The sequence below is a fragment of the Myotis daubentonii genome, chromosome 7, assembly GCF_963259705.1.
Source record: "Myotis daubentonii chromosome 7, mMyoDau2.1, whole genome shotgun sequence".
NCBI lineage: Eukaryota > Metazoa > Chordata > Mammalia > Chiroptera > Vespertilionidae > Myotis > Myotis daubentonii.
Genome location: NC_081846.1, coordinates 60,026,354 through 60,148,249, shown reverse-complemented (window position 1 = coordinate 60,148,249; position 121,896 = coordinate 60,026,354). Strand labels below are relative to the sequence as shown.

The window sequence follows — 121,896 nt, the reverse complement described above, 5'->3', positions numbered from 1 at the left end:
CCTTAGCATATCATTAGTATATTATGTTTTGATTAGTTGAACAGTTGACCAGTCGACTGGACACTTAACATATTAGGCTTTTATTATATAGGGTTTATATACATCCTATATAATCCTATATAATAAAAGGCCAGGGACCATAAGCATAATGACCGGAACGACTGCTTGACCAGTCACCATGAGGTGCATTGACCACCTCTCGGTCCCTCCCCTCCCCCACTGCACCCACTCCCTACTCCCGCCCTCAGGCGAATGCGGAACCATGGGAAAGCGGGTGGGTGGCAGCGGGGCAGGACTGGGGACTGGAGAGTCGGTGGAACGGCTGACCCGTTGGTACTTCCCCCCTGCCTGCAGGGTCCGATGGATCAGCGATGGTGAACAGGGCAACCAGGGTGGGTGGTGGGAGGACCAACTGGCTGTCAGGCTGTTGGGATCCCCAGCTCATCCCTGGATGCTCGGCGGCTCAGGGCGGCAGGAAAGCAGGCACCGGTGACTTCATCTCCATGTGCGTGTGCTGGCCGGTCACAGATGGAACACGCTGCCCACTCAGGGCCGCTCACTCAGGCGCCACTGCTGCCACTGCTGCTGCCACTGCTGCTGCCGCTGCTGCCACTGCTGCTGGGGCTTGTGGAGCTGACAGAAGCTGCAGGACGTGCCTGCGACCTACCCTCCCCGGTGGCAGAGGTGGAGTTCCGCCTGGGGACTGGCAAACGGGCAGAAGATGGCCCTGATCGCAGGCTAGGCCTAGGAATCCTACCCACACGATTCCGTGCACTGGGCCTCTAATATATGTGTGTGTGTGTGTATATATATATATATATATACATATACGTACATATATGTATATATATGTATATATGTATGTATATACATATATGTGCATATATACATATATGTATATACATATGTGTATATATGTATATATACATATGTGTATGTATATGTGTATATATACATATGTGTGTGTGTGTGTGTGTGTATATATATCTACACTAATAAAAGAGAAAAATGGTAATTGGCGTACGACGATACCCTTTTCATTGGCTAATCAGGCCTATATGCAAATTAACTGCCAACTATGATTGGCAGTTAACTGCCAACTAAGATTGACAGTTAACTGCCAACAAGATGGCGGCTAATTTGCATATGTAGGCACAATGCAGGGAGGCGAAAGGGAAAGCAGGAAGAAGCCCCCTGCCACTGACAGTGATCGGAAACCCAGGGGGGAATTAAGAGCTGGGGGGCAGGGCAAAGGCGGCCCTGGGGCCGCCTTTGCCCTGCCCCCCAGCCATGATCGGAGAATCAGATGCCTTTTCCGCCCTGGCCAGTGATAGCAGGAAGTAGGGGTGGAGCCAGCGATGGGAGCTGGGCACGGTTGAAGCTGGCAGTCCCGGGAGCTAGGGGTCCCTTGCCTGGGCCTAAAGCGGAGCCCACGATCGTGGGGCCGCTGCAGCTGCGGGTCCCCGCTGCCCGGGCCAGACGCCTAGGCCAGAGCCGTTAGGCCTGGGCAGGGGCGGAGCCTGCAACCGCGGGGAGCTGGGGGTCCCCGGCCCAGGCCTGACACCTCTGCCGGAGGCCTCAGGCCTGGTCAAGGGGCCGATCCGGTGATTGGTGATCGGAGGGTGATGAGGGTCAACTCCTCTGGCCGAGGCATCAGGCCTGGGCGGGGGGCTGAGCCGGGGATTGGGGGAATATGATGGTCCCCTTGCCCAGGCCTGAAGCCTGGGTCAGAGGCGTCAGGCTTGGGCGGGGGGTGGAGCAAGTGATCAGAGGGAGATGGGGGTCCCCTTCCCAGGCATGATTCCTGGGCCAGAGGCCTCAGGCCTGGGCGGGGGCCAGAGCCAGTGATCGGGGGGAGATGGGGGTCCCCTGTCCAAGCCTGACACCTCTGGCGGAGGCGTCAGGCCTGGGCAAGGGGCTGATCAGGTGATCAGAGGGTGATGGGGGTCTACGCCTCTGGCTGAGGCATCAGGCCTGGGCTGGGGGCAGAACCAGTGATGGGGGGAAATGAGGGTCCCCTGCCCAGGCCTGACACCTCTGTCAGAGGCGTCAGGCCTGGGCAAGGGGCCGATCCTGCGATTGGAGGGTGATGGGGGTCAACGCCTGAGGGCTCCCAGTATGTGAGAGGGGGCAGGCTGGGCTGAGGGACACTCCCCCCCCACACACACCCAGTGCACGAATTTCATGCACTGGGCCCCTAGTATATATATATAATTTATTTAAGAGAGATAGGGATAGGGAGAGAATCATTGATTGGCTGCCTCCTACTGGGGAGTCAAGCCCGAAACCTGGCCATGTGCCCTGACTGGTAATCAAATTGTGACTGACCTGATCCAATCAAACAAACTTGATCAGATTAAATTTAGTTGGCCAAGTTGATCAGATTAAATTTAGCTGATCCAGTTAAATCAATCAATTTTTTTAAATGAATAGTGTGATTTTATTTTAATAAATCCTATATGTACATAACAATATCTGAGCTGAGGTACATTTTAAGATGTAAAAACCTAGATGATGGATTTACTGCTGATTCTGTTATTCCCTTTTGACTAGAACAGTAGTACTTTGCTCCTATCTCTTACTTATTTAAATTCTCTGTGCTTCAATTTTCTCAATTATAAAATGTAGAGTTTAAATGTTTTAGTTGGTCTAAGCTATTTTAATTAATATTTTTATACACAGCAAGTATAAAACATTAGCATAAACATTTATTTATTTATTAATATTTTCTTTTTGCTCTTGATATTTCATTTTTCTTTTTTAGGCATCCTTCATTTTAAATATTTACTTAGCTAGCAATATTTTTAAATACCAATAATATGTCTGTTTATGTCTCATGGATATGTTTTAGAAGCAGCAGTTCCGCATGCAGGTAAGAGGTTCAGAAATGTCCCCACAGAGATTCAATACCCACTGCACAGTTAGTTCCAAAGTTCTCTTTCATTCCAATAAAGTAGATTCATTCGTTAAAGACCTACAGTGTAAGAATTTCTGTATTACATTTACTTTGGTAGTTGCTGGCTCCCCATGATATGATTTATAAAAATAGGGGAAAGAAGATGGTCAGTAAATTTTATTAATATAAATGCAATACTTTATTTTTCTATGTTATAGGTACTGTAACATAGACTGTAGGATCATTCAGTGGCACCTAAATGTTCATTTCAGTTCTGCGACTGTTTTCACAGTTTCAAACTTGCTGCGGAATAGAGTCATACATACAATTGGACTGGAAAACCTACTGGGACTGGCCAAAGTGCTAACTATTTATTCCCCTCTCGCCTTTCTAATTTGTTGTGGTGAAATGAATGGGATCTGTGTGGAGAGTCATAGCAGGTAGGTGGCCCTCGGATAGACTGTTGCAAACTCTGCTTGCACAAGTAAAAGTCTGCACTTATTTCATAGATTTGCTCTGCTTGTACTTTGACCTCTGACATTATTAAAGAATGCAGAGTTCATTTGAATTGAACGTTAGGACATTTTCCTAACCATAATTGTTTCTTCTTACTGTGTGGCATATCACACTAGAAGGCTCTCTGCGTAGACTGGAAGTTAAAACTAATACCAGTGACACCAGAAATAGCACTTATCTTCCTTGATGGGCACCAGAGTAAGAAAACAAACAAACAAACAAACAAAAAAACAGAACAGAAAATTGAAGAATTAAAATGGACATCTTGGATCTATCATTTACTTACCGTATGGCTTTGTTAGGTAGTTGAGGCTATAGGAGTTCAATTTCCATTGATGAAAAATTAGAGCAATACCTACCTCTCCGTTTTGGGGTCAGGATTAATTTAGATAAGCAAATGTAAAGGGTCCAGTACACAGCAACCCCTCAACAAATGCTGGCCCCCCTTTCTTCAGTTCCCCTATTCGCTCTGCCTGTTGCTGTCAGTCTTAGTGCTTCACAGCACTGTGCTGGTTTGAGCATCATCTGTTCATTAATGTTACCTTGTGAATCTAAGCATTGAGTGCAATCACACCTTTGCACTAGTGAAAAACTACCCGCTGAAAGATTTGCATCTTGTCATTGTAACTTTTGTGTGGTCTGGTGGTCTTTGTGATTGTGGGCCTGACATACCCCTAATTTAATAAGTGCATTCTCCTAATTTCTCAGGCTCCACTCCCATAGCTGGCACTTGAGGTTTTGTTTGTTTGTGTAATTTATTTATTTTTTTTTAAATATATTTTATTGATTTTTTACAGAGAGGAAGGGAGAGAGATAGAGAGCTAGAAACATTGACGAGAGAGAAACATCGATCAGCTGCCTCCTGCACATCTCCTACTGGGGATGTGCCCGCAACCCAGGTACATGCCCTTGACCGGAATCGAACCTGGGACCTTTCAGTCCGCAGGCCGACACTCTATCCACTGAGCCAAACCGGTTTCGGCTGTTTGTGTAATTTATAGGAACCTTAAGCCTGTGCCATACAAGTCAGTGTAAAACAATTAAGCTTAACAGTTAAAATTTTTCCTCCTGCAACATTGTGAGAAGCTGTTGGAACCTAAGAAGAAATGTTTCATATTCACTGATAATAGAGCATCCATTGTTAGGAATGTGTTGTTTCCTGAATTTTCACAGAGCTGCTTAGCTCCACTCATATTTGTTCATTTGTTTATTCATTAACTCATTTATTACTTATGATCAATTTTTAATGAATGCTGATTCTATTCCAAATGGGATCTATCATATTTGCCAGCCTTTACGTAGCAAGGCCTAGACCATGGCTTTTGCTTTCCCATTATAATGTGCTTGGTAAGATGCTTTACATCATGATTACTCAATTCTATTCAAATGATTCTTGGAAAAGAATTGCTGTATTACATTTACTTCAGCATTCGCTGGCTCCCAATGATATGATTGATAAAAATAGGGGAAAGAAGATGGTCAGTGAATTTTATTAATATAAAGGCAATACTTTATTTTTCTATGTTATAGGTACTGAACTTTTATTATTAGAAATCAATCACATGCATTGCATCATACTCATGCCACATCTTTGACAATTTCATATTCCATTGACATTCTTTAAAAAATAGCAGCTCTGGCCAGTGTTCTCAGTGGTTAGAGCTTCAACCTGCGCACCATATGTGATTCCTGGTCAAGGGCACAGACCTGGGTTGTGAGTTCAAGTCTCATATTGATGCCTCTCTCTCTCTCTCTCTCTCTCTCTCTCTCTCTCTCTCTCTCTCTCATTCTCCTTTCCTCCCTCCCTCCCTTCCTTCCACTCTATCTAAAAAATTAAAATAAATAAATAAACAGCAAAGTTCAGTAATTGACTTTAGAATGCAAGGCCAGAAGGCTTTAGATTTTAGAAATTTGGAACTAATATCAGTAAAAACCAAAGTAAAAGAGGATCAATATTTGACCATTATAAAATATAAAATAAAATCTAATCTAATAAAAGGGTAATATGCAAATTAACTGTCACTCTGAAACAAAGATGATGGTGCCCATAGCGTCCCACGCCCCGGCCGTGGAGGGGGGGAGGGCTGCGTACACAAAGCAGTGCTGCTGGGCTGGGGGCATGCTCTTAGCCACCACCGCATGGCTCAGGGCACACCCCCAGCCCAGCGGACAGAAGCCCAGTGGACAGAATGTGGCTGGAGTTCCCAGTCCTTTCGGTTTCTGCAGCCCCTGCACTGGAAGCGGAAACCAAGAACATGGGAGCACCAGGAATGCTGGGAATTGTAGTTCTGGTGGAAGACGCATTGCATGATCTCCTAGAGACACTTGAGCAAAGTGAGCCTGGAGCAGGTTACTGTTGCGGGTAGGGGATGGAGGGAAAGCAAAGGTGAGAGACATAAGTAAAGTCAGAATGTCAAAGAAAAATTAAATGGAAGATATCCTGCAACTTCTAGGAAATGGAGCAGAGAAAAAAAAAAGACCTCTATTATTCTGTGAGCACCAAACCAGACTTGACTGGGGTCTCAGACAATTTGCTCATATGATTGCAAAGACAGACAGGAACTTCACTCTTTTATGTAGCCAGGCAGATACAATGCACAACATGCAAGTTTTCATAGAAGAGGACTTAACAGCACCATTTGCAATATACCTTTTGGTAAGTCACCTTTTTAGTGGCCATTTGTGTTAGTTAATTGCAAGCAGGTCCTGACAGCTTGGAGCAAGGCAACTATCTACACTAATAAAAGAGAAAGATGCAAATTGACCATACCATCGTGACATCCACCAGCCAATCAGGAGTGAATATGCAAATTAACCCAACAAAGGTGGTGGGTTAATTTACATACACAGAGGGCAGGGCGGCAGAGGGCAGGGCAGGACACTTGTGTTGTCGCCATGGCGACGATGCAGGCATTCCACACCACCCCAGCTGCTCTGGACCTCTGGACAGCATGGGAAGGCAGAAAGGCAGCTCAGGATGGAGCGAAGGCGATGCCAGCAGCCAGGGGAAGGAAAGCCCATTCTTGCATGAATCTTTGTGCATCGGGCCTCTAGTCTATATTAAAAAGTGTCATATGCTTATTAGACCAGATAGCCAAACGACCTTCCAGACATCATTCCAGACATCCTTCCGGATGAAGCTGTGGTGGCGCAGCCGAGGCAGAGGTGGTTAGGGGTGATCAGGCAGGTAGGCGAGCAGTTAGGGGCAATCAGGCAAGCAGGCAGAGGCAGTTAGGGGTGATCAGGCAGGCAGGCAGGTGAACAGTTGGGGCAATCAGGCAGGCAGAGTGGTTAGGGGCAATCAGGAAAGCTGGCAGGCAAGCATCCCAGATTGTGAAAGGGTGCAAGCAGGGCTGAAGGACCGCCTTCCCTCCCCCGTGCACGAATTTCGTGCATCGGGCCTCTAGTATAATATAATAGACATAATCTCTCTCTCTCTCTCTCCCTCTCTCTCTCCCTCCTCTCTCTCTCTCTCTCTCTCTCTCTCTCTCTCTCTCTCTCTCTCTCTCTCTCTCTGTCTCTCTCTCTGATCTATCTATTGAGAGAGAGGAATCATGTCACTGTAAAGTCATATGTTTTAAAAATATCAAATTCTTTTCCATTTTTTGAAAGGTGTCCTATGCATGGTTTGAATCAGAGAAAAAAGTCAGAATGCTGATTAATTTCTAACTTAGGTAGTATACTTCATATATTTTTCCAAGCTATAGTGAAGGTTACAGATTGGATCATACCAGATATTCATTAATTAAATTATTGTATACAAAGTTTAAAGAATTAAAAACAATATTTTACAGCATTTTCTAGTGATTTAAGTAATTCTGCTTCATTTTACAGGTAATAAAATTTAATTTTAAATAATTAAAAACATTTTTCTTTAAAATTCCAGGGATCAGAAATTCATTAATCTATCCCCAAACTTTCCATTTGTGATTAGTTTATATTTCCTAACATGATGGATTCATGGTGGGGCTAAATAAAAATCTATATAGTTTTGCAAACAATACATAGATTCTGATCATGGACACCTTTACCATTTGTTGGGACATTTATGTCCTCTGTCAACAAATGCATACACAGCCCTTTCTCTACAGAAATGCTTCCCAGAGGGTGGTCTACAGGCTACATACATTAGAATCACCTGGGAAGTCTGACAAAATGAAAATTTGCCTACCACTCAAATTGCCTGAATAAAGCTCAACAGAAATGGAAACCTTGGGCCCTAACCAGTTTGGCTCAGTGGATAGAACATTAGCCTGCGAACTCAAGGGTCCCAGGTTCGATTCTGGTCAAGGGCATGTACCTTGGTTGCGGGCACATTCCCAGTAGGAGGTGTGCAGGAGGCAGCTGATCGATTTTTCTCTCTCATCGATGTTTCTAACTCTCTATCCCTTTCTCTCTGTAAAAAATTAATAAAATATATTTAAAATAAATAGAAACCTGGGGATTCATAATTTTAACAAGTGTCCTTCAACATTGTTCTGTACACAAAACTGTGAGAAGAGCTGCTAAACTTTCAATATAAAGCCCCTCCTTCAATATGAAAATGCGATTCCAGACACTTTGATTAACTATAGAAACTATCCAGTCATTCAGAGATCCAGGTGTTGAGAATTTTTAAGTACAAATAATATTCACAAGAAGAGATGATACTTGATAGTATAGCACAGAGAGAAAAAAGAAATCTACACAGAGCATACAACATGATGTTTCTCCAGGTTGAATTTGGGGAGCACAATCTTGGTAAAAATGAATTTTCTTCAACTGTGATCAGCCTTACTGGGACATGTAAAAACAACCATACATTTAGTGCGAGTCTGAAATCCCAATCCACTTTTGAGAAAAGTGTTTTACTTCTCTTACAAAGACAGTAGGTAATCTACTGACAATTTTCCTGTACAGATGTAGACAGTATAATCTAAGATAATGTTGTCTGATACAAATATAACATGAGCCAAAATGTAAGCGCATATAAAATTTCAAATTATCCAGTAGCCACACTATTTAAAATAATAAACAGGTGATATAAATTTTAGTAATATATTTATTTAGCCTAATGTAAAAATATTAACATTTCAAAATGCAAGCAATATATGCTATCAATAAGATAGTTTGCATCTTTCATTTCATCTCAAGTTTTCAAAATACGATATATGTTTCATATATACCAGTTGGAACTAGCCATCTATCAAATGTTCCTTAGTTACATGTGGCTCATGGCTATCGTATTGGACTGTACGGATCTAGTAGAAACACAAAAGTTTTGTTGAAATATTGTGCTTACCACTGCTATGCTTGGTGACATCCACCAAGTCACATAAGTTTTATCTATTGTTGCTTCTCATCTGACCAAATGAAAATCAGCAATAATATACCCTTGTGGTATGCTCAGTGGATAGAGCATCAGCCTGTGGACCAAAGGGTTGTAGGTTGGATTCTGGTCAAGGGCATGTACCTTGGTTGAAGGCTTCTCCTTGGCCTGAGCCCTAGTTGGGGCCTGTGCAGGAGCCAACCAATTGGTGTGTTTCTCTCACATTGATGTTTTTCTCTGTCTTTCCCTCTCTTTTCTACTCTCCCAAAAATCCATGGAAAAATATCCTCGGTGAGGATTAACAACAACAAACAACAACAACAACATAATAATATATTCCTTACAAGTCTGTTGTATCAGTTATCCTGTAATCTGCAAGGTACCAGTTACATGTATTCATATACAGGGTGGGGGAAAAGTAGGTTTGCAGTGTGAGTACGCAAAACACAGAATTTATTCTTGCATTATTATTTATTAACTCCTGTGTTATTTTCCATAGGAACAACTGTGAAGCTACTTTTGCCGCACCCTGTATATGTTAGTATGCTGGCTATTAAGACTAGAAAAGGAAATTTTCATCACCGCAAGTTTAATAAAAAGGTGACTTATGTTAAGGTTGTCTAAGAGTTAATGCGACAGCAATGTTCTTGGCTAGGTACAGGTTATAAACTAATACCAGGATCAGGATTTCAATTGTGGTTTATAGTTCATGGAGACCCCTTGTTCCCACAGAGCATGGGATGTAAAGACAGGACAGCAGTATCTGTTGCACACCAACACACCATCTACCTGTGCTTTTCTTCTTGAGGGAAGATAAAAATAGACCAGAATAACCTGTTATTTAGTGACTTTGGGGACAAATTAGTTATTGATCAACATCCCAGATCTGTAAGTAGTAATACTTATATCTTAAATGATCACCTCACCTGAAAAAAGTGTTACCTAAAATGTCTTATGTTTGCCTACAGAACACTGAAGAAGTTCGCTAAATTACTTTAGAGTTCTGTAACTAGCATGGAATGAGTTGGCAGTCTTGAAGACATATCTGAGAAAATTCCATTTCTTTGCTTTAAAAGATGAGGCTTTTTCTAAATACAAAGCCATGCTTCAATGTGTTCTGGCGTTGTATTCAATTATAGCGAAGTTTGTCACAAAATGAAATAGCAAAGGATTAAAGGGATACTTATCTTTTATTTAGTTTTTCGTGTAAGGACAACAGGGATTCTCATGTGTTTTATTTATTTGTAGGGAATACGTGCATTGAAGCACCATTGCACAATATAAAATATTAAAGCAGGCTTAGTAACTACTTATTTATTTATTTGTGAGCTGTAAAGGGTCAGGTGAATAGGAAGAGTCCCCAGTGGCTTGGGTTTTCTTACTTTGATCAGGGAAAAATGTTTGCGCTAAAGCTATAAATGACATTATTTTATACTCAGCCTACTAAAATTAATGGCATTTTTTGGGCTGAGAAAACATTCCCTATTATTTTATGAATCAAGGCAGGCTGCAAGGTTTTATTTTTTTTTAAGAGACAGTAAAGAAGTTTGAGTTCTCCAACCCTGTCTTCCTAGGATTTGAACATTCAGAACAGCTAGTAAAACTAGTAGGTGTGCGTGGCTGGCCTCATTTTGCTTGTGCAGTCAGCAGTGTTCTTTTCAGCTTTGTGTGTCTAAAAGAGTAAAACAAACTGTGTCCTTTGTTTTCAGCAGAGCTATCTCCAGAGGCAATTATCTTTAAGTTAATGATTCAGGTTATTCTTCTCACACATGGCGTGTGCCATGGCTCGGCATGATTTCATTTGCACTTCTCGGAACATGAGACCCAGACAGCATGTACAATATCTACAGCAAGGATTAGAGACAGGTTGTTGAAAGCAACATGGAAAGCTGAATATAGCAAAGAACACATCCCACTTTTCCTTCACCTCTTTTTCTCATTAACACAGATTATTTTCCAGAAATGACTTTTCATGAGATGATTCTCTGGCACACATCCTTTTAAAGTTCACTTCTCTCTTGGGAGCCAGTTGTAATTTAAGAGATTGGAAGTGTTAACTCTTAACACTGCCTCCTCCAGACACTTCAGCAAGCATCTTCTGAGAGTTAACAGCAGTTTGGTGCTACGATGGGATTTATGTAAAGAAAACATTTCACCTTAAAGAATCACCATCCCTATGACATTTATAACAATAAGAAATTAAAATGTAGACACTTATAAGGGATATCCCCCCAAATTGAAACAATGTACATGATTAAGAGAACCAAGCTTAAAAAGCCAAAGTACCTGCAAAAATGCATTACATTTGTATAAAGTTCAGATAACACTCTCACCAATTTGTATGGCATCCTTACTATCCATGAAGCAGTGTCGACACCCAAGAAGGGTAAGATGTGATCCCTAAATTCCATATAGCTCAGGCTGATTCAGAGAAATTTATATGTGGAAAATTTAATTGAATTGGGATCATGATTCTTGGGAAGCTAAGAGGTGGGGACATTTTTCTGACTGGGGAGGGAGTTTTCAGGAGGTTTGACTGAAGAAATGATACCTGAGATGAGGAATGAGTGGATGTTTGCTAAATGGATAGGAGGAAGAAAAGTGTCCTAGGCAGAAGAACCAGAAAAGAAAACATGACTCATTTAGTAAAACCAGGGATGTTAAGGTATATATGGAAGTATAGGAGGATGCTTATAAGAAATGGGTGCTGGCTAGATTCTGAAAGGACCTAGATTTCATTCCTATATTTTAGAATTTAACTTTGGAGCTCATATATTATTATAATTAACTAGAGGCCCAATGCACGAAATTCATGTAAAAATATGCCTTCCTTCCCTTGGCTGTTGGCACCGGCTTCCCTCTGGCACCTGGGACCCAGGCTTCCCTCTGGCAGCCAGAAGGCACTCGGGACCTAGGCTTCCCTTGAAGCCACGCCTTCACCCAGAAGGACATCAGGTCTAATTAGCATATTACATTTTTATTATTATAGATTTCTTTCTTTGAAAAAAAACACCACTCTAGTAAGTTCTTGAACATTTATAGACCTAGATTTGTAGGGATTCAGTTAGTAATTATTATCCTATATAATAAAAGAGATATGCAAATTGACCACCCCTCCGCTATGCTCACCAGCCAATCAAAAGTGAGTATGCAAATTAACCCGACAAAGATGGTGGGTTAATTTGCATGCACAGGTGCTGGGCAGAGAGCAGAGTGGGAGAGCCAGCAGCATGGGGGGGGGGGTGGCTCCCTCAGTCATTCCCCACAAGCTGCCAGGTGGAGAGCAGAGTGGGAGAGCTGGCAGAGAGTGGAGTGGCTTAGGGAACTTGGCTCCCCAAGCCACTGGACAGAGAGCAGAGGGGGAGAGCTGGCAGTTTGGAGGACTTGGCAGAGTGGGAGGCCATGGAATGGAGACAGAGACAGAAGGGAAAACCAAGAGCGCGGGGTGAACCAGGAATTCTGGGAATAGAAGTTCTGGTGGCAGCCCCAGGACCGGAAGCGGAAGCCCAGAGCATGGGGAGCACCAGGAATGCTGGGAATCATAGTTCTGGTGGCAGACGGATCTCCTAGACACTAGAGCAAAGTGAGCCTAGAGCAAGTTACTGTTGTGGTGGGGGATGGAGGGAAAGCAAAGGTGAGAGACATAAGTAAAATCAGAGTGTCTAGAAAAAATTAAAGGGAAGATATCCTAAAACTTCCAGGAAATCTCCACCAATGAAGCAAAAAAAAAAATGCCTCTGTTATTCTGTGAGCAACAAACCAAACTGGGTTGGGGGTCTCAGACCATTCACTCATGTGATTGCAAAGATAGACAGAAACTCCCAGATTGAAGAGGGCTCCCAGATTGGAGAGGGTGCAGGTCGGGCTGAGGGACCCCCATATCCCCCACTGCACGAATGTCGTGCACCGGGCCTCTAGTAATATTATAATAGGAAGAGATGAGGTGTGTACAAGCTAAAGAAATAGGAATGAAAATAGGAAAGGGGATGGATTCTAGAGATATGTAAGAATTGGTGAAACTCAGTTGAAATGGAAATGGAAATTAAAACAAGGAATTAAAGATAATTACTGTATTTGATGATGGGTAACTGAATGGATATTTGTGTTCCAAATCAAAAACAGTGTATAGGAATAGCAGCAAGTTTAGGATGTGGGGTGGTTGCCATAGTTTAAATTCCACTTTATATATAAGTTCTTATTTCAGGAAGTAACTGAATCCTGCACTCTTAAGAATTCATAAGGAATTCTAGGACTAAAGGCATGGTTTATGTTCCAATCTGTCCCTTTTATAGTAGGTTCTCTTGCATTGTTTTTTTGTTTTTTGTTTTTTACAAAATAACATTTGTTGTTTTATTTTTTTATTTTTTCTATTTTTTTTTATTGCTTAAAGTATTACAAAGGGTATTACATATGTGTCCATTTTTCCCCCCGGCCCTAGACAGTCCCCTAGCTTCCCCTATCCCCCAGTGTCTTATGTCCATTGGTTATGCTTATATGCATGCATACAAGTCCTTTGGTTGATCTCTTACCCCCCTACCTCCTGCACCCCAACCCTCCCCGGCCTTCCCGCTGCAGTTTGACAATCTGTTTGAGGCAGCTCTGCCTCTGTATCTATTATTGTTCAAAAGTTTATAATGGTCTCTATTATCCATGAATGAGTGAGATCATGTGGTATTTTTCCTTCATTGACTGGCTTATTTCACTTAGCATAATGCTCTCCAGTTCCATCCATGCCATTGCAAATGGTAAGAGTTCCTTCCTTTTTAGAGCAGCATAGTATTCCATCATGTAGATGTACCACAGTTTTCTAATCCATTCATCTACTGATGGGCACTTAGGCTGTTTCCAGATCTTAGCTATGGTGAATTGTGCTGCTATGAACATAGGGGTGCATATATCCTTTCTGATTGGTGTTTCCGGTTTCTTGGGATATATTCCTAGAAGTGGGATCACAGGGTCAAATGGGAGTTCCATTTTCAGTTTTTTGAGGAAACTCCATACTGTCTTCCATAGTGGCTGCACCAGTCTCCATTCCCACCAGCAGTGCACAAGTGTTCCTTTTTCTCCACATCCTCGCCAGCACTTGTCATTTGTTGATTTGTTCATGATAGCCAGTCTGACAGGTGTGAGATGGTACCTCATTGTTTTGATTTGCATCTCTCGGATGATTAGTGACTTTGAGCATGTTTTCATATGTCTCTTGGCTTTCTGAATGTCCTCTTTTGAAAGGTATCTATTTATATCCTTTGCCCATTTTTTGATTGGATTTTTTATCTTCCTTTTGTTAAGTTGTATGAGTTCCCTATAAATTTTGGAGATTAGGCCCTTATCAGATATGACATTGACAAATATGTTTTCCCACACAGTGGGTTTTCTCATAGTTTTGTTGATGGTTTCTTTTGCTGTGCAGAAGCTTTTTATTTTGATGTAGTCCCATTTGTTCATTTTCTCTTTAATTTCAAGTGCCCTAGGAGCTGTATCAGTGAAGAAATTGCTTCGGCATATGTCTGAGATTTTGTTGCCTTTGGATTCTTCTAGAATTTTTATGGTTTCCTGTCGTGCATTTAAGCCCTTTATCCATTTTGAGTTTATTTTTGTGTATGGTGTAAGTTGGTGGTCTAGTTTCATTTTCTTGCATATATCTGTCCAATTTTCCCAACACCATTTATTGAAGAGACTATCTTGGCTCCATTGTATGATCTTGCCCCCTTTGTCAAATATTAAATGAGCATATTGGTTCGGGCCAATTTCTGGGCTCTCTATTTTATTCCATTGATCTGTATGCCTATTCTTGTGCCAGTACCAGGCAGTTTTGAGAACAGTGGCTTTGTAATACATCTTGATATCTGGTATTGAGATCCCACCTACTTTGTTCTTTTTCAGGATTGCTGCAGCTATTCGGGGTCTTTTTTTATTCCAGATGAATTTTTGGAGAGTTCGTTCTAGATCTCTGAAGTATGCTGTTGGTATTTTAATGGGAAGTGCGTTGAATTTATAGATTGCTTTGGGTAGTATGGACATTTTAATGATGTTGATTCTACCAATCCACGAACACGGTATGTTCTTCCATCTGTTTATGTCTTCCTCTATATCTTTTTTCAACGTCCTGTAGTTTTCTGAGTAGAGGTCTTTTACCTCTTTAGTTAAGTTTATTCCTAGGTAGCTTAGTTTTTTTGGTGCGATGGTAAACGGGATTGTTTTTATAATCTCTCTTTCTGAAAGTTCACTATTGGTGTATAGAAATGCCTCAGATTTCTTGGGGTTAATTTTGTATCCTGCTACATTGCCAAATTCATGTATTAAGTCTAGTAGCTTTTTGATGGAGTCTCTAGGGTTTTGTATGTATAATATCATGTCGTCTGCAAATAAGGACAGTTTTACTTCCTCTTTTCCAATTTGGATGCCTTTTATTTCTTCTTCTTGCCGAATTGCAATGGCTAACACTTCCAGTACTATGTTGAACAGGAGTGGTGAGAGGGGGGATCCCTGTCTTGTTCCTGTTCTTAGGGAAAATGGTGTTAGTTTTTGTCCATTGAGTATGATGCTGGCTGTGGGCCTGTCATATATGGCTTTTATTATGTTGAGGTATGATCCTTCTACTCCCACCTTACTGAGAGTTTTTATCAAAAATGGGTGTTGAATTTTGTCAAATGCTTTCTCTGCATCAATTGATATGACCATGTGGTTTTTTTCTTTCAATTTGTTTATGTGATGTATCACGTTTATTGATTTGCGGATATTGTACCATCCTTGCATCCCTGGGATAAATCCTACTTGGTCATGGTGTATGATCTTTCTGATATACTGCTGGATCCGATTTGCTAAGATTTTGTTGAGGATTTTGGCATCTATGTTCATGAGGGATATTGGCCTGTAATTCTCTTTCATTGTGTTGTCTTTACCTGGTTTTGGTATTAGGGTGATGCTGGCTTCATAGAATGAGCTTGGAAGTGTTCCTTCCTCTTGAATTTTTTGTAGTAGTCTGAGGAGGATAGGTTTTAGTTCTTCCTTGAATGTTTGGTAAAACTCCCCTGTGAAGCCGTCTGGTCCGGGGCTTTTGTTTGATGGAAGCTTTTTGATGACTGCTTCAATTTCTTCCATAGTTATTGGCCTGTTGAGATTTTTAGATTCTTCCTGATTGAGTTTTGGAATGTTGTATTTTTCTAGGAATTTGTCCATTTCCTCCAGGTTGTCTAGTTTGTTGGAGTAGAGCTGTCCATAGTATTTTTTAAAAATCATTTGTATTTCTGTGGGGTCTGTTGTTATTTCGCCTCTATCGTTTCTGATTTTGTTTATTTGGGTCCTCTCTCTTTGCTTCTTGGTGAGTCTGGCTAGAGGTTTGTCAATCTTGTTTATCCTTTCAAAGAACCAGCTCTTGGTTTCATTGATTTTCTGTATTGTTTTTTTGGTCTCTATGTCATTTATTTCTGCTCTAATCTTTATTATCTCCTTCCTTCTGCTCACTCTGGGGTTTTCTTGTTGCTCTCTTTCTAAATATTTGAGTTGTAGAGTTAGGTGATTTACTACCATTTTTTCTTGTTTTTTTGAGATAGGCCTGTAGCGCTATAAACTTCCCTCTCAGGACTGGTTTCATTGTGTCCCATAGGTTTTGGATTGTTGTGTTTTCATTGTCATTAGTTTCCAGGATGTTTTTAATTTCTTCTTTGATCTCATTGGTAACCCAATCAATATTTAATAGCATGCTATTCAGCTTCCAGGTGTTTGAGTATTTTGGGTTGTTTTTATTGTAGTTTATTTCTAGTATTATGCCATCATGGTCTGCAAAGATGCTTTTTATGATTTCAATCTTCCTGAATTTGGGGATACTTTGCTTGTGACCCAATATGTGGTCTATTTTTGAAGATGTCCCATGAGCACCTGAGAAGAACGTATATTCCCTGGCTTTGGGGTGAAGTGTTCTGAAGATGTCTATTAAGTCCATCTGATCTAGTGAGTCATTGAGGATTGCTGTATCTTTGCTGATTGTTTGTCTATAGGACTTATCCAGTGCTGTCAGTGGTGTATTAAAGTCCCCTACTATGATTGTATTGTTGTCGATCTCTCCTTTGATATCTTCCAGGAGTTTTTTTTATGAATTTGGGTGCTCCTACATTGGGTGCATATATGTTTACCAGGGTTATATCTTCTTGTTGTATTGATCCCTTTTGTATTATGAAGTGGCCTTCCTTATCTCTTGTTAAGGCCTTCACTTTGAGGTCTATTTTGTCCGATATAAGTATTGCTACCCCAGCTTTCTTTTCCTTTCCATTTGCCTGAAAGATATTTTTCCATCCTTTCACTTTCAGTCTGTGTGAGTCCCTTCTAATTAGGTGGGTTTCTAGTAGACAGCAGATGTATGGGTCATTTTTTTTTATCCATTCAGCCACTCGATGTCTTTTGGTTGGAGCATTTAGTCCATTTACGTTTAAAGTTAGTATTGAAAGGTACTTGTTTGTAGCCATTTCTTTTTTTTGTGTGTGTGTGGCTGTTTTCTTTCTGAGGTTTTTATTTCTTCTTTTTATACCAGTCCCTTTATCATTCCTTGCATTGCTGGCTTGGTGGTGATAAACTCCCTTAGCCTTTCTTTGTCTGTGAAGCTTCTTATTTCCCCTTCAAGTTTGAATGATAGCCTTGCTGGATAGAGTATTCTTGGATTCAGTCCTTTGCTTTGCATCACTTTGTAAATTTCTGTCCATTCTTTTCTGGCCTGATGTGTTTCTGTTGAGAAATCATTTGATAATCTAATGGGAGATCCCTTGTATGTGACTTTCCGTCTCTCTCTTGCGGCCTGTAAGATTTTCTCTTTGTCCTGAACATTTGCCATGGTAATTATGATGTGTCTTGGTGTGGGTCTTTTTGGGTTCACCTTGTATGGGACTCTCTGGGCTTGTGTGACTTTTTTCTTCCCCACCTCAGGGAAGTTTTCTGATATTATTTCTTCGAATAGGTTTTCTAATCCTTGTTCATCTTTCTGTTGCTCTGGTACCCCTATTATTCGTATGTTGTTTCGTTTTATGTTGTCCCAAAGCTCCCTTAGGCTCTCCTCCTGTCTTTTAATTTTTTTCTCCAATTGCAGTACATTTTGGGTGTGTTTTGCTTCCTTGTCTTCTAATTCACTAATTCGGTCCTCCGCTTCTCCTAGCCTACTGTTGATACTTTCAATGGTGTTTTTTTATTGCAGCTATATCACTCTTCATTTCTTCTTGGGTCTTACTTAAGTTGTTGATTTTTTCATCTGTTTCTTCTTGCTTCTTGCAGAGGTTGTCGATTTTTCCCTCCATCCGGTTTATGCACTCTAGGACCCTTATTCTGAATTCTTTATCTGTCATGTTGCATGCCTCTGTATTACTTAGCTGCTTTTCTGGAGAGTCCTCCTTCTCTTTCCTTTGGGGGTTTCTTTGTCTACCCATGTTTGATCTCACTGACATATCTAGATGTTGAGTCATTCAGTGGCTGCTCCCTGGGTGGCAGTGACTCCTTGGTCTGTGGTTGCTCTTCGGGTGGTTGCGGTAGCAGCTGCTCTTCAGTTGGCAGCAGCTCCTCTGGTGGGTGCTGTTCACAGCTGTGGTGGCTCTTCTGGCTGGTGGGGGGCGGTTTCACGTACAGCTGCTGTTCCTTAGCCGAGGGTGTGGTGCTCAGTAGGCTGCTATTGCTCGGATCTGCTGTGTTGATTTAAGGGCACAAAATACAACACAACAAGGCACCACGTACCAGGCACTAAACACAAATATATTCACAATATTAATAACCCCAAATAAAGGTGACCACCCGAATAAAGAGAATTATGGGATAAGGAAGAAGGAAGAGATAAAGATAAAAGAGAAAAAAGAAAAGAAAAGTAAGGATCAAAAAAGGGAGTGCAAAAATGAAATTGGGAAAAAGAAGGGGGAAAAATAAAAGCGAGAAAAGAAAAGAAAAAAAAAGAGCGAAAAAAGAGAATGAAGTGGAAGAGGGGAAGAGACTTTTTATATGAGGAGAATACTCCTATAGAACCGCCACGAATCCCAGCAAATTCCAGCAACAGCTCCCTGTAGATGGATGGAAACTAGAAAAAACCAATAATATAACGATGAAAATAGAATGGAGAACACTAATCCCAAAATAGAATAAAGAGAAAATAAAATGGCACTTTAAAAGATGGTAAAATGGTAGCAGTAATAATGGTGGTTAAAAATAAGAAGGTAGTAATTAAAAGGGTAAAGTCAGGAAAAAGAAGAAAAAAAAAGGAGAAGAAAAAAAAGAAAAAAAAATTGGTTTCTTAGTTAAAAGGTGAAAAAAGAAAAAAAAAATTGCAGTAGTGAAGGTCCTTCGGTTCTTCTATTCTTCAGTCTGGCTCGCCTTTAGTCCTGCCAGGTATTCAGGAGAGTGTTGAGTTTCCCTGTGATACACTGTTCCTCTGTGTTGTAAACCACAGTCCTTCTTTCAAAGCAGGCCTTATTTGTTTCTCAGACTGCCTTATTTTGTGTTTAGCAAAGAGTCAGTTTGTGGCTCAGCCTCTGGGTGGCAGTGTTCTGGGGTTGGCCTCTGAGGCTATATGGCATTGAAAATCCTTCTATAGGCCAGACCCTGTTAACTCCCAGGGACTGATCAGATTATTTTAATCCTTGATCTTGTTCAGGGTGGAATCTGGGTGTGGTTGTGCTCCTTGCCTGGGGGCTGGGGGGAGGAGTCTCACTCTCTGGAGAGAATGGCTGCCCCAGTCCTGGGCTAAGGGGTGTCTCAGCACTCAACACTCAATTCGCTGCCACCTCTCCCGGCCCCCCTTCTCTCCTCAGTCTCTCCCCAGATTCCACTCCTCTGCACCCTCTCCCTCTCTTCAGCACAGGTGAGTGTCTGTATCCGAAATGTCCCATGAACAGGATTTGGTGAGAACAAACAAACAAACGCTGGCCGCGGAAACGGGGAAGGCTTAGGTTCTGTAAGCTCCTCTCTTACTGGCACTGTATGGTCAGGTCAGCTCCTCAGGCTGCCCCCTTTAGGCTCAGTCCTCCATGATCACAGAACCCAGCTCTCAAATCCCCCAGCTGTGCCAGGAATCCCGCGGATCTCCTTTCCTCAGTCAGGGGCTGTGCCTGTCCCAAGGGACGTGGCCATCTGCCACGCAGTCTCCCTCCAACCCTCTGGGCTCAGAGGTCTGGCAAACTTTCCTGCCCAAATCCCTGTTTTTTTTTTTTGTTTTTTTTTTTTACCTTTCCAGGGGAGTTCTGTCCTTCCCGGCTGCAAACCGTCTCACCAGCTGAGCAATTTCGCCTATTCGGGGTAGGTGTTATTAGTTTCAGCTGCTCACTCCATTTGCTCCGGGACATGACCTGGGACGCATCTGCCTATATCGCCGCCATCTTCTGCTTGGTTCCCTCCTGCATTGTTATATGGCCTTGCTGAGCATATAACTAAGAGTCTTGGTTCAAGGCTACAGGATTTTTCTTCTGTTGCTAACCGCCCATAATTTATTGATGGTTCAAGTTGTTTTGGTTGGAACTTCAAAACATCAAAAGAGTTGGATTGAAGACAGCTATCTTAATGGAGAAATAGAAAACTGGAATCCAGCAGGTGATTTGACAGAATTGTCAAAAGGTTGATGGAACAATGAATGTGCTAGCAATTCATCCGGGAGACCTTCTATAGACTGCCAAATCTATTACAAAGACCAACTAGATTTTAAACTGCAGACTCAAAAACTCAATCAGGAATCGATTAAACGATTGAAAGAGTAGACAGCATAGTCATCAAGTCCAGTTGATTTTGAAAAATGTTTTATCGCTCTTCCTTCTTTCAAGAATGGAGAATGAATTAATGCCATTGTCTTATGACCTTCTAAGTTGGTGGGTAAATTTTATTCATTTAAATTAGTATGGTAATCTCCAAATCTCTACAGACAGGGTCAGAGAACTTTTATGATGCAGATTTTATCTTGCAAGCATACCATGTAATATGTATTTTTTATGAGGGCCTGGAGGCAGTTGAATTAAGAATCCCACGGTTCCCTAGAATAAAGAGACTGAACAATTGTAGAATAATAATGGTATTCTAACACAGTTTAGTGCGTAAATCCATCTGTCTTTTTCAGGCAATTTCTCCTCCCAAGGTGGTCAGATGTTGCATGTGCTGGGGGACAAAGTTTTTATCATTTCACTTTAAGCAAAATTCAAAATAAGCCAAGTTTATCTTTGGCATCCAAATTCATACTTTTCTCTGCCTTCTTCCCCAGCCACACTGACTGCCTTCCCATGCTAACCCCTCCACACACTCAAAACTCTATTCCTTTCTTATTTTCTTCATGCTCACTCTGTCAAAAACTTCTTTTAAGAAGACACTGGATAAACTTCACAGTAGAGTTTATATGTTTGATGTAGCTTAAATTGGTATACTATAATTATTTTCATCTGCTTTTTTTTTTTTTCAGCTGTAGAAATGAAATGTTCACCAGAGTGGAACTTTAAGAGCTGGAAAACATGTGGGTGCTGAGGAGACCACTCTAATCATCTCTCCGGGGTCTGCTCCCACCTCCATGTCCTGTTCACTGGCAACATTGCAAGGCAATGTTCTTTTCCCCTTTCCACTTTTGCACCTAGGAAAACAGAATGTATGTTTAACGTGATTCTGATGTCCTAGCTGGCTCCCTCACTCCCTGCTCCTTACCAGTGACCTAAAATAAATTTCAGAAAATTTTCTACTGTTACATCAGTTCTCTTCCCTGTTTTTGTTTGTTTTTCTTTTTTTTTTTTTTTTTTTTTTTTTGTAGCAGGTCTGACAACTGAACATGTTATTCTTTCTTCTTTATATATCCTACCACATCCTATATTTGGGATTCCTTTTCCTTCTAATTCTGTTCTCCTTCCCCCATGTACTCCAGGCTCCTTTCATTAAAAAAGAAAAATGTTTTTAATGTACTTTAATGTGGGTCATCATGGAACTGATAACAGTAACCACCGAGGGCCAGTTCCAAAGAGTAACCCCTTTGAAGCCTCATTAAAGGGCTTCCCCCAATGTTCCATACACCCAGGTACAAAACCATAGAATTGTCCTTTTCCCTGATTCAGTAATAAAGACCTCAAATGTACTGAAAGTTGTGCAGTATGTGGCAAAAGTAAAATTATTATTTTTTAAAACAAAATTAGAGAACTGGAAAAGGTAAAATAGAAATGTTCTAAATGCTACATTTTTAAAAGAGGGAAATAAACTCTGCAAATAAACAAAATTAATACACATATTTTCTTTTATACCTTTATTTAAGAAATATCAGTCTAGTTATACTAATTGATTAAATTAAGTTTCTCCACTCAGTGGAGTCTATTTTACAAAGACACCACCCGAAGAAACATGAATATGGATAAAAAAATAATGCCAATCCAAAATAATATAAGCAATCACTAAATCTATAAATAATTTTATTCACCTTTTAGTTCCTAAATCAAAGATTTTTCACTATAAAGTCAATTCGCATGGACATCTTAAAAATACAGAAATAGGTATATGCTTAGAGTACATTAACTATCAGTGACAAGGGATTTATTCTTCTCTAGTTATTTCTCCCTAGAGCCATTTTATTCCCCCTCAAAAAAAAAAAAAAATCAGATATGCAGGGAAGGCAGGCACATGGTGAATAGGAGGAGCAGTACCAGTTCAAGACAAACACAAAGTGTCCCCATTTGGCCTCATTGAAGCTGAAGTTAGAATAGTTTGAATAGTTATTTTCATCCTCAACCTGCATGCCCAGGAGACCTAGTTTAATTTATCTAGATAAAGGAATTTTTACACATTTCTATGCCGAATTATTTTCCCCCTATGATTGTCAATACTAAATCATCATCCAAAATTCCAAAGAAATGACTCCTGAGAATTTAGCAAAACCTAATTTCTTTCCAGAGATCATTAGCAGAACATTCTGGGGACTGAATCAAGGAAAGACCTAATTTGTAAAATGGCTCAGTGGGAAAGGCCCTCTTTCATGCACCCTCACTCCCCTTATAATAACCGATTATGAGAAGCCTCCAGAAATGGAAGAGAGAGCAAGCCCAGACAAAGATGGCTGTAGACACAGCAGAAGCTGAATGAATATATATATATATATATATATATATATATATATATATATATATGGATATATATATATATATATATGGATATATATATATATATATATATATATATCCTATCTAATAATAGACAAACATGGTAATTGACTGTGCCTTCGCTATGCCTCCCATTGGCTAATCAGCACAATATGCAAATTAATCACCAACAAAGATGGTGGCTAATTTGCATACTGCAGGGGGGGCTGGCAGCACGTGACGCTGCCCACGGGACCCGGGCCCCGGATCCCTGACCCGGCGGGGTGGGGCGGGTAGCGCCTGACGCTGTCCTGGGGATCCGGGCCTTGGATCTGTGACCTGGCGAGGGAGCAAAGCAGCGGAGAAGAAAGAGAGCCCAGGTGGCAGAGAAGGGAGGGAGCTGAGGGCTAAGCAGCGAAGGGAGGGAGCGAGGCAGCATAGAAGGGAGTGAAGGCCGCCTCAGTGGGCTTCGCTCTCTTCTCTGCTTCACTGCAGTCTCAGGAAGCCCTATTCTTGCAGGAATCTTCCTGCAACGGGCCTCTAGTATATATATTTTATTGATGTCAGAGAGGAAGGGAGATGGAGAAAGAGATAGAAACATCAATGATGAGAGAGAATCATTGATTGGCTGCCTCCTGCCTGCCCCCTACTGGGGATTGAGCCTGAACCCAGGCATGTGCCCTTGGTTGGAATTGAACCTGGGACCCTTCAGTCCACAGGCTGACGCTCTATCCACTGAGCCAAACGAGCTAGGGCTGAAAGGCTTTCTTTACTGTAGGGTCACAATATTTGTGTTGTGAGGGCTGATGGTGGACACAGAATAACTTTCAGATTTGTCACAACATTCCAAACATAATTTTCTGACTATTGAACAAGAAATATATGGTGTGTTTAAAGACTTTTTATTTATCTGCAACCTTTGGTAACTCAACTCTCTAAAACATTGGGCATTTTCTATTTTGTCCCTCATCAAGTAAATATTTAAACTTTTAAAAAACTAGTTTCAAAATACACAAATAATCTTTTTTTTTATAGTATAACAATTTGAATAGAAATTACTTTTCAAAACAGCAACAAAAAACATGGATAAGAACAATTTTCTCTAAAAAGCATAGAGGCAGATCCCCCAAGCAAAACAATCTAGACTGTTATTGTTGCACTGTTATTATAAGCACAGTAGAGAGTTCTGAGTGGTACAAAGAGAACTTCTGAACACTTATCGTCTTTGAAGCCTCATTAGAACCCATTAACATCTCTAAATACAAGGACAATCTGGCACCGTGAAAAGACTCTGTGGAATGCAGATGTATGCAACCCCAATAAGACAATTATGGAGTTTCTTAATGTTGTAGAATCAAATACAGAGAAGCATGAATGTGCTTTACAAATTATAACACTGCACTAAAATGTGATAATAATATTTGTTATCCAAATTCAATGTTCTCTTTACCATGCACATCCTAAGTGCAAAGACTCAAACTAGAATGTTTGAGATTCCTTAAAAAGGCCTGTGAAACATTTATAAATGTGCTGAAGAAGTCAATTTTGTCGCTGGAATGTAATATTATTTCAAAGCCCACAGTAGATGCAATGATCTTCATCTTAAAAAAAGCAAATTCCTTTCAGAATCTAATATAGAGAGAAGTGGTTTTTAAATCACATCATGTTTAAGATACAGTGGAAGGTTTAACCACTCAAGGCAGCTTTTGTATCTATCTTTATAAACTCAAATTTATTTTCTACACTGAATCTATTTAGAAATATGTTCTTCACAGTGAACATTACTATGGAAAATGCATTTTCATTTAACTGACTTTGTGATATTCTACACATAAATTTTTAGTCACTAGGCATGCTGAGTTTTCATATTGCTTTCTCATAGAAAGAGAAAAAATACATCAGAAAAAAAATGTCTGTTTGGTCTCTATAACAATGTTATTACTCATTGTAAATTTATAAATGGGCATTTTGTTTTTACATGTCAGTTTCAATGTCTAAAATAGTGTCTGGCACATAGTAGGTGTTCAATATATATCTGTTTATTTTATTTGCTTTCTTTTTGTTTTATTTATTTCTTTTTGTGAAGAATGTTGTGATTCTTTTGGAATCTCAAGTACTCTGTGTCCAAGCATATTGACACAACTCCTTTTCTTTGTTGCCAAAGTAAAGGGACCGGCCTCAGTCAGTGCTAAGTTCAAGTTAAATGCCATTTCACAGAGATTATCTCCTGGTTGTCAGTGATTTTTCTCCCCAGATGATACCATCTATTTTTTATTTTCATGGTGACAAGAACACCCTGACACAGTAAGCAGAGTATAGTTGAAAAGTTTCTATGAATATTCTTCCACAAGTAGTTTGCAACTCTTGGGAAAATGGAAGGTTCATATCAATGTTTAATTACACAGGCAAGAGAGTTTTAAAAAGTAGAATACTCTTGCAACTTATTAAAAATCTTGCAATATTGAGACTCTTAAACTAAAAAAGTGAATGGAGCCTTTGGCCAACATGGGATAAAACATGGACATAATTTACCCTCACTCCCCCCATTCTGAAAAACAAAAAACACAAACACAAAACACAAAAAATGCACAAACTTGGGATACAGAGGCTTCCAGAGACTACATATCAGACAATGAAGGATCTCTAAGTGTTGTAAACAAATGAATGAACCCCAATGATTGTGTCAGCTTATTCCCATGAGTTACCAGGCTGCAGCACGGGGAAGGTAGACTCCGACAAAACCCAGGAAACTCGTTACGTTGAGCAGGTGAAGAACAGAGTTCACAAGAGAAAGTACAGAAGGGTAGAGAGCTTCCCTTACAAAGAATTCCAGAGGCCTACAGAAAGCCCCATCACATGTATACTGAAAGCATAGGAATACTTGTGAAAAAAGTACATACGTTTGAGGACTTTTCCAAAAGGATGAGAGAACAATGACAGGAATTCACGCAGTGCTTAGTCAGTCAGAAGATTGTCTGGTCCAAGCAGCCAAGTTGGAAAACCTCCTGATTCATATTGCAGAGGAAAAAGTGTTGTGCCCAGATTTCAAAGTTCCCAAGACACCCAGGGAGCCAGTCAGTCCGATGCAAAAGCAAAGAGTCCTTTATTATGCAAGCCGGCCTGCGCTCCCCGTTCACCAGACCCACCGACACAGCGGAAAGTCCAGTGGCCGAGAGAGAGAGGCCTGATGGGACAGGGGGTTTTAAAGGGGGGTGGAGTGGGGGCAGGAGAGGGCACTGTGGGCCCTGCCGATTGGCCAGGCATGAGTCGGTACAGGATGTGGTCATAGTGATGGCGTGCACTTCCCTTGATCATCATTGGTCAATCCAGAGAAATCCTGGGTGTGGCTAGCAGCGGCTTCTTCCCGTGAGGAAGCACATGGTTCTGTCCCAAGATGGAGGACCCAAGACAAGATGGAGGGCGCACATGGCTCTGTCCCAAGATGGAGGACCCAAGGCAAGATGGAGGGCGTAGTCCTTGTCCGGCTCCTGCTGCTGCCGCTTGAACTCGCCACAAGGCAGGATGGCCCCCCCGCACAGCACCCGCAGCTGGCCTGCAGGCAGACCGGGACTCCAGCACGTCTGGGCGGCACAGGCCCAGCAAACGGGGTGCAGCCGGTGGAGCAGCCCAGCTCTGGAGGAGCGGCATCCGCTAGGAGCAGGCCCGGCCCATGGGGCCGGCACACTGCAGCATGGCGGCCTCCCTGAGCCAGGGCACGCGCCCCACTCCGCTGCCGCCGCTGCTGCACCGGGCCTGGTCCGGAGGGCAGCGGGCGGGTGGCAGCCCGCGCCGGGCTCCCTCCGTGGGCCGGGGAGCCAATGCACCCCCCCATGGGGCCCGGCGGCCGGCCCACGCAGGCCCCGGCCCCCCCGACCGGGCCCCGAGGGCCGCATGGACCCCCGGCCCCAGCGTGGGCAAGCGGCAGCTGACCACGGGGGAAGGGAGGAAAGAGCCAGGCGGTGAGGCCTTCCGCTCCTATGACCTCCCCCGTGGTCGGTTGCCGCCCGGCCCCACCCCTCGGCCCGCCGCCGGCCACCACGCAGCCGGTCCGGACACTCGGACCCGCTCCGGGGAGGCCAGGCCCTATGGCGGGCGCGGAGGGATCTCAGAGCCGGGCGGTCAGACTCCTCCCCCCCGCACCGCCCGGAGAGGCGGGCGGTGCGCCTTTCAAAAGTACCCAGAGAGGTAGCACTGGATAATTACCTTTAGATAATACTACTCTGATTCTGACTAATGAACCTTGAAAGCAAAACAACAACAACAAAAAATGTTTAAATTCTTTTCAACAAACTTAATTTGGCCCAGAAAAAAAAATCAAGACTGTTTACCAACAAGGCAAAAATTAACGATTCTGACATCAACTAAAAAATTTCCAAAAATGAAAAGAAACAGGAAATACAAAAAAGACTGACCCATAGCTAATTCCAAAATAAAATGCTTGACAGGAAAGATTTAAAAAATGAAAGAAAAAAATACTACAGTGTGAAGTGGGAAATATAGCCTGTTAATAGTAGATCGCATATTGTAGAAGAAAAGGTTAGTAGAATTTATGATATATTAGTAGAAATTATGCAAACTAGAAAAGAAAACAATATACAAACATAATGAATGCAGTGCCAATGAGCTGTAGGACAAGTTTAAGTGGCCTAACATATGTGTATGTGGAGACCGTGGAGAAATAGAAAGGACTACATAACACAACAAAGCTGTTAAAGAGAGGGTGATTGAACTTGAAAGAAAAAATATCACCTTAAAATATTTTCACAATATGTGTATACCACCAATGAAATGTACATGAAAGATAATCCAATTATTGCTCAATGTAATCGTGGTTAAGAAAACTGGAGAGTTTTACAATTTCAGAATGTATAAAAAATATAGATTTATAGAATAATATAATTTTATAGCTAGTAACAATCTTAAAGGGTACCTAGTTTAATACCCCCAATTGTTCAGTCACAGACTATAGAATTTAAGAAAGCTAGTAGGGGGCATGTAGGACAACATATCCATAGTTATTAATTATGATATAAATAAGGAGCTGAAATCTATGAAAGCTTATTGATTTTTTGAGGAAATATCTGCTAAGTTTCAGTCTAGCGTTGTTTCCAGTTTTATAATGTTTTCTCAATTAACTTGTGTATCATTCTCTTGTGAATTTTCAGTTATGTTTTTCTCTGAACCAAATAGCATTATTAACATTGACTTTGTGTCAGTTAATAAAAATTGTTGATTTGCTATCATTTGTCAGCAGGCAAAAAATTTAAATGCTTCATTTGGGGGTAACATCAAAATTTCAACAAATTAATACTTAATTGTTCAAAAATCTGTTATTGGTTTCTGATTGCTTCTCACTTTAATTCATGGGTATAAGAGGGCTTTTTCCAAAACTTTAATTGTTCCAGTTTATTGCTCAAAACCTTTCAGGGCTCCATTGTTTCTTATTTTAAACTAGGTGCCCAGTGCACTAATTTGTCCACCTTAAAAAGAACTGTGGGCTGTGAGGCTGCAGTGGGCACAGGGGCAGGTCTCGGCCCCTCCTCCACACCCCTGCCTGGCTCCTCCTGCCACAGCCCCCAGTCCCGTCTGCCAGCAGCCCTGCTCCTGCCACCGCCACTCCCACATGCTGACGGTACCAGCCCCGCTTGCACCCACTGATGGTGCAGAGTGATTGGGGCCAGCACCAGCAGCAGGTGTGAGTGGGGCCAGTGCAGTCAGTGGGTGTGAGTGGTGGTTGCTGCCCCAACACCCCTCAGGAGCAGGGAGAGGTGGAGAAGCCCTGAGGGGTGATTGGGCCAGCAGCCACTGCTTGTACTTGCTGATAGGGCTGAGTGATCGGGGCTGGCACCAGTTGCCGGCAGTGGGTGCAAGCGGTGGCTCTGGTGCTGGTAGCAGGTGCAAGTGCCAGGCAGAAGTGTGGAGTGGGAGCAAAAAATTTTCAGTAACCACCAGAGGCTCACACCGATGACAGCCCCTGCTCACCTGCTCCACCATCCCACTGTGGCCGACACCCGCCATGTTCCACACACACCCCCTGGTGGTCAGCACACGTCATAGCAACCAGTTGTTTGGCTATTCAGTTGTTCTGCCGTTCAGTCTATTTGCATATTAGCCTTTTATATATAGTATGTCAAATTTTCACTTGATATTAAAGGGCTTTCATGTTAGAACTCAAATTACCTTTCTTTCTATTGTTTTTCATGTATTTAACACATTGTTTGAGGGTAGTTTTTATTGCGTGCTAACAGGTGGCACGGGCCATTTTTGCTAATTTTTTGCGCAAATGGCAACGTTCAGTAAAATTATGATAACTTTAGTTTACGTATTTATACGTTACCTGCATTCTACTGCTAGTCTATAAAAATGTATTAATATGTGTCCCGCGCTCTACTACACTGGTAGAACGAATAAATACGTAAAACGTATAAATACGTTTCCTGCATACAATGTGTTAATTGGATGCTTGTTTTTCTCTAAAGGAGAGCACCAGACTTTTATTTTATATAGAATACTTTTTATTTTAATGTATATTTCTCGAGGTCTCAGAAGTCTTGAAATTCTAGCTTGATTATCACTATCCACCACCTCTAAGAAGCATCATGTCTTTATACAAACCACAAGTGATATTCCTTTTCTTGGATATAATTATGTTTCCTTGCCTTAGATTATGCATTTGGTTTTGACTAAAATTTCTACATCTGCTAACATATAAATAGGAATAAAAATTCAAACACAACTTCCTGTATGTTCAGCTAGAGATAGTGAATGGTGCATGTGATTGTAACAGAAAAAGTTACCCTAAAATGATACAGCTTTCATTAATGTAATCTTTATCCCATGAATTGCTCCCTGGACTCCCCAAAACAAGCATAGTTTATGTAACTCCCTCATTTTCAAAATGTAAATTACTGAAAATCCGTGTCAGGAGTTGCGATTCCTGAACTTCCAACATTGGCATAAAACTCTATGATAATTAAGAGGAAAAACAGCACTAGGTGTATACATCCTTGAGAGAGACTCAGTAGTAAAATAAAAGACTTGAGAAATATTAGACAGGTCTTGAAATGTTTCAATTTTTATATCTTTGCACAAGTATAAAACACACACAGCTTTTAGAAGCAGTCCACCAAAGATGATCCAGACAGGATCAGGATGGAGACATGTTTGTTATTCACACCTGACTAAGAGTATAATGAGCCATGGGATTATAGGGAACCAGAATGTGTTTCATTTGCACATGAAATAGCTCCAATTAAAAAGCTTTGAGCTCTGGGAATTTTTTTTCTTCCCTGAGTCATGAGTCATGAGAGCTCAAAGGGGGAGCAGTGGTGGCCACTGGTCTCACTTTGATTCCAGATCTCATCTCTCTTTTGTCTACCTACCTCTCATCTTTGCAAAGGTATTCTGTAAATAACCCTGGTATGCTCTCTGATTGAACACTGGAGTTATAAGCCAAAAACCAGAATGATAAAATATATTAATTTATTGTTCTGTGTCCTATATATACTTCACATTGAGGGGTTGGTGGAGTGAGGGAGGAGGGAACTAATGTCTTAAACTTTAATTCCTCAAAATAATTATAGCACCTTTAATTTGTTTATTTCTTTGAGTGTGTGAATTACATTAATGAAAATATTCTTATTTTTTATCATTGAAATTTTTAATGTAAATAAGTGGATTATCTGTGTTTGGCAAATTTCTGACCCAGACCTGGTGATTGTGTTGGGTGGTGAACAAGTGACATGATTTTCAGCTTTAGGGACATTCTAGTCCCACTAGAGGCCCAGTGCATGAGATTCGTGCATTTGGGGGGTGGGGGAAGGGTCTCTCAGTCCAGCCTGCACCCTTTCACAGTCCGGGAGCCCTCGGGGGGAGAGAACATAAGCCATCAGTTGGACATCCTTACCGCAGCTGCAGAGGTGGGAGAGGCTCCCGCCACTGTCACTGCCTTCGCCAGCCCTGAGCCTGGCTTCTGAGCTTCTGGCTGAGTGGCGCTCCCCCTGTGGGAGCACACTGACAACTAGGGGGCAGCTCCTGCGATGAGCATCTTCCCTCTAGTGGTCAGTACATCTCATAGCAACTGGTCGTTCTGTCATTGGGTCGATTTGCATTACATTTTCATTATATGGGATAAGAAAACTAAGAAATTATATACCTATAAACCATGGAAAGTCGTTTGAAGAAAGAAATCGGGTTCCAGGAGAGAAAATAGTATGAGGGGATTTATTTACTGGGAGATTCATGGATGTCCTCCCTGAGGAGGTGATAAGAAAATGAAACATGAAGGACAAAAAGAACCCAAGCATATGAAAAATTTGGAAGACATTTTCCAGATGTAGGTAATCACTTTAGGGATGTTTCAAAGTCATGCATCTAATTAGGTAGCAGAGCTGAAATTTAGCAGAAATTTCTGAAAATGATAATTAACATTTGTGTAGTTCTTTTAAAAGTGCTTTCCATGTGTATAATCTAATTTAATAATAATGCTCTGAGGTGGAAAACTTGAGAAATGATTGATATGTAGAAAATCTACTATCTTTTTTTTAACTTAGATTCTGTTATTAATTGTGAAAGAAAAATCTGAGATTCAGTTAAAAACATTCTGAGTGGCATATGAATCATTTGTAGGTAAAATATTCAATAAAATGTTTCCTATTTGAACAATGTTGAGAAGGAAATATCATCCATGTATTCAGAAGCATGTGATTAGATGCTAATCATTCACCTTCATTGAGCCTACACCATGTTTAGAGCTGTGTGTGAGGGTTTTTCAGGGGAAAAAATGACTTTATAGAGAAATAAGTTTTAAAATAGTCTAAAATTCTTTCAATGGAGACTTAGTATACACACGAACATATTTAAATATTTCTAAGTGATGTACGTGTGTATGTATGTATGTGTATATATATATATAATGTATCATCAACTGGTCATAAATATAGTTTAGTTCATATAATCCATATCAAGTTACTCTCCATCTAGTAAAAATTACAACTCATATTAGCATACTTAAAATGTTGCTAAATTAACAGATCTTAGTAGAAACTATGACTAAACAAAACAACTGGACATACTCAAGCAAAATAAAATAAATCTACATGCAGACTTTACATCCTTCATCAAAAGTAACTCAAAATGGATCATAAACCAAAATCTAAAATGCAAAACTATAAAAGTCTTAAAAGATGACATAAAAGAAAATCTGGAGGACCTTGGGCATGGAAATGCCTTTTTAGATACAATAGTCAAAGATACTAGTCATGAAAGGAAAAGTTGATAGGATGGACTTCATTAAAATGGAAAGTTTCTGCTCTGCACAAGACAATGCCAAGAAAATGAGAAGAAAAGTCAGAGATTAAAAGGCAATATTTACAAAAGATGCATCTGAAAAAGGACTGACCCAAAATATAGAAAAATCTCTTAAAACTTGCCCTGACTGGTTTGGCTCAGTGGATAGAGCGTCGGCCTGTAGACTCAAGGGTCCCGGGTTTGATTCCGGTCAAGGGCATGTACCTTGGTTGCGGGCGCATCCCCAGTAGCGGGTGTGCAGGAAGCAGCTGATCGATGTTTCCCTCTCATCGATGTTTCTAACTCTCTATCCCTCTTCCTTCCTCTCTGTAAAAAATCAATAAAATATATTTAAAAAAAATTTCTTAAAACTCAACAACAACAACAAAAAACCCCAGAAAATTGAAAAGCAGGCCAAAAACCTTAAGGGATATCTCACCACATATATATGAACTAGGGGCCCAGTGCACGAATTTGTGCACCTTGAAAGGAACTATGGGCTGTGACACTGTGGTAGGCATAGGGGCGGATCTCGGCCCATCATCCTCTCCCCTGACCAGCCCCTCCCACCATGGCCCCTGATCCTCTGTCTGCTGGAAGCCCTGCTCCTGCTGCCGTGGCTCCCATGTGCTGATGGTGCTGGCCCCGCTTGCACCCGCTGAAGGCACGGTATGGTTGGGGCCAGCTACAGTAGCAGGTGCAAGCCAGGCCAGCACCGTCAGCGGGTGCGAGCGGTGCTAGTGGCAGTTGCTGCCCCAATCGCCCCTCAGGATCAGGAGGAGGTCGAGAAGTTCTCAGGGGCAATCAGGGCTGGCAGCTGCCGCTTGCACCTGCTGATGGCGCCAAGTGATCAGGACCGGCGCCAGGCACCAGCAGCAGGTGCGAGCAGTGGCTCCCGTGCCAGCTGTGGGTGTGAGCAGGGCTGGTGCTGGCAGTGGGTGCGAGCAGGGCCGTCACCAGAAGTGGATGTGAGAGGCGGCTACCAGCTCCGATCTCCCCTCAGGAGCAGGGGGAGGTGGAGAAGCCATGAGGGACAATCAGAGCCAGCAGCTGCCACTTGCACCCGCTGACAGCATTGAGCAATTGGGGCCAGCGCCAGGCTCTGGCAATGGGTGTGAGCAGCAGCTCTGGCGCCAGCAGCGGGTGTGAGTGGGGCCGGCGCCAGCAGCAGTTGTGCGCTCTGGGTTGGCCACGGCACATGGGAGCAAAGAATTTTCAATAACCACCAGAGTCTTGCCCTGATGACAGCAACCAGTGCCCACCTTCATCTGGCACCCCTGCTCACCTGCTCCACCATCCCACATGGCCAACCCCTGCCATATTCTGCACATGCCCCCTGGTGGTCAGAGCACGTCATAGGGACTGGTTGTTTAGTTATTTGGTTGTCCTGGTTGTTCCGCCATTTGGTCTATTTGCATATTAGCCTTTTATTATATAGGATATCAAATAAGCATAGGAAAAGATACTTCACATCATACGTCCTCAGGGACTTGCAAATTAAAACAACAAAGAGATGCCACTACATATTTATCAGAATGGTCAAAATAAAAAATTCTGACAACCACAAATTCTGGCTAGGATGTGAAGCAACAAGAACTCTCATTCATTTTTTTTTAAATATATTTTTATTGATTTCAGAGAAAAAGGGAGAGGAAGGGAGAGGTAGAAACATCAATGATGAGAGAGAATCATTGATTTCTGCCTCCTGCAAACCCAACACTAGTAATTGAGCCCACAATCCAGCATGTGCTCTGACCTTCTGGTTCATAGGTTGGTGCCCAACCACTGAGCAACGTCACCGGTGAGTTCATTCATTGTTAATGGAAATGCAAAATGGTATAACCACTTTGAAAGACATTTTGTCAGTTTCTTACAAAAGTAAACGTACTTGCCCTAGGCAGTGGTTCTCAGTGGTTAGGGTGTCACTGGCACACTGAAGGGTCTGGGGTTTGATTCCAGGTCAAGGGCAAGGACATGTTCCTGGGTTACAGCTTCAGTTCCTGGCCCTGGTTGGAGCACTTAGGGGAGACAATCAATGTGTCTTATTGATGTGTCTTATTGTTTCTCTCTCTCTCTCTCTCTCTCTCTCTCTCCCCCTCTCCCTGCTTTTTTTCTGATAACTGATAGGATAACCCAGGTGGGTTCCTAAGTGACCAAGGGTGGATAACTTATGCAGTGTGGATAAGCTGGACAAAGGGATGATTGAATCCCAGGGGGGCAGAGAGGGACAGTGGGAGATTTTATCATGTTATTCAGACTGGTGTGCAATTTAAAATTTATGAATTGTTTGAAAGTGGGGTCTTCCTCTATTTTGTTTTGTGCTATAAACCTAGTTTAGGAGAAAGTGAGTGATCAATAAATATATATTGAATGGTAAAATGAATAAAAGTAGTACAACAATATGTTTGTTGTAAAGAGAAATACTGATGAGTTTTACTATCACAATTGATAGATACCTCTCTATGTAAACAGATTTTCTATATAAAGGTAACACTATGCTAGCAGTTACTCCAATCCTTTTGCCTTGGGAACAGTGATGTAATCAGCATTGATAGTGCAAAAGCAAACAGTGAAATAAAGAGCATTTTACCTAAAGTTTTAGTTTTGGGTAATGTAATCTAATGAGGTCAAGTAGAAAATTTACTCGATGTTTTCCAGAGAAATTTTCATATTCTGCCTCTCTACATATAAAAGTAAAATATTAACTTATTCAAGTTAAAAAAACATGAACATGATTGATAATATTTTAAGTAATATAGAATAAACATAGAATAACCAGCCTTGAGCAAAAATGGACCACTCATTGGGCCAAGATGGATACCCTGATTTAAATACCATTCATCTCTTGTGACAAGAAGAAGCAAACACTAATGAATACAATAGGAAGGGCAGCGTATTCTCAGTGAAGTACACACTCTTATTTGCTTGTTAAATCCCCAATAGGATATTAGACCAGAAAATAACCTGGGATGTCATCTACAACTCCTTCATTAGCAGAAATGAAAATTGACATCTAGATGAGAAAGGCACAGGGCTGGGTCATGAGGGAGCCTGGGCTAGCTTACTGCCTGTGCCCAGTTAATCCCAGCTATAACACTGTGCCTCATCCTCATCATAACAAAGAGTAACATTTAACATCCACCAGAATACCTTTTACAAGGAACAGGTAAGTAAGGACAATGGCAAAGCAGTTTGCATCTAGCAATACACCGATAAACACAATAAATCACAGTAAACAGAATAATAAGAGCTGCTGGAAGGAGTGGTAATAAATTCATTTAGTGAGAAGTGCCAACATGTTCAATGGTCTTGTTAGGGAAAGAATTTGTTGATTCTAATCATTCGACATCAAGAGATACCAATATGTATAATTTCAGATGGTTCCAAACTTTTCTTAATATTTAGATAGGATGATTTTGAAAAAGCTGATTAGCAAGCTTCATGTTTTTTGTTGTTTCAGAGAGGAAGGAAGAATGAGAGAGAGAGACAGAAACATCAATGATGAGAGAGAATCATTGATCGGCTGCTTCCTGCATGCCCCGCACTGGGGATCGAAGCCGCAACCCAGGCACGTGCCCCCGACCAGAATCGAACAAAACAGGAAACCAAGCACTTTATTTGTAAGCATGTTGATTCATGCAGATGAACTACTGAAAATGATTACATAGAAATTTAGAAAAAAAACAGGCATTATCAGAGATAGACGTACATTTTTAAAGACTGACATCTATCGCAAATTAGAGGCATAAACGGATGAGTTAAATTTCATTTCAACAGAATTTTGAAGGCAAATATGCTGAAGACTAAGGAAACAAAATACCATGTTAAATTAAGAACACTTTAAAAAAAATCTCTTTTATTTTTATTTTATTTTACTTTTTTACAGCTGAGAGTAGGAAGCAAAATTGTAGTTCACTCTTAATTATAGAGTTGCAAAAGCAATGCTGTAATTAGAGCTGTGAAAAATGTCTGGCGACAGATTTTCTTTGTAGTTTGAAGGAGTGAAAAATCCTATTGATAGTATTTGGTATGAGTTTCATCAAAGTGAACTAAAGAGATACACTAACTTCTTCATGTTTCTCTGACACTGAATGTGACAACTGCTAATTGTTATCATTTTCGTATGTGGTAGCTGTTTTTAAATCCTTAGGCTTGCATTTATAAAAGGTTTGGTACTCTTCTTTCATATTGAGAATTTTACATATAGACGATTAGAGAAGTAGACAAGATATAAATACTAACTGAACACTAGAGTCACAGCTTTAACCCTTAAGTCTTATATGATACCAAACATATCCTCTGCTTATGGTGAACATTAAATGATTTGTAACTACTTATCATCTAATTGAATTCCCTGATTTCAACAATGACATGAACTCATGCTCTACTGCATACATACCTACAAATTTGTGTCTAAATGACCTAATCATCCTAGTCAAAGAAATAAATGTATTTTAAACAACATATAATTGTCTTTACATATAGAAAAAGGAAAACCAGAGAAAACTCCTAAAGTTTTCCTTTCAAAGCATGCATATCTATTAGAAAACCATTTTTAAAACATAGATATAAGTAATTATATCTATATTAAACTATTCCATTAAAAACATATCTCAAGGTATATTACATAATATTTATTTATTATATTTGTATAAATATGGGCACAAAGGCTACTGTGGGCAGTTAACATTATTTTCTGTACTCTCGGTGCTGGTTACACATTAAAAAAAAAACAAAAAACTTTGTGAAAATTCATCTAGCAGCTTGGCCAGTGTGGCTCAGTTGGTTGAACATTGCTCCATGCACCAAAAGCTCACCGGTTTGATTTCCAGTCAGGGCACATGCTTGGGTTTTGGGCTCAATCCCCAGTAGGAGGTGTTTAGGAGGCAGCTAATTGATGTTTCTCTCTCACTGATTTTTCTCTCTCTCCGTCTCCATTCCTCTCTCTCTAAAAATCAATAAAAACATATTTTAAAAAGTAAATAACTTCTATCTAGCTTACAATGACAATTTGTGAGTTTTTCAATGTGTACATACTTTAATAAATAGCTTATCCAAACATTTTTAAAATATTGTTCTACTTGTCTGCTTCCACACATTTCTGTATGATAGTAAATTTTATGGGCAGATAGATACTAGTAAACATGGGCAGAGCAAGGACGATGGGCCAGGTACAGATACTCACGGGGCAGAAAGCCCTGGATGCCTTATAGGGAGCAAAACTGGGAAGACAAGAACCTGGCCCCCGGGGTAACTTTCATATCGCTGGTCAGGCAGTTTGGCCCCCTGACCTTTTCCTCCCTAGAGATAATGTCTAGGCTCAGTGATATGTCAGCTCCAGGCCCAGAAAAGCAGCAAAACCAGACAAGGGACACCTCAGGACCAGCTACGCTGGCTAATGACCCCCTGCCCTGGCGGCGAGCAATCCTGGAGACCACGACCCAGAAAGAGCACACCTGGAAAGCTGATGAGTATTCTATTGAGCCCTCCCCTGAGACCTCCTCTAACCCCATGGGATTTGCAACTAGGGGAGCAATAGGCAGCAGCAGCTCATCCCAGGCCAACCCCCTGAACCTGTCTCCTGGGCACCCTTTTCTCTGATTCTCAGTGAGACAAAGCAGCCCAGACAAGATTTTCCTGTTGCTTCTTCTATGCCCTTCCTTGTTTCACTAGTTTTGCTGAAGCCAAAACATTCTTACTTACTTTGCTATACTTTGTCTCTTGATTGAAATCTTTTATTCAAGGAAACAAGAACCAAGGTCTAATTGTTTTCTCCCCAGTAACATAAATATACTTCAAGTTATTTTCTAGAGATAGTTCTCAAGCATGTTTTATGTTTATTTTGTACAACTCTCTCTCTCTCTCTCTCTCTCTCTCTCTCTCTCTCTCTCTCTCTCTCTCTCCCTCTCTCTCTCCTTCCTCCTTAACAGCAGTTTATTTGAAGAGATCTAAAATCATAAGATTGACTGGTAAGGCCATGCTTTTAATTTAATTTAATTTTTTTTTGCCACACCTCAGCACATCTGCCTTTGACTACTTCTTTATGTTTTTTGTTATTGTTGCTCAAAGCCCTTTTTTGGGAGAGCGTAGTAGGTATCATTTTACTGTCCCACAAGAACCTTTGTTTTTCAAAGTTTATTTTTCCAGTCTCATTTTCTGCTTTTTGAGCTTCAAGAACAATTGGCTTTTCCAACCTTGGCAAGAGCTTAAGCTCTGGATTCTCTATCTTGTCCTCAATGTGTGTGCAGACCCAGTAGTTGAATCCCTCACCTCAATGCTTTTGGAATACCTTCTAAAGACGCATGGAGAAGCCAACCATGTCTCCTAGAACTACAGACTCAGTAGGGACTTTGTAAGCTTCCAACTGATCTCAGATGCTATTTTTCCAAATATTTTGCAAAGGTGTAAAGAAGATATTTGGCTTTCCTGATGGCTAACTCTGTTTTCTCATTGCCCAGTAACTCAGCCACAGTCATGACCTTTGTTTACTCATTTTCAGCTCTATAACTTTAGCATGGTTTTCTCATTTAAACAAAAATTTTTTTTCTAGTACTTCCCAATAGAAGTTAAGTAGAGCAAATATTCTTATCATATTTTTACCAAGTTGTTTGAGGGATGAAATATAGTAGCTTTTCAGAATTTTTTTTTTGTCTCAAGTCTTAATGCTAAATATTTTACCAATTCAGCTTATGAATGTGCAAAATGTTTAGAGAACTTATTCTATTTTTACACAGTGGTGATTAAGAGCTTATTGACATTTGTTCTTAAAAACTTTTCTAATTGTAAAAATAGTCTTTATTTTTGTGTTTAAAAAATTAAATTAGTCACACATATTAGTTTATGTAAAACCAATATTAGGATTTTTTTTAAACATTTACGACTTAGGAGGCAAAACATATTTATTCTGTGTTTGGGAAAAAAATCTATGTAACATTTTAAGAGAAAATGGAATTAAGTCAATGAAGAAGATGATTTTGTAAAACTTATCCCACAGAGAAGCAGATCAAGCTTTTTAAAGTAAATGTCAGAGTCATTTGACAGAACAAAAGCTATCATAAATATGACTTATTTTTCTTCTTTCCTGTTATCACAAATAAACCATCTATAGTTATTGGGTGAATTAAGCAGGTAAGTAAATAAATTGTATAATTGAGAAACCAAGATGGTTACTCTGTAATACTACTTTATAAAAGTTTCAAAATCAATTTCAAATGCCCATTTTTCATGAAATTAAGAAGAGATTAAAACTTATAAGGCAGCTTCAGTAATGTGTTTAATGCAGTTACTGAAATTCAGTGACTGGGGGCTTCTTAATATTAGTGACCTGTTTAAAGCATAAATAAGAAAAAGAAATAATGCTAAGAAGAGGAAAACATAAGAGAAATAAAGCTACAAGTAGGAGGATAAAGAAGGAGAATCTTTTTTAAAGGAATGTAATGCTAGCTACCAAAAATGTCAAAACTTCCAGCAAAATTTCAGATTAAAGATAATTTTCCAAAATCTAGCTTCCCCTCTCTCGGTTTTGTTGGTTTCCAGGAAGATCTTATTCTTTAGTACCCAGAGCTTTACATTTACCTATGTGCTCATTTCCAAACCTCTGCTCTCAAGAAGTGTTTCGGGGTCAAGTATACCTTGGGTGAATAAGGGCAAATGTGAATGCTCCAGGAATACCTGCATTTTGTCTTTTGTGTCTAATCTATATCTATATCTATATCTATATATATATATATATATAAAAGCCTAAGTGACTGGTCAACCAGCCAACCGGCTGACCATCTGGCCGTCTGATAGCTGTGATGCACACTCAACACCAGGGGGCAGACACTCAACGCAGGAGTGGAAACCACAGGCATGGCAACATGGAAAAGTTTGATGAATCTCAGAGGGAAGGGGGAGGAGGGCAGGTGGGACGAGATTAACCAAAGATCTTATATGCATACTAGAAGCTCAGTGCATGGATTCATGCACAGGGTCCCTCAGCCTGACCTGTGGGGACCGGGCTGAAACTGGTTCTCTGACATCCCCTGAGGGATCCTGGATTACAAGAGGGCACAGGCCAGGCAGAGGGACCCACCAGTGCACGAATCTGTGCACCAGGCCTCTAGTCTATATATGTAAAAGGCTAAGCAATCTTCTGACCATTCGACTGGTAGCTATGACAGGCACTGACCACCAGGGGGGCAGATGCTCAACACAGAAGCTGCTGAGCTGCAGTGACTTGACAGCAGCAGTTCTCGGGTGACACACCCTGGTACCAGAGAGGAGAGAGCCTGATTCTGGGGTGTGTCACCCAAGAATCACCCTCTCAAAATCTGGGACCTCTCGGGGGATGTTGGAGAGCCAGTTTCGGCCCATTCCCCGCAGGCCAGGGTGAGGGACCCCACCTGCCGGAGGGATCCCGCTCACTCCGCAGATGCCCTTCCAGCCATGGTATTGCCCCAGGTGCGGCCGGTGGGGGAGGGACCAGCGGAGGTTGGCTCCAGGGCGTGTCCAGCCTATCTCACCCAGTCCCACTCCTCCAGTCACCTTCTAATTAATTTCCTTTCAATGTGCATGAATCTGTGCACCAGGGCACTAGTTTTTGAATAAAATTCTGTAACTAAAATAATGTTTCCAGTTTGGAAAGGAGATTTAAAAAGCTTAAGGCTTTGCTTGCTGATGAGAAATTGCACCATTAAAGCTACTCTGGCTACAAAGTATGTGAGGATTTTTTTAGACTAAATATCATATCAGAATCACATATCTCTTAGATATACATGATCTTCAATAAAATGTATGTCATGGCAAGTTATAAATTAGGAGAGGCCATTTTAAAATGTAAGGGTACTCTATATAATATATGCATAACCCATGGACACAGACAATAGGGTGGTGAAAACCTGGGGCAGGGATGGGTTAGAAGGGTCAATGGGGGGAAAAGGGGGAACATATGTAATACTTTCAACAATAAAGATTTAAAATTTTTTAAAAAGTTATATATATATATGTATATATATTAAACAAAAGGGAAAGATATTTCTAAAAATAAAATAAGTAAAGTTCATCAAAGGCAAGATTAATTAAATCTATATAGACAAGAAAAAAGTATATCTCCAAACTAATAGCTATGGTTAAGGAAAGAACTAAATAATTTTTAAATCACTTTTATTTTTTAGTTTGTTATTTAAAAAAATAATGACTAGATAGTTAAGAAAGCCATTATTCTTATAAATAAATGCAAGACTAAAAGAAAAGGATTTTCAAGTTGAGAGCAATAGTATTTTTTTTTTGCTAAGGCTCTTCAAAATAAGTAGACTTCATTTAAACAAGAGGCCTTTCTCACCAGCTCTCTCTCGCTCTGTAATGCTCAGGGTAGATGTGCCGGAAGCCACAGCTGAGGAGCAGTCCTACAATGTGACTCAGAAGCATGCTCTTGGACTCCTTATTGCTGTCCTTTTACTATTAAACTTTGGCCCATTAAGTTCCCCAATCATTAGCTTTCTCGTGAAGATTTTAATGACCACATTTTTGGGTACTTCTGAGAACCAAATAAACAACTTATCATTATCCCTACAACGCACTAGCTGTAATCACACTTGCAAACAATTTGACTAGTAAGAAGAAAACAGCTTTACTTTCTGTCCCTATCAACACAACCTGTTCTGACTCTTGGCTGAAATCCAGGAAAGGCCTGTATCTTTTCTGGTCATTCTCAGATAATGAAAAAGAAAATCCCCTTCAGAATTTCAGGAGGCAAAGCTACTCTTATTTCCATAATTAAAACATGTGTTTGACATTATACTCAAAGTTTATTTAAAGTTTAAATCATCGTCCTCTCCTTGTTCAGACTTGCTTATGGTAAGAAGTTGAAATGGAAAAATGGAAATTTTTCCTCCCTCACTTTCCATTAATAGTTATTAATCCTTTGTGGCCAGAGTGAAGAAAGAAGCAAAGATAAAGGATCAAAAAGTTCATCTTTGCTATGGTTAGCCGAGATACACTGTGGGCTTGGCAGGCATTTTATGGGACATGTTCTATGCTTTCAAAGTGTCTGTCTCTCTCCGTCTCTCCCTCCCCCCAGATATTCAGACACTTAGTCCACATGAAACACAAACCACTTCCTGTTGGTGGGAGAGCGGTTACTTCCCTTCCGCAGCCCTTCATTTCGCTGCTGTGAGCCACTTCATGCAGCTTCTAGCCTTTTAGAATGTATGCTCCGGATTGAGGTAGACCCATACCTCCTGTGACCCACTTCCCATCACCCCCCACAAACTCCTGAGGATACTCAACAAAAGCCCTGGACGTGGTCCCTTTATTAGGTCTGAGCTTAGGAGGAAGGTCATTTGACTGAAATTCCCTCATTTATATCCTGCCTCTCGATTTTTCCAGGTTCTTTCACAGGCTAGAACCTGGTACCTATTGTAGGTCACACCGTTTATTTGAATAGATAATCTGTGGGACTTTGGAGGAGGGGAGGATGTCCTAGTTTCCTATTACAGCCGAACAAAACTTAGTGACAACAACAATTTCTTATTATCTCTTAGGGTTCTATGGTTTATTTGGCTCAGCTGTAGGATTCTTGTTTGGGGTTTTTTTTCATGAGTTTTTGTCAAGTAGCAACTCAGGTTAGAGTTAACAGAAGGCTCCACAGGACAGGAAGCAGGAGCTGCCAGGGCTGTTAGGGACCATGTTTGGGGCGGCACAGAATCGCGGCTAATTACTCAATTGGTTACAGCAGTCACAGCACCTGTTCAGACTTGATAAGGGGGTGGAGAGATGGGTGTCATCTTGTGATGCAGGGTGGCAAGGTGACCTTGGTCAAGTGCAAATGACATGGAAGATAGTATAGCCATTTTTGGAAAATGCAACCTGCTATAAAGTACTTGCTGCCTATATTCTTAGAGTATTATTTAAAGTGGAGACACATTTTCATTTTAAGTTCCTGATAATGTAGGCATTCAGAAGATGTTAGCTACCTATTCTTCCCACCACCCACACTTCACTTTAGTCCTTTCACAGTGCTAGAGCAATTTGGTCATCCCCTTAGTTACCAAATTTATGAGTATATAAAAGAATGGAAATAAAATTGTTTGTCCCCTCTTATCCACAGGGAATGTGTTGCAAGCTCTCCAATGATTGCCTGAAACTACAGATAGTATCAAACCCTATATATAATGTGTTTTTTCCCTATACATGCATACCTATGATAAAGTTCAATGCCTTTCCCTTATTTTTTAAATGTTTTTATTGATTTTAGAGAGAGAGGAATGAAGAGGGTTAGATGAATAGAAACATTGATTGGCTGTCTCCTGTACAGCCTCAGCTCCTACTGGGGATGGAACCCACAACCTGGGCATGTACCCTGATCGGGAATCAAATTGGAGAATTCTTGGTTCATGGGTCTATGCTCAACCACTGAATCACACCAGTGGTTCCATTCTTAATTAAGCACTTATCATGTACTGTGGCTATATCTTTTTTTCCAGTTTGAGGTGCTACCGAAAAAATGAACATGAATTTCTTTCCCTTCTTCACAATTTCACAAATAGATTTGTTCTGAACATAGCTCTTTGCAACCTCAGCATATGACTTTTTTCTTTCCTTATTAAGTGAAGAACTTTTGCCTTTTCACTTAAAGATAACACTTTATGACTTCTCTTTTGCATATCTGAATGGCCAACATCACTACTCTTGCACTTTGGGGCACAGCTATAATAAGGGTTGCTTGAACATAAGCACTGTGTGTGTTGCGTCAACAATCAGGCTGATAAACCAGTCTGTTAAATGACTAAGGGATGGAGAGAGAGTAGAACACAAATACACTGGACAAGGTCATAGCCTGATGGTACAAGGTGTCATCATGCTACTCAGAATTTAAACTTGCGAATTGTTTGTTTCTGGAATTTTCCATTGAATATGTTCAGATTGTGGTTGACCTTGGGTAACTGGAAACCGTGAAAAACAAAACTGCAGATAAGGAGAGATTACTCTTTGAAACAAGTACCCCATGAAACCTTATTCAGGAGGGAATCTTTTATTTATTTTTTATTTTTTAATTAATTTAATCTTTATTGTTCAGATTATTACATTTGTTCCTCTTTTATCCCCCCATAACTCCCCTCCACCCAGTTCCCACCCCACTCTCCACCCTCACTCCCCACCCACTGTCCTCATCCATAGGTGCACAATTTTTGTCCAATCTCTTCCCACATCCCCCACACCCCTTCCCCCCCAAGAATAGTCAGTCTACTCCCTTTCTATGCCCCTGATTCTATTATAATCACCAGTTCATTCTGTTCATCAGATTATTCACTTGATTTTCAGATTCACTTGTTGATAGATGTGTATTTGTTGTTCATAATTTGTATCTTTACCTTTTTCTTCTTCCTCTTCTTAAAGGATACCTTTCCACATTTCATATAATACTGGTTTGGTGGTGATGAACTCCTTTAGCTTTTTCTTATCTGTGAAGCTCTTTATCTGACCTTCAATTCAGAATGATAGCTTTGCTGGATAAAGTAATCTTGGTTGTAGATAATTGGCATTGATCACTTTGAATATTTCTTGCCACTCCCTTCTGGCCTGCAAAGTTTCTGTTGAGAAATCAGCTGACAGTAGTATGGGTATTCCTTTGTAGGTAACTGACTGTCTTTCTCTTGCTGCTTTTAAGATTCTCTCTTTGTCTTTTGCTCTTGGCATTTTAATTATGATGTGTCTTGGTGTGGTCCTCTTTGGATTCCTCTTTTTGGGGGGTTTTCTGCGCTTCCTGGACTTGTAAGTTTATTTCTTTCACCAGGTAGGGAAAGTTTTCTGTCATTATTTCTTCAAATAGGTTTTCAATATCTTGCTCTCTCTCTTCTTCTGACACCCCTATAATTCTGATGTTGGTACGCTTGAAGCTGTCCCAGAGGCTCCTTACACTATCTTCATATTTTTGGATTCATTTTTCATTTTGCTTTTCCAGTTGGGTGTTTTTTGCTTCTTCATATTTCAAATCGTTGACTTGATTCTTGTGATCCTCTGGTCTGCTGTTGGGAGTCTGTATAATATTCTTTATTTCAGTCAGTGTATGCTTAATTTCTAGTTGGTCCTTTATCACAATCTCGAGGGTCTCATTAGATTTCTTATAGGTTTCATTAAGTTTATTGGCAGTTTCTAGAAAATTCTTGAAAAACCTTAAAAGTGTGGTTTTGAACTCTATATCCAGTAGTTTGCTTTCCTCCATTTCTGTCATCTGTGTCTTTTTTCTTTGTCTCCACATTTTTTATGCTTCCCTGTGTTGATAAAGTGGTTTTCTGTGCTAAGTGTCCTCTAGGGCCCAGTGGTTCAGCCTCCCCAATTACCTGAGGAGGACACTCTTGGTGCACCCCCTTGTGGTCTTTGTGCACAGCCTTGTTGTAGTTAAGCCTTGATTGTTGTAGGTATCACTGGGAGGAATTGACCTCTAGGCCAATTGGCTGTGAGAATCAGCTGTGTCTGCAGTGGGAGAACTTCTGTGCTGGAGACACCCCTCCGGGGCAAGACTTGCTTCAATGGGGCTTTGGTGCTCACTGAGTCTGCCCCCTGAGTGTGTGCTTTGTGGTTTCACGGAGCTGCAAACTGGATGGTCCCACTCTGACCTCTGGGTACACTGGCTCCTGGATCTCTAGGGAGGTGCTAATCTAGCCCCTGCCTGAAGTTATCCAGCAAAAGCCTCCCTGCAGGGTTTGGGCGGGGCGGGTCCCATGGGATCAACAGGGTGGGGCTAGCAGTTATGGCTGCTCTCAGAGGCCCAGCTTCTCAGTGTCTCCGCAATCGCTGCAAGCCCCTCCAAGAGAAAGCTGCCCTCGAGTTCCCACCCATACCAGACAGTCCTGCTTCTCCCGTATGAGTCTGGGTCCCCAGAGACTTGCCCGGAACTGGAGCTCAGAGCCTGAGACTCCCTCCTGATTTAAAACGACAACCGCGCCCTCAGCCGCCAGCCCGCTCCATGTGTGCCTCCGTACCTTAGTATTTTACTTCCGCACTGCGCCTCCTCTGAGTCTCGGTATGCTTTTCTCTTTCCTTCTTGTTGTAGAATTTCCACTCAGCCAGCCTTCCTGTGGTTCTGGATGATGTCTGTTCCTTCTTTTAGTTGTATTTTTGAAGTGGTTGTTTGAGGCAGCAAACTCCGGTGTTTACCTATGTCGCCATCTTGGTTTTCCAGGAGGGAATCTTTCAGAATGGGAGAAAATTAATTTTCCTTTCTCCTTAGAGTTTATTTTAATTTAACTTAATGTTTTGAAAATTAATACATTCATTGGTGTAAAGTTTTATGAATTCTAACACGTGCACAGGTTCATGTAGTCATTCATAACTACCACAATCAGAATTCAGCATAATTCTATTGCCTCCCCCCAAATTCTCTCATGCTATCCCTTTGTAGTCAGACTCTTCCTCACTTAACCCTGATAGCCCTTAATTTCTTCTCCATCACTATAGTTTATCTTTTTCAGAATGTCAAATAAATGGAAATCTTTAGTACACAACTGTTTGAGATTAGTTTTCTTTCACTCACCATAATTCCCTTAAGATGTATCCAAGTTGCTGTGTGTTCATTAGTTTTTATTGCAGAACACTAGTCTGTTGTATGAATGTTCCACAGTTTATCACTCACTTGTGAAAGACATTTGTACCATTGCCAGGTTTTGAGAATTATGAATAAAGCTGTTATGAACAATAATATACAGGTTTTTGTCTGATCATCATTTTTTATTCCTTTTGAGTAAATTCTTCAGAGTGAGATTGCTGGGTCATGGGGTAAGAATACATTTAAATTCCTAAGACACCACCAATCTTCTTTCCAGGGTGGCTGTATTATTTTGCATTCCTACTGGCAATCAGTGTAGGAGAGGTCTCATTGCTCTGAATCCTAACCAGCACTTCCTATTTTCAGTAATATACATGTATTTTTAATTGTAATGATTATATTAGGTAAATAGTATTATCTTATCATAGTTTGACAACTTATTTCTTGACTGTCTATTGATGATAAGTGTTATTTTGTGTCCTACTTTACATAAATTTATGCTCTTAGGCCAAGTGTATGTTCAAAGCTTTTGTCAATTTTTTAATTGAGCTGTTAATTTTCTTACTGTAGCATTTTGAGTGTTTTATATATATATGCCAAATGCAAATTATTTTTCAGATTTTTTTCTATTCTATTAACAGTATCTTTACCTGAGCAAATTTTTATTTTACTCTGGTCTTGTCTAAGATGGTACCTACTTGGGAGCATATTTTTTTTCTTTAGTTTTATATTTTAAAGTACTAGTTATGATTGATTTTGCATTAATTTTTAAATAGGATATGAGGTTTAAGGTTCTCTTTTTTCATGAATTCATATGTCGAAAAGATAATTTTTTATATTTATTTGCCTATATACTTAAAAAATCAATTATTGACCATCTCTGTTCTGTTCTATTCATCTATATGTTCATACCTTTTTGCAAATTCCATCAGTTCATAATTACTATAGTTTAAAATAGTTCTAAACTCAGGTAGCATGATGCCTCTAAATCAATCTTTCTTTATTAAAATTGTTTTGGCCAATCTATTTCTTATTTTAGTTCATTTGTCTTTCCAAATAACTTTTCAAGTGAGCTTTCTGTATCTACCATAATACTGCTGGGAGGAGGTTGATTATAATTGTGATAAATTTATAGATCATTTTGAGGATAACTGACAGTTTAACATGCTGAATCATTTGATTCATTTTTAATTTGAGAGAATTTAAGGTATTTGTTATTTTCTATATTAATAAAAATAGAAAGTCATCCTGTTCACAGCAAAGCTCAGATAAAAAAATTAAAAATGATAATTACTATTGTAAACTCACAAAAATCTATAAATATATAAGAATAAATGTGAGATGTATGCAAATATTTTGTGAAAAATATTAAAATATTGTTGAAAGACACATGATATCTAGATAACAGACATCAATAGTTCTTTAATGTAACCTAAAGATGTAATCCCAAGTGAAACTTCAAAGTTCATCTTAAGGAATAAAAATGCAAAAATAACCATAACAATTATGAAAAAATAAGTTTTCTCATATATAATATAAATATTATAAAGATACTAATGCATAAATATTCATAGAAAACATTGGACTAGAAGTGAAAATGAGAAAAGACATATCAGTGGGAGTTTTCTGTGTTGTTCAAGCAAGTGGGAAACATTCTGACATGTCTGGGTGTGTGTGTTGTGTATATCACTCATGTGTGTGCATTATATACTAGGGGCCCAGTGTATGAATTCATGCACCTTGAAAGGAACTGTGTGCCTCAAGCCTGCGGTAGGCACAGGAGCAGGTCTCGGCCAATCCTCTGCGCTCCCGCCTAGCCCCTCTGGCTTCGGCCCCCCAGTCCTCTGTCTGCTGGCAGCTCCACTCCAGTCACCACAGCTCCCATGCGCTGACGGCGCTGGCCCCGCTGGCACCCTCTGATGATGCGGAGCAATTGGGGCCAGCGTCAGCTGTGGGTGCAAGCAGCTCCAGCATTGACAGTAGATGCGAGCAGTGGCTCCAGCACCAGCAGCAGGTGCAAGAGGCGGCTGCTGGCCCCAATCTCCCCTCAGTTAGGGGAGGTGGAGAAGTCCTAAGGGGCTATCAGGGCCGGCAGGGGAGAGTGGTTAGGGGTGATCAGGCAAGCAGGCAGAGGCAGTTAGGGGCATCAGGCCAGAGGGCAGAGGCAGTTAGGGGTGATGAGGCAGGCAGGCAGAGGGGTTAGGGGCAATCAGGCAGGCAGGCAGAAGCGGTTAGAGGTGATCAGGCAGGCAGGCAGAGTGGTTAGGGGTGATCAGGCAGGCAGGCAGGTGAGCAGTTAGGAGCCAGTGGTCCCAGATTGCGAGAAGGATGTCAAACTACCCGTTTAGGCCCGATCCCTGCACCTGCAGGATAAGGCCTAAACAGGCAGTTGGACATCCGCAAAGGTTTTGAATTGGAGAGGGTGCAGCTGGGCTGAGGGGACCCCCCTCCCCAGCCCATGCATGAATTTTGTGCACCGGGCCACTAGTGTCTATATAGCTATATAATTTCTTCAAGCATATTTATGATAATGAACAATTAAAATAAAAACAAAGTTATTCAATAAATTAATACCTAAATACTCATCTCTTTTTTAAGAAACTAGAGGCCTGATACACAAAATTTGTGCAAGAGTAGGCCTTCGTAGCTGCGCGGCTGCCTGCATCTGTCCCTCGCAGCTGCAAGGTTGCAGCCTGGATCCCTCCCTCGCAGCCATAAGCCAGCTGCCTCCATCCCGTGGCTGCAGCCCCAGCTTCATTCAGAAGGACGTCCGGTCTTATTAGCATATTATGCTTTTATTATTATAGATACTATACAGAACTTTTTTAAAAACCATAAATTTTTTGTTTATATTGTTCTATCAAAAGAGCAAGTCAAAGGGGAGTACACCTAACATAACATCATTTATATAAATACAAAATTATGTTTGTGTTTATTAAATTACATATAAAATGAAATCCCCTTTCTGTGGGTAAGAATAATACATGTGTACATAAGCAAAATACATATATAATATGTATTTATATGTATATATAATTACTTAAGGAGAAGGGTGAGGCTTAGGTTTATGTGCATGTGAAAGGGGAAGAGATGAACATTTACTTTTTCTCTCTGTAAATTTCTGTATTGTTGGAATATTTTACAATTAACATGGATTCATAGTATAAAATTTTAAGAAAAATAAAAAAGCAATATTCTAAGTAATTAGAAATAAATTGTTAGTCTTTTCCTAAACTTGGTTTAATCTTTACATACATATACAGGTAACCGGACATGTGTCCTTTTTTTAAGGATATATCTTTACAAGGAGAATTATATGAGCATTTTGTTTACTTGAGTAGATTCCTATAAAATTTTTCTTAGAAGTAATGTACTGCCCTCTGACCTCTGCAGCCATCACATCACTAATAATTGTAGCCAGTAATGTAGAGGCAGGCTTAGGTGTCTTAATTTTAATTTTATTTCTGAACTTCTATCATTATCTCTCTTCATGTCAAGCAGGTGGAATGAATAACAGCTCCCATCTGTGACATTGAATGGTTTATCAAATTCTAAGGCTGATTTAGAGTGATACTAATGGCCTTCATCCCATATGTTATTGTTTGGTTCACAATAGTAACCCTGGCTTATCATTTTTCATCCCCAAACATGATATAATCTTTATAGAATCATACTGCTACGATGCCAGAAGGACAATATAATTATGCACATTCCATTTTTAATTCCAATGTGCAACTGTGAATATTTTAAATTGTGCACCATTCTAATCTGCATGTGTATCCTAAATATAAGTAAAGTTATATTTAAGGTGCCTTTAATAATGATAACAGACTCATACTTTTAATTGAATCTATCAGGGTGACATCTATATTTATAAACAGGTAATATGCAAATTAGCAGGGTATCACGACTGGCTCAGGAGGAGGCTGCATCACGACGGCTCAGGAGGAGCTGCGCACACAGATGGGCGGGAGGGGACTGCGTGCTGCCCCCAGCCCCAGCGGACACACACCAGGGGTGGGAGCAGCCCGAGCGACTGGAGCAAAGCAGCCCTGGTCCCAGATGCCCGGCAGCAGCTGGAGCAAAGCAGCCTGGGTCCTGGGTGCCCGAGGGAAGCTGGTGCCGGCAGCCAGGGGATGGAAGCCTATTCTTGCACAAATCTTTGTGCATCAGGCCCCTAGTTGATAAATAAAACCATACGGGTTTCAAGTGTACAAGTTTATACAACACATCATCTGTATACTGTATCATGCACTCACTACCCAAAGTCAAGTCTCTTTCCACCACCATACTGTTGTCTGTATCTAACAGATTCATATCTTTAGCGATGTTTCACATGGGACAATTTGAATAAAGCTGGCATGATTTTGCTTCAGAGAAACTAAAAACTGTTAGTTAGTTGATTGACCCATTTCTGGTTCCTGATATTTTGGTCCATGATGTGAGCATAGGATGCTTATCCTGTGAGTCCTGGGGACTAAGAACAATACTCATCAATGCATCATTCTGGTGGGAAGGGAAAATGAAGCAGTAGAGGAATAGAAAATGTCAGTTATTGGGGGCCCAGGGAGAGGATTAAACTCTAAATTCTTGCAGGGAATTAATAAAGAGGGAAATAGTCATGTATTTGTGTCATTAATAAGCATATTCTGCTCATATTGATTCCTTGTGCCAGATAATATGGATTTGTTGTTGTTGTTGTTAATCCTCACCTGAGGATATTTTTTCCATTGATTTTTAGAGAAACTGAAGGGAGAAGGGAGAGAGGGAAGGAGAAAGGGAGAGAGAAAGACAGAGAGAGAAACATGTATGTGAGAAATTGGTTGCCTCCCCCAAGTGCTCCAACCAGGGCCTGGGATCGAACCTGAAACTCAGATAAGTGCCCTTGACCAGGATTTGAACCCAAGACCCTTCAGTGAGTGGATCAATGTTCAGACCACTGAGCCTCACCAGCTAGGGCTAATTATGGATTTTTTGCTCTCCCCCTACTTCATTGCTAAAACATGTATAAACATATACCAATGAATGTACCTGGAAATTGAATTTATGTGGACTTCGGTGCACTTGGTTAAGTCTATTATCATTGATTTAAATAGGAATATTAGGGTGAATATCAAACCACCACTAATTTTATCTTTGATTTGTTTATAGGTCATTAAGCTTATGAAAATTCTGAGTCTCACAGTGACTTAAGAAACTGGTATCTTGTGTTTTTCCATTAGAATTTTCTTTGATGGCTTTCATGTCTGGATTCACAAAATGTTTCTGTCCAATTTTTTGCTTTAAACAAGTTTTTTTTTTTTTTTCCAGCTTTATCATGCAGCTGCATTGGTACTGTCCTTCACAGAGTAAACAAACAGGAATTAAAAATTGAAGTGAAAAAACTGTGGTTTTTAGTCTTTTAAATTGTTTTTTTTCCTAATAAAATTTGTATAGTTTAAAGTTTCCTAATTTTTATTTTATCTTATAAATCAATCCATATTTTTATTACTTTTTCTTTTGATTTTCATAATGCTACTGTCCTGACTGGTTTACTAAAATTAATATTTATATTATCTAAAAATTGATCATATTTTCTCCATATTTATGATTCCTATATAACATTTAAGTTTTAGCCAATGTTGCATTTTATGTGTAATAGAGATATAAACTCTCTCTTTGTATCCTAGAAAGTATGTGTCCATTCCATTTAATGTCATTATCTATAATCTTAATAATAAAATCATAATATGCTAATTAGACCAGACAGCCAAATGAGCTTTCGGATGTCCTTCCTGACGACCTTATGGACGAAGCCAGGCTTGCAAGGGCCGAGGCAGGCCACCGCAGTTGCGAGGGCCGAGCCCCTTCCACGAGTTTCATGCACAGGGCCTCTAGTTATTTTATAATCAGTGATATGCCTTCTTCAGTATTTTCGTGTGGGAGGGGGTGTAAGCATGGGTGTATGTGTGTGTGTAGTTCATAATTGATCCATTTCAGAGAAGGTTTTGAACATCCCCTACATGAAAACACATTGAGGAGAAAAAAGAAAATTAATGGGTTGACCACTGTGGAATACATTTATATAAAACAGAAGGAGTAAATGTTTCTAAACACTTGTGATAAATTAATATGACACTGAAATTTATTCTTCACTTCCTTGAAACAAAGGAAAAAGAAACATATTGGATTGTAACCTTTCATCTGAAAGCATATGTTTACATCAACAAAGACAAACTATATTTGGCTTAAAATCCAACAGAAAACAATATTCATTCAACAAGCATGTGTTGAGACTGCTTTATAATATGTGATCAAAATACAAATCTGCCACTCAAAATTAAGGTGTATTAGGAAAATCCAATATGAATGATAAAAATACTTATTTGAGGATCTTACATTCTCCAGGGGGAAATGAGGGATTTGGGCACTTTTGATCAGACCTAGAGTATATTAACATTAAGGTTAAAAAGAAGACCCAAACCAAAACAAAACACTTAGGAAAGTTTAAAAAATATAGATAAAATCTATTCCAATTCCTAAAAATGTACACCAGCTTAGTGAAAAAGTACCCAGCTATGACAGTCAGAGCACAAATTTAAAGGCATTGATGATTACTAGGACAACAAAATCCAATGTTTCCCATACATGAAGTCTAAAAGGTTGTCTTTATTTTTTATTTGGGTTATACAGTTAATTGAAATTTTTCATCTTACTTACTATGTCCTATTTTAAAATCTCCCTGTTTTTTTTTGGTGTTTTTTTTTTTAATCTGCCCTTATTGGGTTAATTAATATTTTAAAAACAATTTCATTTTCTCTCTACCACTGAAAGTTACTCATAACTCTTTTCAAAAATTACTTTTCATTGTTGTCCAATGACTTATAATCTGTAACTAATCTTATTTCTAGGGGAGAAAAGGGTAAAAGAATGGAAGAACAGACATTGTCTTTTCCAGAGCAGCTGCTATGCCTCTCCGAAAGCTTGAACCACTCATGGTTCAATATCACTACAGTCACCAATATTTTTTGTGAGTTCCTGTGACATTTGTGGAGTAGAACCCATGGGTGCATGTGTATTCTTCTTATACCTGTGACTTCAGGGTTCTTATATTCTCTTGCTGGCCCGCACACTACATTTCACAACTCACTGACATTTTTACCTAATTTCTACCCCAGGAATGCACATACTATGCCTTCTCTTTCATTACAGATACTTGTCTTTCTGCAGATTTCAGGTCAGTTGTTTTCCCTGTGACCTCTAATCTATAATCAGCTGTAAAATGTTAGTGAAAGTGCACATTATCCTGTTTGTGGTTGGTAGGTTGGTTGGTTGGTATGTTGTTTCAGAATGCAAACAGTGCTTCTACTAGTTTCCTGTATTCTAAGGAGATGTCAGAAGTAACAGTACTCTTTAAATAAAGAGAGTAAATATCCACTTAATAATTAACAACATTATAGCCACAATTTCTTACTGACGTTTCAGGAAGCATAATGGCATAACACATAACTAGTCATATGAACAATTGATAAAAATAAATTCAGAAATAACACAATGTGAAAATTCGCATAAAAGAACATTGAAACAAATGTAGTTAAAATTATTTAAAGGAATTAATGTGCATAATGAATGAGCACAAGGAGAATAGAAGTCCAGAAATATAAACTTTAATAAATGTAAGTCTTGCCCGCCCAGCGTGGCTCAGTGGATGAGCATCGATCTATGAACCAGGAGGTCGTGGTTCGAACCAGGAGGTCAGGGTACATGCCCACGTTGCGGGCTCGATCCCCAATGGGAGGTGTGCGGGAGGAAGCCGATCAATGATTCTCTCTCATTATTGATGTTTCTCTCTCTCTTTCCCTTTCCCTCCCTCTCTGAAATGAATAAAAATATATTTTTTTAAAAATGGAAGTCTTGATTCCAAAACAATTCTTCTAATGAAAGTTTCATGAGTGAGCTTACCAGCTAATTAGGTCTTCAAAATAAAATAAAGTTAGTTAATCTGACATTTTCTAGTCACTAGCAATGAAATATAGTCTTTAATTTTATAAATGGGTCATATAAATCAATCAACTAGTAAAAAATAATTTGAGTCCATTATTTGCCTTATTGTGAGCTAATTATAGAAATAAAAATACTTAGTGTTAATAATATCTTTGCATAAATAGTGATGAAATGAATGAAACATTTAGTAAATTACTAAGTACATGCATATAATATTGCCAGTGCTTTAGAAATTCAGAAGTCAAAGTGTGAATTGACTATAACAGACAACATTATTTGATCAAAATCACACTTGAAAGATGGAAAAAAATCAGAGAAATAAATAAATACTCACATAGCAATTACTGTGTGCCAGGTCTTAGTTTTAAACTTTCACATATTTTATGTGGTTAAATTTTATGACAACGTTCTGAGAAAGTAATATCATCTCCACTTTATGTATACAAAAACAGTCTCAATCAGATGCCTTCCAAAATATGGTAATGACAACCTTATGAGGCAGATCCAGACTATCTGGTTTCAGGGTGGCTACTCTTAAGTAATTCACTCTACTGCTTCATCAGACTGAGTGTCAGCCAAGGATGATGGGACATTCTAAACAAAAGTACAGGATGGGAATTTACCTGCCATATTTGGGGGACAGCAAAGAGATCCCTCTGACAGTAATAAATGATTGAAGTTTGGACTTCTTGGGAAATGTTGGCTACGTAGGACAAGATCAGGCAAATGAAGGTCTTCTCTGCTGTTTTGCAAAACTGCTGAGAGTCTTCTATAGGCACAAATATAATTCCCTGTTCTTTCAATTACTTTCAATTGATTTCTAGGATAAGATGGAAAACGCAAACTGTGCTGGTTATTGAGATGGAAATCCTTTCTAAGTGATGGACACGGAGCTAAAAATATCAGGAGGGAAATTGAATTCACAAAGCACCACTTCCCATGACACAGGGCAAGCTATTAGCCCAATCGGTATTTTTAATAGAGTTGCCTTCTGTGACTCCATTATAGCTTCTCAGAAGACATTGCCTAAAGATTTTAAATTATTTGGTTTAAGGCAAGACCAAAATAATCGGCCTTTGAGAAACTAAGCCTTTTATAGGGAAGACATGCTTTTTCCTGTTGTTACTCTTCATTGTAAGAATTTAAGAATGTTAACTTTGCTTTAGTGCCCTGAAATCAGCATGAGAAAAACACTGTTAAATGCATGACATTGATTTATTTCTGAAAGGCATATATCCTGCTACAACCTACCCTTGTTTTGTCTGCTACCAACTGCCTTTGAACAGTGAAAACTTCAACTTCTATATAAGTACTATGCCTTTTGTGTGTATATGTACAGCCAAAAGAGTATTCTTATGTGGCATTCACTACTAAAAAGAAGTATAATCATCATAAAAACTATTGATTTCTCAAGAAATAATTATCTGATATCATTTTAGAGATGTTGTAATAAGTAGCCATGGTTCACTAATTTGTCCCAGCGGCAAACTATACTCAGCAGTAAACATTTGTATCAATGCCAATTATTTGAAATGGTGTGAGGAAAAATGAAAACTCATCCAAGAGTCTGGGGTGTTCCAACTGTTTCTGATGCTGTTTTGGGTAAATTAGAAGGCAAATATTATTTCAATATATTTAGCTTAAAAAACTGATGAAAATAGTTATAAACTATATCAGATAAAATCTTAGGTGAAAATTCATCTCCCTTTGCCAAGATCAGGAAGGCTTTTGCTCCATACCATAAACTGAAGGTAATTTTAAGGGATTAGCATGATGTCAGTCTTAGATGGAAAAACTTGACTAAATATATTGTTGGAAAAATAATATATGAAAAAATAAAATGGGTCTTCATTTATAAACAACCACACTGCTAATATGCAATTATTACCAGGCCTCAAGGTCAGTAAAATTTCTTGTCCTACAATGGTGAAGGACATAATGCTTTAGCAGCATCAACTTTAAAAAAAAAAATTTATTGATTAAGGTATTACAAATGTGTCTTTATCTTCCCCATTGTCCCCTCCTTCCCCCAGTCTTGGCCTCACCCTCATCCCCTATAGTCTGTGTCCATCGCTTATGCTTATATGCATGCATACAAGTCCTTTGGTTGATCTCTCTGCCTTACCCCCACCCTCCTCTACTTTCCCTCTGAGGTTTGAGCATCTGATGCTGCTCTGCCTCTAGATCTGTTTTTGTTCATCGGTTTGTGTTGTTCATTATAGTCCACAAATGAGTGAGATCATGTGATATTTATCTTTCTCTGACTGACTTATTTCACTTAGCATAATGCTCTCCAGCTCCATCCATGCTGTTGCAAATGGTAGGAGTTTCTTACTTTTTACTGCAGCATAGTATTCCATTGCATAGATGTGCCAAATGTTTTTAATCCCCTCATCTGCTGATGGGCACTTAGGCTGATTCCAAATCTTTGCTATTGTAAATTGTGCTGCTATGAGCATAGGGGTGTACATATCCTTTCTGATTGGTGTTTCTGGTTTCTTGGGATATATTCCTAGAAGAGGGATCACTGGGTCAAATGGGAGTTCCATTTTTAGTTTTTTGAGGAAAATCCATACTGTTCTCCACAGTGCCTGCACCAGTCTGCATTCCCACCAGCAGTGCATGAGTGTTCCTTTTCTCCGCATCCTCGCCAATATTTGTCATTTGTTGATTTGTTGATGATAGCCATTCTGACAGGTGTGAGATGGTTCCTCATTGTTGTTTTGATTTGAATCTCTCGGATGATTAGTGACTTTGAGCATGTTTTCATATGTCTCCTGGCCTTCCTTATGTCTTCTTTCGAAAAGTATCTATTTAGATCCTTTGCCCATTTTTTGATTGGGTTGTTTGTCTTCCTTTTGTTAAGTTGCATGAGTTCCCTGTAAATGTTGGAGATTAAACCCTTATCGGTGATAACACTGGCAAATATGTTCTCCCATGCAGTGGGTTTTCTTGTTGTTTTGTTGGTGGTTTCTTTTGCTGTGCAGAAGCTTTTTATTTTGATGTAGTCCCATTTGTTTATTTTCCCTTTAGTTTCCATTGGCCTAGGAGCTTGCTAGAGCAATATTCATAGTGTGTTTCAAGGCTTTTGTATAAATATTGAGCAACCAAATATCTTAAACACATAATTTCAGGAAAATATCTTTTATCAAAACTGAGATACTTCTTTTTAATATGGAATGAGAGTTGTATAATCATTTTTTTTCCACAGCAGGCTTTGACTCATAGCAATATTAACCTACATAGTTGATATATTTTTCTTCTCTGTCTATATTTATTTGTATGTTTGTCTTACAATTTAACTCTTATTTATATGTGTTCCTGCACTATAAGCTAATTTAAACAGTTATATTGATTTGGATCTAAGTCATTCAATATTTCACTCAAATGCTCCTTGGGATTCATAATTGGAAATTTGATTTATAAGATATTCTGTATCATATAAGCATGTCAGTCAATTTAAATCCAGAGAAAAAGCAAGTCCATAATTATAACACTTCCTGAAATTATTATAGCAATATTTATGAGTCAGACATCATTTTAGTCGTAAAATCGCTTGTATGGTGACTGAATTAAATTCAGCAATTAGTAGTGGTGAGTACCTTTTGAAATCCTGAATTGTGGTGGGTATTATGAGTTAGCCTTTCTGATTCAAAAATGAGTATGATGTGATTCATACAATAAGTAAACAAATTCAGCCCATCTAATCCTCTGGAACTAGGCACTTTGATTCAATCTTTTAAAGTTATTTTACAGGTATTCTATAGCTATTTTTTGGTATGTATGCTGACAATATCACCAATCTGTTAGAAATATACCATCACTTACTTTTCTCAGTCTGTCCATGTTCTATATGAAAGCCTTCATGTTTTTGCCTTCAAACCCTTAGAATTTCATTTATACATATGAAATGAAATATTACCAGGTTTACATAGCTCAAGGAGTTTTCCTTATATTTAAATCTATCATCTATCTATCTATCTATCTATCTATCTATCTATCTATCTATCTATCTATCTATTTATCTATCTAATCTACCTCTATACTGGTAGATTGTCTGCCTCCTGCCAAAGGAGGAATGTATGCTATGCGGGCTTTTTCTGGGCAGAGAATTCTCTGGGCAAGTCCTGAGGGGAAAGATAATGGTCTTAGCAAGTGAAATATGTTCTAAGCAAAAGGGAATGTCAGTTGTGAAGTGGTCTGAAGGTCAGTTGCCAGGGGAGGGGGTGTTGATTCTATTATTTAATCAGACATAACAGTAAGCATTTTTACAATTTGAATCATGTTAAAAGATGTCTTTAAGTAAAAAATAAAAGTAATTTATGTACACATAATATATATATAATAAACAGCAACACACAAGCCTGGGTTGGGACAATAGAAATTGTTGTAAATTTCTTATTTATGTGGTAGTATAATATTACTTTAAGACAAAATGCAATGTATTAGTGATGTATCATACAAATGAAATCACTAAACACAACAAAGAGTTGTAGGATATAAGTCAACAAAGGAAATAAAGTAGGATCATAAAAGAGATATAAAAGAAGACAGAAAAGGAAATACAACAGAATAAAGAAAGTATAGGATGGATATAAAAAAATAGCAAGACAAGAAACTTAAACCTAAAGATCTCAATAATCACATGGAATGTAAACAGTCAGAACACCCTTGCTAATCATTTTTCTTGTAAATATGGACATTTTTAATTCTTTCTAATCTGAATGCTTTTTATTTTTTCACTCGCCTTATTTATTAACAATAAACAACTAGAGATTGAAATCAAAAACATAAAATTTATAATAGCATGAAAATTAAAATAAGTATATATTGATAAAATATGTACAAGGTTTGTATACTGCATATTATAAAACAACTCTGAAAGAAGTTAAAGAGACCCTATATAAATGAAGGGGAAAACCATCATAAATTGGAAGACATGTTAAAATGTCAATGTTAGGGTCACCGAAGGACAAATGCATGAGGCCAAAGCGGTGAGGGATTATAAATTTATTAGGTCTTCTAGATACCAGATGGGCTGAACCCAAAAATGGCACCAGCTCCCAGGGATTTTAAAGGTGGGCTTTTTCTGGGCAGAGAATTCTCTGAGCGAGTCTGGATCCTAGAAAAGTCCAGAGGGGAAGGACATTGTTCTTAGCAAATGGAATGTCATCTAAGCAAGTGGAATGTCCATTTTGAAGTGGCCTAAAGGTCAGTTCCTAGGGGGAGGGGATATCGAATCAATTATTTGATCATTTTGTTGATTACAAATTCATATGGAAATACAAAGAACTTAGAATAATCAAAGCAACTTTGAACAATGTTGAAGAACATTACCTACCTTATGTGAAGAATTATTATAAAACTGTGGTAATCAAGACTATGTGAAGTTGCTGTCAAAATAGACCAATAGTTAATGAAAGAGAATGGTGAAATACATAAATACACCCATTCATCTATGGCCAATTGATTTTCAAAAAAGGACAAAACAATTAAATGAAAAATTGTAGTCTTTCCAACCATTGGTACTGAAACATTCATAGCAAAAAATAAGTAATTTCAATTCAATTCACTGACCGCATATAACAATTTACACAAAGTGATCATAGATTTAAATTTTATCCTAAAACTCTAAAATTTTAGAATAAAACACAGGGGAAAGCCTTTATAACCTTCTGTTGGCAAAGACTTCTTAGCTACAATAACAAACTTATGGCTCATAAAATAAATAACCAAACTGGATTTCATACCATTAAGAACTTTTTGTTCTTTAAAAAAAAACTAAGAGTAAAAATACAAGGCAAAAAATGGTAGAAAATATTTGCAAGTCACATATGTAATAAAAGATGTTTACCTAGAGTATATAAAGAACTTCCAAGGCTTTATTACAAAATAAAAGCAAACAACTCAACTGAGAAAGTGAATAAGTAATTTAAACAGTTACCTACCAAAAAGACATATGGATTTCAAATATGGAAAAGAAAAGATGCTCACCCAGCTGGCATGGCCCAATGGACTGAATACTGTCCCATGCACCAAGAGATTGCTGGTTCCCAGTTAGGGCACATGCCCAGGTTGTGGGCTTGATCCCCAGTAGGGGCGAGTAGGAGACAGCTGACTGATGTTTCTCTATCATCAATATTTCTATCTTCTCTCCCTCTCCCTTCTTCTCTCTATAAAAAACTCAATATAAACATTTTTAATTTTTTTTAAAGAAAAAATAAAAGATTCTCAACATCATTAGTTCTTAGGTAAGTAAAAATTTAAACCACGAGATACCATTTCTCTTTTGTTAAAATGTCTAATATTATAAACACTGACCATACAAATGTTGAAAAGGAGACAGAAGAACTATAACTCTCATGTGCATTTTTCAGCATCTATGGTATTTATCCTTTTCCGCTGCTAAGGTTATTGGGAGAAGTGGAGTTCTTGGGGTACTGTGAGAAAAAAAATATCCTGAGGCCACTATGGGAGTACGGATTTGTGTGGAAAGCTTCATTGATGATGTAAAATTAAGGGGTTTTCCTCCAAGGCCCCATCTCTGTCCTTTGCCATGGAGAAAGTTCAATTTCATCTTCATCAGAGCCATAGTTTCTGCTCATATTCAAATACAGCATCCTGCATATGGAGTCAGCTCTTAAGGCCACATGGCTCTGGAGAGAGAATAGGCCAGCACAAGCGCGAAAGCAAGAGCAAGAGCAAGCACAAATGCAAAGAAGAGAAGGAAACTCTTTGGGGATTGGAGTTTCTGTTAGGGGCAGAAATAGCATATTGGGAGTAGGTATAGTAATAAGAAATATTAATGCTCTCTTAACCATGATTGTTTTGTTCTGATTAAAGAAAGCGCATTCTGACTTGGCTGGGAGACTTATAGCCACACCTCCAACCCCTGCAGTACCTGCCTCTGCCATGGAAGTTAACCTCAAAATGTGATCTATTCTCCTTATCTGAGAACTGCCTATCATAATAGAAAGATTAACAACCTTATTGCCCAACAATGGAGTCCTGTTGGTGCCCACCCCTTGCAGCCCCCAGCCAGCATTTTCTGTAACCCATAACCATTGTACCCATTCTTATTTCTTTTGCCTACTTTCCCATGTAATCTTTGTCCTTCTCCCTCATAAGTATTATTGGAATAAGCTGCCAGTATTATTGGAATAACTGCTCAGATATGATTCAACCCTGTCTCTGCTTAATTGGCTCAAGTACTGACAGGCACCCAGACCCACTGGTTGTTAGTTTCATTTCTTCAAACCATCCCCTAGCCAATCCATTATTCCCTAAGCAAGACTAACAGGCAAGTACCTCTCCTATGTCACCCTGACTTCACTGCATGTGCACCCATCTCCCCCTTTGATCATCCCTTCCCCCAGTGATCTGCAGGGAGTTGACCAAAGGCTCCTGGGGATTGTAAAGCTATAGCTTCCTGCTGAAACTGCCCAGATGACTGTGCTTATAATGTCTGACCCCACTTTTCTCTCTTTCTATTATTTATATTAACTATATAATTATAATGATACCACTAACATACATTAGATATTATAGAAGTATTTTATATTATTAATTTTAACTAGAGGCCCAGCGCATGAAATTCGTGCACTGGAGGGGAGGTCCCTCAGGCCGACCTTCGCCCTCTTGTAGTCCGGGACCCCTGGCTCCTTACTGCCCGCTTGCTCACTGCACCTTAGCACTGCCACGGAGGTGGGAGAGGCTCCTGCCACAGCCACTATGCTCGGCAGCCTTGAGGCCGGCTTCTGGCTGAGCGGCACACCCCCTTTGGAAGCACACTGACCACCAGGGGGCAGCTCCTGCGTTGAGCATCTGCCCTCTGGTGGTCAGTGCACATCATAGGGACTGGTTATTCTATCCGTTGTTCCACTGTTCGGTTGATTTGCATATTGGAGTTTTATTATATAGGATGTTAATTATATACACATAAATATATGTGATAGTCCATCACTAGCTTTTGTTTTTCTAATCCTTCTCTCTGTATAAGTTCATAACAGCAACTTTGGCGGCATAAGTTCCTTAGGTTGCAGGCCTAAGCAGTTACTTCCTTGGCAGATTTTTTTTTTTTTTTTTTTTTTTTTTAAGAAACAGCAGTGCTGACATTTATTGAACTCTCAAAAGCTTAATTCAAATCAGCAATGTAACATTATTCTTTCAAGAGAAGCACCATTTGATATTACTTTTTAAACAAATATATTTTATTGATTTCTGGGAGGAAGGGAGAGAGAGATAGAAACATCAATGATAAGAGAGACTCATTGATTGGCTGCCTCCTGCATGCCTCCTACTGGGGATTGAGCCCGCAACCCAGGCATATGCCCTTGACTGGAATCGAACCAGGACCCTTCAGTCAGCAGGCTGATGCTCTATGCACTGAGCCAAACCAGCTAGGACACCATTTGATATTTCTGATATTTCACAACTCTATTGGATGTTTTAGCATCGGATACGATACTACTGAAATCCAATGTTATCCAAATCACACGGTCACATTTCTTTCCCCTGCCCTTCCCCAGCTTTCTCTTACCAGTGCCTCAGAGTCTTTAATTCCAAGAGGAGATCACAGTGATTAGAGAGCAGAACCCTACCTCGACTTCTTTGTAGTTTCTGTATTACAGAGAGCCTTTTCAGGATTCACCTCCTCCCTACAGAGCATCTAATCACAAATATTTTCAGTAATTGGTCTAGATGTTGCAAAATTCCTCAAGCTAGAAAACTAAAATGAGTGCTAAAAGGGAATTTAGATTATACTAAATTTACATTCAGCTCAATAACAATAGAACATTTTCCTCAGCACCTGCCATAGAGAGCAGATATTTAACACCTCTGTTCCAACTTTAGTAGTACTGGGAACTGATTTGCAATGCAAAGATGTAGAATAGATTCAAAATGAAGGTCAAAAGAAAGCTAGAACTCAAGAATTATAAAATTAAGTCAAATTTGGGTTAGGCATATAATTGTTTAGTTTTGTGCATTTTTCATATGCATACTCTTAAAAGTGGTTTTTAATTGTCATGGCTGAACATAAAAATATTTTTTTATTTATTTTTTTATTTAAATTCTTTATTATTAAGATATTACAAATGTGTCCTCATCCCCCCCAATAAACCCCCATCCTCCCCCCAACTCATGCTAAACATCAAAATATATTAAAAGAAATAGTTTATATATACCCTTGTACATAGAAGTGAGGAGAAATAAATCTTCTGATAAACTAAGAACTCAAATATGAACACTGAAATGCATTGACTTGAAAAATTGAGACCTGTGTCAATATGGCCTTCATTTATAGAAAGCATGCTCAGAATTATATTATTTTGTCATTACTTTTCATAACATGTGATAACCAGTGGATTAAAAAGGGGCCACATACTAATGGGACAATATCAGGTGGGCCCTATAAACTCAGAGACCAAGAGTAACCACATAGGATGATTTGAACATGAAAATTTCTAACAGAAAGTTGTTGCCCATAATCACTTCCTAGGCCTGTAGCTCCCTTGACAAAGGTCAATCTTGACCTAAGTAAGTCTATCAACAGTTTTTTGCATCAAAAATAATGTTTCTTTGGAATCTAGGAGGTATCTTCTTTCCCAGACTCCTCAGGGCACACCACACCATAGCATGAAACTACATAACTCTTCATTGTTATCTGGTTCCCCAAATACTATCTCTATGTGCCGTTAATGGTAATTGTTAACCATCCTGTACCCACCAGTGTAAAAGAAGTATGGGTCTCTCCACTTTACTTTTTATCCAATCCCAGGGATTTCCTCACTTTGCTTTCTCCAACCCCCTTAATCCACCACCAATAGATTTTATGTAACACTCCTCATATCTCCTCCTTTGATTCTAAAGTGTAAAATAAACTAGAAAACTGCTATTCTCTGGAGCATTTTCTCAGTCCGTGGAGATTTTGATGGCTGGCAATTGTCATTGGTTTTTGGCTCAAATAAACTCATAAAAATTCTGTATAGGTTTGGATATTTCTTATATCAACAACCTTTATTTCTCTCCAGATGGTGAAAGTGAAATGCATTTCACATTATGTCACTCAGGCTGAACTACTATTTCCCCAATATTTTCTATTACTCTTGAGTGTGCTTTTTATTGCCACATTGCCAAGGTTTACATAAAGGAAGTGAAATTGCATAAGATTCAGTGATATTTGGCGATGAACAAGACAATCACAAGCTTCCTAAAATAAAAAGGCTTTGAAACTGGACAACAAAAGAGTGCGGGCTGCCTGTTAGCTTGAAACGCAGGCAGATAGGGCTGGCTCCAGTGGAAAACAAAGGCAGGTGAAATATAGGCAGGGGCACACATGGCAGCTGGAGCAGCCTAACCACAGGAACCAACCATGCAGAAACAGTCAAATGTCTCTGGACTCAAAGCAGGAGGCATGGGAAAACAAGGGAGGGCCTGTAGCAACAAGGTGTACGAACACATAGATACAGAACAAGTTCGGCATAGGGACAGAGGAAGAACACATAGAAACGGAACGTTCAGGTCGTTGCAGGGCAAAAACAATGGAGGGAATCAATCAGGTGACGACACAGATAGATATAGAAGCAGGCTTGTAGCAAATATATACCCCTGGACTACAAGGCTTTAAGGGGCAGCTCCTTATTGGGTCCCCCTCCCCTTGTGGGCAGTCTGAATCTGCTTATAATAAATTTTCCACACTTTTGCTTAAGTCTTCTGGTCCTCAGAACTCATTCTTCAGCGTTGCGAGAACGATCCCGGGAAAACACCTCAGCTCACTGTTCCAGTTATCATTACTACTTGAGCCAATTATGCAGAGACAGGTTAATTCATATATTGCAGGCAACTTGGGAGAGTAGCAAGTCAGTCACAAAAATGTGCTCTACCCACCCCCACCCTCACCCCACCATAAGCCAGCTGCTTATACTGGGTAGAAGGACAAAGGTTACATGGGGCAGTAGGCAAAGGAATCAGAATGGGTAAAATGGTTACAAATTACGTACAGGCAATGCGGGCTGGGGGCGCTGCACAGGGTGGGCACCAATGGGACTCCATTGTTTTAGGCAGTTCTCAGGTAAGAAAAATGGACACATTTCGAGGTTAACTCCCAGGTTGGGGAGGGAGGGGTTGTACCACTCCTAGCCAGGTCAGAATGTGCTTTCTTTAATCAAAACAAAACAATTATGATTAATAGAGCATGATTAATATTTCTTATAACAAGAGTAGTTTCCACTATTCTTTTTCTCCCTCCCGCCCCTAACAAGTTCAACATTACTGTAGAGTCTAAGTTTAAAACTGCTTCCGAATCCATTTCTAATACAAACTGACCTCTATGGGGATTCTATTTATTCTTTGGGTAATTGACTAATTCACATGTTGGCCTCCTAAAACCTGAACTAACCTTGACAGAGACTTTTAGTTCTACTAATGGCATAGAAAATGTTCTATTTTTTTTCTCTCTATTTACATCTAAATCAGAATAGCCACAAAACCCTCTGTTCACCTAGAAAGGAATTTTGCTCTTTTTAAAGTGTTGACTCTATACATTTGTACATATGGATGAGACAATGCAAGGTAATGGTTGATATTGTTTCACAATTTCTTTCTATAAAGACTTGTTATCGATTGGGGGTACTGACTGGGACCTCCATTCTTCTCATCTATGCAGAAAAGACTTTAGGGTCAGCGAAAATAAAAGTAAAGCAAAGTGGGATGTATTAAAGATACACTCCAAGAGAGGAGCAGGCCATTTGAGAGAGACAATGGCCCTAAACTCCTGGGTTATACAGTTTAAACCAAAAAGATGTAACTTGGGAGATGAGGAGACAAGGAGGAGAGGAGGGGGCCTGCGGGAAAGGTTTCAATCAAGAGACAAAGTGTAGAGAAGCAAGCAAGAATTTATTGACCACAGCAAAAATGTACTTAGGACAGAGAAACAAGGAAGGGCACTGAAGAGGTAACAGGAGAGCCTAGGCTGGGCTGACTTAGCTCACTGGGAAGTCAGAGAAAAGGGGGCCTTGGAGACAGGTGCAGGGGGTTAGCCGGGAAGGAGCTGCCACTGCCCATTGCTCCTCTGGTTGCAAGTCTCATGGGGTCCTTTAGAAGTTGGGGGTGGGGTGGGAGAGGAGAAGAGGAAGGGAATGGGATTGGCATGCTCCCTGGAGGGAGAACACACCTTTTCAGGGGTTTTAAAAGCTGGCCATTTAGAGGAGGTCTTAGGGGAGAATTAATAGAATATTCATCAGCTTTATGCTAATGTACCAAAATGAGATTTATTCTCTTAATTCATGTCCTTGGGTGTGGTTGGCAAATGGCACTAATTGGATTTCTGTTACCTGTCTCCCTGTGTAGGGTGATTTAAGCTATTTACCCTCTAGCTGGGGAGAAGTGCAAACCATTTATTCTTAAGTGTCCTTGGTTTAGGGAAGATAGGATTTATTAGGTGGACACAAACTGCTGTTTAACTCTCTGTCTCAGCTTCCCCATTCCACTTGTCCTGGAATTTTCCTAGTTTCTTTTTTTAAAATATATATATATATTTTATTGATTTCAGAGAGGGAGAGGGAGAGAGAGATAGAAACATCAATGATGAGAGAGAATCATTGATCAGCTGCCTCTTGCATGCCCCACACTGGAGATCAAGCCAGCAACCCAGGCATATGCCCTAACCAGTAATCGAACCATGACCTCCTGGTTCATAGGTCAATGCTCAACATCTGAGCCACTCCAGCTAGGCAAAGTTACAAATTTTTTGTTGTTGTTAATCCTCACCCGAGGATACTTTTTTATTAATTGCTAGAGATAGTGAAAGGGATGGGGAGTGAGAGAGAGTGAAACATTGATGTGAGAGAGACACACAAAAAGGTTGCTTTCAGGGCAGAGGATGGAGCCTGCAACCAAGGTATGTGCCCTTGACCAGAATCGAATCCAAAACCCTTCAGTTCTTGGGCCAATGGTCTATTCACTGAACTAAACTGGCTAGGGCTTTCCTAGCTTCTTATTATTCTACTAGAGGCCTGGTGCACAAGAATTTGTGCACTCGGGGGGGGGGGGGTCCCTCAGCCCAGCCTGTGTCCTCTTGCAGTCTGGGACCTCTCGGGGGATGACCACCTGCTGGCTTAAGCCTTCTCCCCAGTGGATTGGGCCTAAGCTGGCAATAAAACATCCCTCTGGCAGCTCGACAGCCCTCGAGGGATGTCCACTTGCTAGCGGGGAGCAGACCTAAGCTGCAGTCAGACATCCTTAGTGCTGCTGAGGAGGCAGGAGAGGCTCCCACCACCACCGCTGTACTGGCAGCCATCAGCCTGGCTTGTGGCTGAGCAGAGCTCCCCCATGTAGGAGCGCACTGACCACCAGAGGGTAGCTCCTGCATTGTGCGTCTGCCCCCTGGTGGTCAGTGCGTGTCATAGTGACCAGTCATTCCCAGTCTTTCTGCTGTTAGGGTCAGTTTGCATATTACACTTTTACTATATAGGATAGAGGCCTGGTGCATGGGTGGGGACCAGCTGGTTGGCCCTGAAGGGTGTCCCAGATCAGGGTGGGGGTCCCGCTTGGGTGCCTGGCCAGCCTGGGTGAGGGGCTGATGGGTGTTTGCAGCTGATCACACCCTCTTCAGGGTAGGGGTCCCCACTGGGGTGCCTGGCCAGTCTGGGTGAGGGGCTGAGGGCTGTTTTCAGGCTGGCGGGCGACTGAAGCTCCCAGCCTCTCCTTTTTTCTTTTTTTTCTTTTTTATTCCTAGATTTATTTACCTTCTATAATTGAAACTTTGTTGCTGTCACTGGAACTGAGAGTCGGCTCCTACTCGCTCCAGCTCTGAGGCCACGGCCTGCTAAAAGCAGGTATCTGGGGTTTGTTTAGCTTCTATAATTGAAACTTTGTTGCTTTCGGAGCTCAGAGCCAGGCCGCGGCAAGCGGGGAACCTTGGCTTCCTCCATCACTGGAGCAAGCAAGCCTCCTGCTCACTTCAGCTGCATGGCTGCCAGCCGCCATCTTTGTTGGCGGTTAATTTGCATATCACCCTGATTAGCCAATGGGAAGCGTAGCGAAGGTACGGTCAATCACCCTTTTGTATTTTATTAAATATGACTAGGAGCCCAGCATGCGATTTGAAATCACGGGGCACCGCATACTTCCTCTCTGGCCCTTGAAGCAGCCATGGCCACTGCTGATCAGGCCCTCCCCCAGCACAGGTGTGTGGAGGCCCCTGCTGCCCCACTGCCAACATGCAAGCTCCTCCTGTCCAGTCGACCTGTTATGGCATCCCAGTTAATTAGCATATTTCTCTATTATATATATAGATTCTACTTTCATTTATGTCCCATTACTCTTTACAAATGACTCCACTTCCAACAACGGCAAGGACAACTGAAAAACAAGGAGCTAGATCACTTTTAGATTATTGACAACCATTAAAATGTTTTACCATCACATTTATATCCCCAGAATTTAGAAAATACTAATTCACTGTGACTTTGTAGATACTTGCTTGTGGAAGGAAAGCAGGAAGGTACAGGCAGAGTAAAGGAGGAGGTTGAGGAATAGACTCTTGAAAAGAACATTTGAAAAGATTCAAACCTTTGCTCTTTCAACTACTGACCTTTCCAGAACCCTAAAGTAAACAGAGAGATGATTTGGCTCTGATATCTGACTTTTAATATTTTATTTTTGTTAGACTATGCTCTATAAGATGCATAGTAATATAAAAATAAAGAATAATATATATTGTGGAAAGTGTCCTTAAATAAGCATTTTCCTAAAACATCTCACCAACATTTAAATTTTCTTTCTTTGATTCCATAATGTAAAGTTGATACGTAATGTCTTAAAATAGCTTACACAAAGATTTTCAATTTCTATAAAATTATTTTATTCCAAGTTCTCTTCACCTCTCTTTCTCTCTCTCTCTCTCTTTCTCTCTCTCTCTCTCTCTCTCTCTCTCTCTCTCTCTCTCTCACACACACACACACACACACACACACACACACATACAAACACATGCACAGAATTGTTTGGGAGATAATTGATGCACAAGAACCTGTTGTTGCTATTTTGGGTATTTCCTTCTGTCCCAGTATTAGTGCCAACTCAAATCCAGTAGCAATTAATGCAATCTTTTGAGGCAGAAACTCTAATTGTGTTTGATTATTTTCAGTTCCCCCTTAGTTAATAATTGTGAAATATTACAGCACTATTTTTTACTCAGATTAGCTAAGAGGGAATCATTTCTGTCAAGGACATGTCAGTATAGGCAATGTCACTTTTAAAAAAAAAAATCTTCCTGGAAACTATGTCATTAAATGAATTGCCATGAAAAGCATTGTGTTTTTCTTGAAGATTAATGTAGTTATATCTCTGAGTAAAGAATTTATATGCAGTAAACTTTAATATTGATTTTAAAATAATATACACCGAATTTTTAAATGAACCACACACCTTAATATAAACTTTAATGTATTACAGACTATATATTTTTCACAAAAAATAAACTTCTATTACATAGTATAATGTAAATAGACTAATGTTATTATATTACTCTCAGTATACTAAATACACAATACATTTATATATTAATCATATTAAAAGATTTAAAATATTTTTGCCATCTCAAGATTTAGGTAGAATACTGAGATATTTTTATGATAAATAAGTTCTCATTAAAATTATGTCCAATCAAGTCAGAACTGTTTATTTTTCATAAATAAATTTAATTATTTACTTTGAATTTTACACTTTTCAGCAGACTGACCTACTCATAGATTATACCACCTACACTCAGTGAATGCGAGTGCTTGGCCAATGATAATTATTTTAGTCCATTCTGAAAACATCTTAAAATAAATTTTTTTTCAATTACAGTTGACATGTAACATTATATCAGTTTCCTATTCTCCAGAAACTGTGGATGTTACCTCATACAGCAAAAAGGACTTTGGAGATGTATCAAAGTAAGGATTTGGAGGTAATTTTTGATTTTCCAAGTGGACACTAAATATAACCACTAGTATCTAAGTGGGAGGCAGAGGTACATTTCTCTACAGAAATAGATGTGAATATGAGAGCAGATGACTGGAGCGGGGTCACCACCAGCCAGGAGTGCTGGCTGTCTCTGGAAGTTGGAATGAGCAGAGAACAAATCTCCTGTGGACACTCTGTAGGGAACCAACTCTGCCAACACAATAATTTTAACTCCATGTGACTCATTTTAGACTTCTGACCACCAAAACTGCAAGAAAAAAAAAAAGTGTGTTCCAAACTACTCATTTGCTAACGTGCAGTAGGAAATTAACACAGTGACTATGCTAGGATCTGGTATTTTCTTACCTTTAAGTTCAGTTTTCAAAATCTTTAGTTTGTTGATTAGAGTCAGATCCATGCACGTAGAACTCATACGTGAGCCAGAGTCTTTCCTAAGAACTTGATATGGATCTCAACAGTCTCTGCAGTCTCCCTGATGCCTGCTATTTCTTTTAATCCCGTGGTAAGAAAGTGTGTGCTTTAGCTATCTGGCTCTGCTGTGTGATTCCAAAAAAATGCATACTTATCTTAGGTCAAGTAGCAGGTGGCCAGAGAGTGAGAGAAAAGAGCAAATGGGTGAGAGAATGCCTCACTCTCTGAACTGCAGCTCACCGGTCGGAGAGGAAAGTGGCCCTTCCCTGGAATTTTGACTGCCATGGCTTTCTTGCTGCTGAGGTCATGACCTCCCTAGGGTTGCTTGAGAACCGGGACTAGAGAGGGTAGAGAAAAATTAAATGAGAAATCGTCACAATCTTTTAATGTTAGGAGTTCCATTGTTCTTTTTTGAACTAGAACTGAAGGGGGTGCTTTTAGAACTGTTTATATACCTTGCACAGGTGGCCGCTTCTAGATTTTTAGGGTTTGTTGAGAGCAGATGGGATGGAGGGTAAAGAGTCAGTATATATAGTGAGAAAATAAATCACAAAATTTTCACTAGTTCAGTGATAGTTCAAATTCTGGTCTTCTTTCCTGATCTACCTGTTATCATTTCTTTTTCTGAGTCCGCAAATTGCTGTCCCACACATGCTCTCCGGGCATAACAGCAGCATTCGGTGAGAGGGCCAGCAGAGTGTGTGCTTCCTGTGTCTATCAATCCGGAAATATACTCTAATTTCTATATTTTTAAAATGACTTATAAAGTGTTTATATATTTTACTGCTTTTTATTAATTTCAGTTTTTATCTTTACTTAGGCTCTTTTCTTAATGTCTTTTATATATTTTAATGAATTCTCTTTTTATAAAAATTTTAGGCAAATTTAAACTTTTTATGATTTTTATGAAATAATATAATTTTCACTAAATACAGATATTTTGCTATTCATAATCTCCTTTTTATTACCTTCTCAATTTTATTTTTCTCTGATTCCTTCTTTGATTATATGGTTATCTATAAGTGTGTTATCTAATGCCAAATGTCTAAGAAATCTTGTTTACTTTAAAATACTTATTTATAATTGTATTTGTTATTAGAGACAAACATTATTGAATGTTTCTTTAAGATATGGATAGGTTTGAGGATCCAAACAGGTGATTTTGAATTGTGAGATGGGAATGATATCCATCTTGTTTTACTGTAAAAAGGTTGGATTGTATTTAAAATTAGCATTTCAGAAATCCCAGGTAAATATATAACTTATTTTCTCTCTGGGAACTTGTTGAGTCCACAAAAGTTTCTAGAAAGCCATACTGTTATAAGATATTTATTTAATCTGCCACAAAGTACCTCAAAATATTTCTCTCAGTTTTATGAGAGAGGATGAGGAATAGACAAGACTATCCAAATGCTTTATTGGATTCAGAAAAACCCTGCATGATGGTGCCAGACTCTCTAACTGTTAGGAATTCTGTTATCTTCTTGAGCCAAATCCATAGGAGTTCTCCTGGAGTTGTCTTTGAATCCAAGCTGGTAGCTACTTCTGGACTTGAGAGTCATGCAAACACTTCAGTTTCTCAGTCTATAAAGTCGAATCCAAGGTGAAACAATACAAGCAAATCATCCATTTTATTAAATTATTTATGATAAAAAGCATCTGTTAAATTATATCGTATTCATCACATTATTTTCCTTTAGGGAAACATACCTATATTATTATATTGTAATTTATTCAAACTAATGTAACTTTAAACATGCCTGATGGTTTGCAAATATAGACTACATATGAGATGAACTTTTGGACACATTTACATTTTATAATTTTCCCATTAAACATTTTTTTTCTCATTAGAACATCATGTTTAAGAGCAAAGAGAGATTTTCTCAAAGACAATGGGTTCTTTTTCTGTACTTTCCCCTTTGTTTGTCATACTCTGAATGGAAAAGCTGGATGGAAGCCGAATGTCAGTGAGTACATATTTTACAATATGAATAGAAACTTCAGAACCAAGAATGTTATATTAACCTTGTATAGAATTCATCAAGTGCACCGACGTTGATTTTTCCAGCCACAAGATAACATTCATTAGCAGTTTATTCTGAAAATTTTTCAATCTTTTATATTGTTAATGCGAAATGCTATTTTAATTTCTTAACCTGTCTCCTAGGAAATATCAGGTATGCACCAGGGGCAAGTAGCACAGTGCCTGGTACATGGCAGGCTCTAGGCTAATGGCAAACAGACATAATTCTGGATCAATTAAATGGGAGATTACATTGATATTATCAAAGGTAAGTTTAGAAGTAATAGTTCATATACATAGTTGAAAACATTCTCTCCTGCCTATTTCTATGTCTTGATAGTCTTGATTGCTACTGTGAGGAAAATTTGAGATTATACGAGTTACAGCTGAGTTGTTATATGAATTACTTTGCAATTTCTCTATTACTTATTTAAAAATTGACTTTTGACAAATTAAATCTATTTCCAGGTAAGAACAGTTAGAATTATGTATACACAATTCAGGTGGAGAATTCCTGCAAAAATCGTTGGAGAATACTTGCCAAAGCACATGTGCTAGAGTAAGTTAGCAGAAAGGCCTGTTAATTTTTAACTATATAATTGATTAATATATTTATTCAGAAAATGTGTTGCAAATTTGCTTCTGTTATAGATAAATAAGATCTAACCTTCCCTAAAGAAGCCCAAGAGCAAATAGATGATTAAACACGTAACTGAAATTAATGTGACAAATACTAAAGTGAATAGAGATAATTATTCTCATTTCATGGAAAATGTTACAAACAAATTTTCCAATGGGGACTTAAAGAGGTATAGAAGTTTTCTGGGAATTAGGGTGGAGAAAGTTAATATGGAGGGCATTCCAAGTAGTATTTTGAAGAAATATGACACATTTAGGATATTACAAGTTGTTCAATCAGTTCAAAGGGTCAGTTGTAGGAAAGAAGCAGAGGGAAAAACAAGCATGGGCCAGTTTATGGATAGCTTTGATTATATGCCACCTATTCATCTTATCTTATCTTATCATATATTATCTGTCATCTATCTTATCTTATCTGTCATCTATCATCTATCATTATCTACCTTTCAATCATCTACCTTAAAAATCTTTTTGTACCACTGAAACTGGTTTGGCTCACAAATGACTCTATAAAAAAATAAAATGATTTTTATGAATATACTAGAGGCCCCATGCACAAAATTTGTGCACTGGGGGAGGGGAGTCCCTCAGTCCAGCCTGTGACCTCTCGCAGTCAGGACCCCTCAGGGGATGTCCAACTGCCGGCTTGTGGCTGGAAGGCCTTCTGCTGCTGCACGGCCTGCTGCTTGAGCTTCAGCAGCTGCTGCACATGCACAGACTGGGTCACCACAGTCTGTCCTACGAACACCATCAGTGTGTGAGTCAAACACAGAGGCAGGCTCATCCTGAGTTCCCTGCACTTGCCTGAGTCACTGAGTTGGTCAGACTGAATGCCTTCTACAGGGAATGTCACCAGGATCAGGCCTAAACCACAGTCGGACATTCCTTTTGCAGTCTGGGACCCCTCAGGGGATGTCCGACTGCCTAAACTGGCAGTTGGACATCCCCCGAGGGATGTAGCAGTGCGCCAAGTGGCAGGCGGTCAGGAAGGAGCCTGAATCGGGACAGGGTGCTGAGCCGCTCATCCCTGCCCACTGTGCCTGCTACTGCCGCTCAGTAGTGCTGACGCAGAGTTGGGAGAGGCTCCCACCGTGGCAGCCATGTGCCCAGCTTCTGGCTGAGCTGCACTCCCCCTGAGGGAGAGCACTGATCACCAGAGGGCAGCTACTGCTTTGAGCATCTGCTCCCTGGTGGTCAGTGCTCATCATAGCAACTGGTTGTTATGGTCATTCCACCGTAACAGTCACTTAGGCTTTTATTATATAGACTAGAGGCCTGGTGCATGAATTCGTGCATGGATAGGGTCCTGCCAGCCAGCCCCGCTTCCTGGTTGAACTCCTGGTCAAGGGGACAATTTGCATATTAACCTTTTATTATATAGGATTTTGAAAACACTTAAATCTAGTTACATCAAAACAGTTCAAGAAAGTGTTAAAATTAAAACAATTTTAACCTTAAAAGTTGTTTTTAGTTGTGCATGTTGCATTTTCTAAATGTGCCTTTAGAGTAAATAAAAAACCACTAAACAAAATATTTCCAAATTTTTATTGTTTGTCCCAATTACTCGTTAAATATTTAATATATATTGGAATACTTTTTAGGTACTGAGCATCTATTAGAAAATTCTACCCTTAATAGATACTCTATGTGACAGAATGATGATTTCATTAAGTAAGTTATTTTTCAATATTTAGTTTTTCTGTAGGTTTTGGTTTTCATGAAGTCACAACATTGTTTCTTTTATGTAAGTATAGATTTTCCTTTGTGTTATATATTTAATTTGACTTGAGTAATAAATATATTTTTGATTGTGATAATTTTGATCCCCAGCCTTTTTAAAATAAACCATGTATATAATTTACGTTTTTTTCCCACTAAGTCATTTCTTTCTAAGCCGTGAATGTTATGGTCATCAAAGTCACAACAATGTTGTACTTTTGAATTTTTGTGTTTTTTTTCATCACTTTACAGAAATTATATCCATTTAGACTATTTGGTGAAAAAAATCCTTTTGTCCAATCCTCCCACTAATACTCTTTCTATATATAACAATTGGATATGTCTTAAATGTATATATATTCTGCTGATTTATTATTTTTATTATTTTGTAGTAATTCTATCTCTTTAATAAAACCATTTTCAGATGCAATTTTTGCACTGATAGTATCAATCTTGCATTGTTATATTGAAAATTAAAAGGACACATTTTAATATTTAGCTAGAAAGCACTAGATTTAGTCTTAATAAAATATTTAGAAGAGCTATATCTATATATACTGAAATTAAAGTTACATAATATTTTTACACACCTTACATGTTTAAACCTTAAAAAAATCACCCTATTATGAAATAATAATGGTAATGCTATTATTATTGTTGTTTTGACAAAAAGAAAATAAGTAACAAGAAGACTAAGTGACTTGCTTAAGAATACTTAATAAATACTCAAGTAAGAGAAAGAATCAAAATTTTAACAATGCAAGAAGAGCTCTTAGTTTATATTGCTAAGGAAACTGAAAGAAATGTACAAATTAGTAGAAAGCTAGCTGTGTGGGGCTTTTGAAAACTGTAGAGCAACTGGTCACTCCCTTCTGGGAGGCAGCACCTACTCAGCCCTAACAATTTTGCCGTGTCACTCCAGTGTTCCTGGCTACATGTTTTTTCCTGAGAAGCAAGATATCTGGGCTTTTGTGTGAAATGTCCTAGTTGTTAATTATTGCTTCAAATATTGTGAAGACTTATGTGAAACAAATGAGCTTGCCTGTGGGGCAGACCTCCACACAGATATAATACCTGTAGACCCCAAGAAACACTTTATATGGAAGAAGATGTTATGCTGTCAGAAGCACAGGTCAGGTTTTCTGAAAACTCAGCAGGCAGATTGTAGGATGGCTTCCCAGAAGAGGTAACACTGAATTGAACTTAAGTACTAAAGAGTAATTCACGGGGGCAGAGAAAATGCATACAGAACTACACTAGTAAAACCACAGAAATAAGAGAAATCCTGATATTCAAAAACTGGCAAAAAAAACTTATAGACTTAAAGCATAGAGAGTGTAGTTATCAACAGCAAGAGATTAGAATTAACAAAGGTGTTCTGTTTCTTATACTTTAAAAGTTATTTTTTAGCATAACCCTGTATTGAAGGAGTTGCCTAAAATTTCCATCTCATAGGTGCCATATTCTATATCCCTCAGCCCTGGCATTGAACCCGTCAAGTTGTGCATCTGCACAAAGTAGTCCAGTTTATGAAATTGATGAATTATTTGCATTTTCCAATATTGCTTTTCTGAATCACTGGGACATGTATATATCTCATCAGCTTTACCAAAATATTTAGCTACAAATTATGATTGTACAGATTTGCAGCAAGTTTCTGAATGTATTGGCCATAGACAGAAACTCTGAGCCTAAAAATAAAGAGCACAGCAAAAAAGACTGTGGATGTGCATATAATAAAGACGGCCCTATGTTTCCAAGGTAAAAAAATGTATGTAATAAACCAAAAAAGTATAGCTTATGTAATAGTCCTGAAAAACTAGAAATGTAATTTACTTTACATAATTGATATATTTATGCAATTGTTACAGCTAATTAAAATTGATTACATCATTATGAATAGACCTAGGTTGGTGCTTAGTTATGAGTAATTTTATTTATAAAATAACTTCATTTTAAATTTCAATAGTGAATCATTACTGGTTTAATTAGTTTGGATTAATTAGCTAATTAGTGTGTAATTACTAGGTGGACTTTAAAGAAGAATCATACATATTTTATTTAAGAATTAAGCTATCTGACTTTGAGTTATGTAAATACTTTTCTAAAGTAACACTCTTAGAGAGAACTGGCATTCACAAGGTAGCTACCAAATTATTTATTTGTTACCATAAATTAATTTCACAGTAACTATTGGGGATTTTTGTAATTTACAAAGGAAGAAATCAAGGTTTAGGGAAAGTAAGTAACTGACTTAATAATCCCATCTAATAAAAGAGAAATATGGTAATTAGCATACAACCGCTACCTTTCCCATTGGCTAATCAGGGAGATAGGCAAATTAACTGCCAGCCAAGATGTCGGCCAGCAGCCAGGCAGCTTGAAACTAACATGAGGCTTGCTTGTTTCAGTGACGGAGGAAACCAACGTTCCCGCCTGCCTTGCAGGCCTCTGAGCCTGCAGTTTGAAACATTTTAACAAATATAGAAGCTAAAAAAAACCCCAGAAACCAGCTTTCAGCGAGCTGGGATCTCAGAGCTGGAGTCAGAGCTGGAGTTATACATTGTTTCAAACCGAAACAAACCAGATACCTACTTTCAGCAGCAGCGGCCTAAGAGCTGGAGCCTCAGAGCTAAAGCTGGCCCAGAATTTAAAAAGAAAAAAGAAAAAAAGGAGCGGTTGGTAGCTTCCGTCACCTGCCAGCCTGAAAACAGCCCTCAGCCCCTCACCCAGACTGGCCAGGCACCCCAGTGGGGACCCCCACCCTGATCCAGGACACCCTTCAGGGCAAACCAGCCAGCCCCACCCATGCACCAGGCCTCTACCCTATATAGTAAAAGGGTAATATGCCTGCCAGCACTGGGATCAGCAGAGCCGAGAGACCTCCCGGCACCGGGATCAGCATGACAGGGGGCAGCGCCCAAACCCCCTGATCGCCCTGCAGCTCTGTGTGTGACAGGGGGCGGGGCCACAACCTCCCTATTCGCCCTGCTGTGTTTGTGACAGGGGAAGGTGCCCCAACCTCCTGATCAGCCCTGCTCTGTGCCTGATACGGGGGAGCTCCCCAACCTCTGATCGCCCTGCTGCTCTGTGTGTGACAGGGTGCGGTGGCCCAACCTGCTCCCTCCCCCCCCCCCCATCGGCCCTGCCCTGAGTGTGAGAGTTGCGGCGTCCCAACCCCCTGATCCGCCCTGCTCTGTGTGTGACAGGGGGCAGCACCCCAACTCCCCTATCGGCCCTACTCTCTGAGTGACAGGGGGGAGCTCCCCAACCCCCTGAGGGCCCTTCTCTGTGTGTGACAGGGGGCAGTGCCTTAACCCTTGGATTGGCCCTGCTCTGTGCAAGACAGGGTGTGTCGCCGCAACCTCCCCATCGACCCTGCCTTGAGTGTGACAGGGGGCGGTGCCCCAACCACCCAATTGGCCCTACCCTGAGCGTGACTGAGGGTGGCATTGCAACCTCCAGATCCGCCCTGCTCTGTGCATGACAGGGGGCGGTGCCCCAACACCCCAATCGGCCCTGCTCTGAGCCCCACCAGGGGCTGCACCTAGGGATTGGGCCTGCCCTCTGCCACCCGGGAGCAGGCCTATGCCAGCAGGTCGTTATCTCCCAAGGGGTCCCAGACTGTAAGAGGGCACAGGCCGGGCTGAGGAACCCTCCCTCCCCCCCCCCCGAGTGCACAAATTTTTGTGCACCGGGCCTCTAGTCTATATAATAAAAGCCTAAGTAACCCTTACAGCAGGACAACCAGAACAACCAGTCACTATGATGCTCACTGACCACCAGGGGGCAGACGCTCAATGCAGGAGCTGCTCCCTGGTGGTCAGTGTACTCCCACAGTAGCTGGGCTCACTGCTGGCTAGTGCAGGTGTTGTGGCAGGAGCCTCTCCAGCCTCTGCGGCAATGCTAAGAAGCAGCGAGCCGAGCAGTAAGGAGCAGCGAGTAGGCAGGTGGTAAGGAGCGAGGGGTCCCAGTCTGTGAGAGGGGAATGGGCCTAAGCCGGCCATTGGACATCCTCCAAGGGGTCCCGGACTATGAGAGGGTGCAGGCTGGGCTGAGGGACCCCCCTTCCAGTGCACAAATTTCGTGCACTGGGCCTCTAGTAAATAATACAACCTCTATATCCATATCAGCCTGACTTAAAGATAATGTTTTTCAGATACCAGTCTATAGAGAATTCCATTAATAGAAATAAGTATTTGTTCCTTTTAAAAAACACACTTTTTAAATGTTATGATTTTTCAACTTTTTTTTTGAAATTATTTATCTTTACCTTGACTTATTTATGACACAGTGTTGAACTATTTCTTTTTCCCAAATCTGAAATGTTGAACCAACATCATAGCTAGCCATAGTTGGTAATTTATGTGTGGTCTAAGAATCATAGGTATAATAACTGTTATTTTCACTAGAAATATGTTAAAAGTTAGCACAGAGCTGACTTCTAAGGCAATTTTGTTCAACTCTGGCTATGCTTTACACTTATGATGTTAACTTTATAAAATATACTATTGGCCAGGCCCCATACCAGAACATTTATATCAGTATAACTGAAAAAGGAAATCAGGCATCAGAATTTTTAAAGTTATCTAGATAATTCAATATATCTGCCAGAATTGGGATGTATTACATTTAAATTTGAGTCTGAGTAATATTGCTAAAATTTTACAGGAGATGATAATGTAGACAACTGGAAAATTTCTTCCTTAAATTTTTTGGTTGCTTATTGTACTGAGCAATAAGTAAATTGAAACTTGATGGCAGTTGTCTTTTGTTGTAATCTATTGGGTTAATAAGATTCCCCTGAAGTGGAAAATGTTTCAAATTGTGTTACTACTTTATCTAGTATATGATTTGCAAAATGATGTATGGATTTTGCCATTTTAAAGCTACTTAAGTGGAAGATACTTTATTTCATTATGATGTAAAGACAGAAATTACAATTGTTCAAATTAAGAATGCACATAGATAAATTAAAAATTTTTAGCTCTTTATTTTCATAAATGTATATATATTTGATATAATGCTAATGTATTTTTATTATGTGACTTGTTATTTCAAAAACATTTATTTTAATGGGTAATGAGTTGATATATTGCTAAAAGTGCATATGTGCTTGCAAACATAATTAAAATAATTTGTATGGTGAGCAATCTCATTTTATTCCCTGAAGAAAAAAATACTATTTTTTTTGAAAATACACAAATGAACTAGGAAAACAAAAAATTAAATTAGGAAAATTGATCAGATCAGACATATTTGAAATAAGAATACAAGAGGAAAAAAGCAGAGCTGGAATCTTGAAATCTACCTTGTACACCTTACACAAACACAGATAAAGCATATCTGGAATTCACATAATAAACCATTTTCACTCTTACTTGTGCATTTAAAAAATTCCTATAGAGTTCAACTACATCTTTATGATATACTGCATAATTTCTATATAGTTTACTTTTTATAATATTCCAATATGCATTACATAAGAAATATAATAATAATTTATAATCTATACTAAATAATATAAAAGGGTCTAAAAATTCAATCTTTATGATTTTTCAACATATAAAATTCAATATCGTTTTTAATATTTCTGATTGAGTAAATTTTGTAAAAATATCATTATTAAATATTATCTATTACCCAAATATCACACTTTATTAACTAATTAGAGGCTCGGTGCACAAATTCGTGCACAGGTGGGGTCCCTTGGCCTGGCCAGCAAAATCGGAGGCAATCTGGGCCATCTCCCCCAGTCCCTATTGGGGCTACTGGGGCTGGCCATCCCAGGTGAGGCACCGTGGGAGGTTGGTCTGCTGGCCTGGGGCGGGAGGGACTACGGGAGGTTGCTCAGCTAAGGGAGGTTGGCTGTGGGAGCACACTGAACACCAGGGGGCAGCTCTGGCATTGAGCATCTGCCCCCTGGTGGACAGTGCACACCATAGTGACCGGTAGCTTAGGCTTTTAAATATATAGATGCTCCTTGAGTAATTCCCTTATATTAATTTTTGTTTGCTGTAATGGGCTTCCTCAGCAACTATCTTATTGCTTTCTTTATTTTCTTTTTTAAAAATGTTCCTCAGACCCCTAGCCAGTTTGGCTCAGTGGATAGAGTGTTGGCCCATGGATGGAAGTTGTCCTGGGTTTGATTCTAGTCAAGGGCATATACCTCGGTTGCAGCCTCCTCCCTGGCCAGGGTCCTGGTCAGGGCTCCTGCAGTAGGCAACCAATCAATTTGTTTCTCTCACATCGATATTTCTCTCTGTCTTTCCCTCTGTCTTCCACTCTCCCTAAAAAATCAATGGAAAAATATCCTCAGGTGAGGATTAAAAAACAAACAAACAAAACCACAACCAATAGTAACTTATATTTGGGATTAGAAAATTTAATATTAAAGTACTTTAAAATGTTTCTCAGATACTATAGCTGTTGTTACTTAAATAGATTCAAATCCAAATCCAAGAGATATCCTCTAAGTCATATATAATAAAACTGCCTAAAATTGAGGATGAAAGAAAAATTTAAAAACAGCAAGAGAAAAATTACTCACATACTAGTACAAGTGAGCCCCCATAAGATTATCAGTGGATTTCTGAGCAGAAACTTGTAGCCAGGAGCGAGTGGAGTGACATATTTAAAGTGCCCGAAGAAAACAAAACAAAACTGCCAAGCAAGAATAATTTAGTCTGCAAAGTTATCCTTCTAAAGTGAGAGATAGATGAAGACTCTCAAACAAACTGAAAAACTGAGGAAGTCTATCACCACTAGACATGCCTTACGAAAAACGCTGAAAGGAGTTTTTGAGTTCAAATTAGTAACATAAAAACATAAAAAATATATGACACACTGGTAATGTTACATATATAACTTAAGTTCATAATACTCTAATATTGTGATATGGTGGTGTGTTAACTTGATTACTAAGGTTGCAAAACAAAAGTATTAAAAGTCACTATAGTTACAGTAATTTGTTAATGGATACACAATAAAATAAGGTGTAAATTGTGACATCAAAAACATAAAATGTTGAGGGAAGAGTAAATGAGTAAAGTTTTTGTATGTGATCAAATCAAGTTTTTATCAGCATAAAAGACTATAAGATTTTTATATGTTTCATGGTAGCCAAAAAGCAAAAACCAATAGATACACAAAAGGTAAAGGGAAGGAAGTCAAAGCATTCCTCTATAGAAAATTATTAACTCACGAAGGAAGATGACAAAGGCAGAAGAAAGGAACCAAGGAACTGCCAGAAATCAATTAATAATGTGTTGTTAATAATAAGTCCTTATCTTTCAATAGTCACTTTAAATAAAAAATAGGTTAGATTCTTTAATTAAAGGCATAGTGTAACTTAATGGATTAAAAAAACACAAGATCCTCACTTTATATGCTATCTACAAGACACTCAGTTTAGCTTAAAGACCACACATACACTCAAAGAAATTGATTGGAAGATATATTCCATGTAAATGGAAACCTAAAGAGAGCAGGTATAGTCATATCAGACAAAATAGGTTGTAAGTCAAAACTATAACAGAAGACAATGAAGCTCATTATATAATGACATAAGGGTTATTCATTAAGAGGACATAACAATTGTAAATCTATACTCATAACATAAAATATCCAGCAAATACTAACAGGTCAGAAGGGAGAAATAGAAAACAATACAATAACAGTAGACGTTTCATGAAAAGATAGTCCATGTATGAAAAGCGGTTCCCTAATGCCAAAGCCAGAAAGCCAAAGAATGACACAGACAAGTCCAGCTTGTCATTTTGTACGATTTTAATTGGGAGTTTATTCAGAGAAAGCTATTCTGGGAGGCAGTAGAATGAAATGAATCTACACATTGTTCATCCCCAGACCATTTGTTGTATACCCCTCTAAGAAATGTACCTCCAAAAGGAATGCAGGAGGGATTGAGGGAGACAAAGGGACCATATAACAGGCATTCTGGCACCAGGGTAAATTTAACATTGAGTATGCCTTGCCCCAGAAGAAGGGAAGGATTAAAGCTGGTTTGTGATTAACTCAAAGCCTCTGAGCACATTCCAGTGTCCATCTGGAGAAGGGGAAAGGTACAAAGGTCTAGGTGAATTGGTTTTAAAGTGGAGTAAACTTTTTAAAAAATACTTTTATTGATTTCAGAGAGGAAGGGAAAGGAAGTGAGAGATAGAAACATCAATTATGAGAGAGAATCATTGACTGGCTGCTTCCTGTATGTACCCCAAAGGGGATCAAACCAGAAACCTGGGCATGTGCTCTGACCGGGAATCAAACCATGATCTTTGGTTCATAGGTTGATGCTCAACCACTGAGCCACACTAGTCAGGCAATGGAGTGAACTTTTTAAGATGTAGTCAGCTCTATCTGCACAGTAAAAGACTCCAATATCCCTCTTTCAACAGATAGATCATCCAGACAGAAAATCAATAATAAACATTGAACTGGAACTACACTTTAAATCAGATGGACCAAACAGTCATATAGAGACTATTTCACGTATAAATTAATGCTATATGTCATTTCCTTTACCCAGAAGGCCTGGAATAGAAAGCGTTTTGACTACATCTCTCCAAAATTGAGTATTGCTCAATAAAGTTAGTCAAACTATTAAGGAAATAGAACCTCTGTGTGTCAGTGCCTTTCAACAAAAGTTCAGAAACTTACCTGACTTTAAACAAATTAAGCTTATTAATGGTTGCAGCTGGGGACAATCCACACCATAGGAAAACTTGTGCATCTCAATAAAAGTTGTTAGACAAAAATCTCATAGGACATAGGAATTGTTAGGTGATTTGGGGAATGTCTAAGGAAACAGAGGTTTGATCTAGTTTGAGTGTTGTCATAAATCAGGGACAATTCTATGATTCAGCATCTCAACAAATCTTACCCATAGGGAAGGGAGACTAAAAATAAAGTTGCAATTGGTACAGAAGTAGCTGTCACTCATTTCAGCCCAGAGAGAGAATTGTTTGACTTTTTGAAGGTGTTACAGTGAACTTGACTTTGTCTGTGCTTAGACAAAATTGTAAAATGACCTTGTTTCGTCTTATTTGATCATAGTTTTGGAGTGTCCTTATCTGATTTTAATATACTGAAAAATTGTTTATGTCCAAATGGAGAACAAAACAGCCACCTCGCAATAGCAGTGACATTTAGCTATGAACACCAAGCCAGTTCCAGATACCAGACATTGACTTTATCTTTCTCATAAAGGACAAGTCTTCATTTTCTTGATGTGAGAACAACTAGGAAGGGCCATGCCACCTGCCTCCACAAGTTGCTATTGTAGTTTCTATCAGTTGGACTCAAGTCACCAGGAATAGGTGATGTCATCACGTTGGTGTTCATCATTTTATCTAGTATAGTGGGTTGTTATTTGCTTTATGTACTTTGGTAATTATTTTTTCCTTAAAAACATAAATTTTTATCTTTCCATTTTCTAAACAATGTTAGAGGCCCCGCACATGAAATCGTGCATGGGTGGAGTCCCTAGGCCTAGCCTGGGATCAGGGCCATCTTCCCCCTGCTCACCAGTCCCCAGTCCTGCCCCACCAGTCCCCAGTCTGCCTCCAACCACCACGGTTTCCCCGTTGGCTGGGCGCAATCTATCTGAGCCTGCGGGCCTGGGGGTTGGGACCAAGAGGTGCCCACTCACCAGTCCCAAGTCCCCCCCTGCCAGCCACACACCCCAGTTTCCCATGGTTCCCTGTTGGCCATCCAGTGATGGAAGCCTGCGTGCTGGGGCGAGAGACCAAGAGGTAGTCAATGCACCTCATGGTGACTGGTTGGTCAGTCATTCTGGTCATCATGGCGTTACAGTCACTGGTTTTTTATATATATAGATATTTGGATTGTGAAATATCTAGAAATGATAAATTATGAGTAATAAAAATCATCTCTAAATCCACCATAAACAAAATTTTTAATATTTTGTTGTACATTGTGATTCGAAAATCAGTGGTACCCAAAATATGGAAGCTTTAAATTTTGTTTGAAATGGGATGCTTTAGAAAATACTTCTGTGCTGCTGATGTTATGGAGCAGGTGCTTTCTTCAATGTATGCGAGTATGTGTGTATGCATGTACACAAATTTTTATTCAAAGTATAACCTATAGAGCTGAATGAATTTTCACCAAATGAACATACTCATGTAATCACCATTTGACTCCTCCCAACACCTCATTACAACCTTCTAGCTCTTCCACAAAGATAACCCTAATTTGACTTCCAATGTAAGACTTGTCTTTCCTGCTTTTAATTTTATATAAATGTATTGTCTGGGAGTAATACCTGCTTTATTTTTCATACAACAATTATTAAACTTCTATTTATAGTTTCTTTCTTTTAACGAAGAGGATCTTTGGTACAATGGTTAATAGAATTGATGAAGGCAGGCGGCCTGGTCTTGTTCTTAATTTCAGAGACGGGGAGGATGTTTTTAATTGTTCCTCATTAACTGTGATGCTAATTGTGTTTCCATCTGTGGTTGTTTCCTTTCTGACTTAATAACTTCCTTAAATATTTACATCCATGTCAATCTTCTGGTGATAATTTCTTCTAGTCTTTGTACTTTGCCTTCAGTTTTGAAGGACATTTTTTATAGCTATAGAACTATGGTTTGTCAGTTATTTATTCATTGCTTTGAAGATGTCATTTCTTCTTTTAATCTAGCTGTTTAAATTTTTTTGCTTTGGTTTTAGTTGGTTTCTTTCTTTCTCTTTTCTTTTATTATGATTGTAGACTTGATTTTCTTGGTGCTTACCCTGCTTAAAGTTTATAGTAAGTTTTCAAACTGTGGCTTGATGTCTTTTATTAGTTTAGAATATACATTTTATATTTTTTCTATATTTTGCTTCATTTTTTACTTTATCCTTTAGTGTGTATAGTTTTCTCGGACCTATATTATTTTAGTAATATACTCAATACTAGGAAATCTCCAATTAAATCTACTGTGTTCTTAATTTTAATTTCTATAATTTTAAGTTCTAAAATTCCCATATTATTTTTTATGATTTTTCATTTTTTTTGCTTACATTCTTCAACTTCATATTTAATTTCTTGAATATTAATCAAACTATTTTAGTGCTCATTTTTGCTAATTCCAGTAACTGAGTCTCCATTTAAGTCTCTTTCTATTATCTGGTTATTCTCCAAGGTATTGATCAATTCTTATATTTTTGAACAGTTAGGTGTTTTTTTTATCACAGACTGTGTGCATTTAAAAGCATGTAGAGAGAATTTGAAACTTGTGATGTTTATCTTCCTCAATAGAATACTTATCTTTATTTTGTCAGATGTTAGGATAGACCTGATTATTCTAATCTATTATGAAATGAGCTGGCTGGTAAACCCATGATACTTGCCAGGGTCTATCTTCTTATGTATGAGTTGAAATTTGCCTTTCATCCCTATTAACTACCAGTTCATGCCGGGGTCCAACCCCAGCGGGTCCAGGGGTCCCCAAAGGTGTGGACGGAGTCGGCGAAGAAGGAATGACATGGAGACAGCGTTCAGTTGATCAGCAGCCTAGCCAGGATCTCTAGCCAGGATCTCCAGCCAAGTTCTGGTCTGGATCTCCAGAGAGGTTCTGCTTCAGATCTCCAGCCAGGTTCAGTGTCCATGTTCTCTTGCTAGGTTCTCCAGCCAGGTTCTGTCTGAGATCTCCAGCCAGGTTCGGTCACCAGGTTCTAGTCAGGTTCTCTTGCCAATTTCTGCAGTCAGGTTCAGTCCAGGATCTTTTGCCATGTTCTCTCCAGCGAAGTTCTTCTGTCTCCAGGCTCCGTGTAGGTTCTGTCTTCTGAATTCTGTGTTCTAAGTTCTGAGTGTTTCTGTCTTGTTACAACTGTATTTATACCAGTTGATTCAATCCTATCAATCTCTATTACAAAGGTTAGGGTGTTTCTTATCTCCATTCCAGGGAGAAAAGATTATGTAGTTTAAGTATGATTGTTCGTAGTTAAAGTGATTAATTGCCCACCTGGCACTTAGTTGAGGGGTTTTATTCCCTCCCTAACTTCAGGGGAAAATCCCTACTTGGGGATTCAACCTTTCTCGGAGAGGTGACCTTGGTTAAAACACAGCGCCAAGAAGGTGAGCAAACATATTAAGAACCGTATGCCATATATGCCAGGTCCCTTGAAACAGCAAGGATGGACCTGCTCCCGGAAAATTCTCCCTTTTTTATTTTTTAAAAGCAAGCATTAAAAAGAAAAACCTCAAATGCTCTCTTATATCCATTTTAAGAGTAGGATTGGCGCTTTCCGCTATTACCTGAGTCCTGATCTATCATCCCAGGGAGAGCTTGCCAATCCTGTACTTTCCCAGGGTAGAAAGGCTGTAGTGGGGTTAAGGATAAGGCTCCTTGGGCCTACCTTCTCCCATGCCTCTACATTTACCTTTCCGGCACCTTTCCTTCCTCAGAAAAGCATGGACGTATTTCTTGTATAAAATTTCCATCTGACTGGGAGTAACCTTAACTCCTCTGCTAGCAAGCATATGTGTTAAAAGATCAATACGGAGTCTTTTTTCTTTAGACTCAGTATGGCACATCTTCTTAATCTAAAGATCAATACAGAGTCTTCTTTCTTTGGACTCAGTATGGCACATCTTCTCAAACTAAGGATCAATACAGAGTCTTCTTTCTTTGGACTCAGTATGGCACATCTTCTCAATCTAAGTTCTGTACTATCCACCTTCTTACCCTACTTATCCTCTATAGGGGGGTCTGTAGCACCCTGGTGGAGTCCTGTCCGTCCCGAGTGTGGGGGTTCTCAATGGGGGGGGGGCTTACCTAGGGGAATCCTTTTCCAGGTGTTCCCAAAGGTGTGGACGGAGTCGGCAAGACTATCCACCCTTTTCCTATGGTGGAGTCCTATCCGTCCCGAGTGGGGGGCGCTTACCTAGGGGTCCCTGTTCGGGCGCCAGATGCTGGGGTCCAGCGCCAGCGGGTCCAGGGGTCCCCAAAGGCATAGATGGAGTCGGCGAAGAAGGAATGACACAGAGACAGCATTCAGTTGATCAGCAGCCTAGCCAGGATCTCCAGCCAAGTTCTGATCTCGATCTCCAGAGAGGTTCTGCTTAGGATCTCCAGCCAGGTTCTGTAGCCATGTTCCCTCGCTAGGTTCTCCAGCCAGGTTCTGTCTGAGATCTCCAGCCAGGTTCGGTCACCAGGTTCTAGTCAGGTTCTCTTGCCAATTTCTGCAGTCAGGTTCAGTCCAGGATCTTTTGCCATGTTCTCTCCAGCGAAGTTCTTCTGTCTCCAGGCTCCGTGTAGGTTCTGTCTTCTGAATTCTGTGTTCTAAGTTCTGAGTGATTCTGTCTTGTTACAACTGTATTTATACCAGTTGATTCAATCCTATCAATCTCTATTACAAAGGTTAGGGTGTTTCTTATCTCCATTCCAGGGAGAAAAGATTATGTAGTTTAAGTATGATTGTTCGTAGTTAAAGTGATTAATTACCCGCCTGGCACTTAGTTGAGGGGTTTTATTCCCTCCCTAACTTCAGGGGAAAATCCCTACCTGGGGATTCAACCTTTCTCGGAGAGGTGACCTTGGTTAAAACACAGCGCCAAGAAGGTGAGCAAACATATTAAGAACCGTATGCCATATATGCCAGGTCCCTTGAAACAGCAAGGATGGACCGGCTCCCGGCAAGTTCAGTCTGAGTTTTTGCTTTTTCCTTTGACTTTACAGGCTTTTAGTCACCTTTTAAATCAATCCATGTCTCGAAGCTATAGCAGTACCAGTATAGGGCTCATCTATGTGGGCTATTTCAATTCTATATCTAGTGAAAAAATCCTTTAAGAATGAAGGGGAAATAAAAATATCCTCATATTAAAACAAAAACAAAAATTCCCCACAAACAAACAAAAAACTAAAATATTTTTCTCTACCAGATATACCTTTGAAGAGTGACTTAAAAGACTTCCTCAAACAGATATAAAATGATTAAAAAAGAAATTTTAAAACATTAACATGACACACTTCACACAATTTAATGTGTTTCCTCAATTCATTAACAATATCTTCTTTCAAAGCTCTGATGTGCAGTCATTCTTTAGTAACACTATTTACTTTGATATATACTTATGTGTGTGTTATTTAGCAAAGCTGATTAGTGAATTTGGGGATTGACCCTTTCATAATGACATCAATAAGAAAAGATGAGATGCTGAAAATTAGTTTCAACTACTGCAAGCTTTGAAAAGATGAAAAGTCTTGTAGCCATTTGACAATCCTTAATTTAATGGCTTATTAATGCTTTTATTTATTTATTTTTTACTTTACAAACTGGCTATTTTTCAATAGTTCAGAAATTTTTTCACATTACTTAATTTCCATTATAGCCTCTCAGCAACAGTATCAATCATACTTTTAAATGTAAGTTGAAAGAAAACCAAAACATTTGGATAAGTTTTTAGGAGAAAAAATGACAAGCACATTGAGTTATGTATGGGATAGTCATGTATGGAGCAGTCATGTATAAGACAGTTTTCTTTAAAGTATAATGTTGCAAGGATAGAACGTACCGGGGTTCTTGTCCCAGCATCAAGAAGGGTTCAGAAATCTGGAGAAGGGGCTGTGTGTAGATGACATAAGAATCCAGAGACTAATAAAGAGTCCGGAGACGAGATACAATTTTGAAAGGCATTGGGGGTCAGAGGACCGTCAGCTAAAGGAACTGAAGACTCCCTCCTTGTCTAGGACCCTCGCTTTTATTAACACAATTTGTCCTAAGGCAAGGTGGAGATAATACACTTCAAAGGGTACAGAAGCATTGTCAGTTTGGGGAATAGCCTACGGCTGTTCAGGTGTTTGGCCAGTAGGAGGCAATAACATGTAGATTAAGATTCCCTTTAATTGTCTGGCAGCCACAATCAGTTTCCTATTCAGGTTTGTGGAAATGCCTTTAGCCATTCCTAGATGATGACTACATGTGTGACTCAACCCTGTTGAGTCCCCAAGTTTCATCAACCTTTTGATGAAACTTGAAATTATGGCATGCTGGAATTGGTCTATGGCAAGAAGGTACTATTTGAAACCACATATAAATCTTAGCCCAAAAATATACCTCTTTGAAGAAAAAGATGAAGGGAATAAAATGTCATTTAAAACATTTTTGAATTTATTGAATTACTCTTATAAAGATTCACAACATGATCTTTCTAAACCTTCCCCCAAGATTTTCCTGTTCATAACACCCTTTGCAATAATCAGCAAGAATTACCCAACCTTTTCTCTTAGATCTCAAAAATGCTTACTCATCTCCAAGACTCTTCCCAAAAGCAGGCTAATAGAGAAGTTCTGAGCCTTTAGAAATAGACTGAATATGTTAGTGTGTAAATAATAGAAAAACATTTGTACTGTGTCTGGGATCGGGAAGAGAAATGTTAATGTCTGCAAAAACATATCTTTATTTTCAATTCATTGAATTTTAAATCTGACACACTACCTTGAGTTGTAGCCTTTTAATTTCTCTGACAATTTTTTTAAAAGTGTTTTCTTTAGAGAGAGAGGAAGGGAAAGGGAGAGAGAAACAGTGATGTGAGAGAGTGAAGCATAGCTTGGCTGCCTCTTATACATCTTCCAGGGATTGCGCCAACAACTCAGGCATCCATCAGGAATCAAATCAGCAAACTTTTGGTGCGTGGGATGATACCCAACACCCAACCAACTGAGCCGCATGGGCCAGGACTCTGAAAATTTTAAAGTAAATTTCCTACTTTTTTTCAGTTCCTCTTTTAAGAAAATGGTATTATACCACCATTGGAACTATAATCAAAGTCTATGAAGCTGGAGCCAAAAGGTATATTTTCCACAACAGGAATATTGCAATTTGATTTTCTTTGCAATATGGACTATAATGTGCTGTTTCCCTTTTATACTCTTTCTAGCTCTTCTTGAAATTGGAAATGGATATTCTATTCCTCTAGTTTCAATGAATATTAGATACCTGACTTTATAGACTTGTCACATTAAATCTATTATGTTGGTGACAAGGGGACAAAAAAATAGCCTGTCATGGTGAGATTATGAGAACATTAGTACTTAGTAAACTGTGCTTCTTTACAGAGCAATTTTCCCTGGTATAAGTAAGGAAAATTGCAACCTAAATATAGTCTGAAAGCTTTATGGGTGGTTTAGGTATTTCCAAATATAAGATATATAGGTAGAAAAGATGAGTTCACATTGGGGACCACATGGAGCTTGAAAAGGAATAATCTACTGGCTTGAGCAAAAGTGCAATTAAAAAAATCTAAAATAATAGAAATAATGCAAAATAAAAAGACTGAAGGTGACAGAACCAATTCAATGTTGTTGGTAACTTATTCCAAAAATATTTTGATTCTATTGTTATTGTATTTCACAGATAATAAAAAGAAATGTAGTGGAAAGCACTACATGAAAATCAGTATAAAACAACTAGATAATATCATGATTGCATATATATCTCTACTTAGGTCCGTATCTCTTGCATGTGTATAGGGTCTGGATGAAGACAGTTGGACCAGGCTAATGGTGAGCTCCAAGGACAGGTATCTAGCTGAAGTAAACATAGTAATAGTATATCTCATTAGCATTCTGATTTTTCTTTTTTAATATACATTTTTTACAGTTGATTTATTTTTTAAAATATATTTTTATTGATTTCAGAGAGGAAGGGAGAAGGAGAGAGAGATAGAAGCGTCAATAATGAAAGAGAATCATCCATTGGCTGCTTCCTGCACGCCCCCAACTGGGGATTGAGCCTGCAACCCGGGCATGTGCCCTAACCAGAAATCAAACCATGACCTCCTGGTTCATAGGTGGAGGTTCAACCACTGAGCCACGCTGACCAGACACAGTTTATCTATTTTTAAAATAATGGTTGAAAAAATTTAGTGAGCTATGAAGAGTAATTTTGACTTTTATAATGTACATCATAAAAAGAAAACCAAAATCAACTAATTGATAATTAGCTTTACATGCATATTTCATTTTATCTTCATATTTCAAAATATATTTTATATAATTTATAATAATATTCTGATTTTATTCCTTTAATGTAAATATATATGTATATATTAAAAATAACTAAAGGACATAGAATTCCACATTCTATTTAACTCATGCATACTTGTTAATTCCTTTTATAGAATAAACTTAAGAGCAAACAAAAAAGGCAATTTTCAGCTACCTCCTTAAGAAACATAAAATTATATTTCTAATTATTTTATATACTCCTTGTATAATAACTTATTATAACTTACCAGAAGCAATATTATTTGGAAATGCTCTACGAAAGTGTAATCTGATTCTCTTAAAGAGAAAACTATATAAAAGTTCAAAGATTTTCTCAAATATCTTTTTTAAGCTGGCCTGTATCTAGGGAGAAAACTTTGATGTTTGGGAGACAGTAGGGGTAAAAAAAACTTTTTTTTTATTGTGTATCCTTTGGTGCTTTTCTAGTTTTGTACCATGTTCATGTACTGTCTTTTACAATAAAAATAATAATAGTTTGGTGACCAATCCTGCAAACATTCTATCTTATAGTCATAATAAACTAAGCAAAATGGTAGGTTTATGAGTCAGTCAGAGAGGAAGAAGAGAGGGCTCCCCGAAGAGGAAGCAAAACATGAATTGTGACAGAATAAGAATAACCAGCAAGATGGTAGCTAGGATGAAGGTGAAAAGGTGATCTATGAGATATTCATAGAGGTAATGTTTTCTAAATAAGGCTAGCTACTCTATGCGAATTTGTTCCCGGTATTATTCCACCCTCCCCTCCACCTACATTGTATCAGGTTGTATTTTTCTAACTGCAGATGCTCCTTCAGCAAAAAGCGCCTTCAGCAAAAAGAGTGTTTGTTCATTGGATCATACCGGCTAAAAAATAAAGAACTAGAGCCCACTTCAGACGTCCAATGGTGCCTCCAAACATCTGCTCTGTTACCTTTGCCTGATTGGTCTGCTGTGTATGAGGCACTCAGAGATGGAATGTTAAACTTGGCTTAGCTGAGACCACATGACTATCCCTTGGATTCAGGCTGGAATGAGCTTTTCTGAAAAATATTGCCTAGGAGTGGGGAGTGGAGAGGACAGAGATAGCCATTGTCCAGTCTAATATAAAAATGAATTTTCTCATGTGACGTATGAAATCTTATCTGTATTTTTAAGAATTGGTAGCAGTCATGTTTTTTATAACATAGATTCTAGATGTGTTATTTTCACGATTGCATTAAAATTAGTGTTATTTGCCAGGTTACTTTCACATTGTTATGTGAAAAGTAAAATAGCTATGTTGTATGTTTAATTTTATTAGGGCTGCAAATAAATAGTTGTGGCATATTCTAAAAAAGTTCAAAACACAGCCAATAATTTACATTTTTTTCTTTCTTTTCCTTATTTAATTTCAATGAAAAACTTTTAATGATGTCAGATGTCATCAGCTCAGGAAATTGAATTTTCTGAGCTGACCTGGCCTTGTATATTGTCTTTAGTTCGGGAACCTATGGAGTAGTTTATCTTTTTGCCTATGGATGTCACTAACATGTACTAGCTCTGTGGCCTTTGATAAGTTCCTCCAATATATTTTGAGTATCAGTCTTGTTTCCTCTCAAATGTCAATTGCACTGATTTTTAATCATTATGTTGGTTGTTCAATGGTATTACATAGGCTTTTAAATAATTATCTCTTTATTCTAGAACAATTTTAGATTTGCAGAAAAAAATTGCTGAGGTATTACAAAGTTCCCATATTATTATCACCTTACAATAGTATCACACCATTGTCACAATGTACTTATTCCAAGATTCCATCCATGATACAGCATTATAGTTAGTTATTAGCCATCATTTCTTTGATTGCTCTTGGGAACTGAACTTCATGGTTATAGTTCCCTGCATATCTTTTCAGGGCTTGATGTTAGGCTTCATATCAGTAGGATTTGAGTAAACCTTAGTTTAAATGGGTCTCTACTTACATGATTTTGCTTCCTGCAACTTAGGACAAGTGTTAATGAGGCATTAGTAACATTTCTCCACTTCATTTAGACCAATTTCCAAAGTTTATCAGCACTACTTACTTTCTAGCTCCTGTGATATACTCTGAACATTATGGTGTTTTTCTCTGGTAAGTCTCAGGTAGTCACACTCCATTAACACTCAGCTCAGCCCTTAGCCATGGATTCTTAGTCCACACATGGCCTTTGGTATGGAACTCCATTCTGTGTCTCCCTTCTGTTTTTGCCATTTCAGCTTTCTGTTCTCTGGCACCTCCAAATTAGGGAAGAAAAACTCATGATTTTGCTACTAATTTAGCTGCCTCACTGTTGGAAAATTATCCCAAGCAGAAGGGTAGCTAAATTAGTAGCAAAATCATGAGTTTTTCTTCTCTCTGTACTTGTAGCCTTGTGAAGATCTAAAAGAGTTGTCTCATATTTTATCTAATTGTATAGTTGTTCATGATAGGATGTTTACTCCAGTACAATAATATTGCTGAAGTTAAAGTTCTTCAAGATTTTTTTTGATATTTTTATTATAGCATAAATATGTCTTAATATTGAGTTAATTCTAGAAAATTTTATGTATAAGTATATGTATGTGTATATATTGCATGTAGTTTGATTTTTCTCATGATCAACATAAAAAATGTTGGTTTGCTACACATATGTATGCATAGTCACTTATGCTACTTTACAGGAGAGCTTGTCCCCTTTGTGCAGAGGAAAATATTTTGCAATAGAAATTTATGTAATGTAGTCATATGTATGTCTTTATAGCAGTGCCTCTAGCTGACTGCAGAGTGTTTCTGATTCTCATACTTTATGTGAATTGAGGGAGGAACACGGTGGCTTCAAATCTAGCCTTAGGGTTGTGATTTGATTTCCATGTGAACCATGATGAACAGTGCCCAAGTGCCCCAGGGAGGAAGTGGACATTCCATTAAACCAATACTAAAGGAACCTAAAATAGGTCAGTTGCACCATTTGCAAATGTTTAGCAATTAACTCAGCTAAAATATAATATATGTGCAAACAGAATAGAGTGTATCACTCTTTTAAATAGTGTGTCAGATCTGCACATACTTACATGGCAAACCAAAGCATGTGATATACAAAGGTCATTTCCAGGGAAAAGATCTGTTGAAAGATTGGTTCTGCAATGAATATGAGCAGGAAACTTTCTGTTTATATAGACCATAAACAGGCTTTGAGTTTCTTATAAAAGGAAGATGTTATAAAGACCAGCTACTTTTTTTTTTTCAAAGTAGGAACTAAAGCCCCAGAAAATTAGGTGAAACCAAGTCCCATAAAAATTAAATAATTTGAACAAGGTCACTAAACTAATAAGTGGTAGAGTTGAATAAAGAGTCTAGTTTTATACTTTTGTATAATATGAGGCCATTCTCTGCTAGTCCCAATTTTCTCTATTTATTCTTACCAAGTAAGGATTGATCTGTTGATTCTTTAATTAATGTCTTCCCTGCAACTTGCTAACTATAATCCTTTTTTCCATTAGCCATTACTATTTCTCCCTGTTCTCTATTCTTTATTTATTTCTATCTTTCACTGATAAGTATAAAGCTATGCATATTTTTGTTGTTGTTAATTCAAGAGCTCATTACAACATGAAGAACAAATTTTATTTTAATATTGGGTCCTCTGGGATTGAGAGAGTTGAACAGAAATCTTTGGCTCAGACAACATTGCTGTGGTAGATCAATCTGCAACTGAATGGTTTTGTAGACCCAATTTACTGTAATTTATACACACTGGATCTTCAACATCTGGGACAGTCACTTATAGCTTCTCTGTCACTGGGAGAATCATGCTCTTTTTAGCAAATTGGCCCCACTGAAACCTATAGATCATGTTGATTCAATTAGGCACACATAGGCTCAGCCTGAGTCTATAAACTTTATTTTTAATTGGGTTTAAATCTCTTTCTTGTCACTTTTGCGCTGGAAGAAATGCAATGGAAATTCTAGTAGTTCAGAGGAAATTCAACTCTTTAATTAAAATGATTTAAAAAACAAATAAAATTTTAAGTTGCTATAGGTATGATATGACTATCTGAAAATATATATTTATATTTTGGAACTTGTTATTTGAGCTTTGGTACAAACTATATTCCCAAATGATTTTAATGCAGGAATGTTTTCTTAACACCTTAATGTTATTCTATTTATATATGTAAGTATGTGATTAATATTTGTACAATATAATATTTTTGTGTATGTTTGAAATTTGTTTCTAGAGACTAAAAACTTTAGACAAATACAACTAGGATGAATAATTAAGCTATACGAAGTCAATATAATGTGCAGATAGCAGAAGTAGAGTGTAGAACAACATAAGTGCTATGTAAAGGAAAAAAAAACCACAATAGTTCACAATTAGTAAAAGTTCTTCACTAAATGGATCAGTAAGATAATTTATTTTGGCAGAGATAAATTGTGTTTTGGGGCTAGGTCATTAGGATACTGGATACCAGACTAAGGAATCTGGAGGCTAATTTTTGTAAATTTTAAGCACAGAAGTGACATGATTAATACGATGCTTTAGAAAACACAAGGGATGGATTAAGAGGCCAATGATCTATGGTATTTAAATCTCATTTGTGCCGTGCAATTGCTAGTGGACAATATCTAAATTTGGGAGACGCTTTGTTTCACTGATAGAACGATGATGATGCCAATTGTTGGATAAGGGTTACAGGTACAAGACATCTTGCCATGGGTAGGACAACTTCAAACAAGAAACAAAAATTAGGGAAGCTAGTAACTGTTAATACCATGGGTAACAAAAAGGCATATCTACTGCTTTTATCATAGTGCATGAGATATACGTCTTGCTGGGAGAAAATAAATATGTTATATGCTAACTAATATCTTAACATATTCCCACCCAAGGATATGTTTTTATTCATTTTATAGAGAAAGGAAGGGGAGAAAGAGAGAGAGAAACAACAATCTGATAGAGTAACATGTGCCTGACTGGGGATCCAACCCACAACATGGGCATGTGCCCCGATGGAGAATCAAACCTGAAACCTTTTGGTCTTCTGTATGATGCTCCAACCAACTGAGCCACCTGGCTAGGGCTCTAGCAGTATATATGTAATTTCTCATAATAATAGATATAGTTTAGTGGGAAACAAACATCCTTCAAAATAAATACATATATAAATACATGAGCTATTTTCTTTTCTCATTCAAGGAAGTGAGTAGAAATACCCGTTAGAAGTAGGAAATCCACTCACCATAATTTGCATTATAAGGCAGCTTATCTGGATGTCTCACAAAGATTTACAAATCCAAACAAATCAAAACACTTGAAATTAGGCTATCAATTTTTAAGATGATTTGAAATTCAGACAGTGGAGAGAGTAGGAAGTTGAAGCCCCTAAGAACTGAAAGTACCACATAAAAATGTAGTCAATGTCTCTAGCTTCAGTCCTTAATAATGCAAATTGATGCGGCGATTTTGGGAAAAGCACAGAACGAAAATTGCACTTTATTAAAAGGCACTTCAACAAACCATATTAAGAAGCTCTTACACTGCCTGTCCCTCTTTTTGATTCTCGTAGGTACAAAGGTATAGAACCATTCTGGGAAACTAGATCACATTTGCATAGACATTAGAGATTAAATAAAACATCTTTCAACCAAATTGAACATCAGAAATCATTTTTAAAAAACAACATTGACCATAGCTTCTAATCAACACTATTTTTTGCTGTTGTCATTTAACTGAAAAAAAAAAATATATATATATATAAACGTATCTTAGTTAGGCAATCTTTTGAGCATTTATACCATTGATTGCTACAAAGGGACTTGGTAAGTGTGTGTAATTTCCCCAAATGTAAAAAAGGATGCTGCTATCCGCATCCTCCTCTATACAGGATGCAGAAACACACAGAGGGAGCTTGGTGAGGATCAAACTGATGATCCTTTAGGGGGGAAGTTGGGGGTTAATCGGGGGGATGAGGACACATTTGTAATACCTTAACTAATAATAATAATAAAAAAAGAAATAAATAAAATAAAAAATACAGAATCGATGGCACAACTTCATAAGAGTCCAATGAGATAAGTTTAGAATGCAGAGTCTGCTGTTCTGAAAGGCATCCATGTTAATTCAGATATACAACCAAATTTGAAATACAGTGGTTTATATTATTTCTATTTTTATTTCAATAAAATGTTAATATTGTACAATGGCATAAATACTTCTATTTATTTCCCAAATCTATTTCTGAACTATGAGTATTTGCTTATTTTCACTATAAATAGATAACAAGATTGCCCTTAAAATTATACTCAGAGCCTAGCCAGCTTGGCTCAATAGGCGAGTGTCAACCTATGAATCAGGAGGTTATGGTTAGATTTCTGGTCAGGGCACATGCCCGGGTTGTGGGCTCCATCCCCAGTATGGGGCATGCAGGAGGCAGCTGATCAATGATTCTCTCTCATCATTGATGTTTCTATGTCTCTCATCCTCTCCCTTCCTCTCTGAAATCAATAAATTATTTTAAAAAATTATACTCAGAAAAAATATATAAGGAATGAAGTAAATTTATGTTACTGTACTGTTTATGTCAATACATATACATTTCAGCATAATAATAAATATAATACTCTGAGAAAATTATTTATACAAGCAATGAAAGTGTCTCATTTTATGTATATAATAACTTACATGTTTTTAAGAACATTGGAATTTTGAGGTAGCAATAAATAGTTTAAAATATCACCTTTTGTGACATTAATGAAAGGCTTTAACAATTCCAGCTGGAGCTGGTAATGAGGTTGATATTTGCTACTTGTGGGGGCAGAAAAATAAAGTAATATGAGACAAAATAACAGGAGAAAATGATCAAATGTATTGTGTATGTACATATGGGGATTTCATAACAATATGAGACCCAAGGATGCATTGGGCAGTTGAGGCTAATATGCCATTGTGGACTAAAGAGAGAGGCAGGGATCAGAGATTTCAAAGGGAAAGTAGAAAATTTATAGGTAGATGAGGAAAGCAAACACATGGTGAACACATTCTTGCTTGGCAACCCAGAAACAATGGGACACAGAGTGGCTTTAACAAACAGGCTTGCTTGAATCCTCCTTGTGTGCAACACTTTATTCATACATGCTAAATATAATAAAAAGAACATGCTAAGGTTCCTTTTCTGAATAGGTTTTTTTGTTTTTCTTGAGTGTGTTGGGCTTTAAATATTTTCATCTCAAATAGCCTGCCTGCCAGGGTGGCACATTCTGGGCAGAGGCAACTTGGACCCCTGCATACTAAAAGGGAAGGAAAACATGATGATGATCAGTTTTAAATGCTTTATTTTATAATGTGAAAAAGCCTTTTTTTTCCTAAAAATCTAATGTTCTGTAAGCTGCCATCATTGTTGTATTTTACTTACAGTTTTTACTTAACACTGGGAAAATAAGTTTGAAAAATCCTTATTCAGTGTATACAATTTAATGACTTTATTATTTGGGACAACTGCCTTTGGACCAATGGACTCTTCAAGCAATTTTTTGTGTGTTAATTCTTGGATTAATAATACAAAATGATTTATTTACCTAGTCTTACAATCCTTTCATCAGTAATAGCTCTTAATATTTTATTATAAACTAGTGGCTCAGTGCACAAAATTCGTGCACTGGGCGGGGGGGGTTATCCCTCAGCCCAGCCTGCACCCACTCCATGGGACCCCTCGGGGGATGTCCGACTGCCGGTTTAGGCCCGATCCCCAAGGATCGGGCCTAAATCGGCAGTCGGACATCCCTCTCACAATCCAGGACTGCTGGCTCCCAACTGCTCACCTGCCTGCTGGCCTGATTGCCCCTAACTGCTTCTGCCTGCCAGCCTAATCATCCCCTAACCACACCCCTGTCAGCCTAATCAACACCTAACTGCTCCCCTGCCAGCCTGATTGCCCCCAACTTCCCTCCCCTGCCAGCCCGATCGCCCACAACTGCCCTCCACTGCCAGCCCAGTCACCCCCAATTTCCCTCCCCTGATGGCCTGATCTCCCACAACTGCCCTCCCCTGCTGGGTATCTTGTGGTGGCCATCTTGTGACCCCCTGGGGGTGGCCATCTTTGATCACATGGGGGTGGCCATCTTGTGTGAGGGCATGATGGTCAATTTGCATATTACATCTCTATTATCCTAGCTAATAAAAGAGTAATATGCAAATTGATTGTCACTTCATGATAAAGATGGTGGTGCCCACAGCCAATAAGGAGGGGATATGCAAATTGATGTGGAAAAGATGGCAGCAGCCGGAGCAGAGCAGGCAGGGGGCTTGGCTTCCTTGGTTGCAGGGACAGCCACCCTGGCAGGCCAGATTGATGTCCTCCTGGCTGCACCACGGGGGTTTGTGGATCTGAGCAGCTGCAGGCCTCCGGTGAGTGCATCCTCTCCTCCCTCCCTGGTGTGTGAACATCCCCCAGTGCACTGTCACCCACGTGCGCCTGCAACAGTCCCAGACCATGGTGCACACAAGTTCCCCCCCACCATCCACCGCAATTCCATCAACCCCAGCATTCCTAAGTCCCCCACAGGATGTGCCCGCATCCTCTCTGGCATGCTCATATCCTTTGGAGAGTGTCTCAGTGTTCTGGGTGCTGGGTGTGGGCACCTGTGAGATGACAGTGAGAGGGTGGAGTGGTGATGCCCTGTTCCCGCGGAGGCCAGTGAAGCAACGAGATCACCTCCGTGGGGCTAATGCAGGTGCTGAGGTGGGAGCAGGTGCAGACAGACACCCCTGTTAGGCATGGGCGGCCCTCACTGAGGTGCCTTTGGTCAGTGTTCAAGATCGGGAACTCATAGGAGGGGAGGAGTTCCGTCCTCTCAGCGAAACGGTGGGATAGCCAGCGTGACTGCAAAGGAGGAATGTGCACTTTGGGTGCTGGCACCCATGAGCGAAGGCTGCCCTGACTGAGCCTAGCTTGCTTGGGGCCTAGCGCACTCCTGCCGGGCAGCAGATGACAGGACATGCTTTTCCCAGTTAATGAGAGAAAACATTGATTCTCCCGCTGCCCACGAAGGTGGAAAGTGCAGTGGGAGACATGTGGGGAGTGAGCGAGGTTCCCTGTCTGGGGGTTCCAAATCCACAGTTGGTTCCTTTCATCGCTGACTAGAGATATACAGGGTGCCTCCCCAAAATGTATACACACTTTGAATACCTACTAATTCCAAGGGTTTAAGCATGAAAATAAAGAAATAACAATGGAGCTGTCATCTGTTAAAAGTGCGGGCACAAACCAACAGTTGGACATTCCCCAAGGGGTCCCGGATTGGAGAGGGTGCAGGCTGGACTGAAGGCCCCCCTCTCTCCCCCATGCACGAATTTCATGCACCGGGCCTCTGGTATAGGATAAAATACTTGGTATATAATCATTAGAGAACATAGTTATAAAATCACAACATCAATTAGTGTGTTTATAGTCTAAGTAGCAAGGAATGCATTACTGTTGTAATGGTCAAATTATTAATGTTCACTCACAATGAACTATGTTAAAAATTTAGGACATACTTACAGTTTTAGTTAATTTTCTATACCCAAGAAAAATAAAGGTAGATTTTTCACCATCCTGCTATTTATGTACTTTTAAAATGACTTTTTAAATTTAGAAATATGATTGTTGGTAATAAAATAAATTGAAGCTAGCAGTAGATTCATGTAGTATTTTTTCTACTACTAACGCTCGATGGGATTTGTGTGTTACTTTTCTTTTCTCGGCTACAATTTTACAGTGAAAAAATGAGCTGTTGGACCAGATTATATCTACCATTTCTCCCATCTTTAAAATTTTATGATTATGTGGCTGTGTGCTGGTATGCCAGGCAAACCAGAAAATTGTATAATATTCAGCAAGTGAGAACATATTGATTTTTTTCTTATTTTACAGATATGATAATGTTCATACTTTGTGATCCTACTATTCATCGCTGGATCATACTTAAAAACAGAACCCATACTAAAAACAGACCCCCTACCCAGGGGAGTGATCTGGGAATCTGAATTTCTATAAATATCAACTGATTCTTATGGTCATGCAAGTTTGAAAAACATTTATTTATGAAATCAGGCACCAGAAGTAATTATATGACATATGAGGAAAATTTGGGCTACAAATGACAGAAAAATCCAACTTAGATTGGTGTAAGCACCCTAAAAACAAAGACATTTTTTGGATAATTTAACTGAAAGCCTAGAAGTAAAATATTCTTCAGTCTCTAAAAATTCCAGGGCTCAGATAATGTCACGAGGGTCCAATTTATCTTTCTCTCTATCTGTGTGTATTGCTACATTGCTTTTCATTCTACTTTCCTCTATGTTTTATTTACTCTCATATATACAGTGCACACAAGAGCCTCAATTACAGGCTCCTGAATCTCCAGACTTGCTTTCATACTGTTTTTTTAAAAAAACTGGAATAAAGACATATCTCTATTGGTCACTCCATAAAATCCCTGGCACAATTCTAATTGCCTTTGATGGATTCATACTTCTGCACCTGAACCAGCGTTTCTGAGCAAAGTGAAATGCAATGCTCCGTTGGCCAAGCCTGCATCACATACTCATCCTGGAAACACCTGCTCCACATAAATAAAGTAGGATTAGATTGGAGAAGAGACCATTTCTTGAGGGAAAATAAGGTGTGAACAGAAGAAAAATTGATCTTGGGCAAGAAGACATTAACTATTTACCACACATGGGTAGATTGCTCTGAAAAGTGTTTACTGGTCTGAGGAAGTCATGAATCAAAGCTTCTTCAACCAGGTAAATGGAAATATAACTTGTTCTATGTTAGGTGCCATTTACCACTTCCCGTCAATACATTTTTATTCAGTTAGGTCCAAGTTCAGTGAAAATCATTCACATTCTCCAGTCCCTCCCAATGCTGCAGCTCTGGTTGTAATAACAACAACAAAAGTGAAAAAAAAGCCCATTTTGGGGTGGAAAAATGATGAAATAGATCCATTGGGAAAACATTACATTAGTTACATTTTGCTCTCAACATCCTGAGGATAAAGGTAAAATGCAAAAACACATGCCATTGTTGTTACATTCTAAAGAGCAAGACTTTTAACTTTATTTTCAAACTTTATTTAAAAATAACAACAGTAAATTTGTTTTAGTGTTAAATTATGAATGAGGGTATTTATTTGTTTTATTTACTTTTTATCTTTCTTTTAATTGAATGTATTGGGGTGACATTGATTAATAAGATTATACAGGTTTCAAGTGTACATTTCTATGATATATGAACTGTATATTGCATGTGTGTCTGCCACCCAAAGTCAAATCATCTTCCTTCATGATGATGGATTATAGATTTTTAAATTCTCAACAAAACAACATCAAATCCAATAAAGCCATATAAAAAGAGGATGATACTTCATAACCTAGTTAGTTTTATCCCAGGAATGCAAAACTGATTTAACAATAAAAAATCAATGTAATCTGCTGTATTAACAATAAAGAAGAAAAACCATATGATCATACCATTTGAAGAAGTGAAAGAATTTGACAATATTCAATATTCATTCATGATTGAGTTCTCAGCAATAAAGAAATAGAGGAAACTTCCTCAAACTATTTGGGCATTATTATAAGACATCCATTATAGCTAAAATCTTTTATTTTTTAAATTTATTTCAGAGAGAGGAAGGAAAAGGAAGAGAGAGATGGAAACGTCAGTGATGAGAGACAATCATTGATTGTCTGCCTCCTGTATATCCCCTCCTGGGATTGAGCCAGCAACCTGGTCAAGTTCCCAGACTTGAAATCAAACTGTGGCCTCCTGGTTCATGGGTTGACTCTCAACCACTGAGCAACACTGACTGGCCTATAGCTAAATTTGTATTTGTTAAGTTTATTCCCAGGTATTTGATTCTTTTGGGTGCAATTGCCAAATGAATTTTTTTTTTCCATTTCTTTTTCAGAAGTTTTGTTTGGTATCCAGAAAGGCAATGGATATTTGCACATTGATTTTTGTATCCTGTAACTTGACTGTATTTGTTTATTGTTTCTAAAGGTTTTTTGGTGGAGTCTTTAGGGTTTTCTATATACAGAATCATGTCATCTGCAAAAAGTGGCACTTTAACTTCTTCCTTCCCTATATTGATGCCTTGTATTTCTTTCTCTTACCTTATTGCCTTGGCTAGGACTTCCAGCACTATGTTGAATAAGAGTGGCGAGAGTGGACAACCTTGTCTTATTCCTGATTTTAGAGGAAAACCTTTCAGTTTTTCACCATTGAGTATGATTTTTAAACTTGTTATGAAGCAAGCTATTTCCGTTCAGTTGCTTTTACAATTTAACATGTTTGTGTGTGTTTTTGAGTCACACCAGGCACAGGTTAATTTTTTATCTGCTTGCCCTATTAACAAAGATTCTGAGTCAGCAGTGCTCCAGCATGCATCTTTTATCAAGTCCACAAATGAATGATGCACATCACAGTTTGGAAATGTTGTTTTAGTTAAAACTTTAAGCCTAAATTATGCAGCCTACATGGTCTAATATTGACTAATTACAACATAATTTATATACAACATTTTCATGATGGGATTAATAAAATGCACTAAGCTTTAATTATCAAAGAGACAATTAACTTCTGAGAAGAAAGATGAGCATCTATTAAGAAAACCATTCTACTGCACTCTTTTCTCAACCATTTCTTCCCCAAAATCTCATTTATCTTTATCATTAAGGAATATGATGTTACAATATGCAGATAATTTTTCTCAGAATTTTAACCACTGACAATTTATGTAAACTTGGTTTTAGGGAAATATCCACAATAAATGTGAGGAAAGAATTTAACTCTTCCTATTGTTCTTTTATATATATATATATATATTCTTTTGGTTTTCTGCCTGACATAAGTAGTCATAAGAGGCTCTGGCTGGGTAGCTCAGTTTGTTGAGCATTGTCCCAATATGGCAAGGTTGTGGGTTTGATCCCTGATCAGGGCACATATAAAAATCAACCAATGGATGCATAAGTAAGTTGAACACCAAATCAATGTTTCTCTTTCTGTGTTTCTCTGTTCCTTTCTTTCTAAAATCAATCGGTCAATAAACAAAGTAGGTATAAGATAAGTGCTAAGAGAATCACAGATTTCATCATGAAAAATTTAGGCAATGAAGGTTCAGAAATCTGTGATGTACCAACCCAGTCTCAAAAAGAGAAATTCCTGAGAACACTGAACTGTGTTCTTTAAATTACATTTTATTTTGTAAGTAAAATATTATAAAAATAATAAACAAAGATGATGTTGGAACCAATTGTGTAGAAATAGGTTAATCCATGAGGAAAATAATGCTGCCTTTCAAAAGTAGCCGAGGCGCAAACTCAACACTGTCATCCATACCTGCTCAATGATCTAACATAGGACTGAGCACCAACTCATATGTCAGAAAAACCCTGAAATGTCTAAACAAGAGGTAAATTCTTATGGCAGTACTTTTCTTCTGTATAACACTGCTTCCTACAAAATCTCATTTATCTTTATCCTTAAGGAATATGATGTTAAAATGTGCAGATAATTTTCCTCAGAATTTTATGTAGGTTACTTTATTTGAATGAGTTTCTTTTCAGAATGCACAAAAAAAATAAGTTTTAAGTTAAGAAACACCAGTAAGGCATTACATAAAAAATTTATAGAATTATAATTAATTTATTTTAATAGAAAAAAATGTATTTTGATGTTTTTAGTTTAGATTTCTATGGTTCATTGTCTTTCTCTTCCCCTCCTTCCCTTTTCCTCTCTCTCTCTCTCTCTCTCTCTCTCTCTCTCTCTCTCTCTCTCACATACACACAGATATAAAAAACACACAACTGCTAATTGTTAAGAAAAGAAGACATAAGGAAGGCCAAGAGACATATGAGAACATGCTCAAAGTCACTAATCATTTGAGAGATGCAAATCAAAACAACAATGAGGTACTATCTCACACCTGTCAGAATGGCTACTATCAACAAATCAACAAATGACAAGTGCTGGTGAGGATACAGAGTAAAAAGAACCTTCATGCACTGCTGGTGGGAATGCAGGCTGGTGCAGCCACTGTAGAAAACAGTATGGAGTTTCCTCAAAAACTAAAAATGGAACTCCCATTTGACCCAATGATCCCACTTTTAGGAACATATCCCAAGAAACCAGAAACACCAATCAGAAAGGTTAAAGGGTATATGCACCCCTATATTCATAGCAGCAGAATTTACCATTGCTAAGATTTGGAAACAGCCTAAGTGCCCATCAGCAGATGAGTGGATTAAAAACCTGTGGTACATCTACACAATGGAATACTATGCTGCAGTAAAAAAGAAGGAATTCTTACCATTTGCAACAGCATGGATGGAATTAGAGAGCATTATGCTAAGTGAAATAATCCAACTGGAGAAAGATAAATATCACATGATCTCACTCATTTGTGGAATATAATGAACAATATAAACTGATGAACAAAAACAGATTTAGAGACAGAGAAGCATTGATAAGACCATCAATCCTCAGAGGGAAGGTAGGGGAGGGTGGGGGTAAGGGGGAGAGATCAACCAAAGGACTTGTAGGATGCATATAGGCCTAATCAATGGACACAGCCACCAGGGGGGGTGAGGGTATGAGTATGGGGGTGGGGAGGCAAATGGGTGATAAGGATACATATGTAATGCCTTAATAAATAAAGGAAAATATTCTTAGAACTCTATTTAACACACATAAGATTGAATTTTCTTGGAATAAAAATAATTTCACTTAAAAAGCTCAAATCTAGGCATTTCAGATTGCATGATACACACTCATTTTCTTGATCAATTTTTTTAATATACTCCAAAGTTGTCCTAGAGCTCTGCCTAGCTTTGCACTCATCCTTCAAACACATATGCTCTAAATTATTTTTATTCTTTTGGTTGGTAATTTCATTTCTATTACAGAAGAGAAAGAAGTTGATACATCTCTTGACAAAGTGAGAGTTTTCCACACCTATCATTCTACTCTTTCCTCAGGCCCTTCACACTCACTAGTCAGATATTAGTTGCTGTCTGCCAGACATATCCAATCATATTTTTTATCTGCCTTAAAATTGGAACTTGAAAGAACTTCTAGAGATTTGTATTAACTATTTATTTCAATGCTTTCAGAACAACTTTCTATTTTATCTTCAATGCTCATTTTATCACTGATGTCAACTGTTGGTTACGTGTCTCTTTCTAAAAAGATATAAATATGCAAGTTCACCACAGAATTATATAGAGATAGAATATCTAGAGATATTCCATCTCTAGAATATTATAAACAATATCATGCTTTGAGTATGAAAATTACATCTACATTAGCAATCTCATATCTAACTTCCTATACGGCATTGTAACATAATTCTAGCAAATATCGCCAGCTAAACACCCAGGAACTCCACTGGAGCTTTCCTCACAAACCTGTGCCAGTTCCACAGGGCGTCTGATGAAGTCAGTTGTGGCAACTGTAATTGCTCTAGCCAAATCTTCAGAATCATCCATTCTTTCAGAAAATGTTCTTTGTTCTCCTTCAAGGTATCTCGTCCAGCCACCCACATCATGGACTCCGCTGCATCTTGTCTCAGCCACCCACCCAAGTTTGAGCGAATAACTGCCGTAGCCACTTAACTAGAATCCCTTCTCCAGCTCCTAAAGCATCAGCGTTGGCAAGTACGGACCGAAGCGCCCGTCTAGAAATAGGGATTCAGCAATCTATTCAAGTCAAAGGAGCTACAGATGAAGTTTTAGCAGAAGCAAAGAAACCACGAACTGAGGATGAAGAGTGTGTGCGCCTTGATGAAGAGAGACGCGCTGCCCGCCTGGAGGGTCACAAAGAAGGGATTGTCCAGACCGGACAAATTAGATCTTTGTCCGAAGCTATGTCAGTGGGAAAAGTTGCTGCAATCAAAGCCAAAGTTATGGCTAAGAAATGATCCACCATCAAGACTGACTTAGTTGATCACATAACCGCTCGCAAACAGAGGAGTTTTGTGGGCGTTGAGGTAGATGTGACCGGGGTATTGTTGACAGAGGGAGTGTGGAGGACACGGACAACTATCCTACAGAGCAAGGGAAGACCTTTTCCAGGGACATTTGTGCAATTCTTCAGCCTGTGGAAGCCAGAGAAGAAGGACGTGCGCCTGAACAGCGACGAGCCCCTGTGGCTCCCACATTGTGTACCAACCAGCCTAACCCAGCTGCCTACAACATATATGACCAGGAAAGATTCAAAGGAAAAGAAGAAACGGAAGGTTTCAAAATTGACAGATGGGCACCTGCCATGGGATGACGCTGAAGTCTGTGACGGAGGGTGGGAGGACCCTGAAGACTCAGACTCCCGGCACAGCCAGTACCGAGACCGGTTTCTCAAGCAAGACCTCCCCTAATCAGAAGAAAGGTTCTCAAACATCTTTATCATAACCCCTGCCACCTCCACCTCCTTCATAACCATGCTGAATGCAAAGGACCTTCTGCAGGACCTGACATGTGTCCCATCGGATGAAAAGAAGACACAGGGCCGCCAAGGAGAAAATGAAACTCTGACACAGAGGAAAGACCGGTGCAGCCGAGGGGCACCGCGCCCAGCCTCACGGTTCCCTGCAGAGTCGTAGACCAGCCTCTGACGCTTAGGCCTCAGGACTGGGGCCGGGTCGTGGCCGTCTTCCTGCGGGGTCCCCCGCGTGGCAGTTCAAACGGTGGCCATGGCTTTTGCGTGATGGGTCACCAGTTGACATGTTTGCAAAAATGAAAGCCTTCCATCTCAAATATGATGAGGTTCCTCTAGACCCCAACATTCAGAAGTGGGACGTAACAGGGTTAGAGCTCGGCTTTGCAAACGCCACTCGGACAGACCGGTTTTCTTAGGCTTCTGGGAAACGCTGGATAGGTACACGGTGAGGCATAAATCCCACTTGAGATTCCGAATCATGTGGTTTCCCCGTCTGGAAACCTGGATTAAGAAGCGTAGATATACCTTCATCTGAAGACTGAGTGTCAAGCTCTATGAATTTATTAAAATCTCACAGATGAAGAAGGTCACGGATGGAGTAAAAGATCTCGTCCGATGCTTTTGTGCTGCAAAGGGATCATATGACGCCTGTCATTCATAAGCACACTTTTTGCCCTACAACTATTTTTTTTTTAAATATTAGCCTTCTAGTCTGTAATGGAAATCGTATGTTTTGATATAAGTTTTTTTCTCCATTGGTTAAACTAGCATTACTTAAAATATGTTTCTTTAGAAAAAAAAAAAAGAAACTGAAAAACTAAAAAAAAAAATAAAAGTATGACAAGTTTTCCATAGCAACTGAAGAATTAATTTTATTCAATTGAAATTTTGTTTGCATTTTAGGTAGATTAATTCTAGGAATGAAATGCTTACTTCAATAACCCTAATGTGATATAATAGAAATTCATTTTGCAAATAAACACGACCTAGCTTGTAACAAATTTTTTAATTTATTTTATCTTTTGAATGTCAAAATATTTTTAAAGTTAAAATGTTTTTCAGTTGATTATAAACATGAAGGACTTGGGACATATATTCTATATTGTTTTTTTTTACAATGTCAAATCTATGATTTTAACTTATTACACTTTTGATAAACATTGCCCATTAGCAAAAAACAATTTATTTTACTTGGTATTATTCTTCCAATTCATTTAACAAAATATTTTTATCTTATAAAACATTGATATGATCACATATTTGGCATGATTATTAAAAATTTCTCTTAAGACAGGTAGTAATTCATAACATTGACTCTGGTGTAGATGAAAGATAAATGTCACTTTTAGATACAAATATATTTTTAAATAAAAAACTCATTTTCAATATTTCAGTGTGAACTACACATCCACATTAATTCATTTCTGTCTGTTCTTCACATACACAGACACTTACTATATCTCTTTATTCTTTATGCAACACCTGACATGTTAATATATATTCTACAGTGCACAGATTCATTTAGTCATGGTTTCTTGAAAATATTACACATTGCTACCATTTATTAGAAATTATAGTTTGTCTTTTCTGCTCCATAGGCCTGCATCAAAAATGAATAAATTAAACCTATATGTGGCTTCCTTCATTTTTCAATTTGTCTAATAACTCGTTTTTCTATGAAAGTGTGCAGTCATCTATAGTCTGATTATTAAGAGCTTCTTCAAATTGCTAACCATGAACATATTGACTTATTTAAAAATCTTTATTGTGACTCTTGCTCATGATCACATTCTGTAGATTCCAGTGTTGATAGAAATATGCTTGCTTCTTTTTTTAATGTTATACTTGGCCTATACTTAGATCAGAAAAAAAAAATCTGGAAAGTAAGGATTGTATAATTTATTAAACAACCCCTGAAATATAATGCTTTAGGGTGAGGAGTGGTAATGATATAGAAGCTTATGCTCTTATTGCCTTTAATCCAAGTTACCTCCCAAGAAGATTGAAAATTTTTTAAGACAATCATTTTATTTATTTATTTATTTTTAAACATATATATACATATATATTTTTATTTATTTCAGAGAGGAAGGGAGAGGGAGAGATAGAAACATCAATGATGAGAGAGAATTGTTGATTGACTACCTCCTGCAAAGATTGGAATTTTAAATTTATTGCAATTAGTTGCCTTATATAATAATCTACACTAATAAAAGAGAAAAATGCAAATTAACCATCACTTCACCACTCTGCTACACCCACAAGCCATGCCCACCAGCCAATCAGGAGTGAGTATGCAAACTAACCCAATTAAGATGGCAGCAGCCACAGAGCTGGAGCGAGCAGGAGGCTTGGGTTGACCCTGGAGATGGAGGAAGCCAAGCTTCCCGCCTGCCCTGGCCAGCCCTGGGCTCCACTCAAGCCTATAAAGTTTTAATTATAGAAAATAAATAAATCCCAGATACCTGCTTCCAGCCCACCCTGGCCTCCGCTCAAGGAGACGCTGAAAAAAGAAAAAAAAAGAAATAAAAGGAGAGGCTGGGAGCTTGGGTCCCTGGGGGCATGGCCAGCCTGAAAACGGCTATCAGGCCCTCACCCAGGCTGGCCAGGCACTCCAGTGGGCCCCCCACCCTGATCTGGGACACCCTTCAGGGCAAACCAGCCGGCCCCCACCCGTGCATCAGGCCTCTATCTATATGAATAAAAGGGTAATATGCTAATTAGACTGGGAGACCTTCCAGGAGACCTTCCAGACGTTCTTCTGGACAAAGCCATGGTGGCGGGGCCAAGGTAGAGGCAGTTAGAGGCCAAGAGGGGAGGGCAGTTGTGGGTGATCAGGCTGATGGGGAGCGGAGCCATTGGGGGAAAGCAGACCAGCAGGGGCGCCAGTTGGAGGTGATCAGGACAGCGCGGGGGGGGGGGGGGGATTTGGAGTTAGCAGGCAGGCAGGGGGGCAGTTGAGGGTGAGCAGGCCAGTGGAGAGGGAAGGTGGGGGCAATCAGGCCAGCAGGGGAGGGCATTTGGGGGCAAGCGGGCTGGCAGGGAGGTCAGTTGGGGGAAAGTACACTGGTACGGGGGGCAGTTGGGGATGATCAGGCTGGTGGGGGGCATTTGGGGGTGAGTAGGCCAGTGGCAGGGGGCAGTTGGGGGCGAGCAGGCCAGCAGGCAGGCAGGTGAGTGGTTAGGAGCCAGCAGTACCGGATTATGAGAGGGATGTCTGACTGCCGGTTTAGGCCCAATCCCTGTAAACCGGCAGTAGGACATCCTTCAAGGAGTTCCAGATTGAAGAAGGTGCAGGTTGGGCTGAGGGACAACCCCCTGCCATGCACAAATTTTGTGCACCGGGCCACTAGTGTTTTCATAAAAATCATGACTAAATCTTTTTGAACACAAAAAAACTTGAACATGCACATGTGCACCAAGGTACCAAATGTTGCAAATAATTTAGTAGATTAATGAACCTCTAAAGTAAATCTGTGGATACTATGGGAGTCTAAAAAACTCAGTGAAAGACCATTGAATTAGGGTAAGCAATACGGCATTATAGTATACTTCAGACTGGAAGGAAAGCTAGGATACATTTAGGTAGAAGCTATTTGGTTGTCAGGGCCAATGACCTAGGGGTCATTTAATACCTATATGAGCAAGTGTCACAGATTCTCTTCAATTCTGGGCAAGACATGGTGTTCTAAAAAGGAGTAAGATTTAGGGAAAGAGTTAGAGGACTTGGATAAATAAATGGGAAAAAAACAATTAAGTCAGGTAGGCCCAAACTAACCTACAAATTCAATTCTGTTTGATAAAAGGGTTAGTTTCAGGAAATACAACTGGCAAGAATAAGCGAGGAAGAAGTTAGTTCTCCCTTCTGTGACCCCAAACATTAAAGGCAAAAGATGAAAACTAGTGCTTCCAGTTAAATTATCAGCAGCAAAGACATTAATACCATAACAGGGCTTTTGAAAATTTTATACCATAATAATATATCTGTGAGTTCAGTAACAAAAAAAAAATGTGTTTGTATCCATATGTATTTAATTTTAAATTATCTTTTATTTTATTTTTTATTGTTTACACTATTACAGATGTTCCCCATTTTCCCTCCTCCATTCAGCCCTCTCCCTACCCCCAGCCTTCACCACATTGTTGTCAGTGTCCATGAGCTATGGCTATATTCTTTGATAACTCAGTTAATTTCATTTTACAAAAGTCTTAATGATAAAACCATTACATTGGAAATTAATAATAAAAATATTTTTTTCACCACAAATAGCTTGAAGAACATCAATCTGAAAGGAATTAAACAATCCTAGGCACCTAGAAAATCAAGGGAGTAGGGCATGTTTTCTCTGTTAAAATTTAACATTAGAAATTGTTGAAAATGTTAAAAGTACCTAGTAACTTCTAATTCAGGTACAGAGCAACAGAATGAATGTAGCATTTGTAAATTCCTTGCCATTTAGACCAAGCGGCTTATTGATCTTTGGTTTGATTCAGTCTGAGAAGCAGGTTACTTGCTTATAATACAAGGTCACTAGAATAAACTTGGAAAAAACTACTATGGAGTGGAAATTAACAGAAAATTATCTATTATCTTCTCACTTTTTTCATTTTAATTTTTGGTTAATCCTCACCTGAGGATATTTTTTCCATTGATTTTTAGAGATAGTGGAAGGGAAGAGGAGACTAAGAGAGAGGAACATCCATATAAGAGAGACACATTGATTGGTTGCCTCCTGCATGCTCCCCGACTGGGCCTGGGATCAACAGAATTACATGCCCTTGACTGGAATCAAACCCGGGACCCTTCAGTCCACTGGCTGATGCTCTAACCACAGAGCCAAATGGGCTAAGGTCTCACTTTAAACTTTTTTTTAATTTATTTTATTTTTCTTGGCATTTTACCCCAAGTAAAAGAAGATTTTTTTCTTCTAGTCTGGTTCACAAATATTTTCCAAACAAAAGACAATTTCACCAAACAAAATGCAGATATACTTTTGCTAATCACAATTTCTGTGAATTCACAAAGCAAATGATAATTCATAGGAAATTACATATTATTTCAATATGTTCAGCTTTGCTTTCCTCATTTTTAAACATTGCCAAATTTAAAATTTTTACATTTTCCTACAAAAAACAAATTCATCAAATTATTTTCTTTTAAAATACCCATAATTGTAATCAGGAGTTTTATTATCAAAATTATGTCAGGTGACACACATTTTGAAAAGATATAATGAGAATGTATTTAGAAGCTCTTGAAATGCTGAGATTATTTGTGATTCAGTTATTGGGTTAACTATAATTATCTTTCAGTTTCAGTTTCGAATGGCATTGCTAACTTAATTCTACTTATAGCCCTTTAAACAAAGCATTATGACATTAGAATAATTTTGATAAGAAATAATGTTTGAGTAACTTATATGAATGAATTTAATGCACATATGAATGATAAACTCACAAAGTTGACAGAAGCCACATATATTGAAGAACTCTTAACTTTTTCAGGAATGTTGTCCCTTAAGTAACAATTACAACTGTGTTTGAATATATCATGTCAAGCAATATAAGCAGAAGGCTTCTTGGATTATGTAATACCTCTTCATTGCCATTTTTTCCCCTTCAAGCTATCTATTGAGCATTACCCTTCAGAATCACTTGAGAATGATCAATAAGGCCAGAGAAGTTCTCTTGCCACTAGAGGAAGGAGAAACCAACATAATATGTTCTGCGACATGAACACTTTAAATCCAGCCCAGCCCATAACCTGAAGTCACTGTCCCCTAACAGCTGCTGTCAGATATCTCCAGAGACCTGAGGCAGAAAGTGGTATGACACAGCTGGGGAACTGAACTATAAATAATTAGAATACAACAGAAGTGTGAGCAAAATTCCTCAATGTAATTAGTAACTGTTAAAACAGGAAACGGCACCTGATGCCTGCCCTTCCCACAGCCTAATCCCCCTGGCTCTCTGCACCATTCCCCTAGCTTAGCCTGACAAAGCCGGGTGTGGCTTGGGCTCAAGTGCCCTCATGATCTCTCTCTTGCAAGTGATTTAAACAAAGAACGATGGGAAAGACCTGAAAGTAATACCTCAAATTAACTTCAATTAGTTTTTGATTGAAGAAGATACAAAAAACTTCCCCTGGATTTCAGAAAAGTCATAATTTTTTTTACAGTACTTCTCCATTTTTCTCAAAGCACACTAAAAATTACAATGTCTCTAATAGAATATGCAATGTAATAGATCATTGTATCTCTATTACATTACTAAAAAGTACCATAAATATGATTGTTAAATGAATTTTTAATTATGTAACTTGAAAATTTCTATTGCTACATATTTTAAACTGGTTGATAAAAACAGGAAATTACTAATGAGAATTGGAGACAATGATATGGAATGCTGGAGGAGCCAAAGCAGTCCAGGTTTACAGAAATTCAGATGCTCTCACTGGCCAGGAAATAAGAAGAGCCCACACTTGTCCATATCCCAGCTGTACACAGATGATTGATCAGAGTGCAGTCTTAAGAGATTAACAGGCAAGATTTTGAGAGAAAAGAACTCAGAAGGTGGATAGGCACAGAAAAGAAATGTAATATGTCTCAAATCTTGGAATCAAAATATGAGACTGCAGAGAGCAGTTATCCCAAAAGAAAACTGGTGTATAGGGAAGTCACATTGGAGAATGGAATCCTCTTGGTCAGCCACTTGAAGGGTAAAGACAAACAAATAAACAAAACCAAAAACTTTATTTCCCTAATTGATTTCAAGCTTTCAGAATAAACATCTCCCAAGTCTCTACCTATATCTTTGTGGCTATAGCTTTGGCACTACTTTGCATAAATTGTGATACTTTGGTGCCACCAAAGGGAGTAAAATCTAAATTTTCCATATTCTCTAGCCTGTATTTTTAAGAACAATACTTTGTACAATAAGAGAAAACCCAAATCAACTATCGATACTGACTAAACTAATTTTCCAATAAGTATGGTAAGCCAGGGACAGGGTGGCTTCAAATATGGGTACCATTTTGAACACTTAGAGCAAATGTCATTTACTGAAAGAGAATCTCTATTAAAATAGCTTAAGGCTTATTTTATATGAATGATATAAAAGCAGGCTTTTATGATATAAAGGAAATTATCATTTTTTAATTTTTTAAAATATATTTTTTGTTGACAGTATTACAGATATCTCCCATTTCTCCCCCTTCTTCTCCCCTCCTCCCAGCCCCTACCCACCCCAGGTCTTCATTACCCCATTTCCTGTGTCCATGGGCTATGCATATAAGAATATACTACTAAGTTCTTTGGTTTATCTCTTCTCATCCCCTCAGCCCCACAGTGAGGTGCTAGAATGTCAGTCTGTTCCATGCCTCTATGCTTGGGGACTTCTTTTGTTGGTCAGTTCATTTTGTTCACTAGATTCTACAAATAAGTGAGATCATATGATATTTGTCTTTCTCAGATTGGCTTATAAGGGAAATTATTAAAACATAGTAATAATAGAAAACAGGGTTGCCAGAATATGATAACAGAATATTTAAGGGAAGCCTATTAGTTATACAGGAAGACTCCTGAAAAAAAAAATTGTTTCAGAAGTAGAAATTTAAAAGGGGGTAAGAAAGGACATAAATTAGGAAATAAAGCATAAGTGACATGAGATATCCGGTATGAGCAATGTCGGTGTGATGGGCCTTCCAGATATACTGATCATGGATTGAGTCAGGCAGAGGAAAGGACACAACCAAAGGCATTTGGGGAGAAAAGGTTTCTGTTCTGAAGGAGGACTAGGAAGTGTTGCCGGCACCAGTGCTGACAGTGCCTCCTGGCGTCTCCCTCACAGGGTTCTTTGTGGTTTCTCAGCGCAGGCACCACTGTTGCTGTTCCAGGCCCCTTAACACCCTGCTCCATTTTATTTCAGCTGTCAGGGCTGATAGAAATGCTTACACTTCCAAAGCAGGTTGGCATCTGCGGGAGTTAGGAAGGATACTTTTGTGAACCTTATACTACTCTGTTTTAACAATGTCTTTAAGGTCTGAAATCAGTAGTGCTTGTGGTCCAATGTGTTATAGATGTCAGATTTTACTTATAGTTTCTCACCCCAATGGGCTGGGTAGGAAGAAAAATGTGCCTAATTAACACCAAGCTTTGTTCAGAATGTTTGCTCCTGTCTGTAATTTTGCTGGTCTCTGGTGGTTCCCCCTGTATCTGCAGGGTATACATTCCATGACCCCCAGCGGGTGCCTGAAACCACAGATGGTACTGAACACTACATATACTATGTTTTTCCCCCCTATGTACATGTATCTTTACCCATCAAGAAAGCACTTTATGGCTTCTCTTTGGTATGCCCAAATTGCCAGGATCACTACTCTTGCACAATAAGCTCATTATTTAGTAACACAAGGGTTACTTGCACTCTAGCACTGTGATACTATGACAGTTAACCTGATAACTGAGATGGCTAAGTGACAGATGGGCAGGGAGCATAGATAGCCTGAATATGCAGGACAGATGGAGGTTTTATATCCTGGACAGGATGGAGCAAGAGGGTAGAGATTTCATCATGCTACTCAGGCACACAATTTAAAACTGCAGAAAGGGCTAAGGGATATGGGGGACTATAATAAGTATTATTATAGGGCTATGTCTGTAGACTTCCAGTCTTTCTCATCTTAGGCTAAATTTTCCTTCAGAGGAGACCTCAACACCTCCTCCTATGTACATACCTGTGTGTGTAAATACATATTTATGTGTATACGTGGATACACGTATACACACATAGTAGCTGATAAATTTTCCCTTTACTCATATGTTATTTTAGGTTACATATTTGAGTAGGACAGTCTGGACATGCAAATAAAAATACGATTTCTGAAACTTAGTTTTCTCATTTGTAAGTCATTTCTTTATCTGGCATCAAAGTACCATACTATTTGTATTTCAAAATAAAGTTTCAGAATTAAAAGTGTTTTGGTTCTGATAGAACAATGATGAGGCAATAAAAATTAAATAAGAATTTAGTGTCTTGAACCCTAAAGAGTTTTATATAATAAGTATCCATTTTATCAATAAGCTTATTAACAGTCTGTGCTGTCCTCAAAAAGCCAATAAAATAGTTTCTAACTTCTAAAGAAATGGATAACACTGAGCATACTTAGGGATTATAGTTAGAATTATCTTGGTTAATTAATCATTTTTCAGCTTGGAAATATGGTCGGATGTGTTTTTTTGTGAGTGTGTTTTGTTGTGTTTCTTTTTTAGAAACAGCAGGGGTGGGCAAATGTATGTCTACAGTTGTGAGTACAAAAACACAGTTTACTCTTGTATTATTATTTATTAATTATTGCATTATTTTCCATATAAGAAACTGTAAACCTACTTTTGCTCACCCGTGTTTTCTGCTTAATTGCATAGCTCTGTAGTATCTAATTATGCTTCTAGCCATTACTTTTAAAAATTATAATGCTTATTATTGAAAGTAGTTATTCTGATATTCTTTCAAGCAATTTTATTTAGTACAGTGGGGCCTTGACTTACGAGTGTCCCGACTAACGCGTTTTTTGAGATACCAGCTGTCTCTTGGCTGATTTTTTGCATTGAGTTGACAGAGTAATTTGAGTTAACAAGCTCCTTAACGAGCTCGGTCTCAGAACGAATTAAACTCGTAAGTCAAGGCCCCACTGTAGTTTAAATAATGATTCATTTCAATTTGTATAAGGGGGGAAAAGTTCTAGAGAGTACATGTAAAGTTAACTCATTTAATTCATAAGTCCTTTTGTTTCGCCACACAAGTCTCTATACATTTATTTACAGGAAGGGGCCACTTATCACCCCTATCATATCTGTGGTTTGTTGTTGTTGTTTTTTTCTATGTCCTCCTGTGATCACACATTATGCTCTTTTGCCACTGAGACAGTAGTTGCCTTCCTTTAAAGACACTCATCCCAACACCAAATATCACCTCCTCAACAGAGAATTTCTGATGCAACTGGATATCCAAATCCATACATGATTGTACTTGTAAAATATTGTCATCCAACATAAAACTTTTTCAAAGACCTACAAGTGTAATAAATTCAGGAGGAAAATATGGTGAAATTGCTTTGGAATTTCAGTGTGGTTGTTAATTTATTCATGTGTTAGCATGTTCCACTCCAAAACTTGTTATCAAAAGGTTTTATCCTTCACTTTGAAGGAAAACAAAAAAACAAAAACCAACAACAATCTCTAAAAGGCTGGATATGTTATTTACCAATGAAAGGCCAACTGGCAAAATAATAATTATTTAAATACTAGATGCCCGGTGCACGAAATCCATGCACGGTGTTTGTGGCGGGGGGTCGGGTGTCTCTCAGCCTGGCCTGTACCTTCTCGCAATCTGGGACCACTGGCTCCTAATTGCTCGCCTGCCTGATCACCCCTAATAGCCTCTGCCTTAGCCCCCACAACCGGGACCAAGCTTCCCTCCTCCAGCTGGCTGCAGGCACCCAGGACCTTGGGTGGCTTCGCCCGGGGCCTGGCTTTGTCAGGATGAACATCTGGTCTATCTGATCTAATTAGCATATTACCCTTTTATTAGTATAGATTTTGTAAGATTTATAACCTTAGATGAAAACTGCATTTTGAAAACTTATTATTTGCCCTTATGGCATCTTCTAAGGATGCCAAATTTCTTTTAATAAGGGAGAAATAAGGTAGAAAGGTTTCACTCAGACATGAAATAGTGTATATTAATATCTACCCAAAGCCTGATTCAACAAAATGGCAAATGGATAGAAATTCACTTAAATAAACACACTTGGTTACTGCACCCTTGATTATTACTCTTGTGACAAATTTTACAAATCTAATTGCATAAGAGTATGAGCTGCTTGTTGCATGTGAGCAACAAAACATTGTTTTTTATAATTTTCCATATAAAAGTGTTCCTATAATCCTATAACCGTCTACTTTCCTGAAAGAGAAATAAAATTGTTACTCTTGACTCTACAGTTGTTTAGATTTGCCTTCTACTCATAGGCAGGACCGCCCACATGTGGAAAAGATTGAAGAAACAAAAATTTCTATATAGCCTGTATCTACTGGCATTGCGTAATAACTTACCTCACCTATCAATTCATGACTTCAAGTTGCCTCTTTTTATCTTATTATGTCAGTTGACTGTTCCCTGAGTTTGCTTTTGACCACTGATACCACTCTATATCTATCTATCTATCTATCTATCTATCTATCTATCTATCTATCTACCATCTATCTATCATCATCATCTATCATCTATCTACATCTATCTATCATCTACCTACATCTAGCATATCTATCATCTCTAGGCATTTTATTTATTTCTGGGTTTTCAGACTCTGACTAATATTTCCCCAGGGCAGCTTGAAAGCAAATTTGCCAATCTCAAGACCAGACATTCTCTGGCTCATGCATACACTTGGCCAGTCCTTTAATGGTTGCTCAGCATGACAGAATTTTCATGAAGCCACTGATTGACATATAGATGTTTCTGAAATAATATAAACTGCTGCCAAATATATCATGGTGTCTGGTTATGATGTTGTGATCTGTATATCTAGATTTCAATTTATTTATCCATTGTTAGTCACTGAGCTAGTAAAAAATGCATAAGTGCAAAAAGTAAATTTGTGCTTAGGGAGCTTAGAGTCTAGAATGGAGAAAAGATATATGTAATAACATTACCGTGTGAAATGCTGCACTGTAGTTTCTATTGACTATCTAGGAAACAATCCTGTATTGTCTGCTTACTAGCTGAGTGACTGCAAACATGTTAAACCCTATACAAATTTAGTGAATGAATATCTATGGCCACTACAGTTGTAGAAAGCCTTAATGGACAATGGGATCCAAAACTATGGACAAATAAAAATATTCATGTAATTAGTTAGATTGATATGTTTTTGTTATCTTTGTCAGTAAAAGTTGTATTCTTAGCATGATCTATCTGGACTTTGTATTAATGATTGCTCCATATGCTTAAACTATCTTTCTACCTGGATTTAAAGCATTCATTCCCTCATTCTTCTTGTATAGTCTTGCTAGAGGACTGGTGCACGAAATTTGTGCATGGCGTGGCAGCGGGGGGTGGGGGGGGGTGGGGGCGGGGTGAGAGTTTGTCCCTCAGCCCAGTCTGCACCCTCTCTAATCTGGGACCCCTCAGGGGATGTTCAACTAGGATCAGGACTAAACTGGCAGCCGGACATCCCTCTCACAATCTGGGACTGCTGGCTCCAACCACTCGCCTGCTTGTCTGCCTGATTGCCCTTAACCACTTCTGCCTACCAACCTGATTACCACACAACCACTCCCCTGCCAGCCTGATCAATGTCTAACTGCTCCCCTGCCAGCCCGATTACCCCCAACTTCCCTCCCCTGCCAGCCTGGTCACCCCTATCTACCCTCCCCTGCTGGCCTGATTGCCCACAACTGCCCTCCCCTGCTGGCCTGATCGCCCACAACTGCCCTCCCCTGCTGGCCATCTTGTGGCTGTGGGTGCTGCCATCTTTGAGGGTGTGGCAGTCAATTAGCGTATTCCCTCCTTATTGGCTGTGGGCGTCACCATCTTTTCAGCCTGCTGCTCAGTCATTCGGTCATCCCTCACTAACCCTCTGCTGGCCTGGTTGCCCCACATAGCCTGCTGCTCAGTCGTTTGGTGGTCCCTCATTACCCGCCCCTGCCGGCCTGGTCGCCCCATGCAGCCTGTTCAGTTGTCTGTTCTGTTGCGATGGTCGCTTAGGCTTTTATATATATAGATGTTGTCTTCCCTCATAATTACTCTTGATTTGTTCTACCAACTCTTATGAATAGATCAGATATCATTTTTCAGTAAAAAAATTAAGTACTTATTTTTTAGTACTTCTTTTAGTACTTATATTTTAACCTTTAATTAATAACTCACAAATACTATTTAGAAATGCCCCTAAAATGATTTTCTATTAAATAATAGCAGAGAATTTCATTGAAGACTTATAACTTAAAATCAGAATATGAAAGAAAAAATATTTTGTTAAATGACCTGATGGATTAAAAATACTGACTACATC

General features: G+C 39.0%; 1 pseudogene; it reads left to right on the top strand.

Annotated features, from left to right (window-relative positions):
* Positions 1 to 262: 262 nt before the first annotated feature.
* On the top strand, positions 263 to 109,359 carry LOC132238857 (parafibromin-like; annotated as a pseudogene).
* The last annotated feature ends 12,537 nt before the right edge of the window (positions 109,360 to 121,896 follow it).